The sequence below is a fragment of the Mastigoproctus giganteus genome, chromosome 10 (genome assembly GCF_048544385.1).
Source record: "Mastigoproctus giganteus isolate SK-2022 chromosome 10, ASM4854438v1, whole genome shotgun sequence".
Taxonomy (NCBI): Eukaryota; Metazoa; Arthropoda; class Arachnida; order Uropygi; family Thelyphonidae; genus Mastigoproctus; species Mastigoproctus giganteus.
Genome location: NC_143584.1, coordinates 34626180 through 34727872, shown reverse-complemented (window position 1 = coordinate 34727872; position 101693 = coordinate 34626180). Strand labels below are relative to the sequence as shown.

General features: G+C 37.5%; 1 protein-coding gene across 1 annotated transcript; it reads left to right on the top strand.

Moving 5' to 3' along the window:
- Positions 1–37607: 37607 nt before the first annotated feature.
- Positions 37608–92500, top strand: LOC150078965 (calcyphosin-like protein). The gene is made up of 5 exons (XM_090382604.1): positions 37608–37863; positions 68648–68807; positions 78606–78783; positions 91578–91787; positions 92314–92500. The coding sequence occupies exons 2-5, from the start codon at positions 68659–68661 to the stop codon at positions 92413–92415; spliced, it is 639 nt and encodes a 212-aa protein (XP_090238730.1). The 5' UTR covers positions 37608–37863; positions 68648–68658; the 3' UTR covers positions 92416–92500.
- The last annotated feature ends 9193 nt before the right edge of the window (positions 92501–101693 follow it).

The following is a 101693-nucleotide window of genomic DNA, read 5'->3' as shown; positions in this document are numbered from 1 at the left end:
ACCAGCCAACCACCTCTCAACACACTTGAACCTTTGTACTTGCATATACAGTAAGTCCCCGACTTAGGTAAAAAAAAAAATTTTTTTTAGGATTGTAAAATTTAAAATAGTAAAAAAAAAAATAAATAAGCAATCAATAATGACAAACACAGCATGCACAAATGATATGGAGTAACAAGCTTAAAAATAGGAATGAAAAGAAGATTCTGAAAAAAAAAAAATATATATATATATATATATATTTTTTTTTTTTTTTTTTTCATATGAAGGGGGACACACATTTAACCATAATAACGTAAAAACCTACAGAATTCCAGCTATCGGTATTATCAAATGCAATAAGATAGAGTTGACTACCCATTTATAATGAATTGCACTAACAGAAAAGACCAATAAACCAGAAACTACAAATTGTTTTATCGTAGTGATCTCCAGAAATGTGCTTTAGGAAAATGTGAGCTCGCGTGAGGTGATAATAGTGTGTTTCTGCCTTAAACCTGTGAAGTTCTTTACAGAAAATTTAATTTTGATCAGTATTGTGGTACTAGTAAATCTATCAAGAAACAGAAAGCAACTGATTTGGATTAGAAAATTAAAATAATAAGGATGTATGAAAGTAGTTAAACATTAACAAGTATCACAGGGAATTTAGATTTTTCAGTGTCAACGGTGAACACAATAATAAAGAACAAAGGCATAATACGATAAACAGTGAATGGATCTGCACCAGTGAAGTCAACTATAATAACCAAGGCTACAAAATACATACTAGTTTTTACAGTACAATAACACATATTTTTTCTTCCTTTTATGTTTTATTTTCTTAGTTCCAGCAGCTACTTTGCTGGTGACCCCCAGATATATTTTTAATTGATTCAATTAAAAACTAACTATTTTTCTTCATTCTTCTGAGGATATCATGTGGTTTTTGTAATTTTGGCATATCTGGATATAGTAACAACATTTTATTAGTCATTCCTCAGTTATGTGAGACTACTTCCATGAGGAGTCCTGGAACGTATCTCTTATGTATGTCGGGGACTTACTGTATATTGTTTTGTTGTATTGTGTCAGAATGTTGGAAAGTGTTTCTGTATGTTTATCACTTCATTTACTTGTATTTTAAGCACTGAGGAAAGATATGGGATGATACAAAGAAGCGGTACTTTCGCTGATTTAAACTGCTTAATATGCATTGGTACACTTAAAACTTACAATTGCCTCTGCTTCAGATTGTGTGATCAGAGGTAGATAACTTTAAATTTCAAAAAGAACACAAGATGATGTAGCCTGCCATGTGTGAATTTATTGGAAAATTAATGAATTTACAAAAAGCATTGTGTGGGTGGGGGCTTTTCAGGTTAGGTGTGTGTAGGCCTACCCTTACGTTCTTCCAAGCCCCAGCAGAAAGGAGCAAGAAGATCTCCCAAAAGTTGGATCAATATTTACACACGCCGTGGTTATTTCTTTGTAAATTCATTAATTCTCAAATAATTTCATAGTCTACACATTGTGTTCTATTTTACACTATTTCTACTCCCCTTAAATTAATATAACCTACTTATAATCTCTAGCTATTTAGTACTACAACAAAATCTAGGGAAATTGGGTCAATGGGCTGAGAAATGGCAATTGAAATTTAATATTGACAGGTGTGCAATACTACACTCAAGATAGTGAAGAGTGAAAAAGACCTGGGGTAATTGTGCAGTCAGACATGAAATTCTCTGAGTAGTGCAAACATGCTGTCAGGACAGCTTATGAGGTCTTGTCAATGATATACAGGAATTTTGCTAGCAGGGATAAGGAGGTGATTATCTCTTTGTATAAAGCCATGGTTCGGCTGCATCTTGAGTACTGTATATAGGTCTCTGCACAGAGGAGGGCAACCCGATTGGTGAAGGTAACAAAACAGTGCCCTTACCTAGAAAGGCTTATTCAGTTTTGCAAATTGCATCGTCTTGAGACCAGCCACCTGCTGGGAGATCTGATTGAGATGTTTAATGGATTGAGTAAGCTGAATGTTAATGGTATTCTTTCACTTGTTGAAAAATGAGGGGGCATAAATTCAAGTTGCAGAACAATGGTTGCATGATAGATGAGTGGAAGTTTGCTGTCAGCCGGTGGTTGATTGTTGGAACAGGCTTCTGTCTGTTGTTGTGGAAGTGGATTGGTTGAAAAAAATTCAAGGGAGTTTAACTAGACAAATTCTTAAGAGGGTACAGATGGGTGAACTGTGTTTTTCCCCCCTCTCCTCTCTTGTTTGGCTGATGCTATATAAGCTTGTTTCTTACATTTGCCATTACTGCTGCTACTACAACAAACAGAAAATGAGTAAGTGTGGGGGCTCTGTGGTGGGCACTTTGAATATGCCCATTCACGTGTATTTGCAAATGACTGTAGTAAAAGGTAAACTGCGGCCATTATCAATCCACTGAAGGACGGAAGCCTTCTCAATGATTCATGGTGAGGGAAATGGACCATAATCTGCCATGCTGGGTTAGCAGGTAGACATTTATAGTAGATACCCAATAAATTAATAAGTAAAAAAAAAAAAAAAAAAAAGCTTTGAAGATTGGAGGAAAAATGATGTTTCTATCAGATGTTGTGAATTACAGTGTGTTTTCTCCTTATGTAAATTGGGGTTACACAAACCAAAATTGTAAGTATTCTCTGGAATGTAGATTCAAGTGATGTGCAAGTAGCTGGAAGGGATATTACCACACCAAAAAAGTTTGTGCAATAATATCCACATTTCATTGATTTTTTTTGACAATGAGAACTAATGTTTTTGTTGTCCCCAATGAAAATAGTAATATTTAAAAGCATTTACATCCAGAGTTTTCATTTTTAAAAAACAAAAATTCCATAAAGAAGCTCAATCTCACACAGCCTGCCAAATATTTGAACATGTGAAAGGGTTAATATGCAGAAAATACAGTGTGATCATTCACTGAGTTTGAAGACTACCATTTTCCCCATTCGATCGCCTGATAGATCAAAAATTGAGTGAAGGAATATCTCCAAATAAAGTAATTTTCACTTGTAAGTTCTAGTTCAAAAATTTAAAAATGGGTGGTGACTGGCAAGAGACCATAGAACCATCTTAAATGTGAAATATAGCAGTGTGTTACATGCTAATAATAAAATTATTAAAGAAAACAGTGTGAAAGTAACTTAAAAAAAAAAAAAAAACCCCACGGCAATTAATTTAAGTTACTTATGGATAAGTTACAACAATTACTCTCCCTAAAAGTTTGGAATCATATCCTATTTTTCCTAATTTTGAAAGTTTTTATTAAAGTAGGACCAACTGGTTTGCATATTTTTATTAAAATATTTTCTATTGTGTATAAAAATCAAAAAACTGAAATAATAAATTTCTATAATATTCACAAATATTCCAGAAAGGTGTACAAGACTCCGAAATATGGTAGAAGATTCTAGAAATAGGAAGTGGGAATATTGTTTCAATGTTATAGGAGATTGTAAGATGATTCTAGAGTGTTTTGCAATAATAGAAATTGAGGAGTAACAGCTGTAACTTATAAAATCAAACATCCATCATTCAGAAAGCGTATTTGGAGTAAGTTTTGTGTTTCATCATAAATATGGAACTGAGTATTGAAAAAAGAAATGCTCTGTGTAAATAAAATTATTCCATAGAGATATTGTCAAAAAATTAAGTTATTTCATTTAAAGGAGTACAAACTACTGTTCGATGATACTGGTATTTTAAAAGACGAACAAATGATCAGGACAACTGCACTTAACAACAGAAGCAAAAACTGCTTTCTAAATGCAATCGACAACTTACTGTATCTGAAATCCGAGCTGGGTTCAATAGGAACACAGAAACACTCACATCTACATCCACTGTAAAACTTGGTCTTGAACAAGCAGACTATATTTGACTTCATAGATGTGTAGCTGTCCAAAAACCCTTATTAAAACTGGAAAAGCAAGAGAAATGGTGAACTTGGGCTAAGAGCCATCAACATTGGACAACTGAAGAGTGGAAAAACAGTGTGTGTTTAGATGAATCCAAATTTGAAGTTTTTGGATCTAAGTGTAGAGTTTGTGAGGCTATCAACTGAAGAAAAAGATAGTGCCACAGTGTTTAGTGCCTACAGTCAAGCACAGTGGTGGTGGTTCGATCATGATTTGGATTTGTTTCTGTTTTTCTGGAGTGGGTGACATCATCAGAATCTAAGGAATTTTAGGAAAGGCTATAAAAACATGCAATATCTGGAATTTGATTGTAGAAGAAATTTTATATTACAACAAGAAAATGAACCAAACCACAGTTCTACAGGGACATTCCAGTAATTAAACAGCAGGAGGTGGTATTTCAAATTATGATATGGCCAAACCAATTGTCTGACTTTAACCCAATAGAGCTTTTAAGATCATCTAGACCATCAAGTCTGCCCATCACAACATTTATGGGAAACCTTGCAGATCACTTGGAATAATGTTAGTCAAGACACTATTATAAAACTGCCACATCTCTATAAGGCAGTGACAAAATAAGTATAGTTATTAATATTATTTCAATATTTCTTTGCCATAAATTCTTCAATGCTTAAAATACTTTGTAGTATGTTGTTTTTATTTTAAACCTTACATTGGCTATGACAATTTCAAAAAGAAATTAACAAGAACTATTGTCACATGCTGCGATTTCAAAATTTTAGGTGGGGTGTCACAGTTCACTTTACTGCTTGAGTTGCGCGACTCTACTGTAGCATCAAAAACATTGAATTTCATAACATAAAATGAATTTAGATGGTTCTGTTGATCCAAATCTGATTTGGTTTCAATTTCTTTCTGATAGATCCCCAGGGACCAAATTAAACAACAGCAATTAATGCATTTACCAAGAAATTATCCTACATAAGATTTGAAATGCTAGAAATAGCTAGTAATGAATAACAAAGGCATTTTAAGAGTACCCAATTTTTTTAAAGTTCAGCAGAACCTTATAAATCTGGCCTTCTCAGCACATCAGTTCTGGTCCTTATCTCCACAGACCAGTATTTGTCACCAGCATTAAGCCAAAATGTTAACCTGTACTCTTAGAAAACCCAGTGGATAATTATTTGCCTAAAGAAAAAGGTTGTGGGTTTGAATGCTGTTTGAACAATCACTCACAGGTCTTTTTCGTTTTCTACCACCCTAATTGTACTACCATACAGTTGGTATGTTCCTCTGGGGTTGCTTCTACCCATATACAGCACTTTGCATTTGTCAATGCATTTGATAAACTTCAATTGCCACTTCTCAGCCCATGTGCCCAAATTTTCTAGATCCTGTTGCACAACCGTTGTAGATGTCTTCGTCACTGAAATCTTTCCTGATTTCTGCCCAAACATAGTCAATCCATTCATTTGCCATTATTGGATCTGCAGATCGAGATTCTCCACTAATTTTTGCATAAATGATGTTATGTCAGTTTTTAAATCGATCCAGCCAACCGTTGTTACACACAAAATTGTCGCATTCAAATTGTTTAGCATATTTTTCACCTTGATCCTTCAAGATCAGACCAGCTATTGAAAATCCAGCACTTCTTTGTGTGGCGAACTATTGAAAGCAATGCTTCATCAACATTTGTAACCTCACACTTTCTAATTTTTTTTCGGCCATATTCTTTACCAGTGCCAACATGTAAACATCTTTATTCTACAATGTCGATACACTTGAAGAGGACAAAGAAAACTTTTTACACACTCAAACATTTTTTGCACCACATTCTAACTCAAAAATAATTCACTTTTTCATGAATCAGGAGAGACTTTTTGTTAGTAGACATGTTTCCAAAGGAAGGGTTTGTTTCTAACCAATTTTACTTTAAAATGAAAAAGTGATCTGCATACAACATTCGTAGAAGTCCTGTTTCCAATATTCTTAGAAGTCGCGAAATAAATTTATGGTTCAGTGAATACGAGAATCTGTAAATAGGGTAATGCGACAAGCAGAATGCCAATGCACTATTGTATAGTGCCCCTGTCCCCAGAAGGACAATGTCATAAACCGGCCACTAATCAAAGCTAAGTCGCCCTTTTCATTTTCGTCTATTCCAGGAATTGAGTTTTTTCGACTACCTGCGTAATATACTCATTATAACATGAGCGATTGTATGGGAATACATGTGAATTAAAATCATTATGGCTTTTTAATCATTACAGCCTTGATCTTATTATTTCTGTGCTCGTTATAACCAATTTCAACTGTACTTTAAATGCATACTACTGTGTATTAAATACTATACGCTGACCTAGTGGTAAATGTCTCACAAACTGAATAATTTTATGTTGCAAGTATGTAGTAAGAAGGACATGCAATCCGTGAAATATGTAAAGCAGAGAGAAACTGGCATACAGGTCTTCTTGACCTGTGTAATTTCAAAATGCCAATTAATAGAAGTATTTTCTTGTCAGAACAAATGTGAAGGAAATAGCTCTTTGTATGCCATTTCCAAATCAGTGTTTGATTATCCCCTCTAGCATGTCTAGTTTTTACTTGAACCGATTATACCACTCATGTATCTCTGCACAATTTTAATTATTTTTTATATATTCATATTTATGTAATTGGAATATATTTACATCTTTGTTATTTTGTAACAAGTTATTTCAAGTGTGATTGTTACCTTTGTAATATCGATGAAACTGGATTCTCAGCAAAGAATAATCACAAGACTGCTTATCTATATCTGAATTCAGCAACGAGACCAATCTTTCACAATGACAGTGTGCCAATTTTTGCATCTCCACATCATGGAATAGGTTCTTTAGAAAATGGAATGCAATTGGCAGATACCTAAAAACTTTAGCCAATCAGGCAGACATCAGAGCTGGAGCTACCTAATTAAAGGTCTGGAGCATAGATCTTTAATTAGGTCGCCAGAGATAAACCTGAACTTCTCACCTTGAGACTAAAGCAGAAACACTTGGTTAAGAAGGATGTGAAAGTCTCTACTGGAAAAAGATACCAAGTTCCAGCAGTTTTGGCAACATTCTGCCATGATGTCAATGGAGTGTGTAGGGAATTTTCAAAAGTATTACTTCTGAATGGTACCTCTTTATCAACTTACAGCAAAATTTTAAAACTGTTCCCATGCTTAACAGGAACTTAACTATCCATCCCCATTTCTCACTTTAAGTTAAAAGGAGACTGGCTATAATATGAAGACATTACTCATAGCAATTCAATACAACACTCATCAATGGAATATCTTTGGTGACTGCAGTCAGTGGTGTGTTAATGACCATACAAGTAGAGTTTTCAAAATACTGTTTTATATTCCAGTAAAACATCTGTTCTACCACAGCCCATAACATCAGACATAACTGGCCCCAAAAAAAAGCACACACATGAGCCAAAAACAAATAATTTAGAATATGTTCCATTAGTTAATCCAAGGAACATTTCCCTCTACCCTCCATGTTAAACTTGGCCTGACAAAGAATTTGTGAAAGTGATGGTTAAGATTAATTTGAGAAGATATCATTACTAAGTAAGAAATTTTCAAAGATCAGTTCCACAAAAATCAGAGAATCTTTCTGATAAGATGAAGCCTGGTGGCTAAATTTTGCACTATTAGAAAGTGCTGCTACATAAAAGACGATGTCTCAATACATACACTGTGCTGCCACTTTATTAGGCACACCCATGGTGTGCACACAAATGGTTTGTCCCACAACGTTGCAAGCCACATGACCACAGTTGTGGATATAAATGCAGCAGAACAACCCTTCTGGTATCATGCAAAGGATCATGGGAGGTGATCTTGGATGTGCTCAGGGCTGGCTTAAACCAGCTGGTTGAGGAAAAACATTTATGAATATCACTTAGATGGCTTTGGGCTAACCACTGCCACCCATGGCAGAAACCTTTTGGTAACCTGAGAAATGGATATCTTGAGGGCAGTGATCTTGGATGTGCCCAGAGCTGGCATAAACCAGCTCTGAGTACATCCAAGATCACATTACATGCGCTTCAGCCATACCAGTTGAAGCACATGTAATGTAGATGTAACAATACCCATCTGTATTACTGAAGTGGTTGTATATTTCCAGCAAGTGGTGAATCATAAACGTTTTTATGCAACCAACTGGTCCGGTCAAGAATATTTGAATCGGTTTGCGACTGGGAGATAACAGACTCCAAATTACATGCATGAGTATAATCTTTTGCTCGTCATTGGTCATTCTCATTAAGTTGCAGAAGTTCATATTGGTCATCAAGTTTTTGCATTCCTTTGCAATTGCACTGAGTCAGTTAAGCGTGGCAAGCTCATTCTTCTCATTCATCTTGCTGTATGAATGATTGTAAAAGTTTCAAAAGGGGTCTTCTCCCAGTCGTGTTACAAGGCTATGCGGGTCATTACCACATGCTTCATCAGGGTCACTGTCATCTGTCTTGACACGTCATCTTATGTATTTTAATCCTTTTGCAAATGTCCAAGTCCGATTTATACAATTTACAATCTATTATGAGCTCTTCATTGTCACTGTAGATCTTGACATTTCATCTCTGACAGTATCTCTATTTCCACATTGTGAAATAGAATGTGCAACGTTACCATCTCGAGCTTGTACTCGTTGAGATCCTGAGCCAAGTCATAGTTTCAATAGTGTATTATGTGTGGATACTGTTGTTTCTTGCAGAGCTTGTTAGCATCACATGTGTAATTTGTGACAAAGCATGACAGAATAAAATGATAGGTGATTGTAACAATACAAATACTTGTATTTTTGCAGTCACACTATTCAACAAATGGGTAATTTAGGCTATTGGCCTAACCTCTTCCAAACAGTAGAGTAACAACAATTCAGTAGAGTAAGCAGCGGGCATGTGTATCCTATTTATCACTAACATTGATTCGGTAGAGTAAGTAGCAGGCGTGAGCATAAATTACATCATTCATGATTTCGGTTCTAGCTGTTCGAAATTTAGTAGATGTCATCAAAGATGTTTACACATAAAACATCTTTTGTGCATACTCGGGCACGAAAGGATGCACATGCTGTTTTATTTTCTTTTTTTAAATTTGACTGAAAAATATTGGAGTGTGTGCGCACACACGCAACTTACAACTATTGTTATAAGTTTAGTTAGTATCCTTTTTTTTAAAAAAAAAAAAAAAGATGTGTAACCTGTATGCACGAAAGATGTTTTATGTGAAAACATCCTTGGCTTGGAAGAGGTTAGCGGAATCCATTTGGAAAATAGTAAGACATCATGATTACACTTCCTCCAGTTACTGCTGAAGGGAGTATTGATCATCACATTGAGACTACATCGCACAATCATAAGGAAGTATGACTGCAACAATACAAATATTTGACCACAACATTTGCATTTCTGTTATATTCCATTGTTAAGTGCCGCTGTAGATGTTTTCACATCAAAAATAAATAAAAGTAAGCATAGGTACCTTAAAAATGAAATTAACTGCCCATTTTTAAGAACATTAGCATATATGCATAATGCACCTATTGCCTTCACCATGCCTGCTAATATGTAACAAAACTATCAGATGGATTTTCATGAAATTTACATTTGGATCTTTTAGAAAAATTTGTTGAGCCTTCCAAATATCATTAAAATCAGACTAACAGAAATGCTACAATTATTATTTGTCTGTCCCTCTATCTGCATGTAATAACGCTTCCCAGTGGATGGATTTTAAGGAAATTTTATATTTTTCTCTGTATGAAACATGTCGACCCTTCCTATGTTTCATTAAAATGACACCAATAGAATTATAGCAATTATTATTTTTCTTTTTTTTTTAATTTTTTTTTTTGGGATAGATATTACATGGGCTATCCATATACTGTAGCTGAAGCATTGGATATTATATGCTTGCCGACATGTGCAGAAACTAAATTTTCTCTGTTCGAGCATACATAGTGCTTTTTGCTGTAAACCGTGAATTATTAACATTTGCTGATGCACCTGAAATGAAATGCTCTTTACACATTAACTACTGGCACCTCTGTAGCCAGGTTGGCAGGAGCAGCAGTGCGTAGCACACGCTTCTTGATTAGACTGGGGTTCGAGCCCGTGACCACTAAATACGGAGGATGCGGAAAGGTCAGGGAATGACTACTGCATATCCCCGGAGCAATATGGTCTTGGTTGCTACTGCTCCTAAAAACCAAATAGCAAAACAAAAACATTAACTACTTTTATTTTTCCATAATGAACTTATTTTATAGCAGATGCAAACCCCCAGCAATTGATTTTTGCTGAACAGCATAATCATTTGCATTTTAATCGATGGATTTTAGCTGCAGCTGAAATCCACTGCCTTAACGCATGCAATGCATTCTTTTAAGGAGCAGAACGTGTCTGTTAAATAGACTGCCTGCAACCCACCTAATGATGGTGGTACAGCTGCCCCACTAACTCCCTTTCCTCGAGAGTAAAGTCCACAGAGAATTTAGTCTATATGCATCCCTGTTCCTATCAAATTTTCATGTATCCCTCATCGCAAGAGGTAGTTTGCCTGTTCTGAGGGGAAAAGAAAACCAGAGTCAATCCAAGTGAAAAACCTCATGACCATGGCTTGAGACCACAAAACTCAATGCTGAATGGAAAATTCCCATAAGGGTAGCACCTGGAATCAAACCTCAACCGGCTATTCAGGAAGCCGGCAACATTGCCACAAGGCTACCATGACCCTGTATGCTATCACTTTAATTGCAGTATTTCACATCACATTTCTCACCAGTCACATGGGTAGTGCAACGTAATTGCTAAACTTCTATGACATTCCATCGTTAGGTGCTGCTGTAGATGTCTTCACATCAAAAAACAACATTCAAGGTAGTACTTCAAATCTTACCTGGAGATATGCTGTGTCAAGTCAGTTTCATTCTTAAGAGCCAACTATTTTGTTATAACCACAGACAAAGCCTATGTCAGTAAACTATATCCACTGTACTTCTACTCAGAATTGATAACATTGAGATCAGGGAACAGCTGCATTCAGACCAGTCTCAGGTGGAAAAAACAATTGCAGACCTATGAAAAAAGAAAATACTGATTTAAATATCAAATTATTGATTCATTTAAGGTTGAACTTGGCAAGGTGCACTTCTATACACCAAGCTACCTAATATTCAAGATAAAATGAAATAAAAATATAAATAAGAAAATACAAAATAAAACTCAACTTCAGAAGTGCAATCCCACAATCCCCCACCCCAAGGAGTGTACACCCACACTCACTACAGAATGCCATTTTTGTAATAAAATGGAAACTGGGAATCCAAAAACACTGCCTCTTCAAAGATACGTTACTGCTTGTCGATGTTCATGACCACCCCTTGGCTTCTTGATCATGTTTTTATTTACTCTGCTTTTAAGATTGTTCATCACTTGATTTTAATTAATTATGTTAAATCTTATGATTTAATTCAATGCCTATTTGCATTTGGTTTAGACCTGTTGACTGGATGGGTGACATTTAAATTTGTATTATGTCCATATATTTAACCCATAGAAGTTGCTATGATATACTTTATAATTGGGTTCTGTTTGTTATTTTCTGAATGGTTTGAATCATACAGGACACCTTTTGACATTTTCCTGGATGGTGGTCAGTGCCTGAAATACAATCTTTTTTGGAGTTCACAAGTGCCAACATACTATTGAATACTAATTCCACTGATATAAAACTACAAATTTTTTCTCTCTCTGTGAAATTTTTAAATGTCTTCATCACCCTTACCTAATATGGAAAGTTCTCCACTGTGCCTTGCTCTGCCCCACAATGTCCTTTCTAAGCCTAACGTAAATTGCCATTGTAGTGTAATGTTTAAGAAACATTATCGTTTTTCGTCTTCCTTATACTCTGGGCACTTCACTTAGAAATTCTGTAGTATCCTATCTTCCCATATCACATGTTCATCCCCTCCAATAATCTATCTAGTTCTTCCTTAAATTTATTGAAACTACCCACTTCAACAAACAGAAATTTATTCCAACAATCAGCCACTTGCTGGGTGAAGGCAAACTACCACACAACTATCCTACAACCATCCTTCCTCAATTTGAATATATTCTCCCCACCCCCATGTGTAATCTGAGCAAGTAGAAGGGGCCATCAATGTTGGCTCAATTCAATCAAGTCCTCTAACACCTCAATCAGATCACCTTGCTTAGTGCCTAGTCTCCAGATGGTGCAATTTGCAGAACTGAAGCCTTGGTAAGACCATCCTTTTGTTCTCTTCAATCTCACTGCCCTTCATTGCACCGATTCCAGAGGATCTATATCCTTCCTAAAATGAGGACTCCAGCCCTGTATGCAGTACTCAAGATGTGGCATAACCATTGCCTGTACAATGGGATAATCACCTTATCTCAGCTAGCAAGGTTTCTGAGATCATTGACAAAACCCCATGAGTTATCCTAGCAGCTTGTCTGTGTTGCTCAGAGAACTTTATATCTGACTGCACAATTACTCCCAGGTCTTTTTCCACTATCCCGAGTGTAGCACCACACAGTTGGTACAATAATCTGGGATTATTGCTACAGTACCTTTCATTTGTCAATGTATAAACAACTGCCATTTGTCAGACCACTGCCTAATTTTTATAGATCTTGCAGTAGCTTACCTTGATTGCTGTCATCAACCTGCCAACCTTTGTATCATCTGTATTTCTCCCAAGAGACATTAAACCTGATATACCTTCATTAATAAATATAGAAAACAATGGACCCAGCACTGAACCCTGGGGGACTCCACCAATAACATTAGTCCACAAACAGTGCTCATTAATAAACACCCTTTCTTCCACTCAACCATCCTGTTATCCATATCATTAACTTCCCTTAATACCACATTGTTCCAATTTTTACAGCAATATTTTGTGTACAACAATATCAAAACCTTTCCTGAAATCCAAGTACACTGTATATTTCAAAATAATTTTTTGCATAGAGTTCCTTTGTTATTGCATCATAGTATCCAATAAGATTAGTCAGACAAGATCCCTTAATAAATCTATGCTGTGACTGCATTAAACATAGATGAATAGTAAATATAATTGCATTCCTGTCTGGATGGTCCTGCATTACTTCTTTAAACAGTAACTTCATTATTTTTCTTTATGCTCTGTGCAGGTCACTCAGAACTTATCCTGTATCCTCTTTCTAACCTCTGAGAGGTGGTATTGGTGATGGTAGAGTTTGTTCAAAGCTGTAAATATACTGCATGTTATTAATATTTTTAAAAAATATATTACTATGATTTATCACTGCAGTTATGAACAGAATAATACTAAAACACCAATACACATCTCCTAAGAAAATGTTATTAAGCATATCTTTAAGACTATATAAAAAAGTTTTACTTTCCCTGGAATTATAACCTATCCATACCATATCCATTATCAATATTGTAATGGAGCAACATCAAGCCGGAGTTGTGTTAACTGTGGGTATCTATTGCCAGCTGAAAAGAGAGATATGCCCATTGTAGCTAGACAAAGTTTGTATCCCAGGGAATGTGAAAACCTCTCGCTCTAACTAGGTTATACGAGTTTTCTCTCCATATCTAATAAGGAGTAAGGCAAAGTCTCCCTAGTCCCTACAAGATCTAGAAATGAATGAATTAATTAATGTGTAAAGGGAAAGAAACGCAGGAGCCTAGCTCCTCACGATACATAAGGGGTTTTATGGCCGGGGTAACAGAACGGAAATCGTGGGAGGTTGGCAAGAAGGGAAGCCAGTGTGAGAAAAGAGTAGGCGGGCATTTTATTAATATCTCTGACACTAGGACGCCAAGCAAAACACCCAGAGACGAGGGGATCCATTTGGAGACTCGAGTCATCCCTGGACCATCTTGGACAGGAAACTCCTGACTTCCAGTGGATATGAGAGAATTTTGCTCTCAAAGACAAAGGAGAGCACAAAGAATAAAAGGGCCCAAAATGAGACCAAAGGATTGTCTTAGTCGCCACCGCCGAAGGCTCTGCTGGGCCTAGTTCACAACGTTCCTGTGCTCCTCGAAGATTCCCCATTAGCATCAATGGAGTTGCCCACAGTTCACTGCCACCGCCTTCCCACCTGAGCTCCCTCAGTAGCTGTCTACACCACCCTTTCTAGCAAAAGAGATGGAATTGCGAGGACCAGAGAGGACCGCTGCCAACGGCTTTACAGAAGGAAGCCTTGCAACAAGCCCCAGGACAAACCCACCTAAATTGGTAAGCATCAGATATTTTGGCTGTTTCATACATGCTCATTATGTATAAATGAGCATGTATGAAACAGCCAAAATATATTCTAAACTCAATGCTTCCTTTCTGATTCTCTTTTATATGTCGAAAGTAGAATTAAGTTTTTTAATTCTAAGACGTATGAATTTACGTCCTAGTATTAATTAGAGGATTTTAAAAGGAAGGGACAGGATTTGTGTAGAAAGTTAATTTACGATCCTATGAAATCGCGAGACCATTGATTCTTATTCCATAACTCAAAGTAAGTCTTTCTGTTTGTAAATGGTTGCGCTTAGAATTGATGCCGATTTTACTCATTTTATGATTATGGTGTGAAAGCAGATTGTAAGGTAAGGTGTAAGGTGTATTTAGTGTCAGACGGCACCAGGGGTTCCCCCCATCTCCGCGTAGTTTTCATTGTGGGTGTACCAGTTCACTGGAAATGCCAGAGATTTAAAAGTGTATGGATATTGTATATGTGTAGTGCCGTGTACCGTTGTTCATCTGGTCGTTTAGCCGCTGGACCCCTGCTGAGGCCCAACGTTGCCCCACCTTAGCCCCGTGGAGGCAGACCAGGAACCCAGTAGACTTAAGTTACTCTGGCAGGTCCTGCCACCTAATTTCCTGAGATTTCAGTGGCTAGGACCTAAAAAAAAAAAAAAAATAAAATAAAATAAAAAAAAAAAATAAATAAATAAATAAATAAATAAAATAAATAAATAAATAAAAAAAAATAATAAATAATAATAATAATAATAAAAAATAATAATAAATAAATAAATAAAAGAAAATAAAATAAATAAAGAAATAAAATAATAATAAAAGGATAAATAAATAAAAGGATAATAAGAAAAAAAAAAAAAAAAGAATGTATTTATATTGCATGCATATATGCATGTATACAAGCACATATATGTACACACAACGTGCATACATGTGCCAACGTCAATCGTGGGGTTGACGTCGCTTGAATTGGGCCAGAACGTGGGTGAAGATATTTTGGATGTATTTAAATTTAGGTGTGTGGGACTTCGCTAGCGTGAAGATAGAGAGGGGGGGAAGGCTGAAGTCTGGGGGGAGAAAGACAGAAATATGGAGCCAATAGGGAAGACAGCCCCAAGTTTAGTGTGGCATGCCCATGCCCCACCAGAGTGGAAATGAGGGGGGGGCGACGAGAGAATCGTCTCCCCGGGGGAGTAGGGTTTAAAGGTGAAGGGGGCTAGGGTGCCCTCTTCAGGCTGCCGTGAGGCTTTGGGAGCTAGGCTGCAGTTTGTTGTCTCTATTCTTGTCCACTTGATTCAGATTGGGACACTCATGAGGCAATCCCTGTCCCCCCTTTTTTTTTTTTTTTTTTTTTTTTTCCGTTGATTCTCTTTTCTTCTTTTTTCCTTATTGTATACATGACCTTTCTGTTCATAATAAATATTGTTAAGTGTTATTTCCAATGTCGCATTCTCTCTGTCAACATCTCATGCCACGCCAGGGTAAACAAAATACAAACATGGATTTTTCGGGATGGAAAGATGCTAAGCGACCTTTCCATTAAAAACACAACGCGATCTGTTGCCGCACAAATCCGGGGGCCCTGATTTCCGAGGGCTTAGATTATTTGTCCTAACTAATTGCCAAAGTAAAGCAGGATCGACGACACAGGCTGGCCTCAAGAGAAAGAAAGCGAAAGAGAAGAGAGAGGGAGGGGTCGACAGTTCAAATGCACACACACCTATTAAAGTTACGGAAATTTCGTCAAGAATCAAAAGTTGTATGCAGAAAACTCACTTTTCCTGTAATTTTACTTCCCAAGAACTGGCAACCTAATGCTGCTTAGAATGTTGGTGTTTTTCAAACTTAGTGTTCAGTTAATCACTAATGGCGTAATACTTCAGATTCCACAAAAACATGATAAACATTACTACTTATCTTGATGTTAACTTCTTTAATTTCTTTTAACAGAATTCATTCCATATTTATACTACAAAAACGTGCAACACCCTTGCTTTTAAAGATATTTCCTCTGGTTCGATGGTCAATCTTATGGAAGTATCCCTTTGAAACTCTTTCCCGCTTATGTCGGTTTTTATTTATTATTTTTTTTTTAATTCGACATTATTCGTCCGCTTTCCTATCTGATACAGTAGCCAGTATTGTGTTCAATAATGCACAAATGGATTTCAGCATTATTATTATTATTATGGAATTTTTGATCCATCGCTGATTCGAATTCTAGGTATCGTAAAATTTAGCATGTTTCCGACAATGTCGCTTTTTGTAACCGCCGTATTGTTGTCCTGCATATGCCATTTTCGGCGAGATGTTTCCTCAGACCTCTTGGAATGGGAGCCAGTGCTTCAATCATTACTGAATTAGCAGTTGTTTATTTCTCCCAAGAGACGCTGGATTTCAATTTGTAAATCCCGATATTTTGTAATGTTTTCAATTTCTTTTTCTTCAATGCCGTTGTCTTCTGGAGTTCAACATCGATCAGTGTAATTTGCTTCTTCTCAACCATAGTGATGTCTTATGTACCAGTTGCTTATCATTTTAGATTTTAAAATCCTACAATATGTATTTTTTTTTTTTTTTTATTCAGCAGTTTCTTTTTCAGGCGTATGTGCTCCCCAAGATTTTTGGATCATCGTTGTTGTTGAATTTTTTTTTTTTTTTTATCATAAGTGCCAATATAGCATTACAGCAACTTTGTCATGGCCGTTTTTTTTTTTTTTTTTTTTTTGTCGGTTTGTGCGATCTTATTGCACGAGCTATTCATATATGATTGACAGTGTCATCTTTCTCTTTTCATAATCTGCAAAGAAAAAGATGAAACAAAAATAATATTATTAATGCAACCCTGCCATGTTTTGCTTTGTTTTTTTTTTTTTTTTTAATCATTCGTGTTAATGCAAAAAAAGAAAAAAACAATGTTATTTACCAAAATACTGAAAAACAGGGCCCAAAAATGGGTCCCGCGCTTATAGCGAATGCTCTCTAAAGCCACTTTAGAGAGCATTTACGCTTATATACGCTTTCTAAAGAAAGCGTATATAAGCGTAAATGTATATACGCTTTCTAAAGAAAGCGTATATCGGGAGTTTACTGTAGTAATTTATATTATTTATTACATAAATTCAAAAAATATTTGAGAAATCCATTTTAAATACCATCAACCATCACTGCTTCGGGCATAGACCGGAGTACCTTCATTCAGTGATCCCACAAAGATCTACTACCACCAATCTCATGGAGACTATTTCGAATCCAACACTCCCTTAACTTCAGACAGCAATTAGACATTGTCTTCTTAGACGTTGCATCCGCTTTCGACAGTGTATCCATCTCGGCTATTACTATCATCTTGGAGGAATATTTCCATATAACTGGGCACGTATTAGCTATAATAACGAGTTCTTTGAGGGAGAGACACATCACTGCCATAAATGGAACTTCCAAAGAGACCTTCCAAGTCAACAGGGGAGTCCCACAAGGTGGTGTCCTCTCTGCTACTCTCTTCGCAACAGCACTGCATTCCTTCCTGACCCAAAATCAAAGGCAATTTGTCGTATATGCAGACGACTTGAAATATTTCGTCACCTCGAATGACCAAAACACATCTTTACAATGCAACAACGAAGCAAACTCCAAAATCGCCGAGTTGCAAGAATACCTTAATTGCATGGGGCTTCGACTAAATGAACACAAGACAGCACAAATGGTTTTCACCAACAAGGTATTTAAAAACCACATATCAATACGCGTAAATGGCAGTGTGGTCAAAAAAGTCAGTCAGGACACACATTGATCTTGGTCTGAAATGGGACAAAAACCTAAACTTCACACCCCATTTCGGACATGTAAAGAAGAAAACTTACGCAGCGCTATGGACCTCCAGACAAGAACTAGTAGGTATCAGGAACCCTGACCTTGTTAAACAATATATTTTAAGATGCGTCATCCCCATCCCTCTCTACGCATCTCAGATTTGGTCTTCTGCCCCAGATGCTACCATCAAGGCTTTCCTGGGTTTAGAGTACTGGATGCTGAGATGGTTAAACAGGATCACTACGCAGCCATTTACAATCTCAAGAACCATTTTATATGCCAACTTGGATGTCACGCCTTGGTCTCACATTATTGTCACCAAGAACATCCTCACTCTTGCAAAACTACTGACCGGGAGAGTCGACTCGCCGAAAACTGACCACCTGCTGACTCGGCCCCGCATGACGCAAAGGTTGGAGAATAGAACAACATCCCTTCCAATCAGTAGCGCGCTCACACAGCTGGAAAGCCTGCGGCGATTTTTTCCTTTGAACACCATTAAGATGTTCAACGATCTACAAGCAGACCCAGAAAGGCTTTGCGCAGAGAAGAGATACAGGACCGAAGTGTTTCAAAAGGCATTACTCCACCTATAAATGTTGAGTGATGCCGACTGAGGGAAACAAAAGAGAATGCAGGAAATGAAGAACGAACTGGTCGGGACTGTTTTTGCTCCTGTTATGTTTATATTGGACGTCTTCTCTTTCTGTGAACTCGCTGTAAATAGTGCTGTAGATGTGAACATTCTCTAATTCCTTGTAAAATTGTAAATTATGCTTGTGCTCTCTTTCTATCTGCCTGTCATGTAAAATAAGGCAATGATGTGTATAATATAATTAATTAGACAATGTATGATTTAGAAAATGTATAATTTAGACATTGTATAATTTGTATAATTTATAAAGACTGATTTGTATAAATTATAAATAGATAATTATGTATATAAATTATATATGCATATATGAATGTGCACCCCCTTGTTAATAGCTGTAAGCGGGTGTCTCTTAGGAGAAAATAAAGATAATAATATCTCTCCCCATGTACGGTATCTTACATTTATTATAAATACATACAATTTATGTACATTAGTAATATGTTTGACGTTATTTAACAATACAAATTGTACATAATTTTCTTAATAAACTTCCTGAGTGGACAGTTTTCATGCACGAATCGGAAAATACACACAAATAACTTGGTATTTTTAATTTTTACGGTTATTTTTCCCCCTCTAAATTGAGGTTTGCTGAATTTATTGATTGATGCGGCAAATACATCGCTTATATAAATTTTTCCTTCCGCACAATAGTTAAATCAATATATGGCCTGCATTCCTCCTTGTACGTGTTCAGTTTATACTCCTGCACGCTAATATCTCTTTTGGAACAATCTATTTCATGGTCATATAGAGGAAAGTAACGAAAAAGCAAGTACAGCTTCAGATAAACAAAAAATCGACACATTTTATTGATTCATGCAGCGAGTCCCACACCATTTAAATGGCGCATTGGAGGGGAAGCCAGGGGAACGTAATTTTACAAAATTATTCTCTCCAGTTCTCTTAAATGTTTCAGTTAATTTAATTTAGATCCTAGCTCATCGAGGAAATTGTTAAAGTCATTATGACAAAACAAACAGCAGTTATATATATATATTTTTTTTTATGTGAATTTATTAATCCCATTCCCCATACCATAACCTTATTAATGTCAAGAACAACTGCTCGAGTTCTATAATTTTTTTCCAAACGTGAGTAACAATCACCAATGAATCGACACTGACGGAATCCATATCGGCGGTCATTGATCAGATGAAAGATTTCGAGATAGTTTTAAGGGTTGGCGGTTGACAGATTTCTCCGTTACTTTGGAAAAATGTAAGTGGATAAGAGAAAATTTTAAAGAAAGAAAAAATATCACTGGAATAAGAAAATGTAGAAAGGCGGCACACAGGACGGAAGTACGGGTTTTGAGAACAAGTGCAAAAAATGCTAAATCAGGGCCTGCTGGCTTCCGAACAATCTTGATACTTTCTTGGTATTAAGATTTCGGAATTCTTTTAACATCCTTATTTCGGAAGATCACAGGAGGCACTGGGGTGTATTGAGTACGACAGGAGGCGATTAGTCGTCGATAATATCAGACTTGCAGAAAAACAGAATATCGGCGAAGGATGCAGTAAAACAACCAGGTTGCAATAGACGTGGGCGTATTCGTGAACAGAATGCTCGACTACCGTTTGGGCAAGAAGCAAGTTTTCTACTTTTACCCTGTTCAGAATCTAGTCTGGACTTATTAGTAAGTGTTTTTCAATTTTTGCGAGCTTTAAGTGTAGGCAGAAAAGAAAGCTAGTGATTCAGAGAAAAGCCAATTGCGATATGCTACATTCTTAACTTTAACAGACTTGGCACATTTACTGGGAAACCAAAGTTTAGATAAGGAACGATATTTCATGATGGAATGCGGAACAAAGGAATTCATCCCTAAGAGAAAAATTTCAGACACAATTTGATCAAACATTGGGATCAGAAGATTTAAAACAGTAATCCAACCATGGAAAAGAAATCATCCCATTTTGCATTCCTATAATTCCAAACATGCGACAGTGTCACGAATGTGTTCGGCCATTGGTAACTGCAAAAACTCGGTATCCTGACCATCTGGGTCTGTATAACTAGAAAACAAAAACCAGCTGGAGTGGTGAACATTAAAATTGCCAAAGAGAATTACCTCACTGTTAAGAAAGTTAGATGAAGGAAGTCAGAGTCCGATGACTGGCGGAGTTTGGAAAACGATAGAGGCAACAGATTAATTTGACACAATTGGGTAGTGAGATTTTAAGCCTTGGGAGATTTCAAATTAGGAAGTCTCTGACAAGGAATCTTACAGCGAATAGTTAGAGCAACTGAAATGCGTAGTGGTTGACGCAAAAGATTGGCTTAGCAGATTGTCGGTGGAAATGAACCCCACAGAGATTGAAACTGAGACCCAGGTTTATTTTTGAATAAATGAGGAAGCTTTTGGAAGGTTTAGATCTTTATGGAGGTAAGTTTTGTTTTATTAGTTTGACTATTCGTAATGCAGTCAGTAGATAAAGTAAAATGCAAGGAGAGGAGGTTATATGAGTTGATGAAATTTTTGGAAATCGTGTATACATCAAGAATATACCCAACTCTTCGACAATGTACCCCTTTCATACACACCACTCGAACTCCCAGTCACCAGCTGGCAGAGTAGAGGCAGCGAGATTATACACTAGCTGATATGGATGCCTCTTGAGAGAGATCAAGAGTTTCAGTCCGGTGGTTTATCTAGCAGCTAGCCTACAAGCACCATTTGAGAGCTGTACCCTCGAAATGGAAGGTATGATACCTATAATACCTCGTAACCTCAAAAGGCATCGCTGAATGCTGCATGATCAAAGATACAGGAATTGCAAGAGCTTTGCTGTGCTAACTGGCACATTACGGCCGTGTTGCCCTTGCGCTGTAAAACCCACATCCAGCCTTCAATAAACAAAGTGGTGGTGCTACTGCAGCAGTTGAGTCATCTGCAACCTAATACTACCTGGTAACAAAGGGGCAGCATTCCTTCTGTATATTGTTGACGCCACATCATAGACCCTACTCATGTTGGTTTACACCTGGGCAGAACACGCTGGTATACTAGATAATGTTTCACACCTTCGCATTGGTTTACTAACGGTCCCACCATCGTGAAGATGAGAGCATGGTTGCCCCATATCCTTCACCGAAATTAAACAGAAAGGAACCTAAATATTGGTTCTGTCGGCAGTTTAGACTCCTAGGTAGCACACCCTGGCGTGTTATACCTGGAAGAATGTCTATGATAAGTCAGAGGGACCAACTATCTTCTGATACAGAGAAGGTTTTTATTATACAGTATTATTATTATTTATTTACTCATTCTAGGAAAGATGCAGAAAATGGATGCAATGCAGCGTGATGCAATGGAATTAAAATCAGGTGGAATGGGATAACAGGATATTTGCTGATGCTGCCTCCCCACCAGTAAATTCAAAGTAGAATGGAAAATTAAATATCTAATAACAAAATTTTAATTAAAATTCGTTTATTGTGTTACTCTTAAGTTTGTGAAAGAATGCAAGTAAAAAATTAATTAGTAATGGCCGCATGGTGCAAGAAAGCCTATGCTGCACCAGTCAAAATAAAAAAAAAATTAAAAAAACCGAATAAAACGATGATAAAAAACCTAATAATTAATAAAAGAAAAGGAAATTAAACCTATCATCCTATGCGTTTCCCTCACCCGAAGGTACTATCCATTTGACCTTTGAATTTCCCCAAACTGTCAGCCTCTACTACCCATGTAGGCAACTTATTCCAGTAATTTATAACTCGCTGGCTAAAATAAAACTTCCTGCAGTCCAATCTAAACATCTTCCCCTTTAACTTGAATTTATGTCCCCTAGTTCTAGCATAATTTATAATCTTGAAAATTTCGTCCTCATTCATTTTACTGATGCCTCTCAGAGCCTTTAACACCTCAATCAAATCTCCTCTAAGGTGTCTAGTTTCCAAACTCTGCAACCCACATATTCGAAGTCTTTCTTCATAAGGACTCCCTTTTGCCAATCTCACAAGGCGAGTTACCCGTCCATTTTTGCACCCTTTCAAGAAGCTCAATGTCTTTCTTTAGGTGCGGTCTCCATACGTGAACACAGTATTCCAAGTGTGGTCTAACAAAAGCCTTATATAATGGAATTATCGCGTCCCTATCTCTACTTGCAAAAGTTCGATAGGACACCATGGGTCTTCCTTGCAACCTGTTTACAATGCTCAGAGAATTTCATATCTGACCGTATCGTAACACCCAAGTCCCTTTTCTCTGGGTTTTGTTGAACTCCAACCAAGTGAATAAGTTATTTTGGGATTACTGTTTCCCAGGTGTAATACCTTACACTTTGTTGGATTAAAGCATAGCTGCAATTTTTCTGACCATTCCTGAAGTCTATCTAGGTCTCTGAAGAAGCTCAGCTTGACAGTGATCATTAACTACTCTACCAATTTTAACATCGTCTGCAAATTTAGACATCACACCCTCTATCCCTTCATCAATGTCGTTTATGAAAATTAAAAACAACAGTGGTCGTAATACTGATCCTTGGGGAACCCCACTTCTTACATCAACCCAATCTGAGGAATAGCCATTTATCAGAACCCTCTGCCTGCCCTGAAGCCATCCTTCTATCCATCTAAGGATTTTCCCAGTGATTCCAACCTGTTCCAGCTTATAAAGTAACCGGTCATTGGGACTGAGTCAAAAGCTTTGCTGAAATCTAAATAAACAATGTCGAAATTATTCCCTAAATCCAGCTCATGAGTGACCCTTTCAAAATAGAGAACCAGATTTGTTAAACATGATTTTCCCTTTACAAAACCATGCTGAGTATCCTTGAGAATTTCAATTCTATCCAAATGATCCTGAATTCCACCCTTGATCATTGCCTCTATGATTTTCCATACCACTGAAGTCAGACTGACAGATCGATAATTTCCCACTTCACTCTTATGTATGGGAGATACATTGGGGAGATTCCGTTGGATTGGAAAAGTGCCAGAGTCTAGTGATGTTCGCATAATTAGCCTATATGGTTCAATGCACTCAGTTGCCGCCTCCCTTAAGATTATAGGGTATATTCCATCAACTCCAGGAGCCTTACTGGCATGTAGGCTCGAAATTTTTTCATTAAATAATCTTGCGAAATTTTAATATCATTAATTACATATTTTTCAACTTCGCTCCCACAATTTCCCATTGCCACAAAAGGTTTTTAAATCTTTAAATATCGATGCAAAATAACTATTGAATTCATCTTCAATGGCAGCTGGTGTATTTAATACTATCCCCTTACCCTTACGTAAAAGGTCCGATCTGGTTTGTCCTGCTCTTCGTAGCATTTATATATGTGAAGAATTCCTTATCTCCCCCCTCTTTGCTAGCGATTTCTCACAAACTGTCTTTGCCTGTCGAACCTTTTCTGTGGCTCTATTACAGATCATCTTGTAGCTGTTATAGGCTTCAGTACTTTTTATTGCTCTGTAACTTTTCCATGCCACCTTTTTCCAACTTGGAACCCTCCTCGTGGAGTATTTTTTTAATAGTAAATACGCATTCAAGGCGTCTGTGATTAATGTATTCGTTCTCTGTGCGATATCTACCTAGTTAATAAAGGCCATGTTAAGGCATCGTAATTTCCTTTTCTGAAATTATAACCCATTCCTTTGCCGTTTACTACTGCTACCTCTCTCTTCATCATCCACCGTAGAACTCAGTGATCACTTCCTGCTACTGGTTCCTCTGTCAGCCCTGTTATGTCATCTGATTCATGGGTGATGATGAGGTTTAGGATATTCTTTTCTCTAGTACTTTCCCTGACATGTTGATACAATAACAGTCATCTAGTTGATTTAAAAATTTTGTTCCCCATGTCGAGTTTCCTTCCCATTTACTCCAATCAATTAGAGGCAAATTGAAATCACCCATAATAAGACATTGACGCTTACTTGCCCATTCATTTGCATGTAGAGGCTTTCGTTATAATCTTCACAATCACCTGGTCTGTAGATTACAGATTGCATTATACCTTTGTTTCCAACTATCTCACACCATATAGATTCTCTATAATAGCACGTGAAACGTCTGAATCCGAGAAAGCTATCGTCGCACTCAGGCTGCTTCTGATAAGAAGCATTACCCCACCACCCCTTGTATCTACTCTATCCTTCCTAAATACATTATACAAGCCGTACTGAAACCCATCATCCCCTATTTCTGGGTGGCACCAGGTTTCCGTAAGCCCTATTAGGTCCGCGTTACTTGTTTTAACCAGCAGTTCGAATTCGCTCATTTTATTGACGACTCTTCTAACATTACTATATAAACAATTAAGACTTACTGTTCTTGTATATTTAACAACCTTAACACAACCCTTGAAGTTTTTTAGGCTCTCTTCCCTGGCATTAGCTACCCGCTCACTTGAAACATTTCTGCCCCCCCCCCAGAACATCTAGATATGTCCAGTTGGGGAAACATAACTCTTGAGGTATGTGCAATGAGATATGACCAATATTATCAGATAAACGCGTGTCAGTATTACCCACATCCCCCCTAACTAGCAGTTTCCTTGAACCTTTAAGGTATCCTCAATAATACTGGCAAAAACTTTTGCATCGCCTTTGTTTAAGTGTATCCAGTCTCTACAAAATAAATTTCTTCTACCTACAAGTGTGGGCCACGCTGATAGAAACCCCCCCCCCCTCCTAAAGCCTTGCAGAGTCCTTCAAGTCTTGAGTTAATCCACAAGGCTTTTAACATATAATCCCTCCTATCGTGTCAGGGCAGAATTGCAGACAGACATTGTGGCCTATCTCGCGGCATTTCCTCAGCATGGGCCTGTATTTTTCCAACAAATCGTCATGTCGTGTACGTTTAATGTACACAATTTATTACATTTGCTCTTGTTTTATGGATTTTTGATGCATCAACTGTTTTAGTCAGAGTTAGTCAAACGACTTATCGTGTATTATGTTTGTACAAGTACGTGTTCACGTTATAGGAGGGGGTTGAAAATTCCGAAGCTGCTATATTACTTTATAATGACAATAATAATAAACCTCTATACAGAAATTGAAGACATAAAACTAGAGGTTTTCAATTAGTCTTCAGACCGATTTCTACCCCCATGAAACTCCATGGTGCCTATTTGACATATCATCCACATCCTTTCCCAAAACCTCGGATATGTGCTTTTTTTTTTTTTTTTTTTTTTTAAATATTACTACTACGTTAGTCACTTACACTAAGTGGCCACTTTATTAGGTACACTTAATTTTTTTTTTTTTTTTTTGAAACGAAGCAGTCCTTCAGTAACAGCATCGTGTTGGTACTATACAGATTCTGCATCCATGTGAAATTCAGGCGAGAATACACAAGAGGGAAAATTTGACTTTGAACTTGACATTTAGCTGGCGCGTCTGGTTAGTTACTTGGCCCAATAACAAAATAACATCCAGCCAACAGCGATGGTCGGGAACAGCTCGTTGATGCGAAAGGCCTATGGATGTACATGCCTTACTTCATCTGCTCCAACACGCCTTCCAAATAAAAGGAAATTTGCTGAAGTTCCTACAGGCCCTACTTACTTGTCGGTCCATTTATTACCGCACAGATAATCAGATCCTCCAACGCGAACTCCATGCAGGAGTTCCACAGGGTGGAGTTTTATCAGGACTCCTCATTACCGCCATGATGATCCCGTTCTGCAACGGTAGGGATGATGTATGCACTTATGCAGATGACATTAAGATCCTAACACCCATCCAACCGTCCATGAACAACAGGGCATTGTGTGAGCAGATTAATTATAAGCTTCTGAACTTATTCGTGTACTTAGACAAATTTGGCTTGACCCTAAATCCGCAGAAGACAGTAATCATGGTGTACTCGCTCAAAAAATCGCCTACGCTCGTACACCCGAAACTTAATGGCAAACCTATCCCAGTTGTTGAGACGCATAGAGATCTGGGAGTAACATTTGATACGAAACTTACGTTCAACTCTCATATTGACCTGATTGTGAAGAAAATGAACTACTTGCGGTGGGCAACAAAACAGCACCTCTTGCACGTGAAACAGACTGCAACAACCGCACGATATTTAAGAACCACAGTGTATTCGGCCATTTTGTATGGCGCTGAATTGTGGGCGTCAGCCACCCCTACCCACATTAGGAGAATATATGCGAGTGAATTCTGGCTGCTGAAGTGGGCAAACCATAAGCACCACCTCCCTCAACAGTTAAGGACCACGCAGCTCTCTGAACAGCTTAAACTGCAGCGTTTACCAGACATCATTTCCTGGAAACGATTAATAACTACAATCAAAATGATGACTGGCACGATATCATCACCATGCTTCTGGCAGCTTTGTGAGTGGCACATCCCGCCATCTGCATTAAGAGGTACAAAATCCTTGAGAATGAAGACCAACAGACTGAAGATGGCCGACAGGTTTATACCCGCCAGTGCGCTAGAATCAATTCAGTGCCTAACACATATCGGAATTGACCTACTAAGGCTCATAGAAGACCCGAAATATAGGAAACAAACCGCAGTGTGGCTCGCTGAGGCTACTGTTGCCTAGTAGTTGTGTGAATTTCTGTCGAACTGTGTGTACGCAATTGAATAATGTATATCGCACAAGTTGATCAGTGGATGTGATGTTAAGATGAACTTTTGTATTACAATTGCCAGGACTCTAGACAGAAATGTAGTGAAGAGTAATGTATTTTAAATGTCATCTTTTCGTGTATATTTAACCTTTCTTGTATATTTTAGACATTGTTTTATTCGCATTTTATGATAATCCCCTGGCATTGTCTGCCGTGAGGGGAATTTGTCACTTACCAATGTACACCTATATTTTAAATTTGGTAGGACAAATAAAGATTTATTATTATGTGTTGGTACAGCTTCGCGAACAGGAAACCATAACCTGGCACGATTCGATCAGTGCCATAATTGATGAACTTTTCCCCACAGACGATCCAATGGAAGACCAACCTGAACATGCAGATATCAGAAGAAGAAATTAACTCTATACATCAACCTCACCTGATGAACCTTTTACATCCCAAGAACTGGAGACAGCGATGAACAGAATCAAGCTGAATAAATGCCCTGGCATTGATCTTATTGAGTATGCATTCATACAAAGGGTGTTCAAACTGAAACCAGAGCACCTACTTCTCCTTTTTAACCGCTGCCTTAGAGAATCTCTCTTCCCTGAACCCTGGAAAGTTGCTTTTCTCCGACTCATTCCGAAGCCTAACAAACCACCAACAGAACCTCGGGCACTCCGCCCCATTGCTCTCTTACCCAACCTTGGTAAAATTCTGGAATGACTCATAGCGATAAAAATTGTAAGCATATTTCATAATAAAGGACTTATCTTTCCTTCGCAATATGTATTCACACAGGGTCGCTCCTGTGAGGATGCACTGTCAGAAATAATACTCCATCTGGAAACCTCCAAAGCCAAATTCCAACTGGCCGTCTTTATAGACTTTGAGGGGGCCTTTGACCGGGTATAGTGGGAGAGCGCTCTTGAGATGCTGCGCTCTGCTGTTTGCCCATCACAACTCTACTGGTTAATCAGGAACTACTTCACCGACAGAACCGTTACAGGGAAGACAACTAACACGACCAATTTACAGAGGATGCCCTAATCTGGAACCTGGTTCTTCAGGACTGGCTTCGCCGCAGCTTCGACAGTACCAAGATCATTGCATTTGCAGACGATCTCACCATCATCTTCTCGGGCCGCTCTCGGCGAGCCCTTGAGACCACTGCAAACCACGTTCTTGACGACCTTGCCGACTGGACTCAAACCAATAAGCTCCGAATCAATCCAACAAAAACCAATATAATGATCTTTGGAGCCAAACTCTACCTTTGAAGGCCTTCCCAAGTTAAAATCCAAGGCATGCAATTATCTCTTGTGACCCAAACCCGAGTCCTAGGGGTCATCATTGACCATAGACTTACTTTCCTCCCTCACCTTCAGAATTTCAACATAAAAGTAAGAAACTTCTCCGCCTCAATAGTCAGGATCTCCAGAAGTGACGGGGGGCTCTCCAGAAGTGACGGGGGGGCTCTCCAAGCGCACAATACTCCTTTACTACAAGGTGGTGTTCCTCTCCATAGTTACGTTCGCTGCAGGGGCGTGGTTTCACCGGGCAATTAACTGTAAAATTAAAGAGAAGCTGAACTCTGTCCAACGGGGGACTTCTCCTGGCCACCCATCGGATCTGCAGAAATGTCTCCACAGCAGCAACACAAGTCATCGCAGGGGTTCTTCCACTGGACCTCTTTGTAGTTTATAGGGGACTATGCTGCAGAATACGGAGGACGATTCCTGCAGCAATTCTAGGCATCCGACTTAACTTAGGCACGGACGTGAAAAGAGAGAAGCTGCGCTGCTATAATGAGCTAGTTCATATATGGCGGACGCGATGGGACACAACCAACAAGGGACTAATCACGAAAAACTTCATACCGGATGTTACCTTTGCAATGGAAAAATCCGTTACGAAATGGTTTACTCTCACGATGGAAACCTATCTAGTCACAGGACATGGGGCCCTGAATGAAAAATTGTTTCAGTTTAGACTTTCAGAGTCAGAACTTTGTTTCTGTGGAGCAAAGGAGAACTGGTCCCACATACTCTTCGACTGTGCTATGTATAATGAATCCAGAGAAAAGCTGAGGAATAACATTCAGGGATTCTCCTCAACTGCAGTGGAACAACTAATCCAAACAGCAAATAATCTTGCAGCACTCCAGGCCTTTGCAAAAGAAACTTTTGCTCGAAGGAAGAGGCTTATTCTGGGGGCGAACCCAGTTCTGCCCCAAATCAATCAAGCCTGAAGATAAAATTGGACAATAAGATACGTTTCACCAAGAAGACCTGGACAATACTTAGAGTTTAAGTCTGTTTTTGGTGTTATTGATGAGTTGCTAGTGTAAATTTTATGCGTTGTTGTTTTCGTTTTTTTTTTTTTTAAATTAATTTATATATTTTATGTTTTTACAATGTTGTATTTATTTATTTTTTGAAAGATGTAAGATACTCAGTTGAGAGTTTGTTAAGCGGATTTTAACTTATGTTCTGGGTGCCGCCTTTAGTTTTAATAAAAAAAATAAATAATATGTAATGTGTTGTGAAATGAATGAGAAAGTTTTTGAGAGATCTGGATCTTTTCGCAGATAAGTTCCTTCTATTAGTTTGGCTCTTCAAAAAGTATTTAGTAGATAAAGTAAGAGTGGTGGATTGGACATGCATGAATTAATGAAATTTTTGGATATAGCGTACACACAGCAAGGCTATATTCAGCTTCTTACATAAACGTGTCCTCTACAATCCCCTTCCATGCATATACACTATTTGAGACTGCTTTCATTTACTAGCTGGCAGAATAGATGCTGCGATATTACATTAGAATATCCAGATGCCTCCTAGATACTTACTAATGGGTTTGGTGTGATAGACTGTCTAACAGCAAGCCTGCGAAAACCGTTTTAGAGCTTACCCCCGAAAAGTAAGGCATCTTGGATCTTGGCCATGATGCCCATCATAATTCGAAAGACACCACTCATGGTGCATGATAAAAGAGATGAGCGGACAGGGTGCGCTTCCTCACTTTCATCTAAACATGAGATAATATTCTTTAATACTCTTCTCAGCGGTGGACAGACTGTACTAAACCATATGACACTCGTTTCTTTAGGCCCCCCCCTCTCCATTCGAACCAGATACAATGGAACATTTGCGTGGAAAATGTAAAGAATGTTATGTTTGTGGTACCGTTATCAACAGCTACTCCTGAACTGAAACTCAGGATTACTGCGGTAGCCAAAGGTAAAGCTATAAGTTCTGGTCCCAAGATTGCCTAACGTGCCCCATAGTATCCAATCAAATTGGTCAGGCAAGACTTCCCCTTAACAAACCCATGCTGTGTCCGAGCTATAACTGAAATCTTGTCTAGATGATCCTGCAATGCTTCTTTAACCAGTGCCTCCATTAATTTCCCTGGAACAGATGTTAAACCATCAGGTCTGTAATTACCTGTCTCCCCCTTTGATCCTCCTTTGTGGACTGGGGTCACATTTGCACATCTCCAGTCCATGGGTACTTCCTCGGAGTCCAAGAAAGCTCTCGTAATTATGGCTAAGGGTTTCTTACTTTCTTTGCCGCCTCCTTTAATATAACTGGATAGATTCCATCCACCCCAGGTGCCTTTCTTATGTTTATCGTCAACAATTTCTCCTCCACTTTATTCTCAGTTATTACAAGATTATCTAACTTACTCCCAGAGTTTAATACACCTCTGGCATTCCCCTTCCTGAATAACTTCTCATGTGTGAATGTAGATGCAAAATATTCATTTAGTTTGTTAGCTACCTGAGTAGGATCGTCAACAGTTGAACCATCGATATCAAGTGGATCAATCTGATTCATCCCCTTCCTTCTAGAGTTTACATAAGTAAAGAACTCTTTGCTGTTTTTCTTTGCATCCTTTGCCAAAGATTTATCGTAATCTGCCTTCGCCTGCCTAACCTCCTTTGTAACTTGGTTACAGATCAACTTGTATCTATCATAGGCTCCTGTGTCACGTGTTAATTTGTATGTATCCCATGCATTTTTCTTCTCTGTCATATGTCTCATTAGTTCATCTGACATCCATTTAGGCCTAAACCTTGAACAATATTTCTTAGTTGGTATGTAAAGCCCAGTAGCTTCCAAGATAAGTTCTTTGAATGCTTCCCATTTTGAATTTGCTGTTGGTAACATCATCAGTCGGTCCCACCGTATAGAATTTAAAACGGTCTCAGAGCACCGTAGTCACCTATACGAAAGCAAAAACCCTTCCCTTTACCCTTGATGGTAGTTACCCCTTTGAGTAAATCCCACTTCAGCACACTGTGATCACTGCCACCTAGTGGTTCCTTTATCTGCAGATTCTTAATGCATGAAGAATCACTACTGATAATCAGATCAAGAGTATTATTCCCTGTAGTTGCCTCCTTGACCATGCTACTGTAGAAAACAATCATCCAGTAAATCCACAAAAGCCTTGCTAGTGTGCGAGTGACCAACCCACAAACTCCAGTCAATCTCTGGGAAATTAAAATCCCGTATTATAAGACACTGATTTACTGGCCCACTATTTCTCTGCACAATTACTCATTATACTCATCAGATTCAATAGGCCTATAACACACACACACACACACACACACACACACACACACACACACACCTACTCTCATTTTTCCTTTCCCAGTGCTTATGTCACACCGAACAGACTCAACATTGCATTGTCCACCAACATCAATTGGATGCATTTCCTTAGATTTTGTGTTTATTAACTAACAGTTAAGCTTATTATTCTAATTTTAATTTTATTTAATTCATTTGGATGCTTGGGAGGTTCTTCCAATTTTGCAGAAAATAGGTTTTAACAAGGTCTAATTGTGATGTAAGGGGCAAAAAAAAAAAAAAAAAAAAAATTTTTTTCACTGACAATGATGCGGTCTCTGGTAAAAATGATCCTGATCATTGCCTTCTCGTCTCTAATAGAAGTCCAATTCTGCTACTAATGGTTGCGTGTTCTTTAACTAACTCAAACTTTCTCGAAAAGCTTTTTACACACTGAAATTGTCCATGTGGTGGGAGAGGGGAAAAGAATGCGTTTCTATATTTGTAGCAGTGAGGTCGTTGCCCTTCAGAATTTTGGGGACGCTTAGACTTCCAACATAATTAATTTGTGATGAAATAACCATCACGCCTTGTGCGTTTTTCCTCTGCAAGGGGACCTCGATAAAGCTAATTTTGCTCATTAAATACTGATTAGATAAATTTATTTACCGAAGACTAGGAAAATACATAATTCCGAACGCGCTGCTTAGCTTAACAAGCTACCTTCGATTTCACTCAGTTTTTTTTCTTTTGATGGTTTGCATATTCCATGAGATTCGATTCAGTCTTTCTAATGATTCAGTCTGTATCTTAACAGTTTTATTAAGGTTACGTGTTACAGCAATTCAGGTAGCATATAATAGTAAGAGATCTGTTTTTAAGTGAAGAGGGGTACAGGAGGCTTTGGCTGCTTTTTCAACATATGTTTCTAAAAGTAGGTATTCAGATAAGTCAGGTTAAATTTTTCGTTAATTAGATAGTGGAGTTCATGCCAAATAAATGCCTACAACTGTGCATTTACAAGTTTTATTCTGTGGTTATGAGGACTGGGCTTTAAACTTGTTAAAACTTTACACTGAATTAAAATGGCAAACGTTTATGTAAATAGAGACCCTGCCTTTTAATCTATGTTATTTGATGTGCATTAAGAAATAAAATAAAACATGAAAATTAATATTTAAAATTTATTTGTCTATGAATGATTGGTTTATATGGGGGTGAATTTCCCCTGGTTAACGATATATATATATATATATATATATATATATATATATATATATTTTTTTTTTTCCCCTTTAACGACCAAAGGTGTTGCCACTTTTGTATAAAGCTAAAGGTTTCTTTTTACTGGTTCCCACTATCTACTACATCAGCCGTTCCCAAACTGGGGTTCGCGGGCCCATGTGGGTCCGTAGACCAGTTTCAGGGTATACGCGAAACGACTCTCTGGAACTGGTCAAATTATTCGTTCTAAGTATAGCAAATTGATAATAAATAAAGTTATTATTATATAACTATGTAAAAATAAGAATAAAGTTGAGTTGTTTTAAAACATACATGCATATATATAGAGAGTGAAAGAACTTTTTTTTTTTTTTTTCCATTTTTGAAGGGGTCCGTAAATCTCGGTAGTTTGGGAACCACTGTACTAGACCGGAGGATAGGAATATTAATGATGGGAGAAAATGGAGAATTTTGACCTGAGGTTATGAACGATATTTGCAACGACCGTTACAGTCGAAAAACCATTTGAACTACGAGGGATCAGCGACAAGAACTTAAAACTACTGTAAATAAAGTAATATGCCAATCTATGAGAAGATTATATGGAGAAAACTACTGAATCTGAGCGAAAGGAAAGCTCTAGGAGTGGAGGGTATAACATACGATGTTATACTAAAAAAATGTTAAGTACACCATCCTGTTGAGGACGTTAATGAAATCACGATTAGACTTGGGGGTGGATTTCTCCTGGAGTGGAGACGCGCTAATGTCTCCCGAATCCACAGAGGAGGTGCAAAAAAAGATGTGATGGTAACTACCAGCGAGTTTGACTTGAGCAGTGGTTAAGATCATGAGATCTCTTATTAAGAATATAATACAGAACTATATCGATAGGAATGGTATCCTTAATGGATTTCAACATGGGTTCATGGGAGTCTTACTTGACCAATCTCGTTAATTATTACGATGAAGTTAGGTTGATGCAAAAAAAAAAAAAAAAAAAAACTTTGACATTTACTTTTACCTTAATTAAGTTTTTCATATGGTTATACAATTTTCATAAATTGTGGCAAATTGGGTTTAATGGCAAGATCCTTTGTTGGATCAAGGGCTGGCTAAAAGAGGACAGAGTGTAGTTGCTCAGGGATTAGTGTTTGGGTCACTTCTGTTTCTCATTTTCCTATGAGGAAGAGTAGGGGAAGTCGTCAGTTAACTGATGATTTAAAGGTAGGAAAGGTGTAAAAAAAAAAAAAAAAAAAAGAACCAGACCATTTTGTTTCAAAATGACTTAGATCGGTTTTGCACAAATACTCTGAAAATTGGCAGCTGAAGTTTGGACTAAAATTTTTGAATTTGATTAAAATTGGAATAAGTACTGCCGTTTAGATTTTGCGATTTCTAGTTTTAAATTTTTCTGATCAACTGCTTATTTTCTCAATGGAAAAACTGTTCATCATCTTCAGTTTGATCTAAAAACGTTATGTCTGTACTTTAGAAACAAAGTAAGCCATTTTATTTGAAACAAAAAGCACCTATTGTCTTCACAATGTCCATCTGCATCAGTCGACAGATTTCATATTTGGTTATCCCGCGATTATTTCTTTTATTTATTTTTTTCGTATAAACTGTAAGAAAATAAAATTTCATACATTAATTTTAAGAGTATTGCTAGCTTTAGACAATCGTGCATGTGTTGCCGCTTATGAAGAGATACATATATGTAGAGAGGAAAGAAACCTAATAAAATATAAGGGAGAAGAGTAATAAATATTACATAGTTGTAATTACACTGAATGGTTAAGTTCAGAGAAAGTAAAACTATACAGTTTAGTGTTCTATAAAATTATAATCTTAGTAATTCATTGATAAAATGTCTATATTTACTTTTCACTTCAGTTAATCACAGAAACAGAAAAGAAAGAAAAACAGAATCCCCCTGAAATGTAACGCACTGCGTACATTACCTAACTTATAATGAAAGATGTTTAGACATCACTTAACTATGAAAAAACTCAATCGATATCACATTTTCAGCATATATTTCGTTGGCCCTGGAAAGCTTTTAAGATCAGTCATAGCTTTCCCTTGCGCCCTCGCCCAGACCACGGATATCTATTCATATAAATGAAAGTACATATTGCTTATTACTCTAGAACAAGAAGTCGAATCGAGACCACATTTCCAACCTATGTTCTGATGGTCCTTTGGAAAATTTCAGGTCCAGTTAAGATTTCACAGCCCTCGTTTCTCCTCCTAGTACAAAAATCGGTATAAATAAAAATACGTTTTCGCATTAATCGACGAGAAAAATGAGAATATTCTGGATAAATTCAATTCCTATTTGAAATTATTTCGTACTCAGTTTCCCATACAGAAACATTACTATAAATTTCGAACAGAAGCTCTGATCCATTTCAAAATTTCAATACTTAATTAGAATATTTTAGGAATCTTTACAAGAAATTTTCATGTCGATGGGTTGACTTATTTTCTTATAAATCACCAATTATTACTATTTGCAAACGAGCTTGAAATGAAAATGTAACGCTCTGGATACGTTAACTAACTTATTAGAAAGTACTAACAAGGGTTTAGGGCAAAAGCCTCAAACTACGGGAAATTTACTAGACGAACAAGTTGGTACCATTTCATCTACTTGGGTGATTTACTAAACTAAAAAGATGCAGCAAATTGAAAAAGATATTAAAAAAAAAAAAAAACAAACAATGATGAAGAATGAATATTCTGTCTGGAGGCCACACTCGGGGGGGGGGGATCATAGAATTCCTAGAAAGGGTTCAGAGAAGAGCAAACAGACCTAAGGGGTTCTAATTAATGGCCATGCAAAAATAATGGATTAAAAATGCGGACTGCAAACCTTGACAACTAGACAACGTGGGGTGGAGGCTGAAAACTTGTAAAGCCCTGAAGGGAATCGCTAAAATGAAAGGTATATTTTACAAATATACAAAATTTTGGTGAGTAATAGAAGGCTGGATCTCATGACGTTTACTTTTGGACAGTCTTCGTGTTGTTAATGTTTCCCAAACTTTTGGGACAAATTTTCCAAACGTCAAAGTTTGAAAATTTTTCCTCCTTGCCCCCTATCTATACTGCTCGGAAAAAATTCATCTTCAATGAAGAGGAAAATCAAGGAACAAGAATCTTCTTGATCCTTTTCGCCTTTCGTTCATGCAACTGGTCCCAACTTTTTAATGGACGATATTGCAAATTCGTGTCTTCTAATATACTCTGTATGAGATTGACTAGCTAGATTCTCAGGTCTCTAGTCAGAAAAGTTGCTTTTCACAGGCACATTTCCAGAAACCCCAGTGAGCTTACATCAGCTCTTACTCAAGAATGGGAATGCGAAGTCCAGCAATAAGTCTTGTTAAGTAATGCTGTATTTCCGTAGGTTACTGACGCGGAAATTTTGGCCGCCCATGACCTTATTTTCATAACTAATTTCAGACTGAGTTTTGTCCAGTGTCTGGGCAACGTATGTCTCGCTTGTCATAATCTAATAAATGGTAGAATTTACTTACGTTTTCGTGTTTGTTCCTCGGCTTTTGAGCAGTGCAAATAGGATGCTGAGAAACAAATGGCACGTCATATCACTTTAATAATTAACTATAAAACGAATTTTTTTTCGTTTATAGCAAAATAAGCGTCTAGTGAATGGGAAATGTAAATTGAAATCTGAGCTTGAAAATTTTGTATCTCCCACCACTTATAAGGGAAAAGAAGCGAAAGATGTACCGGTACAGTATATATAAATTTAAACCGGTGTGTTTTTTTTTTTTTTTTTTTTTCTTTTTTAAGTTTCGTGTTCATTTTTAAAACCATTAGTCTAGTAACTAGACTATACTCTAGTTTAACACGTGTCGATGTGCGTTGTGTTGTAAGAATACGTTTCCATTTATATTGTCAAAACAGCTGCAGACTCCTGTCGTTTGCATTATATATAAGAACCTTCAACATACGTTTTAGTCCATAAAAGTTTATCCTTTACAAACGTGATGTCAAAATTATGCCAGTATAGTTTCGGATGTTTCTTTGTAAACAGCTTTTCCCCCTATCAAGTTATAATTGTAACGATGGGTTTTTTTAATTTCTCTCTAAATTTATAAATCGTAGCGCGGGCATACACACAAATGTTGTTCAATTTTGTTGGGATGCTATCAGAAGGATTATAAATTAAAGTTTCTGCGAAAGACTGGGTGAAAAGCGACTTCGAAGAACAGCTGAGTGCATTTAACCGTACCGAGTGCTTCAAACTGAAATATCCTTGAAGAGAGCAAACGCCCAAAAGAATTGGTGCAATGAGACGTACGATAAGTACCACATTAAGGCTGCATGGCTATCGAACAACCGCCTCTAGTCCTGGTGTGTCACCGGCATTCTGAAACGATCGGTACCGTTTCTGTTTACTACATGTCACCATAGAAACGGGAAAAGACCCAGCAGCTGCATTGTCCGCGTGTGCATGTGTGTGTGTGTATGAAGTGCATGCATATATAGTGAAACTGGCAGAAACCTCTGGTGCTTTCCCCGTAGAACGAATACCGAGCTAATTGCGACATACCACTCTTACATCGAAGACATGACATGGTCTGCATCTCCCACCTGAGTACACAGGAGCTTCGTGCTTGCAAATTCTTTGAATAAACGTTACGTATTTGGTGTATTCGAAGTTCTGCTAGTACAAAACATCTATTAAAGTGTTCCACAGGTACGCCAGGTGGAGATAGATTCAAAGCATTCGTACCGGGGAACTGTTTCAGGTAAGATTACGCTTTCAGAGTGTTTGTGACGAGAAAAAAGCCGTGTAAAAGCAGTCTCAGGAGGGTATACATCGTGCCACAGCTGATAGCCGTTATTCATAGTTATCTCATTCTTCGAGATAACTGACCTCTCGAAGGTTACCGGAAAAATAAGCGGGCTGGAACGTAACCCGAAAATGTTTTGGATAATGTTCCGAATAATAATTTATATGTGAAGGATAGCAATACTTGAATGGATTTTCCGGGAGAATTAGAAAAATGTTAATTTTGCGTTTTTATTCTGTTTTCTGATATTTTCGCTTTTTAATCCTTTTCCCACGAAATCGATTCTTTCAATCTAATTTTCTTTGGAATGTCTATTGGCAACTATTGATTTCATGTTCCTTCATTGTCCCCTTTTCATCCATGAAATAAGTATGAAAGATTCTCTGTTAATATCCATTAATAATTCAGTATGTTTACTGAATTAATTTAAAAATGTGCGATTTAATTTGTAATATACTAATACAATTTGAGATCCGATAATCGAAGGACAGTTCGTAATGTGCAATTGCTTAAATATTTGAATTGACATTTTGTTAATTATAATGTGGAATTAGAGAAGTGTTTTGCTCAGGTAATTAATACTAATTAGTTCGAGCTCTTTACAGATAGCAGTATTTTCGAAAGAATGTACAAAATTTAAACTTATGTATATTTGTGTGTACTTATCCTGAACGATGTATAAAATGTTGCTTCATCAATGATGAACTGTCATTGATATTTCGAAACCTAATCTTTTTTGACAGTACTATATTTTACTCTCATTGTTCGTCTATTCCTACATCACTATAGCCGTCAGCTGCATACTTCTCATAGAAATATTTAATGACGTAAGGTACTCAAAGATTACTCCTTTATAGCGGTAAAAATCCAAATTTTATTCATTCATGTGTTTTTCAATCTGGCTTGAAGTGGCAGTTGTATTGTCGCCAGCTCTACAAATATGAAATCTGTCTGCTGGATGAACCAAGATTAACTACGAAAATATGCGTATTAGTAGCACCAAGTTATTATAAGCGCGTATCAAAATTTCTCAATTTGTTGTTAACAGTTCCCATGGTAACGATTCTAGCTTATCACTCAATATACAGTTCCATTATTGTGAAATCAGACAGAAATTTTTCTCCCATAGAGCATTGGTTTACCGCGCGCCACTCCCTCCGAATGGAGGATGTTCAAATCCCGTCGCTGAAGGGTGAGGGAGGATATTTTGTATTCCTTTTCAACGGCAGTGAGTTAGTCGAATCTCAGTCAGAGGTTCAAGAATTTTTCAACTAGTAGCTCGGGTTTTTGACCCTTTAAGTAGATCTTACAATTGAGATATGTATTGTGAGTCCACATTTTGACAAAAGTAGGAATGCAAATAGAGAATTCGGATGGAAAAGGCTACTTTGTGAGATTGCTAGTAAACAGGAAAGATTATTAGAACCTGCAATAAGTAGCGTGGAAAGTTAAGCAAGAAGTAGCCTGCTGATATCAGTACCCCTGGTAGCATGCAGTGTTGGGTGCATTGTATCGTGTCTTTACGTACAATAATTTAAGAAATTATATTTAAAAAAAAAAATGGATTATTCCAGAGAGGAATAGAAGGGATAAATGAAAAAGAAAACCAGTTTGGACTGATGCCAGTTTAAAGAAAAAGGAGAATTGCAAAAGCCAATTCAGAACAGCGTCCATGAAAATCTGTCAATGAATGAGAATGTCTCTAAATTTTATTACTACATATGGCACTACACGTGCCTTGAGTGACCCAGGGTCAAGCCCGTGACTGCTGAATACGGTGCTGTTTCTTGTATTCTCTCTACTTTGTGAACTCCTCTGACCATGTGGTCGTCCCGGAGTATAAACAGAAAATTTATTTATTTATATACTCGTGACACGGTAGTACCAGTGACTAAATGCGACTCTGTGAAAAGTACTGCGCTGTTGTGCCTTCATTTATGCGTCGGTTCACTGTCCTGTGAATAAATATTCTTATCTCGAAAATACCCTAATGCACGGTGAAAAGGACACTAGCCTTTCTGCTATTTATTTCAGTGTTATCTCTTACTTGCTCTTCAAACAGCAGGACTGAAGAAAGGTAGTGGTAACCAGGTAATTACATTAAAGTATGATTTAACTAAAGATGTAATAAAATTAAACGCTATAATACCACGTATGATTTTACATCTTTAGTTGATTACCATGTTTAATTTACATTTTTATCCACAGTGCAATGCAATTTATTTTTTATGTAACTTTCATTTCTCTTATCTTGCCCCTTCTCTTTCGAGCTCAGGGCCTTGGTGCAGGTGCAATACAGTACGTACAATGATGACAAACTTTATGAACTGAACCAAAATAACAATTTTCGCGTAACACAAGTATAAGTCAACTGAAATTGTGAGCAGTATTGACAATATAAAAGGTTTATTGTCAATTATTTAATGGTCTATTACAAAAAAAAACAGAGAGCAATAGAGGGGAGGAAGGGTGTATACACAAAAAGCATGCAAATCAAACTCTATAAAGCATATTCTGTGTCAGTACAAATACTATATCAAAGTTTCTAATGAAAACTTCGAAAATAAGTTTGCACCCAATTATGTTATGGGTTTTACTGCTAGATGGGGTTGACAGACCAAAGATTCCCCTTTAAAAAAACAAAAAAAAAAAAAAAATTACAGTACAAATAAAGTATTTATGGGTGGTCTCAGTATATATTTTCCCATGCAAAGACCATCGAAGGGCCCCTTCTATTTTCATTACTCAAAGATTTTATAATGTACTTTAAGTAATAGCATTCAAGAAATAAACAATAAAAAATTTTTAATTGGTACATCTAAATACACAATCTACTCGTAATACACTATAAAGTCATAATTAGGTTATTTTATAAATTCGTTTGTTAATTTAAAAATCTATCTTCCTTGAAAAATTGCTGATGCTGATTAATCTTTAAGGTTCATTTTGGCGGCATTTATATGTTCAATATCTAGTGTAGCGAAATCATTTAATCTGGTTTGTCCCATAAAATATCCTTAAGTCTTATTATGTTTAATTTACTGAAAGACCTTTCAACACTTTCCACCGTTATCGGAAACGTAATAAATAAAATAGCCAGCTCTATTATTATTTGATATAACTTTCTTTCTATAATACAGTAGGCCCTCAATTTAACGGACAAAAAATTTCTGTCCTAAAAGTAAAATTTATAACTTATCTGATAGCGTCACACATTAGACAGCACATGCTATCAGAGAGATGTGTTGAAAATTCCTTCTAATGAAATAAAGGCTGTTTTACTGTTAGATAATGCACCTGCTCACCCTAATGCTGAGAGGTCAGTTAGCAGGGATGGGAGAATTAAATGTTTTTCTGCCTCCTTACACTACTTCACTGATACAGCCGATAGATCAGGGTGTAATCGTTGCTTGTAGGAGGTTGAATAAGAAGTTTTTGGAAGAGGTGATGGTTGTTTTGGAAGAAACAGAAGACAAGAGGCACCAGGACACTGCAAAATTTACATGCAATACAACGTCAGATCTGCTATCTTCAACTTAGCAGCTGCGTAGAAAGATTACTACCTTGGCTTGGAAGAAGTTGTTGTACGACGTAGAACCTGAAATGGACTTTGAGGGAGTTGAGGCGTCTAATTTTCGGGATGCTCTTCTGAGGGCCGGCAACAAAAATGCAACTGAGAATGATGTGGAACAGTGGGTCGAAAATGATAAGGTGATCCGGGCTATCAAAGTTTTTCTGAGGGAGAGATTGCGGAAAATGTTCATGGAGAACAAGAGGACGATGATGACAAAGAATCAGTTGCACCTCATCCTAAATTGTCTGTTATAGACAACAAATGGATGACATTATATTGAATCATCATCAAACCCTGATGTGCTTCCTTATTATGAACAATTTAGAGAATTTCGATCTACAGTAATAAGGAAGCAGCACCAAGGTGTAAGGCAACTGAAGCTTGATTTCTTCAAGACCACTTCATCGACTGGACCTGTTTTCACCAGAACCCTCTACCAGCAAGGAATGAACGCCTCTCCCTCCATATGACAGTTATTTCTGACTCTAAAAATTGATTCTTTAATATTAATATTATGTATTTTTTTTTAACGTTTTTGTATGTTTTTTATTCAATGGAGTTTAAGAATTTTAAAGTATTTTTTCCCTCTAAAATGGATTTAAATGAAAAAGCTCATGTTCATATTAAAAACAACTTTGTGTAAGCTTTAAGGGGGGGGGGGGGAAATAAAAGTGGTAGAATCACTCCATTAGTTATGTTGTATAGTTTTTGACGTATTTAATTAAAATAAGGTTTGGTTCCCGTCGTAAATTTATTTTTATTATTTTTAACAAATGTTTTAGTATAAATTACTCATGTACATTATATTTTATTCATACGTATAGATTTATAATAACATTTTAATACAGCCTGTACATTGTAAGTTCGTTATTAATATATGTTTTTAAAATACATTAGATTTAAGACTTTCGGCAGTAGCAATAGCGAACACCCCTTTCCCCAATTAGTCCGTTAAATGGAGGCCCTACTGTATTTATAAAAATTATCGGACAGACCCATGCACTCCCTTTCCTCCCATGTTCATTGGGCCCTTTACGCCGCATTGCTAATTCTTGCACCGTGGCAGCTACGCCTCTGCCATTGTCATATTATTTGCATTCAGGAGAAATAAATACCTATCACGGCCAAAATTCCGGGGGATTAATATTGAGAGAGTCGAAAACCCGGTACAGACAGCATAATAACAAACATTCACATCAAACGCTTTACTAGGCATATTGGGTCAGTACAAAATTAATTAACAGTAATAGCCATATAGTGCAAGGAAGCCACAGAATTTTGCTGCACTTGCCGGGAAAAAAAATAATAATATAAAATAAAATAATAGTAAAAAAATAAATTATTTGATTCCCTCCTCACATGTAACTATCCAGTTGACCTTTGAAATAAGAGTCTATCAGTCCAAAGAGGTCAGAAAATTCTTGCAGTAATTCTTCGAAGCTTGCCACGATACAGGATCAATATAATCCTGTTGATGATCATCAGTTCAAGTAAAATTTTGTGGAACGCATCATTTGGGTTCTTTTCCCTAATTTTTGTACGCAAAAATGTGCACCGATCAACTCATAGGACGATTTTCACAATGCTGCATCCTTTATGCACTTCTCCGCATTTTAAGCTGACAGTATAATTTTGGTTTCATTAACATCAATTCTCAGACCTGATGATAAGATTCAATAAGAATTATAGAAATGTCGCGAATATTAAGTAGTCCTGTTGTGTGAGTTTAACTTTATAAAATTCATTTATACAAATCACGTGGTTTAACTGCTGGTGCTATTCACATTTAATTGATTCATTATTTTGGACCAATTCAAAAACTTTTCGAAACCGGCCTCAAATTCCTTCACGGTCCAACGATTGAAACAGTGTTAGGTAGCATGAAATCAATCTTTGGCCTTTGAAACATTATTATTATTAGAATGTCCTTATCACCTAAGGTGATACGTTATCAAGTCCACTGTGAACAGCAGTATTCATGACATTTCTTTTTCAACTTGACATTGAGAAAGAAATGGCATGCGAGAAACGGCTTAATAACCATAAAGTTCTTACTTTCATCTAGAATAATACAAGCACAGCACTCATCATTGATCAATAGTAAAACGCCCCCACCCAAGACCTCGCAGAATATCTACTTTCTTCTCAGTGACAATCATACCTGTTAAATCAGACAATCACTCTCTAAAAAGAGAACCATCTAAACTATAGTGTACTATTAATGGAACCTCTCTCTCACCGATGTCAAAGCAAAAGCTTCAGAATGTTCTTTGTTCAGAAACATAGCTTGCAGTACCAAGGCTCTATATACCAAGGTGTATTTAGACTAAGGCGCATTTAGGGCTAGAGCCTCAAGCTGCGAACGAATTTAGACTATGTATATAAAGTGCTTAGCATCATAATACACAGCCATTTCTGAATAAACAGAGAATTTTTAAGGTGGCATCGTTTTAGGTTATATCTCATATTGTGAATGCCTTCACAACGAGTTGCCATGATATTGCACTACTTCGAATAAGTAACGCTTCACCACAATATGAGATATAACCTAAAACGATGCCACCTTAAAAATTCTCTGTTTATTCAGAAATGGCTGTGTATTATGATGCTAAGAACTTTATATACATAGTCTAAATTCGTTCGCAGCTTGAGGCTCTAGCCCTAAATGCGCCTTAGTCTAAATACATCATACACCATCAGGCATCTCTCATATTGTGGAGTTATACTTCATAACTGTTTTTGCCATCATTGCATCACTTGGGTACCTACCCACTCACTGACGAAGGGCCAAATAGCCCTGAAACAGTGCTGTCTGGGTGGTGGTACCTATCTGAGAATAAGTAACACTAGTCTTCTCCTTAGGTGAAGCGTTACTTATTCGAAGTAGTGCAATATCATGGCAACTCGTTGTGAAGGCATTCACAATATGAGATATAACCTAAAACGATGCCACCTTAAAAATTCTCTGTTTATTCAGAAATGGCTGTGTATTATGATGCTAAGCACTTTATATACATAATACCAAGGTGTGTACCGTCTACCTTCTGATAAGAGAAACAACACTATTGCATCTAGGCCATTCAAATACTACTATGAACTGTATCTACAAAATTATTCAACTATCACTTATGGAGCAAAAATTGAGAGTCAGCTGAACTGAAAAGCTTTTGCTGGTCAATAGCCTATAAACATACTTTACAACCATTAAGTTGTTACAGCAATGAACCATCCGCTGGCTAAAGGCAGACTTCCGCACATCTATTCTACAACTGTCTTGTGGGGGGTGGGGGGAGGACGTCGTCGTATAATATCGCGAGGAGAAATAAAGGAAAATAGAAAGCTCTCCTCAGTATTGAATACTGGCTCTTGAGAGGGCTGAACAGGATCTCGAATCACTCATTTACTATCTCTAGAGCCATTCTACTTTCCAATCTCAGTATTCCTCCCAGGAAACAGACAATTAACACAAGAAACATTTTCACATTAGCCCAACTTCTAACAGGAAGATTAGACACTAAACGGTAAGCCTGCTAAACTTGTTAACTTAATCCTATCTAGCAAGATATCTTACTGCGGCGGTGAAGCAGTTTATACGAGCCATTAAATTATTTCTGGAGCGCCATCAATGGAGAATTCCCTTCAATTTCCCAAGTACCCAGTCAACCATGCAAAAAGACAAAAGTAGACAGATTGCTTGCTAAGTTTCTTTGACCAAATGAAATTACCTTCAACATATTTGTGCAGACCACTGATGATTAGGTATGCAGAAAACGTCTTTATGCAGTTATGCAATAGCCTTAACAATCCGTAAATCGTGTCCACTTGTTGATATTAGTGAATGACGCGAGGAACTGTAATGGGCTTCTTTATGGGTTTTCGTCCAGCAAACAGGCAAATCTACCATAGAATACACTCAATATACAGTACTGACACAATATGCTTATGCCTCATAGCCAAAGTTGCTTTGCTGTTTAACAAAACACATAAAGAGACCCCAGTGAACTCGGTGATATAGGTTATAAGAGAAAATGGGATGCCGTTATCCTTGACAGGACCTGTGGTTTATTGGCCTGGCATAAGGTATTTCACCCTCCCATGATATTCCAAATATTGTTGTAGTAATCAAACATTTCATTAATACTGTATTTACTTTTGCAATGAAAAGGGGATAAATGTGAAAATAAAATTTAAAACAAAAATCGAAGTCTAAAAATATAGCTAAAAACTACGAAAATCCAAATTTCAAGGGAATCAGTCTAAAATAGGTAGGAAAAAAAAACAAAAAAAAAAACAGATCTAATGTCTTAAAAATGAAACTTTTTTAAGCGAGTGATTTTTATTAAGCTCAGACACACACACACTGCAGTATGGCTGATAACCCATTCTCCGTTTTGAGTAACAAAAAAAAAAAAAAAAAAAAAAAAATTCGGTCCTTCAAAACCTGTCTCAAAAAATAATTCCAAGAATTTTATTTGAAATTATAATAAATGAATCAAAGTAATGTAATAGTAAATTATGGGAAAAATAATTATATACTATTTTTTCTGTTTTCAATTTTTTTTATAGCAGACAAAACAATACTTACAACCAGAGTCCTTCACCTGACTGCGATTAAAAAAACCAAGGCTCTCCAAAAAAGTGATATGGCAAAACCATTAAACTGTCACGGAAAACCCGCATTATTCTCCACACAACTGTCTGTCTGTAAATACACACGAATTACGTTAAGAGTATAATTTTTCATCATAGATTTGTCAAAATATAAAATCTGTGTCTAACTATATACATCATAAATTTATAAAATTGAAGTGGGTTCATTTGTATTGTACGAACTAAAAAAAAAAAAAACGAAAGGGGTAATTATAACCAATTGCTGCGTATTAATTACTGGCGTCTCTCTTGTGCAAGAACCATCAAGGGTAGGGAGAAAGGTTTTTGCTTTCGTAAAGGTGAATACAGTGGTTACAGACAGTTTTTAAATTCTGTACAGTGGGACCAACAGCAAATTCTAAATGGGAAGCAGTGAGGGAAATAATCACAGAAGCTAGTAGGCTTTTCATAGCAACCAAGAGATACAGTTCAAGGCTTAGACCTAAACGTATATCAGATGACAACTGAGCCAAGTGGCAGAGAAGAAAAATGGATGGGATGCACAAAAATAATGAGGAATTTTTGGCAAAGGTGCAAATAAAAATAACAAAAACTTCTTTTCTTATGTAAACACTAGAAGGAAGGGGAATGAATCAGATTTGCCCACTTGATATCGATGGTACAACTGTTTATGAGCCTGATCGAGTTGCTGACAAGCTGAATAAGTATTTTGCATCTACATTCACACATGAGGAACTCTTTAGAGGAATGGATGCCAAAAGTTTATCAAACTGTACCAGAGAGCTAAATGATTTTGTAATCTCTTGTCGAACCAAAGCATGGTGGAATCAAGAGCTCAGACTTGAATTTCAGAATAAACAAAGGCTACATGCAAAATGGAAAGCAACATCAGACCCACTATACAGGATTGCATACTTAAGAGCCCGTGCCCAGTTCAACAGAAGAAAATCTAAAGCCATGAAAGCCTACATAGACAAAATAATCAAGCTTGGGAAGGCATCGTTTAAGGCAAGGCGTGATGAATTCCCTCAACTTAATCCGATCGAATAGATCGACTACATCACAAGATTTAAGCCAAACTCAGCATCAGATCTTAAGAGCATTCACAACAGTTGTCAGCGAGATGCCCTCGCTTCCATCATCATTACAAAACGAGAGCTTATCAAGGCCATCAATGATGTCCCACCAACGTCTTGCACTGGATATGATGAGGGTCTCACAATTATCCTTAAGAGCGTTAGTGTTTTCATCATTGATGCACTCCTAGGAATCGACGCAACGCAAAGTTTCCCAACAGCCTGGAACCAATATATTGTCCGATCAATCCCCAAAACACAAGGAGCGACCTCAGTTTCACAATTCAAGCCAATAATGAAAGCCTCATCTCCTAAAAGTCATGGAGAAGTGCTTGCTTCCCATCCTAACCAACCAGGTTCTGCCATGTGAGTCACCATTTATTCACTATGCCTTGAAACGCAGGTCCACCATTACCAACCTGCTAGCAACTACCAATACCATTCTGAGGGCTCTACAACAAAGGACTGAGATGGCAATTGTTTATCTGGATATCCAGTCTGCATTCGACAGCACAGACGTCTAGCCCCTCATGCAATTTTGTGAGGAGTGATACCAGGTCAAAGGAAATATACTAGAATTCTTGAAGTCGCTACTTACAACCAGAGTCCTTCACCTGACTGCGATTAAAAAAATCATTCACAAGGAAAGCTTGGGTAGGTGTTCCAGGGCGGAGTTCTTTCTGGACTCCTCTTTATGGCTGCTATCCACCCATTCCTGTGCCAGCAAATGTAATTTATCAGTTATGCAGACGACTTGATCCACGGATCCACGGGACCGCCCGACCTGATTCTGCTTCCGAAACCATCATTAACAGCCTTAAAAATATTATTATATACTTAGCTAAGTTCTCTCTAAAGATAAATCTCAAATAAATTGGCACAAATGGTGTTTTCAATAAAATCAAACCCAACGCAACTAAACCTGGAAATCCAAGGAAACCCTATCACCTCAGTAACCAAGCATAGACATCTCGATGTTATCTTCGACTCAGCTTCAAACACCATGTTGCAGCTATTCACAACAAGGTCTGCAGATCCAGATGGCTTGCCAAACAAAGCCTCCAAGTCACAGAGCCCGAGTACACGCTCCAATATATATATACCGGTTTCTGCAGCTAGTCACCACCTACGGGTCTGAAATCTGGGCGTCGACAACTAAAACCACGCTAAAAACCATTGCATATGATGAGCACTGACTTCTTCGGTGGGTCCTCTTAAAACAAACTTCCACCCCTCACACACACTTCAGATATTACTTAATTACAGAAATGTCTCTGAATGGATCTTCACCCTCCACTTACTCGTCTCAATTAAAATGACAGCGGGTGAAATCAATACGCAAAGTTTTTGGCAGATGTGTAACTGCAGGATCCCCCAAAACCCTCCCCTCTCTGCATTCTGTGGTGTGGAGGCTCAGGATAGGCAACAGATTCTTTCCCATGGAGATGCTCTACAACGTCCAAGAGATGGAAATAGACCACAAAAAGTTCATAGAGGACAAATCCTACAGAAGACGCTTCATGAAGGAACAGCTTTCGTCTTCAGCTGAGTGACCACCATCGTTTTTCATCGCGGTATGTGTAGTATGAAAAAAAAAAAAAAAAAAAGTTTTCATTTCCTGTGTTAATAATTAATTTGTTTTATGTAATTTTTCCTACAATGGTTAATTTTTATGAATTATGTTAAACCACTAGCATTGTCGATGTTATGGGCATTGCATCAGGCATCCAAGTCACCGATTGCAATAAAGATATCATCATCGATTGTAAACATATCATCATTAATAACTGAGAGGAAAGTGGAAGAGATATTGCTGTGAGTTAAATATAAGAAAGGAACTTGGGATGGATAGGATCTATCCAATTTTATTAAGGGAGGCAGCAAAGGAAGTAAGCAAACCCTTAGCCATCATTATGAGAGCATCACTGGATTCAGGAGAAGTCCCCATGGATTGGACTAGAGATGTGCGAATGTATCCCCAATTCACAAAGGGAGATCAAAAAGTGACATGAGTAATTACATACCTGTTAGCTTAACTTTTGTTCCATGGAAAATAATGGAATCACTAGTTAAAGAAGCAATGCAGGATCATCCAGACAGGAGTGCAGTAACACTACAGTCACAGCAACAGTTTCTTAAGGGGAGTTCTTGTCTGATTAATCTGAATGGATACTATGATGCAGTGACTACGGAACTGCACAATAATATCCAAAAAGTAATTTTGATATCATATACATACTTTAATTTCAGGAAAGCTTTTGATGTGAAAACATCTATAGCGGCATCTAACAATGGAATGTAACGGAAGTTTAGCAATCACGTCACACTACCCATGGGACTGGTGAGATGTGAAATACGGAAATTAAAGCGATAGCATACGGGGTCACGGTACGCTTGTGGCAACGTTGCCGGCTTGTTGAATAGCTGATCGAGGTTCGATTCCAGGTTCTGCCCTTATGGAAATTTTCCCAGGGGTTTTCCATTCAGCATTGAGTTTGATATTAGCTGGGAGACCCCTTCTTCGGTGATATAATAGATACTGCAGTATTATTTCATAGTAAATTGGTATTCAACCATTCAGAAACAGTTCTACACACTCTGGAGGTGGCAAGAAGAAAAAAAACGCTGAGATCGAATAAGATATTCTTTTTCACCATGCTATTAACCACCCTAAAGCCCCATAGCATATGATAGGCAAAAATAAAAACTTTTATAGTATAGCTTTAATGTACTTGATTTTATACCCGCCAAACATTTTTACTAATTTTAAGTATTTTCCCTGTTAAAGCCTTAATCTTCTTCAAAATATACTTTACATATTGAATGAAAGAGAGTTTATGATCGAACATTACTCCAAGATATTTGTATGTTCTTTCTAGTTTGATGCTTTGATTATTAAGTTTAACAACAGGTGGTTTGTTTAGATTTAAGTTGCCCTTAAGAAGAAGCTTTTTCATTTTGGGAAAGGAAATAACTAGTTTGTGCACATTGCACCATGAGCTAAGGTCATCCAAGATGTTGATTTTTGCTCTAGTTCTAATCTTGAGTTTCCCATAATCAAAAGGGCCAGGTCATCTGCGTAGGCAACCTTACGGACATTGCCATGATCAGAAGCTAGCCACCCACCAAGGACCACGTTCCAACATATTGTACTAAGTACGGATCCTTGAGGGCAGCCACGAGTAACCGGTCCCGAACCGTCCTTCGCGGCGAGGGGTACATAAAAATTTGGTAGGGCTAGGGACGAGTGTAGACTAAACTTCAAGTCCGCAGCGAAAACGCTGCGGACTTGACTCTTGAGGGAAGGGGGTTAGTGGGGAAGCCGCGCAATCATCATAAGGTGGGTTGTGGCAGTCTATTTAACAGACATGTTCTGCCCCTTAAAAGAATGCATTGCATACATTAAGGCAATATATTTCAGCTGCAGCTAAAATCCATCGATTAAAATGCGAATAATTATGCTGTTCAGCAAAAAACAATTGCTGGAATTTGCACTTGCTTCAAAATACAGTGTAAGTTCACTACAAAAAAAAAAAAAAAAAAAAAAAAAAAAAAAAATTCATTTCAGGCGCTTTAGCAAACGCTAATAGTTCATGAATTACAGCAAAAAGCACTATTTATGTGCGAACAGAGATAATTTCGTTTCTGCGCATGTCAGCAAGCATAATATTCAGTGCTTCAGCTACAGTATTTGGATAGCCCATGTGATATATATTCCAAAAAAAGAAAATAATAATTGCTCGAATTCTATTGCTGTGATTTTGATGAAACACGCGGAGGATCAACAAATCTTTCTTACAGAGCGAAATATAAAATTTCCTTAAAATCCATCCACTGGAAAGAGTTATTACATGCAGACGGACGGACAAAAAATAATTATAGCATTTCTATTAGTCCGATTATAATGATATTTGGAATGCTCAACGTCTTTCTAAAAAGATCCAAATATAAATTTCATGAAAATCCGTCCTCAGAGTTGGGTTGTTACATGCTAGCGGGTAGCAGGCGTGGTGAAAGCAATAGGTGCATTATGCATATATATGCTAACGTTCAAATATTGCGGTCAAATATTTGACCACAACAATATACATTGCAATCATAGTTCATTACAATATACATTGCAATCACATTTCCTGTAGTTATTACTACAAGAAGTATGATTGTGACGTTATACCATAATAATGGTTCTTTAGGGCACGTCATACTATTCTACAAATGGATTTCGCTAAAAACTCTTCAAAGCCAATGATGTTTTCACATAAAACATCTTTCGTGCGTACAGGATACGCACGCGTTAATTTTTTTTTTTTATACTGTAGGCCTGCGCATGAAAGACTGCTGTACAAATTGGAGCAGTGTGGCATGAAGGGAAAGTTACTACTATGGATAAAGGGATAGTTGATCGGGAGAAGACAAAGTGGTTATCAATATACACTGCTCTTCATGGACTAATGTTATTAATGGAGTTCCCCAAGGTTCGGTGTTGGGCCCATTGCTGTTTTCTGTGGTTATCAATTATGTTGATAACCACAGAATCAATTATGTTGATAACCACAGAAATGTCAGGCTTAATGTCCAAGTTTGCAGATGACAAAGATTGGCAGGGTGGTTTAATTTCAGTAATGATGGCATGCTACTGCAAGAGGATCTAGAAAAATTAGAGATGGGCTGAGAAATCGCAATTGAAGTTTAATATTGAAGGTACTACATATGGGTAGCAGTAATCTCAGAGTAATGCATCAACTGTGTGGTACTACACTAAGGGTAGTGGAAAATTATAAAACACCTGGGGGTAATTGTGCAGTTTGATATGAAATTCTCTGAGCAGTACGGACAGGCTGCCAGGCAAGCTCATGGGGTTTTGTCAATGATATATAGGAATTTGCTAGTATGGATAAGGAGATGATTATCCCATTGTATAAGGCAATGGTCAGACTACATCTTGAGTACTGCATACAGGTCTTGAAGCCTCATTTTATGAAGTATGTAGAGCTGCTGGAACGGGTACAGAGAAGAACAACGAGATTGGCGAGGGAAGAAAAAAAAAAAAGTGCTCATACGAAGAAAGGCTGTAGTTCTGCAAACTGCAGCGTCTGGAGACTAGGCACCTGCGAGGTGATCTGAGTGAAGTGTTTAAGGCTTTGAATGGCTTGAGCAAATTCAATGCTGGTGAAATTTTTCATCTGGCTCACACTATGCACATAAGGGGGCATAAATTAAAATTGGAGAAGGATGGTTACTGAATAGATGTGCGGAAGTTTGAATTCAGCCAACAGGTGGTTAATTTCTGGAATAAGCTTCATCCGTAGTTGTGGAAGTAATTTGAATAAATTCAAGTAAGAACTAGAAAAACTATTGGAGGTGAATAGATGAAATGGGAATTTTTTTTGGCTGATGCTATAAGCTTACTTTCTTGCATTATTTCTCGCACTAATACTAACTTGGATATAGGTTATAAGAAAAAATGAGATACTGTTATCCTTGACAAGATTTGTGTTTCCAGAGAACTGTCGAATTTAAACATCCTATTATGGCAAGAGACCAATTAAGACCCATTCTGCTTTACTAGTCTGGCATAAGGTATTGGCACCCTCCCATATTCTAAATACTGTTGTATTGACAATAAACATTTGATTAATATTTAATTTGGCACTGAGGAGGGATTAAATGCGAAAATAAAATTTAAAGCAAACAATCGAAATCTCAAGTCTAAAAAATAACTACGAAAATCCAATTTTACGATTCAAATTTCAGCGGTCGGTCTACCATAATTTTGGGGGGGCCAAATTGAGATATTTAATCATATCTTTAAAATGAGACATTTTTATGAAACTCGCAGCCAGACACCACGCAGCTGGTAAGAACATTTTTAATAGCATTTTTAATACTATTCCCTTTTTGATTAACAAAAAATGAAGGAAAAAAAGGAGAAGAAAATCTTACGCTCCCCTCCCCCTTTCTTCAAATCTGTCTCAAATAATATTTTGAAGAATTTTGTTTGAAATTCCAAGAACTGAATCAAAGCAAAGCAATGCAGTGGTAAATTCTAGGGGAGGGGTTAGAAGAAAGTAAATAATGTGTGTGTTTCAGTTTTGTTTATGCAGACAAAACTGTTCTCCCCCCCCCACCCTCGAACTCAGAATCTTCAAAGTGATATGGCAAAACCATTAAACTGTCACGGAAACCCCGTATTAGTGTTCTCAACAAATGTATGTTTGTAAATGCACACGCCTTACAGTACGAGTACACAATTTTTCGCCATAGATTTATCAAAATATAAAATATCTCTAATTACATACATCATATGTCATAAAATTTAATTAGGTTCATCTGTATTGTAAGAAATCAAATAAAAAGCGGGGGAATAATTATTCACCAGTTTCTGCGTAATAGTAATAGTTACTGGCGTCTCAATATTATTACAAAATAAAGACGATTACAAATTGACTAACAGTTACTGCTCTGAAATTTCTACCTTGGGGAGGGGGGATTCTTATTGTCCGTATAGTTTGGTCCTTCTTACAATTTATATTACCACCAAGAAGTTTTGATAACTACTAATGGTGCAAAACTAATTCACCTATATTTTTGTAGGCGTCCTGTTTTTCTAGTGGCACACTAAGCTAATCATTATTTTTGGAACAGAAATAATGTCTGTCTTACTGTCTTCTTGCACGAAACAAAGCAGCTACCTCAATAACCGTTTTGTTCCCCTACCTTCTTTCTATATACAGACCTTATCTTTCCAATATACCGCTGGTGATTACGTGGAAGGTAAGAGACCGTACACCGCGTAATATAGCTCCATCGCTTTACCAAAAAAGTTTCTAAGCTTATTATAGTTCTAGTTATCCCTTTTCTTTTACAAGCAAGGGCATAAAGTTTCACATAAATTCCGGATATCAATTTGTATTATTGACTCTTGCAAGATACACAAATGAATCTTAATCAACTCTAAAAGAACTATTCAGGTCAAAGAAGTGGGTTATACGATTACTTCAGACATTTATAGATGTCTCTCAGAAAATTTTAGAAGTGGCAAGCGGTTTTTTGTTTTGTTTTTTTCTTTTCCAGCATGTAAATTAAATGCAGTTTTATTACAAGCTGGTAATTTCATAGCCTATATATTAAATTTACAGGCGCTCTACTTAAACAGGTGAATTTTGTCTTCTTAAGTTATGAATCTAGGTGAACAAATTCACAATTTATAAATAAAAAGTTTTTGTTTATAATGGGGGCTGACCACATAGGACCAGATGAGTTCATAAGAACATTTTACTTTATTTAGTAGTCACGCGGATTGAAACACTGTCCCTCGAGTCGCGTGCACCTTTTGTACCCTCGTGCTTGGCCACTCGTAGCTGAGTGGTCAAGCACGAGGACACTGAGTATGTAATATTAAGAAGCTCCCACACTTTAGTATGTTTTCTCGATCCAAATAAGACCAGTATAATAAAAGAGGCATAAATAAATAATAAATACTATGTAAATTTCATTTTCCTGCGGATCAAAAACAGTATTAGTTCAAATAGCACAAAAATCAAACAGTATTAGGAAAATACAATCCTCTCCCCCACTCTTCTCTCCTGGAATCGTTCAACATGACCTTGGATCCCGGTACAATAAATTCATCATGATTTTGGATCCCAGTGCAGTAAATAACGTTCTCATTTTTCCCTTTTCTTTTTGGAAAGGCACCTGGTAGCGTGTCATAGGATGATAGGCCACTTGTTCAACATAACAGTTGAACCGACACACGGTCGCATCGCCACTGAGTGTGAAATTTGCATGGCTTGGCTCCAAACCAGAAGAAGAAACAACGACAGCTATCCAGTTTCCTCACTGCATTCACAGTAAAGGAAAGATATGCAAAGTGATGATAGTTGTGAAAAGATGAAGAGTGCTTCGCACAGCCCAGATCACAGGCAAAACTATAAATTCTTGCTCGCTGTCTATCCTGGTTGAACAAATTCCTTGTGAATAGTCACCTTGCTATCAAAGAAAGTAATCGATATCATTTCGGTTCGATTTTTCAAAAGGAAATTGTGTCTCGGAGAGAATGTTAATCGCCACTCTATGCAATTGTCCTTTTATGGGACAATGCATAGCGCCGATTAACATACTCGCCACCTCTTATGATCGAACCAAGCAAGGAGGGATCATTCAGCAACAGCTTGAATAAATGTTCAGTGTATGTAGTTTTATTCATCAGTCAAACAGTGCGGAACGATCCTAATGCAAATCTTTTTTCTGCCCAAATCTGTCACAATTGCACGAATTGTTTCTCTGTTAATGAAGTTGTTCTTTCTTCATTCGACAATCGAGTGCAATCAGTCTGCAAACTTTTCTGACCGTTCCTGGACGCCCACAGCGGTCGTCTTCTTCCACATCCTCACACTTCCTTCGAAATCTTGCAAACTAACGAAAAACATGCAAGCGAAATAGAGCATCATTACCATGAACTTGTTTTTTATCAATTCGCAGGTTTCAGTCGCACTTTTGCAAACTTGAATATTTTGCTCTATTACTTAAAACAATGACAAGGCTTTGAACAATACATACAACACAAGACTACACAAATGACAGTTCTTTTAGAAAGAAGCAGTCATGTGAGTTAGTTGCCACGGCGTCCTGCAAATGACATGCATGCAATGGAGTCAGTCCTCGAACTTTAAATGTGAAACCTTGTATTTAGCATGGTTTAAATATATCAAATGATATGTAGGAAATCATTGCAATTTCCATATAAATAAAGCATTTTCCGGTTTGCTCTTCCGTTAGCACAACGTTAGAAAAGCCAGAGTTCGAATCGCGTCAGGCCAGAAGGAATTTTTATAGGCTTTTTATCACACCGTGTCCGAATAATTCGGTTGGAGGCGAAAGTTCCAGTCTTCTCTCGAAAGGGTTGTTAATAACAGTAATGATAGTGTGCTGCTGCAACAGGACCTGGAGAAGTTGGGCAGATGGGCTGAGAAGGGGCGACTGAAGTTTAACACTGACAAATGCAAAGTACTGCATATGGGTAGCAGTAACCCCAGAGAAATGTACAACTTGGTGGTGTTACACTCAGGGTAGTGGAGGAGAATACCGCAGTCAGACAGGCTTCCGGAGTAGGTCATGGGTCTTGTCAATGATATACAGGAATTTTGCGAGCAGGGATAAAGAGGTGATTATCTCTTTGTATAAGGCCACACCTTGAGTACTGCGTACAGGTCTGGAAGCCACATTTTAGGAAGGATGTAGAGTTGCTAGAACGAGTACAGAGAAGGGCAACAAGACTTGTGATGGAAACAAAGAAGTGCTCTTACGAAGAAAGGCTTAAGTTGTGCAGCGTCTGGAGAGTAAGCACCTGCGAAGCGATCTGATTGAGGCGTATAAGGCCTTGAACGGACTGAGCAGGCTCAATGATGATGAGATTCTTCCTCTTGCGCAGATTAAAAACCTGAGGGGGGGGGGCATAAACTGAAATTGAGAATTGAAATAAATTGAAACTGAAATTGAGAAAAGACAGTTGTCGAATAGATGTGCAGAAATTTGCCTTTAGCCAGTGGGTAACTGATTGCTGGAACTGACTTCCATCTGTTGTTGTGGAAGTTGATAGCTTAAATAAATTCAAGGCAGAACTAGACAAACATTTGGAACGAATAGACAAGTGAAATGGGAAGGGTTTTTTTTTTTTTGTTTTTTTTTTGCTGACGTAAAGCTTGCTTTCTTGCATCATATGCCTCTACTAACGCTAATTCTAAAATAATTCCAGCTGACCACAAAATATATTCAATTTACAAAATAAACTTGCGCATCGCGATTTATTTGCCTCGGCACAAATTACAAATCCAATGCAGTAATTTTCCCCATAATAACTTTCTCGGCGTTTATTCTAATTAATTTTAACACCAAGGCAGTTGCCGTTTTTAAATACAATACTAACCACAATGGTTGCTTATTTTAAGTAGTTACTGCGGTGGCTTAGAATAAGCGATGAAGCAACTAACTAAAGCTTGTTGTGTGTTTGTTATTTGGGGCATTAGCAACTAAGGCCATATTGCTCCGGGATATGCGGTGGTCATTCCCTGATCTTTCCGCATCCTCCGTATTTGGTGGTCACGGGCTCGAACCCCGGTCTGATCAAGAAGCGTGTGCTACGCACTGCTGCTCCTGCCCACCTGGCTACGGAGGCGCCTCTCTAACTAAAGCTATGAGGCTTCTCATAGCTTTAGTTGCTATGAGAAGCCTCATAGCTTTAGTGACCAACCACCAAAAGGAAAGGGGCTTTTTCCTTTTGGTGGTTGGAGTGAAAGGTTGGTCGAGGTGAGAGAAGAGGGAGCTTTCTTCTTTTGGTGTGGTGAAGAAAGGTTGGTGGAGGTGAGATGGTGAAAGGGCAAAGTATGAAAGTAGGGAGAAGATAGTAGTAATAAAAAAAGTTCTGTTTTTTTTTTTTTTGGAAGGTAGTGTGGGGTAGTGAAGCGTACCTAGTAAGTAATAGTGGAAAGAGTCTGCAGGTAAAGGCGTGTTTAAAGAAATAGTGCCGAGACGAGAAGCACCAGAAATCTTTCCTATGCAAGGAGAAGAGGCGTTCAATAGTAAACAGAACCTTTGTGACAGCCGCATCAAAGAGAATAATGTCAAGCAAGAGTCATGCAGAAGCCATTCAAGGAAGACGACAGATCGTAGAAATCCTGTAAGAAGGAAATCTATCTAGAAGAAAGATAAAGAAAAGGGAGAGAAGGCAAGAAGAAATGGTACAAGTAAGTGCTCTGAAAAACTGATAGTTAATCAGAGACATTATGCAAGGCATATAGGTTGGTCTGAGTAATTTAATAAAGGATGGGAATAGAATATTACCTTTCTGTGACAAAGAGGCATGTGTAGAACTATAAATCTGAAAATATTGTCAGGTATAAGGGAGCAAGAGTTTAAAGTTGAGATTCACTCTGTATATGTGAACCAAAGAAGGTAATGTACCCGACTGTGATGCCCTAGTGTATCCGGGAAAAGTGAGAGTATAATGAAATTGTATGTACGTTGTGTGTGTGTGTTAATATTAAATTAAATTCAGTAAGTATAAATGGATGTGAAAGTTACACAAGGTGCCAGTAACTATAAGGGTGCGGAAAGTAGAAAAAGAAGATTAGAAGTAGTAGATTTAACGAAAGGTGAAAGAATGTTAATACCCTAGACTCCTAGAGGTTATGATGAATTAAGTAAAATATGGGCTGAATTGCTAAGCCAATATAAAGCGGGGGAACTGTAAAGTAAAATTAGTACAACAAAATATTAATAAAATAAAATGTAAATGGTATAGCTGTCGTCAGATATGGGGGGGAAACAATTTTAGTAAAAGGTCTAATATAGGTAATGCAAAAAATGCTTGATTTGATGTCAGCAGAAATAAATATTGATACATGACCAGGTATTTCATTAGGGAGACTACACCTGACCATGTATCAGGAACTGCGTTTCTATACTTGTCCATAGTAGCAGAAAAGGGAAAGGCCAAAAAGGAATGAAATGAAATTAGCACTTTTTAATACAGTATGGACAAGGTAGTCCCAATGCAGTGCAATTTATTTAGGTAAAAATAAGTATTGAGTTGGGATAAAAATGGTTAATATCAATATGTTTAATATAAATATGTGGAATTTAGTGTAGGATTTAATTTTGTATAGATAAGAAATCAATGTATTTAAAAAATAAATTTGGAACAAGCAAATGCTTATTAAGGGTGAGGTATTAAATTGAGGATGGGAAAAGGAAAATGAGTATTTTAAATAAATAAAGACGAAAAATAGCAAGAGAAGTAGGAAAGTTTCACCCTCGTATTACACTAATAGTTTAACGAACGGGAAGAAATTTAGAATTAGACAGCAGAAAGATAAAAAAAAAAGCACAGAAAAAGTTATTAACTAACACAAGCTTGCTGGAGTTGTAAAACCCAATCATGTAGTAAGGGCTCTGGGATTTGTAAGCGTTAGTATAAAAGGGAGCTAATACCAAATGCTTGTATTTAAAGGAAAGATGTGTCGAGACATGCCGAGAAACGAATCTAAAACGAAACCGAAAGTATAAGACAATGAAAGTGTACAATATATATAATGGTATATTTATAAGATTATATTAAGAAACCCTTTCATGGAATTGGCTAAAAGAGTAGCGAACTGTAGAATTATGTATAACTGTAGAGGAGAGTATATACCAGCCAACCTTGTATTTGTATTGCTTAATTATGTGTTTGTAAATTCCATATGATTAATACTGAATAATAAACTTGTTAATGTTAATAAAAAATGAAAATATCTGATCAATACAGAGAAATACATACAGCTCTACAGTAAACCACTTTAGTATCGTGAACAAGAGGAGAAAGAGGGAATAAAATAATCCTCATGAAACGAAGTTTTCTGTAAAAGGATAGAAGCGCAGTCAGGTAGCTTGTGGGCCTTGGAGTGAGTGAGGACCCCAGTGTTGAATTCAAACTTATCAACAACTACCCAATTGTGGGTAGTTGTTGTTAAGCTGGGGGGTATTAGAAAGCAATAAAATTATATAGTTAAAGAAATTAAAATAAGTATAACAAAGGAGAAAGATCCAGTTCCCACAATATCATCTAGTTCAACTATGGAATTCTTACTCGTCCGAACAAAAAGCCGCTATTGTGTGTTCGCTATGATGTTGACCTTCCATTTTTCATTCCTTCCCTTCCCCCTCTCACGAGTCGCCGACTGCCATCATAAAAAGGACATACTGCAACTACAGTACAAACAGTTACGAACATAAGTGTGGGGGAATAAGTCGCGTACTTCACGAAGTACGTGACTTCGAGACCGAGTGTATTATGCACACATTGCATGTCTGTATGTAAATAAATTTCTAATTTCAGCCAATTTTTGTTTTTAAAAAATTAAACTGCTTCCATTCATACCACGTATTTCATTTTAGATCATTATATCACCAACAGGTGTCAAACTTTCAGACCTAAATTTTACAACTGATAAAAAGGAGAAAGAATTCCCTTGTAGAAATGTGGTGTATAAAGTGTCCCTATTATTTCTCATTATTAAAATGTTATTTAATATTTGTGCGCTGTAATATGACAGATTATATCGATAAAAATATTTCAACCACTGACTTGAACGTTAAACAATTTATTTAATAATTTATTAAATAAATTGTTTAACGTTCAGGTCAGTAGTTGTAATATTCTTATCAAGATGAGTATACCTGATGCCCAAGGTCTCTTCTATTATATGACTGATTATACCTATGATTCCTGACCTGGGACAGATTATATACTAGTAGTCACTAACCCGAGCTGTTCACGAATATAAAGCCCGTGCTCTTCTCTATTGTAGATCAGAGGCATGGGATGCAAGAAAGCAAGTGCTTATGTAGCATCAGCAAAAAAAAAAGCCATTTCACACATCCATTCCCTCTAAAAGTTTGTCCAGTTCCTCCTTGAATTTATTTAGGCTATTAACTTCCACAAAGACAGATGGAAGTTTGTCCCAGCAATCAACTACCCGCTGGCTAAAGGCAAATTTCCGCACATCTATTCTACAACTGTCTTTCCTCAATTTGAATTTATGCCCCCCCCTCAGGTTCGTAATCTGAGCAAGAGGAAGAATCTCATCAGAACTGAGCCTGCTCAACCCACTGAAGGCCTTATACACCTCAATCAGATTACCTTGCAGGTGCCTAGTCTCCAGACGCTACAATTTGCAGAACTTGAGCCTTTCTTGGTAAGAGGACCCCTTCGTTTCCCCCACAAATCTTGTTGCCCTTCTCTGTACTCGCTCAAGCAACTCTACATCCTTCCTAAAATGAGCCTCCAGACCTGTACGCAGTACTCAAGGCAAGCCATTGCCTTATACAAACTCTGCAAGGAATGAATTCCTTGCAGAGTTCAAAAGCGGGAAAAATTAATATATATATATTTTTTTTTATAGATGAGAGTAAAAAATGTTTCCTTGCATCATTTAGTCATATAATAAAATACTGCTATAGTAATTCGTTACTATCTTTTATATATAGTTTAACTGTAAAAAAAAAAAAGAGAAAAAACACTCCTTTCAATAAAGTATCTAGGTGTAGAATTGTACAGATTAATCTGACTTTCTGTAAAAAGTTATTGGGACTATTTTATTAATTAATTTTTTTTTATTGTAGAAATTTTAATGATTGAATAGGTTCAACAACTACAGACAGCTTGCTCAATGGAACAGAAAACTAGAACGAAACAATTCAAATTCATTATAATTTTAAATTAAATGGTATATTAGTGGCCGATAACTTACAGCAAAAAACTCTGCGCGTTGTCCATTTTTATCTTCACGTACGTCGAAACAGCACTTAGCTCCGTTACAGCAAAACGGTGCGGTATATTTAGCCATAAACGAAACAAAGCGATGACATTAAATTATCGACACAAGCCGCTGAACATTATTTCAAGGGTGGTTGACTCGCACGAAGTTGTGAATGGAATAGTGAGTAAAAAAGATTCCCTAAGGGTTGCAAATTGCGCTTTGGATGGCTGCACACACGCATTTATTCCAAAGTGCATTGAATGGAGAAGGAAAACAGATCACAGCTGATTTGATTTCTTAGTTTACAGCAAAAATTCTTCGTGTTGCTGTTTCTTTGAGATCTTTTTCATTTTGAATGTTTATTATGATAATTATAACACATTTATAGGAGCGATTTTTATTTTGAAATTCTCGAGGAAAAAAATATCAAGTGCACTGTCCTAACACCAGCAAGTCCTAGTGGTTAACACAATCGTTATGATTGCAGACCTTTCACACATTTCGGGGAAAAAGCTTGGTTGCGAGTCACGTTTAAACCGGACTTTCGGAGATTTATTTATTTATTATTATTCCTATTGATTTATTTAATTGTTTTTAAAAAAGAGTCGTTCCTTCTCTATCAGTTTATGTGTTACTTTATTATTTTATCCTTATTTTACATGTTACTGATTATATAATAAAAATAATATTAAAGCATATATACATTAGTCAATTAATTAGTATTTTCTCATTATTTTTGAGTACCCGATTTTCAAGTATCCCTAGAGATGCGCGTGACCAGGATTAGCGACTGTTCTAGGCCTTCCCACTGAGTAGATAGTGAAAAAAATGCAACACGAAACTATTAATACAAATAGGCACTGATTTTTAACGACAATGAACCGGGACTATAACTTACTCTGCTTAAACTGAACCAAATCTATCATTATGGTTAGGAAAATGCATAATTAAAATTGTTGTGAATACAGCTTGTGATATGCCATATGAGAATTTGCTTCTCTACTTATTTTTATTCTAAGTTATATATATTAGTAATTATTAAAAATATACTTATTACTAACTAAATTCCGCAATTTAGTTCAGTAACTGTTATTCACTTGAGAAAGGCGAGGAAAGCCCCCTTCTAAAACATCATGATGACATCTGTGCAGCACTGTAATACTGATGACAGGCATTAAGTTTCATGACCTGGATGTTCAATATAGAGCCTGAAATAGGTAAAGGTAAAGCAATGTTTGTGTCATGTTTATTTCTAATAATACATTTTTTTTTTTTATTAACCACAGGATATATAGCACCGATTTATATAACAAATGAAAAGAGACCTTACATGTTGAAGGACACGCTTAACAAAGCAAGGTAACAAATTTAAGAAAACAATATCTAAGTACAAAAGCGATTAGCCTAATTCACTGAAAAAAAATGTGATATTATTACATGGAATTGCAAGTGACATGCGAACAGCCCTATTCTTTTTGACGATACGCATTAACACAGTCACTTGGGATGGTGGTCGACAGTCTGTTTATTGAGGAAAGGAAATTTGGCCCTCCACATTTCTCCAGAGTTTGGAAGTTATCTGCCCTACTGAGTAGGAGTTCAATATGTTTGAGTCAGTTCGAAGTACACTCACGCCTAAAAGTCGGAATCACAGGGTATGACAACAGTTTTCGTTAAAAAAAATTTTTTGAAATTATCTATAGCAGTGTAAGGTTTAATATAAAAAAAAAAAAAAAAAAAAAAAAATTTACTACAAAATATTTTAAGATTTTTTTTTTATTAAGCATTTAAAAATTTACAGCAAAAAATATTGAAATGATTAGTATTAACAACTACGTATATACGGATTTTTCATCAAACTTGAGATTTTATCACTGCCTTACACAAGCGTGACATTCTGGCGATTAATTTTATAATAGTGTCTCTAGATTATCTCATAAAAGCTCTATTGGGGTTAAGTCTGGCGATTGGGTGGCCACACCATAATTTACAATACCCCTCCTGTTGTTTAGTTACTAAAAAGGTCCCTGCACAACTTAGAGTTTTGTTTCTGGTCATTTCTTGTAATACAAAAATTTCTTCCACAAAGCTGAGCTCCAGAAGATATTGCTTTAACCTTCTTTTCTTAAAATTCCTTCAATTCTAATGCCCACTCCAGAAAGATAAAAGCAACCCCAGACCACGTTGGAACCACTGTGATTGGCTGAAGGCACTGAACAATGTGACAATTTTTTCTTCAGTTGATCGCTTGGATCCAAAAATTTGAAATTTGGATTCATCAGTACACAGAACGTTTTTTTCACTCTTCAATTGATAGCTGCGCAACAACCGCACGTAACAACGTTTGGTTTAGACTAAGAGCCCAAGCCAAAAGTTTCTTTCGATTTTCCTGTTTTAATAAGGGTTTTTGGACACCTAACGACCATGAAATCCTGCTTGGTCTAGATTTTACGAAGTTTTACAGTAGAAGATAATGTTTTACAGTAGATTCACAGGAGTTTCTCTGTTCCTATCGAACTCGGCTCGGATTTCAGGTGCAGTAAATCGTTGACTGCGTTTAGAAATCAGTGATATAGTCTTATTTTTTCTTATATAGTACAACTTGGCAATAACTCAGGGTTCAAGGGCTTTGATAAAGTTGTCTGTCCTTCTTGTTACGTATTATCCTGTCGATGTCGGCATCCACACGGTTCAAGGCGGCGAGCATCTGCTTGGGGAGAAATCTCTCAGTGAGTACAAGCCTGTTGTGGTGAGCCACAAGTGCTGGTACCGACCTTAGGCTTGGCTGTGGGATCCTCCAAGAGCAAGCGTTCCAAATATTTGGATATCATATCTGGCCTGTGATGAGTTTGGCTGTGAAGACCAGCCTCTTTTCCACGATCAGGAGCTTCATCCTCGGGATGTCGAGTGCTTGTGCCATCATGGTGGTTGTGGTAGCGGGAGGAAGACGAAGCTTGTTATTGGCCCATTTCAGTAACCAGTATTCAGCGGTGTACACCCGCTTGAGGTTTGTAGGTGCAGCAGAGGCCCATATTTCTGCACCATAGAGAATAGCGGGGTGGACGGTGGGGGTGATGAACTTTTTAACAGTGAGAGGATGTCGGACGTGTAGCAGCTGCTGCTTTGAGATCTACCGTAGACGAGAAAATTTGGTACTCATTTTGTCGATCTGGTTGACAAAGGACATCCTTTGATCAAACGGAACGCCAAGGTCTGTTGTGGGAGGGTACGTTTGGTATTCGTGCCCCTGCAATTGACACTTTGAGTACTGTTGGCATGGATGGATTTGAGGGAGAATATAACCTGAGCAGACTTCTGTGGGTTGATTTTTAGATTGAAGTTTGCCAGGTACAATTCAAGATTCTTAAGTTGGGAATTGATCCTGTTACTGAGCTGAACGGGGTTGTCGCCCGGTTAATTTGAGGTCATCGGCATAGCATAAGAGACCATTCATGGAGGCAATAATGGGCAGGATGATAGCCGTGAACAGGACACCAGATAAGGACCCCCCCCCCCAGCGGTACTACAGCAGTAATATCGCAGGAAAGGGTGGCTGTGAAGACAGTGTACAAGTTGTTGCCGATAGAGAATAAGTTTTCTGTGACAGAGAAGCGATTCCAAAAAGCACAGCATATCACCTCGAATATGAAATTTCTCCTTAAGTAGAAGGAGCAAGGCCGGGATCGACATGGCATCATGTCGATCCCGGCTTTCTCCACTCTCTAAACCCAGACTTCTCTAAATTAGTGAAAAGTGGCAAAACCACAAACCAGTGCTACCCAAACTTTTTTTTTTTTTTTGTTTGCGTGCCAATCACAATTCGCCATCCCATCCTTATCTTTTATTACTTAAAAGATATTATTTTATCTTTTAAGTAATAAAACCAATACGCAACTTCCTTTGTTTCAGGCCAAATGTGTGTGTGTGTGTGTGCGTGAGAGAGAGAGAGCCTTAACCAATTCAATCGGAAATCGACTACGTCAGTTTTCAAAGAAAAAGAACGTGTTTTAGAACTAAACGGTTGCCAAGCAAAAAGCAAGCAATAACATAAATGTATTAACTTTTTTTTTTTTTAATGTATTACTAAATAATAATTTTATTCGATAAATTACATCGATATATGCAGTAAAAGTAAATCAGATGTTAGACGGTGCTGATATGATTGCCAAATATGGCACACCCTTTGGAACACGAAACGAAATGCCAAGATATAATGAGACTAATTTGAAAAGCTCTGTGTTAACTGGCACAGAGGATCCTCTGCCATATGTTATGTTTTATACGGATTCAATTTCGGATTCTCCAAAAACGTCTTCAGTGATTTTGGGAAAAAGTATCTTTGAAGAAACTACAAAATACTTTTAGATGGTTGAAGTTCTTGTCCTTAACCCAAGCATAGATTAGGATCTACTTGTTAATATAATATACTTTGAAATATCTGGATTCAATGAAGAGACCAAAAAAAAGTTATGTTCATAGAACTTCTTTAATGGCTATTCAGCATCACTGTTTAGGTGATGCTGATGGCTATTTTGAACAGAATCAAACAGTGACTTTAGATCAATAAATACTGCATGCATCGTCGGCGTTTGAGTGCAGGGTGAATTTAATAAATTAATGAGTGGAGCAGGCAGGCAACAGTTGATATATTCACCGTTGCACAATCGTTGTTTTCCGACTAATGTGCACATCTATTTTGTTCAAATAGATTTTTTTAAAATGTATTTTTCCAAGCATTTAAGAAACGAGGGTGCTGTGGAGTCGGTGAAAATTAATTTGATATTCGCACACGTTTTTTGGCAAACTGATAAAAGCTGTAGCTAAGCCAGGTGGTCGATACTCTAAATATGTAAGAATTCTGTTGAAAGGGAAGCGAGGTATTGGCTTATATTTCCACAGTAGATTTTTCCAGCATGGAATTGGTTTTCTTAATGTACTCTCTGGAAAGCTCCATTCGGATGACTGGGGGCGGATAGGTTAAGGGCTTCTTCCATCCATGCTGATACCAGTTTTCGTGAAATTGAGTATAATGCGATTCTCTTGCATCCATTTAAGTCGATTCTCTGGGAGTACAGCTCCATATAACACGTTTTCCTTGTTCCAACTGAGTGTTCAATAAAGTAAATCGCCATTTTTATCCTCTGAAACTTCTTGCATGACGTTAAGAGACATGAGATTCTTGTGTCGAAGATCGTTCGAAGTTTGCACATGTTTGCTGCTGAATGAGCCTAAATGAGCTGGTGAGGTTTTTTGTTCCATTAAGGGTGGGCTGATTTTATGCATTTTGAAAGTTATTGAGATAAATTCTAACCACCTAGATAACCAAAAGGCAACACTTTAACGTGAAGTTGATTAAGCCACTGACACGGTATAAACCAGAATCCGAAGCTAGCCAAGTCAATATTCGGATACGTTGGACTATACATACTTTGGTTATCATGTTTTTGGCTTGTGTAGACACGTTATTAAATTAAACAATTACAAGATTTATCCAACTTTATCCATTCATGGACTTTGCTTCTAATCTTGGCTGATGAAGAGGACAACATTCAAATGCTCACATTTGACTAGCCCTGTTAATTTTAGCGATTGGTTTCAATATTTTGCAATTTACTGAAGAATTGCTTTCTGCATTCCCTGCTTTGATGCACTGTTTACCAGTCTATTTCCAGTTCATCTGCTGTGAGGAGATGAATTAAAAAATAGACTGGTAAATAGAAAATGGTAATGTTTTTTTTTTTTTTTTTTTTTTTTTTGGGAGCATTAGCAACTAAGGCCATATTGCTCCGGGATATGCGGTGGTCATTCCCTGACCTTTCCGCATCCTCCGTATTTGGTGGTGACGGGCTCGAACCCCGGTCTAATCAAGAAGCGTGTGCTACGCACTGCTGCTCCTGCCCACCTGGCTACGGAGGCGCACGTACGAGTGAAACAGAGGTTATCCGATCTGGAGAAATTGATTGCATGGATTTTCCATTTGCTTAAACGATTAGAACTACAGTCAGCTATAGATCGTAAGGCTACTCCCAAAAAAAAAAAAAAAAAAAAAAAAGTTGTGTAAACACGGAAAAGGGTTTGATGGTACTCCTATTTTGGAGATTGAAGGTTTTGCAACTTGACGTCTCTGGTGATGTAAGAAGCCTCAAATTCTCTCCACCGGCCCTACCAGGATGGCTGTGAGAGCTGATATAAACAGCAATTGCAAATCCAGTACGTAAATAAAACAGATCATTGTTATTTAAAAAAAAAAAACAAAAAAAAAACACAACAATAAGTATACAAGTTCAAAGCTTCTTACCACATAGAGAGATAAGGAGGAAAGAAAACTTATTTCTGATTATTATGTTAAAGTAGATTGAAATTGTTTGATAAATTTTTAAGGAGAGATTATGTTTAGGTTTTATTGATGCATTAGCAACTCAGGCTAAAATGCGCGCGGAGAGATTGTGGGTTGGCTGTGAGTGTTCAATGACCGCCAAAAAATCCTTATGGTAGAAGCAAACAATTCTTTAGTTACTGTGATATCAGAAGGCAGTGGAGATAGGGTTATTGACCTGCGAATTCGTGCCAACAGTGGAAGGTAATCTTTAATCAAATTAACTGTCCATATCTACCCCACTAGGTCTTCTAGTACTAATCTCTCACTCTTGGAACCTTATTAAAATTCTGCAGCCAGATGCACGCTCAACATTGAGTCACCTTGCTACATCTGATTGGGGCTGACTAGCCTCGTCTTCAAACGGTTCTCTAGTTCAAACAGGAGATAATTCTTTTCAAAATATTCAAAAACAGATTAACACACTAGCGAACTAACTTGTTGGTTGGTTTCAAAAATGAGGAATAAAATAAAATACAGTTCCCTTATAGAATAAAACAGTGCTCCTTTATAAAATACAGTTGCTGAATAGACTATCCAGCAACCAAATCGTCCGGTGAATTCGAGCTGGTATGTGTACGGGGGTATAAGAAATCAGGTCTTCTTTTGGATATGCGATGAACCATTCACTGCGTGTTTACGTGGAAACCAAGTTGTAAAGTAAGTTTTGTAAACCTATGAATAAATCTGGTAAGGCTTGAAGAGACTTGCGATATGTAGAAAGATGATGCATGACTGATTTTTTTTTTTTTTTTTTAATTTTTGAAATTAATCTATCGTTTTTGTTATTACATAAACAAAGTAACTGTTGCGATGCCTCGACCTGTGTCGGCCCAAACAAGGAATGAAAATTTCATGAAAGAGAATGCTGGTAGGCAGTTGTCCAAGGTTTCTGATCCTGTGGAAAAACTGAGGTTACTATGTCTCCAACGGGGATCTGCTGGAATTCTGGGCTTGGGAAAGTAAGTATGGAGTTCTTTGTTTTAGCTGTATGAACTTTTAGATTTTTTTTTAATAAAAAAAGTTTGAGTAGCTGTTTATTTAAAGACCATCCAACGATTTACAGTTTATATTATTTTTAAAATTCTATACATGAAGAACTGCTCTATCCTATGGTCTTTCTACCACTACAGATTACTTCTGACTATAGTTGTTGCCAACTCTCTCGACAGAGATCTGGATCTGTGCGAAGGGAACAAGTAACAAATTCTTCCTATTGTTACTTAAAAGAAGTGGACATGGGTGCGACTGTTGAGCTATTACTGTGGTCTCCCACTAATCCACGTTAAGTACTCTGATGTCGCACAACTTTCCAAACGAGTTGGTACGGTTGTATGGGTTATGCGAGTAGTCTTTTGTTTGTGTTGTTCGATTGGTCACTTAATTACCGGGAAGCACGATCACCAGGAAAGGACCACCCAGCATCCGTCCAAGGCATGGTAGATAGGAACACTTACTAGACCATCAGTGCTCTGGCCATAATAAGAGCAGAAGCGCTCTGGGATCGATGTGGATAGTACAAAATAGTTAAGATGAAGGAAGACAGGAAGATGGGAGGGGGAGAAAAGCATCATCCAAGAAAGTGAGAAGAAACCTAAAGTAGGTGAGGCCTGTAGAAAAGTGAGTGGCTTCAGGAACCAAAGGGATAAAGATAAAGCGAAAGTCGGAATTGGATTGGCTGCGAGAGCACAACTTTCAGGGAACAAACTCATGCTACGAGGAATATATCCGAGTTTCGAGTGATCCCACGCCAAAGAGTTCTTTGTGTCAGTGTTTCCCACTACTGGTAGTTCCAGCAGTCAGTTAAGTACAGCACGATGTAATTGTGGATACCTAGGCAAGGAATGACAAAGCCTGAAGGTAACATCCCTTCATCGGGACGTAAGTAAAATATCTGGCCAACGCTCGAGAATTAAGTTAAATATACAAGTAACGCTCCTACAGTCTTATTCGCTACAATTATGGAAAAACAACCATCTGATATGACGGAACAAGTATGGGGCATATGTAAAATTGAAAATAAATACGCCATTAAGTGCTCGCGATGTGGCAGCATCATTGGGAGCTGCTGTTTCCAAGTTGACAATGTGCGCTTAAATCAAATCAGACGAAAGAAGTTCCTCTCCTCAAAATGCAGGTCCCATAATGAGAATAATATCACAGAACAACGGAAGAAACAGTGGTGAACCCAGAAAAATGACATTTGTGACAGAGGGGCACCATTTTGTGCACAAACAAGGCACAAAATAATGCACAGAACAAAACAAATATGACCCTCAAACATAATGTGACAGACAGGCACACAGCAATAGTCTGAATTTACTGTACTTTGAAGTAAACATTACGCACGACCAAACTGCGTGATGCCTCGAACTAGAATGGCGATCATCATTAGCATCAGTGTTGCCAACTGCAGTCACTTGAAAATAGCTGAGCCACAATGCACAAATAGATAAAAATCCTATGTTATAACAATGGAAAATTTTTTTTTCCTTTTTTGTAGCTGAAGGGAATTTAAACTATTGGTGTATATTCTCCGGGAAAAAAAACAGGGAGGCACGTACCCCGGTTCCCCTACACTGAATCCGCCACTGGGAAGAAATAAATGCAGCGAATAAATCGCGCGTCAAAGACAACTGCGACTCAGAAACTGAAGAACCCTTACCACATGTTTCCGACAACCTCACGGTAACGGAGCTGTTGTTTGTTTGTTTGTTATTTGGTTTTTAGGAGCATTAGCAACTAAGGCCATATTGCTCCGGGAATATGCGGTGGTCATTCCCTCACCTTTCCGCATCCTCCGTATTTGGTGGTGACGGGCTCGAACCCCAGTCTAATCAAGAAGCGTGTGCTACGCACTGCTGCTCCTTCCCACCTGGCTACGGAGGCGCCTGTAACGGAGCTGAACGGGAAACTTAGTGGCTCATTAATTGATATCTTAGATTGTGATGCATGCCCAGACGATTGCCAGCACAAGAAAACAAATGAAGAGCAATATGGAAATTATACGCTTGGCTACATAAAAGAAATAGGCTGTAGTGGGGCTCAGAATGATCGCGAAAAACAGATCAGTATTATTCTAAGCATGAGTCACAAAAACTAGAAGAGTTACTTATGGAACTCCTTCCGAACTATAAAATTCTGCAAGGAATCCAAGAGGAAAACCATGAATTGCAGGAACAAAAAAGAATGTTAATAGCCAAACAGAAACTAACTGATGATAAATTAGACACAGTCCTAACTTAACTATGTGCAATTAACGACCTATCGGACGAAATAACCCGATACTCGAAAACCCGCAAGCTTGCCCAGCTGGCATTTCAAAAGTTGTAAGAGAGAAACTGATGGAGAACCCACACATTGAATCACAACTGATGACTACCCTCAAAAGGTAGGGTAGAGTTTCAAGATGCTAATGCCTGCGAAGAGCAGTCACCCCCTCCCCTCAAATTACTGATAATTCAAAAAATCAATCCTCCAGAAAAAGGTATGCAAACTCTAGGTCGAAAAACAGTCCAGTGACCACTATCCTCAGTTATGATTCCCCTCCAAACCAAGATCGTATTAAAAAGAAACCAACCCCTCTCTCAAATGCACACATGAATCAGAAACATACCTTTGCTCAGGTTGTTTCTCTGTCGACAAAATCGAACTCTCAAAATTCCACTAAAAACGACCACCATCTCCTAAGTGCCCATCAGCAACAACATGCCATACGGACAAATAGCGACCCTACTGATCACCCTCCAGCAATCCCTGCCATCTGATTATAACCCTTGCCTTGCAGAAAGATACAACATGACCTCAGTATAAACAAGAGGAAAGCTTTTTGTCTCGCGAATTGAACCCAGTATCACACCAAGCGTCATCAAAGAAATGTGCTTAGATGGGATGGGTATCAACGTAGAAGTACGACAAGTACGAACAAGATATCCAGCATACTCCTCCTCCACTATCTCATGCCCCATTAATTGTGAAGCACGATTACTGGACAAAAGCATTTGACCCAGTCGTTAAACGCTTCAGGGAACATCCTACAAAGCCCACAACTAGAGTAACACAGTAGCAATTAAGGAAGTCCTCACCCGACTTAAAGAAAATATGCAAGTGTCTCTTTTTCTTCAAAATGTACTCAGCATGGCGAATAAGCTTCCCACCTCGCAGAACCTTCTATTAAGCCCAGAATATGAATTCTCTGCCTGACTGAAACCTGGCTCGAAAATAATAGACAGATGCTCGGGTTGACAATTTGTTTTAAATGCATTGCAAGAGGAAGGGAAAACAAAAGAGGAGGAGTAATGATACTCTATAAGAATAATTTCTCTGTGGAGTAAAACCACGAGTCACACTCGAAAAATTTTGAAGCAGTCTCGGCAACTTTCAGAGAAGGTACAAAGCATGTAGAAATTTGTATTCTATACCTTCCACCCAACCATGACAGCGAAGCCAGAAATTAACTCCTTACATGGTTCGTTGCAAACTCGGACACAAATTTAGAATCTATCGTGATGGGAGATTTGAACATGCCTCTTCCTAAGCACAAAGATGGAAACCCTCTCGATGGTTTTGAAATGGCCCTCACAAGAGGCACACAGCGCCTTGACCTGGTATAGTACAGTACTCTATACATCAGATTAACTGACAGTACGACTCGCTTCGCTTCAGATCACCTCCCTCTCAATCCAATACAACCTAAGAAGTCAAACGTGTAGACAAAACGAGAACTGGAAGTGGGAAAACAACACCACTGATGTTATCTTCTGAACCAAGTATATAAAAAGACGTAATTTTGAAACTGCTCATGAATTTTAACTGGCAAAATCTCTTACAACTCTCTGCGGACGATGCCTTAGACGCACTCTCAGATTCACTTTATTGCTCTTGAGAGGGCATAAAAACGCATTAATTTCCGATCGGGAAAATCCCTGGTTTATTCCACAAGTAAAGTATTATTATATATCTTTATTGCATTCAGTGAATAGTCACATGGATGCCTGGTACAATACCCGTTACAGTGACAATGCTTGGGATTTAACATAAAATTAACCAATACTGGTAAAATGACAGAAACATATAACAACATAAAACGTCTCAAGAGCAAGCGTATATTGTATATATACGCTTTTTAAGAACAACTAAAATCTCTTCAGAAAATGTAAAAAAAAAAAAAAAACAACACTGGAATGGAAGTGTGCTATAGCTTGTTTATATTCAATATATAACATGTGGATGTTCATCTACGTGATTATATTCAATATAAATAAGCTATAGCACAGTTCCATTCGATTGAAACGTCAAGCCCATTATGACATGGTGCGAACACATTTAAAACAAGGAAGCAGAATATCTAGTAAGAAAACACGTACGGATATAATGCCCGAGCACATCTTCTCAGAATGGACCCAAGCCACCTTAGGAAATCCTTTGGCAGAAAATCAAGTTGATAGTGAGGAAATCCGAGGAAATCAAACAGAAAATCCGTGAAGCGATTAGCAAATTCAAAAAGACCCAAGAGTGTTACCTGAAGATAGAGGTCTATGCGGAACTGTCTGAAATCAATATCACTAGAGATGGCGTTAGATCTAGCCGGAGTTAATAGCCTCCGGAATAAAGCCACAATTGGGCCTAATAAATTCCCACTCTTCATGATTAAGATAATCAGCGTATACACCATAGACCTTCACATTTTCAACAAAATCTTAAGTGAAAACCACTTTCCGAGGATATGGAATACGTACTTTGTTAAATCTATTCCCAAAAATAGCAATCCTAAATTCGCCAAAGACTACAGGCCTATTGCGATTGGATGTTCGCTTCAAAAAAATATTTGAGAAATCTATTTTAAATACCATCAACCATCACTGCTTCGGGCATAGACCCGAGTATCTTCATTCAGTGGTCACACAAAGATCGACTACCATGAATCTAATAGACTCTATTTCGAAAAACATGCCCTTAACTTCAGACAGCAACTAGATATTGTCTTCTTAGACGTTGCATTCGCTTTCGACAGTATTTCTATCTCGGCTATTAATATCATCTTAAAGGAATGTTTCCATATAACTGGGCACGTCTTATCAATAATTAGGAGCACTCTGAGGGAGAGACATCACTACCATTAACGGAACTTCAAAAATGACCTTCCAAGTCAACAGGGGAGTCTCGCAAGGTGGCGTCCTCTCTGCTACGCTCTTTGCGACAGCAGTATATCATCTCCTGGCCCACAATTAAAAAACAAATTTGTCGTTTATGTAGATGACTTGAAATTTTTTACCACCTCGAATGATCAAAAGACAGCCTTACTATGCAACAGTGAAGCAAACTCCAAAATCGCCCAGTGGTAAGAATACCGCCATTGCATGGGGCTCAGATTAAATGAACACAAGACGGCACAAATGGTTTTCACCAACAAGATAAAGAACCATATATCAATATGCGTGAATGGCAGCGAGGTAATAAAAAAAAAAAAAAAAAAAAAAAAAAAAAAAGTTCAGTCATGTTGATCTTGGTCTCAAATAGGACGAAAACCTGAACTTCAAACCGCATCTTGGACATGTAAAGAAGAAAACTTATGCAGCACTATGAACCTCCAGATATCAGGAACTCCGATGAGTCATCCCCATCCTTCTCTTCGCATCTCAGATGTGGTCTTCTACCCCGGTCGCTATCATCAAAGCTTTCGAGAGAGAGAGAGAGAGAGAGAGAGATCCAAGGTGGCTCCTAGGCAAATGCCCTCTAAACCTACCCCGGAGTTTAGAGTACTTTTTTTTTTTTTTTTTTTAGGAGCATTAGCAACTAAGGCCATATTGCTCCGGGATATGCGGTGGTCATTCCCTGACCTTTCCGCATCCTCCGTATTTGGTGGTGACGGGCTTGAACCCCGGTCTAATCAAGAAGCGTGTGCTACGCACTGCTGCTGCTGCTCCTTCCTTCCCACTGGCTACAGAGGCGCCCGTTTAGAGTATTGGATGCTGAGATGGTTAAACAGGATCACTATTTATACGCCAACTTGGATGTCACGCTGTGGACCTACATAATTGTCGCAAAGAATATTTTCACGATCGCGAAACTGCTGACTGGGAGACTCGACTCGCCGAAAGCCGAGTACTTTCTGACTCGGTCCCGCATGACGCAAAGCTGGGCGAATAGGACACCATCACCTCCACTCAGTCGCGCGCTCATGCAGCTGGGAAGTCTTCAGCGATTTTTTCTCTCTAACACCATTAAGATGTACAACGATACGATCTTCAAATAGACCCAGAAAGGCTTAGCACAGAGAAGTACAGGACTGAAGTGTTTCAGAATGTATTACTCCACCTACAAATACTGCGAGCAAGTAAGGCCCACAGATGAAAACAGAATGCAGGAAATGAAGAGAGAACTGAAGTCGGGACTGTTTTTGTTCCGCACTGGCACTCCTGTTATGTCTTATCTTTTTGTTATCTCGCTGTAAATAGTCGTGTATATGTGAACATTCAGTGCCGCCGTAGCAGAGTAGTCAGGCACCAGGGTACAAAGTACACGTGCTTTGATTGACCGGGGTTCAAGCCCGTGACTGCTAAATACGGTGATGTTTCTTGTATTCTTTTGATCTTGTCAGCTCCTCTGACCGTGTGGTCGTCCCGGAGTATAAACAGAAAATTTATTTTTAATTATTCTTTAAAGTTCTCTAATTTCTTGTAAAATTAGAAATTATGTTTATGTTCTCTATCTGCCTCTCATGTAAAAATAATGCAATGATATGTATAATATAATTAATTAGACAATGTATAATGTCTTAAGACAGTGATATGTATGTTAGTATTATGACATGTATAAATTGTAAGTGGATAATTATATGTATAAATTATATTTGTATATCTGAATGTGAATCCCATTGTCAATAGCCGTAAGCGGGTGTCTCTTAGGAGAAAATAAATAATAATAACATCTGGGATTTATGTCAGTGGCACAACCCTATGCCATTCTTGAAGTCAGACCCCACACTAATCCACAAATACAACCGTCTGAAACTTTGTAATCGTTTCCTACTTGCCCAGGCACTCCCTAAAATACAAGCACTGCAGCGTCTTGGAATTAACCTGCAGAAAATGGCTACCGATTACAAATACCATCACATTCTCCTAGAATGGATCGCAGGAATAACTCAACTGGAATAACTACTTCCAAATCTTATGGTGTAAACTGTGCGAAATTACTGAAAATCGACACGAGCTATCCACCTCTCCAATCCCTACTGCGCTGTTTTTTTGAGCGGCAAAAACTATTGTTTCGCATCTTTTGATAAAAATTCATGGTGTGATTTTGATTCAAATTCCCTCCCAATTGTTTTTTTTTAATTGTTCTTGGTTTGTTCTACGGTGTTTTCATTTATGTATGGCCATGTCGCCGTGATGAGTATTATCGTTCCACTTGTACCGTACTTAGCAGCAATAAAGAAGTTTTATTGTGTGTGTGAGAGAGAGAGAGAGAGAGAGAGAGAGAGAGAGAGAGAGAGAGAGAGAGAGAGAGAATGAAATACTGTTCCCGAATCTAGGTTGGCTCCTCCAAAACCAGGCTTTTAGACTCATTTCAAAAGATGGCAGTCAGGTTAATTGATGACCAGTCTCTCCACTCTGTCTCACAGACATTGTTTCTGCTGCATGCCTTTTCTATAGATACTCCCATGCGCAGTGTTCTGAATTGGAATCTCTAATTCTTCCCTCTCTTCCAAACCAGTCCGAAGTGCCGCAACCAGTCAACATCCATTTACTATTCAACTTCAAACTCACAGAGCCAACTTTTCCTGTTCCTCATTTATTCCTTCAACTTGTTTTCTGGAACAATCTTCACATGTATTTACTGAAAATTACTATCTACAGCAATTCAGGTCCAATGCCACCAAGTATCTTCAGTATTCTCAACATTCAACCCGTGCGCGTTGTTAAGTACTGGGTTATAATACCTTTCGCTTCAAGTTTTCATTAAAGTTTGAGAGGAGGGGGTGCTCGATCGGGTTGAGATCCATTAAGGCCAGTAAAGTAAAGTGGCCACCATTACTCTGGGACCATTCCCGAATAACGGTTGGTACCTTACATGGTATATTTTCCAGATGGACATTATTAATGACAAACAGATAAAGTATGAAGGGATGCACCTGGTTACCAAACGGTGTTACGTAAACCGTGGCATTCAGACACTGATCCACGTGTAAGAGGGGACCTAACTCTCCACACTCCCATCACCAGTCTGTACTGATGTTAACCGGGATTCGTGGTATCAGTGATTTATTTTCCACTTCTGAAATGTCGAATGTCCCTGTACCTACTCTCTAGCCATAGCAGTTTGTTTTTAGATTACAAGAATGGTGAGGTTATCTACTGCTACATCCCATCCATGACAGGATCCGGCGCACTGCACGTTCCGAAAAGAATCGATTAGTGTAGTCTAACAAGCTAGTCTTATTCTTTTAAACTGTGCAATATTTTGATTTGTCTCTGTCCTGTGGCCAGAGACAGCACACTGATGTAAGAGAAAGGACCGTCGGCTGATGTTTTCTGATTGGACTTATTCTCGGTACATTTCAGATATAATACGCGTGAATATCCCAGCAATGTTCGTGACTATCCTACCAACTATCATACGGCGCTTTTAACTCATTCTCTCACTGAATTGCAGCATGCACACTATCCTTTACTGCGTTATTTTTTGCCTTAAATTGCCTGGTACGGACATCTGACACTCTCTGAAGGTGCAGTTGATTCCATGAATGATGGAGTGAACCTAATAAATTAGTAACAGTTTATTTTATTAATGTAATTTAAATGTTTTAATGTTCTGAACATATTCAGATGTGCCATTTATTAGTATACCGCCATATTGTCTATTCAGTACTGGAGTACTGTATGTCGATTGCAGAACAATTTCCATTGACACTGCCAAACTCTTACAAAACAATTCTTACAGTTTGGACGTATTTTGTATAGAGAATGCCTGGGAAACGTTTAATAACTGAGTGTGCTGTGGTATGAAGGTCTTATTGGGGGAAAGCAGGAAAGATGGGGAGGTTTCTAATGGTATGAGGCAAAAATGTTCACTGGTCATGGTGCATTTAACCATAATGCGTTGCCTTCTCCATTCATGTTCTGGCGAAATTTGTATGTGCCCTACATTGTCGCAAATTTTATAAAAGTAAAAACGTTCCGTATCACAAAGCAAAGATTATGAAAGCAAGTTTTGAAGAAGAAAACATGAGAACACTGTAGTGTTCTCATGTTTCATAGTGTTCTCAACCCAATTTGAACTAACTGAAAGGCAGAATTAGGAGAAAGCCAAGAGGTTCCTTTTCTTTAGCATAGCTAACAGATGCTGTAAAATAAGGGTGGGACACAGTACCACTAGTTTTCTAAGGGAAATTAGTAAAATGTGAGTCTTCCATGACACAGTATGCAGTCATTACGGCCAAAGATGTATTAAGTCCGCTGTTAATTTTCTTGAATAAATACATCCTTTATTCGTAACTCAAGTGTCCTAGGCGTTTTGATGGAACATTATATGCTCAAACATATATGAAAAACTTTTAGAAATAAATCTAAAATAAATACAAGAGAAGGGTTACTTTCACCTATAATCAAAGCAAATAACTACAATAAAAATGGATGTTGGTCATCATTATAATGCAGTTAAAACAAATACTCTTCAAATTTCCGCTATCATTATGATAATTTAAATATAAAAATATAAATTATTTATCAGAATAATGCAATGTAGTAATCTTTTAGGGTATTCCGAAGAATGGATGACGATCAAAGTGGTGAGCTCACTTTCGATGAATTTCAAAAAGGAATGGAGGAAACAGGAATGGATTTATCAGAAGAGGAACTGAAGGAACTTTTTGAGCGGTTTGATGCTGATAATTCTGGAGCTATCAAATACGACGAATTTATAAGGGGAGTTAGGGTACGTAGTAATATCATTGTCATTTAAAAATGAAAAAAAATTTTTTTTTTTTTTTTTTTTTTTTAATAACGTGCACTGCATAAAAAATAGATGTAAAACTATTTTAAAATAATTTTCCTGTATTTCTTCTTTTCTTTTATCGGAAATTTCGACCTTGGTTTCCCTGACATTTCCTTAAAGGGGAGGCAGCAAGATTAAAAATAAATAAATAAATAACTATGCATATAAAACAATCACAACACTTAAGATTATACGAGTACTGTATTATCAATTCTCCTTTAAGGTTTCTTCCAGGAATTTCTGCTTTGTATTAACAGTTCTACACCGCTCGACAAAATTAACAGAACACGTAGAAAGCGTGGTGTAATTAGTGCAGCTTGATATGAAGCAGGACAAAATTTGGTATGATGGTGTACCATAGAATAACGATGAAATGAGGAGACAGCGAGAACCTTTCGACATGTATAAGAGGCATTTATAGGGGTTGTATTAAAAAAAAAAAAAGGTCACATTACAGAAGTCGATACAAAAATGCTTGAAAATACGTCACATGACATGAATACAGCGTGTGATCCCTACGCCGGCTAAACAGGCCTGGCAGCGGTAAACCATGCTCGATAGAAGGATGTCTATAAGATTCTGTGGCAACGAACCCCATTCTTCCACCAGCGCAGACCTTAGCTCGCGAAGTGACCGAGGGGTTGGCTGACGGCGTGCAATGCGACAACCAAGGGCGTCCCGTACACGTTGGATCGGATTTAATTCTGGTGATTACTAGCCACCCACGGCCGTCGTTGGATATCTTCAGTTTCAAGATATTCCTCCACCACTTGAGCTCTATGTGCTGTGGCGTTGTCGTGCATGAAAAGAAAATCTGGGCCCACCACGCCCATAAAAAGTCACATACACGGTTCGAGGATCTGTTCCCGTTACCTCTGCGCAGTTACGATACCCCTATCAAAAACATGAATAGGGGTGTGGCCGTTGGTCATTATTGCACCCCACACGAGAACACCACCTCCACCGTAATTGCCCCTTTCTCTAATGTTGGAGGAATGGTACCGCATTTCTCGTTGTCTTCTCATGAAATGACGTGTAGAAACTGTTTTTAAGCTAAAACGGGACTCAGAGCAGAACTGTACCCCATTTGTCATAATTGTCATGGTGCCATGTTCATAGCACCACTTTCGACGAACTCTACAGTGGTCTGTGGCTAATGGGATACAAACCACTGTCTTCTTTGCATAGAGTCCACTTGAATTGAGCCTTCTTAACGCAGTCCGATTGTAAATGTTTTTTTCACCTGTGATTTCAGTAACCTCAAGAGAGTTGATGACAGGACACCGTAGGTTTCCGTCTTGCTGTTAGGGCCAGATCGCGGTCTGTTCTGATCGACGTAGCCCTCGGCCAGCTCTTCTTGCAATGGTTCCTGTCTTCTGAAACTGCTTCCATTGTGTTTTCGTGTCTAACGACACCAGGGGTTTTCCCCCCATCTCCGTCCATAGTGCCGAGACGACACTGCATGACACATTACGCCAACATGCCTCCTCCGCGCGCGACTGCCCGACTTCAAGTCGTCCAACGGATCGCCATCTCAAAGAATCATCTAAACGACGATGATATGCCATCCTGAATACTGGAGATGACTATCCCACTGAGCAAGTCAAAAAAACGGGAATGAAGTGATGTATGATAATTTCATGAAGTGCGGTTCTGTAAAATGGTAGATAGATAGATTTCTATTTGATACTCGGAATTTGCATGCCAGAATGCCTATTATATCAAATATTCGTCTTCGGCGACATTTTACAGTAAAATATTCATGAAAAACATTTTGTTCTATTAATTTTGTCGAGCAGTGTATTATTTGCATCATTTGTTTTCTCGGCTAGATCTATGCTACCCTTCAAAAAAAAAAAAAAAAATATTCGGATGAACGTTAGTTCTACAATAATGTCACTGTCACATCATTCCTCCCTTTGACCTTTATGATGCTCCACCCTCCTAGGTAGGCATTCCACTAACGAATGATGGACTGCTGCAGGTATAGTCCTATCTACATTCCGGCTGCAGAACAGTAACCAATTTAGCCACTAATGTGAAAAAGTGTTGGTCTGGCTCTCACCGGCGATACAGTTTATCTCATTAGGTACACATCGGACTTTGGGCCGTTCATTCCAGTTTTCATACATTCGTGTCCATGAACCATTCTCAAATAACACCGGCAGTATGGTATGAAGGCACTATCCTGTTTAAATAAAATAAAGGTAATACCACAGAAATGCCACATCGTACGTAGCTTGTAACTGTCCAAATTATTAAAGTAGGCGCTGGCTTTCGTGGTTTCTCCACAACCACCAGAGGCTCTAGGCCAGTGCTTCTCAAACTTTTTTGGATCACCGCCCCCCCAAAAAAAAAAGCCCTCGCCAGGGCTTTTTTTTTAGCCCACCAATATAAAGTGAAGCTAAATAACTGAAATGAATATTTGTCTGTTTGCCTCCAAAAACGTAAATGCAGCCCTGCATATGTGTGTGAATTATAAAGAAAACTATTTACTGCACTTTATTCCTTCTTCGTAAAAAATTACAACTACATAAATAAAGTCAGTTATAGTCATTTAAATTAAGTCATAAAAATTAAAGTTAATTATATAAATAAGTCATGATATTAATGGAAATAGTTAATTATATTTTAATATTTAATGCGATGGATAAACTTGGTGGAGATTTATTAGCTTATCAATATTAGGTTTAATATCTGTAAGTAGAAGTCGTAAATCGCCACGTTTAACAACATCCAGACAATTTTTGTTTTGTCAGCAATTGATATACAACACTGAAACCGGTTTCGACTAAATATGATGTTGGAAAAGAAAAGTAATTTTTTTACAATTCCTCACAGTGCAAGATAATGGTCAGGGATTTTCTTTTGTAACCAAAATTCCTGATATGAATTTTGGCTTCAGTTCAACTTCATTTTGTAACTCGATCAATTCTTCTTCTACAAAACGTTCACCATCGTCATTATTTAAAAAAGGATTTATAACCCAATCTGGAATTTTCAAATTAAGGAGATCTTCGAACCTTTCCTGCATATTTCACATTTCTAGATGATTACAAAAAGTTAGTTTCATCAGCTATTTTTTCTTTTTTCTCTTCATCAGCTATTTTTTCTTTTTTCTCTTCATCAGCTATTTTTTCTTTTTTCTCTATTTCCAACAGATTTGGAAATTAATACAATCACGTTCCTACGTTGTGCATAAAAAGCTTTAATTTTGAAATAAATGCTGAAATTTGAGTTTTCGCCTTAATAAGAGCTACATCTTGTCCTTGTAAATGTAAGTTCATTGAGTTGAATCTAGTAAATAAATCTGCAAGATAAGTAATATCAGTTTTCATTTTCTTGAGGTCATTACTAAGGTCGTTGTTTCTATCTTCAAAAAACTCGACAATAGTATCAAAGAGTTCATAAAATCTGTTGAGACAGTTTTTATGAACTGTCTCAACAGATTTTAACAGCCGCCGAATCTCGGAGTGAAGTAGCAATCGTTCAAAATCTTCACTGTTTTGATCACAAAGCTTTCGAAATATACAATCATTCAACGAATGTGCTTTAATTTTGTTTATAGCAGTAATAACAGTTTGTAGGGAATTGTGCAGTTGATCACCAAGTTTTTTCGCAACTAAATGCTGACGGTGAATGACACAATGAACAGTAATAATATTTGGCACAGCATTTTTTAAATAAGTCATAAAACCCTTGTAACGACCAATCATTGATGGTGCTCCATCTGCCCCCTGTCGTCCCCTTTCATGCCTACGCCCCCATGGATAATTCAAACACCCCCAAGGGGGCGATATCGCCCACTTTGAGAAGCACTGCTCTAGGCCATACCATAACCTCCTTCAAACTTCACTGCATTCAGGCGGCAGACATCCTCCGCACCCGCTTTTCTAATTTAAATAAGGTGTAACGATATCCATCCCGTCATAGAACAGATTTTCACTGCATTGTGGACCAATTACCATTTTCATTGCAATATGCGTTAGACCGCTGATTTCAGTTAATGTTTAGCTTATGCGCCGCCGTTTTCCCCTGAACACAGGCTGTGAAGCCCTACATAAGGTGTCCGTACAGACCTCAAACTGTTAACGCCTTAAACCCAATGGTCAATGTTTTATAGGGATGACCGACAAGACTGTCCTATGAAAAATGAATCCCCCCCACCCACAGTAAAACTACATCATGTGGAACCAGAGCATTTTGCACTGAATCAGTTCTGGGGCTTTAATAGAATTTGACATTTGGGTTTCTATCGACCCCTCATTCGATTTTTTTTTTTTTTAGGAATCAAGTCGTGTTCAAGACAATTTTGCCTAAACAGTAGCCTCCTTATTTAAAAAACCGTGTGTGTCCCCTGTACACACGAAAGATGTTTCATGTGAAAACATCTTTTACGAAAATCAGAACCTTTTTAAAATCGAACAGCTAGAACCGTATATTATGAACGATATAACGTTTTATGCACACGCCCGCTGCTTACTCTACCGAATCAATATTTGGAAGAGGTTATCGAAATCCAAGCCAATAGCCTAATTACCCATTTGATTGTAGCTATTTGTTGAATAGTATGATTGCAACAACACAAGTATTTGTATTAAGACAGATGGGCGAGTACATGGTTAAAGAATAACAATAAGTATATATATCCAGTAAAAATATTTAAATTATAGATAACTATCTATAATTTAAATCGGAGACAATCGTGTCTCCGATTTAAAGAGACACGATTTTCGAGACAATCGTGTCTCTTTATCAAAAAATTTGAAATTTTCCAACTTACACGGGCTACTTCCATTCGCCACTTTATCGAGCTACTAATTCCGAGTTTTCGCTCCTTTCTCTCGAGCTACTGATTCTGCGGTTTTCGCTCCTTTCTCTCGAGCTACTGATTCTGCGGATTTCGCTCCCTTTCTCTCCACTTTATTAAAACCTTTCATAAGGAAAAACTCATAGGGTGCTACCCTCGTTTTCCCGCTCCACCTATTAAAAAACACTTTCAAGAAGACCTCACAGGGCGCTACCCTGCTCTTTTCCCACCACGACCAAACACTCAACGGTTAACTGACACATATTTCCTGCCACAACAGAACCCTCAACTGTCCATGTTACTAACTCATCTTCGCAAAACACTCCCAAATTCTCAACTGTGTGTTGTGTCCAAACTATCTCACCCAACTATCAAACACCGACAAAAACTCAACTTAGTATAACATTAACCCATTTCCATTAATACCTGCATCACTCCATACTGTCTCTAACTCACATTTGTACAAAACCACCACAAGAAGGCTCACCTTCCACATAGCTCAACTCAGGCATCTCCTTCCTACTCACATTTTATAACACGACAAAAAACTCAATTCTCAGTCTTAACTTAATTTCCCAAACGCCGACAAGAATCTAAACTTTGTCTCCCCCTAACTCATTTCCACACACCCCCACATACTCCACTCGGGGTTCTCCCTGTTTCTAACTCATCTTCATAACCACCCACATAAAGCTCAACTGAGGGATCTGTGTCTGTTTCCCCCTGCTCACTCACTTTTTGTTACTCTGAATTTAGCAACGCCCCTCATAATTCCGGTCCGCCCTTTTTCTGAGTTTACCCAATCTCATTTTTATCAACTTTCGTCATTTCCTATTCGTCCTTTAAAATTTCTCAAGCTGTATATTCAGAGCTCATCTTAATCTTTCTCACGGTGTCTATTTAGTGCCCTATCCAACTTCTTATTTTAATAAATTATAATTTTTCCCAGATTGTCTGTTCCTTTGAAGCGCGCCGCTACTTTGTGCTTTTAACGAATTTGTTTTTCACTATCTTCTAACCTTGCGATCGCCGACAGCCAATTTTAAAATCTCATTTGAACATTTGACCCCTATTTACCACCTGGCTGGACTCCGGAGGTCTCCGATCAAAAGGAATGTCCGACCGATTGTGTCCTTCTCGTATTGTTCTGTCCTAGCCTAAATTGTTCACACCTCCTCGCCAGTAGCCATAGCCACGTTCGGCCCGTAGTCTCCCACGCTAACCTTTACACGTTACCTTGTCTACATTTAATCTCTTTGCCTGTGACCCATTATCTAATTAGTATTTGTGACCAGTACTGTTCCGCTGCCCATATTGCCATTTCCTAATCTTTATTTTACATTAATCTCACTCTTTTCTAAAATATTAAACGTGTAAGATTTTTCATCTTACAGTACGTTGCTGTAAATTTGATTAATCTGAAGTTTTCTCTATAGAACACAATGCATCTATCATTTGGATTGCTTCTTCCATCCCACCTTTTTCTTCTAATGATGCAGAAGGTGCATTGTTCGTCCATAATAATAATATACTGTATGTGCATGTGGACTTCCTTGATGTTGAAATTCAATGCGTTTAAAGAAATTCAGAACATAATATTTCCCAAAAGGACTATAGGTTTTCGATTTTAAAATTGAGCATACTCTCAACAATTTTATTAAATTATATGGCACACGTTACGGGGTCTTCATTTATTAATGGTAGCTCTTTCCATGTAAGGTAGATCCATAACTTCGTTAGTTATAATTTCTCGTTTATATATGAATTGTATAACATACATAGTAATACAGGCCATGTTGGGCCACATGCACTCAACGTCAAGAACGTTGTAGGTTTTCCTAATTGATGAATCATGGCAAACATCTCGTTTACGTTGACTCCAATAATATGCTGAATTGGGAATTGATTTTAGAAATGCCAAGTTAGACTCTAATGACTTGTTTATAATTTCTTTCGATTCCAATATAAAATTTTCTGCGGTACGCATTCCCATTATTTTCATTGACATATATAGCAAATGTTGGGGAGTTACTCCATGACGATCAGATCTACGAATTTCACTCGATGCCATCATAAAGGGAGTAATTTTCAATCCATTTTTAAATTTTCGTGCATGTCCCAAATATACAGCTGGAAAAAAGTTCTGCATGTATATCAAATATGAAACTTGTTGGAGATGATTTCTGACCCTGTGCTATACATAAATATTTATCTTCAGACCATAATGTTTGTTGTTGAATTAACAACAGTTAATCATTGTTGACAGGTTCCACAATTTTATCTGAATGTTCCTGTTCACTATCATCATTTGTCCCCAAGAAATCGTCACTCACTTTTATGCCGTAGAATTTATACAAAGGTGAATTGCACATATCCTTGTAGATATGATTTATGTACGAATCTTCGTTTTATATGTACATTAATGGCATAGTCGTCATTAATTCTCTAGGTAATTGATGAACCATCGTATTTACGTTAACTGGTACATTTATTACTTGTCCAATGATCCCATATTGTCCATGTTCATAAACGACAAATTTGCATAAAAGGTAATCGTGGTGATATCACACGCTCAGTTGCAACACCCAGTGGAGGCAAATGAGTATGTAAATCCATTTTACGTGGCCATAGTTGGTATCCGTCGCTCTTTTAATGAAGTGTGACATGTATTGCGCGTCATGAAAGTACTCACTTCTTGTAAAGGAAATTCATTTTGAAGTAATTCATATGAAGTTGTCGGAAATGGTTTCAAATCTAATTGAAACCATAAACGATCACAAACATTACAACTAAATCCAAATGGGTTTTTGTACACTATAGGGATGTAATCAGGAATCTCATTATTAGCCATTTCCAATTTCGCATTTTTTCGTGCACGATATTCCTTCATTGGTTCTGCTAGGGTTTTAGATTCCTGATAAGTATCAGGCATAGTAGAACTCTGTGGTTGAATTTCATTTTGATTCAGAATAGTTTGAATTTCTAATTTCTTTTTCTTCCGTTCACGATATTCCTTCATTATTTCAGCTCGAAGTTTTTTTTTTTTTTTTTTTTGGGTGCAGTTTGAGAAGTCCCAGGCATAACGAAACACTTTTTCCGGATTCATCTGGATTCACATCCAGATGAATGTGATTTCTGTCCAATTTCCTTTTCTTTCTTTCACACGATATTCCTTCATCTTTTGAGCTTGAGTTTTCCTGTGGGCAGTTTCAGAAGTTCCAGCCACAGTTGTTCAATTTCATCTGGATTCACATTTCTGTCCAACTTCCCTTTCTTTCACGATATTCCTTCGAAAGCTGGGCTGTAGATTTTGACATAGTCACTCGCGTATTAATCATTATGCTAATATAACGGTATAAGTAGCGCGTCACAGCACTTCAGTTTTCTTGAGCGCTTGCGTTGTACTTGTTGCATCACTGCACGCAACAAGTAGTACAACGCATGCGCCCAAGAAAATACGTTTTTAAAATCAAGTACAACGCATGCGCATCGGGTTTCGTAACGATTTTATATAACGATTTATAGGTATCGTAACGCTTTTTTCCAAATAACGCCGGTAAAGACCTTTTTAACATCAAAATAGGTGTTTCATTTAAAGGAGAACATACTACCCATCCGACGATTCAAAGAGACTGGCAGTTTTAAGGACAAACCAATCAGAACGACCGCACATAACAACGGAAGCACAAGATAAGACCATAACACTGATTTATAAACGCAATCGACAACTTACTGCACCTGAAATCCAAGCTGAGTTCAAGAGGAACAGAGAAACTCCTGTGTCTACATCCAGTGTAAGGCTTCGTCTTAAACAAGCAGGATTTCACGGTCGTGTAGACGTCCGAAAACCATGATTAATACCGGAAAATCTAAAGAAACAGTTGGCTTGGGTAAATGAAGAGTGGAAAAACTTACTGTGAAAGGATGAATCCAAATCTGAAGTTTTTGGATTCAAGCACAGAGTTCAAGCATGTTAGACGATCACTGAGGGAAAAATAGTGCCATATTGTTTAATTGTCTACATTCAAGCACAGTAGTGGTTCCATCATGATCTGTGGTTGCTTTTGTTTTTCTGGAGTGACATCATCAGAATTGAAGTTTCAAGAAAAGAAGGCTATAAAAACATTCTTGAACATAATGCAATATCCTCTGGACTTCAACTATGTGTAAGAAGTTTTATATTACAAGGCAATGACCCGAAGCACAGCTCTAAGCTGTGCAGGAACTTTCTAGTAACTAAACAGAAGGGGATATTGCAAATTAAGATGTGCACACCGTAATCGCCTGACTTGAACTCAATAGAACTTTCATGAGATCATCTAGACCAGGGGTGCACGAACCATGTCCCGCGGGTCACTTGTGGCCATCGGACCCTTAATTGTGGCCCGCGAACACAACGAAATTTCCAAAAAATATTGTTAAAAATACTGTATATATAATATCACAAAATAGTGTAACAACTCCTGCGCCACCTATCGGTTAAGCAGGAGAGCTCAGCTTTTCAACGAGCGCGCACAGGTGGCGCTGCTATATTTTTGCGTACTCTCTAGTTCTAGTGTTTATCAGAAAAGTATTCTCGAGTCTCTGGACCTTTTATAAACTGTCAAGATGTATATATAGACACACACGCGTGGATTTTAGTCATTCAGTCAGTTAGAATTCGATCACGCGACGCGCTCTTTCCGAACTTTCGATTATTAACGACTAATATTAATAATTCTTTAATTTTTATTTCGTTGTTTGAGCGTTGTAAAAATAAAGATAAGTGAATTTAATAATTTAGTGAAGTTTTAATTACCGTTTTCATATAAAAACGAAACAACGGTAATAAGAGGCCCTAGTAAATTCAAAATGGCGGGTCCAGCAAAAAAAAAAAAAAACGCGTTTACAGCTAAGTTGTTCGCAATTTCTACGACAGATGGACTGATTTATAGTTATTTGTGGAAACTGTTTGTTTAATATGTCAGGAATCACTATCCGCTCTCAAAGAATACAATTTGAAAATACAGTATATTATGACACGAAACATGCAATCAAGTTCGTCAGTCTCCAAGGTCAGGTACGCACAGACAAACTGAACCTTCTCAAAAAAATCATTAAAATCGCAACAATCAGTTTTTAAGAACTGATTATTAAAAAAATAAACAAACAGTCAGTTTTATCATTAACTGAATCTTTCATTCCTTTTGCATTGTAATAAAATTTGCATATAAATACAGTTGGTTTCGTTCTTTTAAAAAGTTTACAATTTAAACGATCCTTAGGTTTACAAAACAAAAGTTATTACATGGAGTCGAATTCAGAAAAAACTCTCAAGGGCAATATTTTCAAGTCGAAAAATTAAAAGAATCACATTATGGTAAAGTACATGGAACAACACCGCAATTGGTTTTAAGTGTTTTTACTCAACAAATTTTCTCTTAGGTGTTGCTTCTGAATTCGAGCCTAAAAGCGGTATATAAAACTTGTCTATTGTATCGCCCGCGACGTGTACCAAATTTTCAAATTGGCCCCCGATTTCCAAAAGGTTGAGCACCCTTGATCAAACTTGACGGTTGAGCACCGTCAAGTTTGGCCAGCTTCACAAAATTTATGGGAAACCTTGCAGATCGTTTCTAATAATGTTAGTAAAGATACTATTAGACAATTAGTCAAGAAACTATTATAAAATTAATCGCCAGAATGCCACGTCTGTGTAAGACAGTGAAAATCTCGGAGGATATTTTGATGAAAAATCAATATGCAGTAGTTGTTAATATTAATCATTTCAATATTTTTTGCTGTAAGTTTTTCGATGCTTAATAAGAAAATCTTGAAACACTTTGTAGTGTTTTGTTTTTTTATATTAAAACCATTCATTGTCATATCTAATTTCAAAAAAATAAAACACTACAATTTCAGTGTGACAATCAGAACTGTTGTCACACTGAAATTAGTCTGTCTCAGGAGAGGATAGCATCGTGTTTCCTCCGGGAAACTCTGGTTTTTCGTCCAGCAAACAGAAAATCGACCTTAGAACACACGCAATCAATGGTCTTAGTCGATGATTCTCCTAAAACCCTATTACAACAACAACAATGCTGTCATACGCTGTGATTCCAAACTTTTAGGCAGGAGTGTATATTTTACAGATTATATAATTTATCATTCACTGGATTTCTTGTACACAGATATTTATTCGAACCAGCTACTCTTCCACTATATGTATATTACACCAGTCCACATTTAAAGTTCTCTGATGTTTTACTGCTGATAAATGTTAACTACATTTTTAATGGAAATTTGGAAAGTTACTTGAAATTTGCTCCATCACGTCAGAAATTTTTACAAATAAGGAAACAAAAGTACTGGTGGAAATGGCTTTGGTTTATTTTGTACTGTACTTTTACAAATAAGTTATTTTCATATAAAAAATACCCATAGAATACGTATAGAACAGAAATATCAAAGGCGATTTTTCCTGTCAAGCGTAAATGGCAGCCAACTAGATTCACTAGACTGGGTTAAACTTGTACTGTTTTGACTTCCTCAGGCAACTAGTTCCGGTGGCTGTTCCGCTTTTTAGCATAAAGTAGGAGTCGGCCATCATACTGACATTCCATCTTCCTTGGTACCTGTATCCATTTCTTCTATATCCTGAAGGAATTTTGTCCCCCTACTCCACTTTAAACTACCTAAATTTTCTGGAAAATAGCTGAGAACTGTTGTACCTTAACACTCAATCTGTAGCCCAGTTTTCTGAACTTCCACATGCTACTCACGATCGTTTCATAATTTAGGTATCTGTTTCCCAAAATATTGCGTAATACATTTTTAAAGCTAGTCCAAGTGCCTATTTCAGTTTGGTTCATCAGTAGCTTATGATAGTCAAAGAGTAGCTTAGGGATCTGAGATTTAACAAAAATTTCAGTTTTCATTTTTAGGGGAGTTAGCATATGTACAATAATCCTATTGTATTTATCATGTCCGTCCGCAAGTAACAACTCAACTCCCAGCGGACTTCCGCATATAATTAATGAACTTTTTTTTTTGTGCCTATTTGAACGATTTACTGAACCATGCCGAATTTTATTAAAATCGGACCAATAGAAATCAGACAATTTCTTTGTCCGTCTGTAATAACTAAACTCTCACCACTGGATGAGGTTTAATGAAGTCTTATATATTCCCCGCCCCCTTTTTTTTTTATGATTTGTTGAGCCTTTCCAAATTTCATTCAAATAGGACCAACAGAAATCCGGCAATTATTATTTTATTCTTTCATACATATCACACAGGCTATCCATATACCGTATATTGCAGCATAAGCACTGGATATCATGTTTGATGGCATGAGTTAGCTGGATGAATGAATGGACAAGATGACAGATTCACAGAATTCGGTTTTTGCTAGAAATCATCAATTATTACTCTTTGCTAACGCGCCTGAAATGCACCACTATGCTTACATCAACTAACTTGTTTAGTATGTAAGCGGTGGAAATATAGTGCAAACATACTTTAAACAATTTCCTTCTTTGCTCAGGGCTTGGAATAACTTGTTTCATTAAATCTAGCTTTATATGCAGAGGAAGTGACAGTACTTTGTTTCTATCTACTAATGGCTCGATTTTAATGTTCTTTGAAGCTGGTGTGAGACTGTCTTGATGGCCACACTTTCCTTTCCCAATATCCAATTCTTCCTCGACTTAACTGAGCATATAATCATAGGACCACGTTCAGTCCAACTACTAATCATTAGCAAATGCTAATGTGACTCAACCTGTTAGAGGTTTTTTTGTTAACCTGGTAGTTTTTTGTTGTTGTTAAAAAAAGTTTTTACCTCTATTTACGCTTCATTTAAAATTTTTGTGATTATGAAATTTTTTATGCAAAACTCATTATGTATTACGGAATAATAATAATATCATCTCGTGTTATACAGCCGAAAATGTCACCTGCAAGGGTGGCGATTGTAGAAAAAGCATTTGCAAAACTGGATAAAACAGGAGATGGAAAAATTACCTACGAAGACTTAAACGGCGTATATAATGTGAGGAATCATCCAGAGTATCTGAATGGACAAATGACGGAGAAACAACTACTCCACAAATTCTTAGCTGCTTTTGAAGCTGATGGAACGGTAGATGGAGTGGTAAGCTATTTTAAATTTTATTACAGCTAATAATTTTAAATATGAAAATTTATTTATAATTTATGCAAATCCTATTAAAGGAACTGAATAATCCAGTTATTTAATTAAATCTGCTCTTTGATATTAAACTGTTGTCGGGACTATATTACTCCTCATGGCTACAGATGCTCGGTATTCCCAGGAATCCCCAGTTCCTAAGCATTAATCGGTAGTCTCTCCTTTTCTTGTAGCGTGAGGACGGGGTGAAATCGAGAAAGTGGTTTCTAGTTTTTAGTCCAGTGAGTAGATACGAGGGACTACTGTGGTTAGCCTCACACAACTATCGTTAGCCTGGAAGATCCAAAATCCATTTATTATCCCGCAATGAGGAAATTCGTTACGGTAGCAATTCGTTCACTTGAACGGGCTCGCACTAGTTAAGTCTCTTAGAGAGTATTTCATTCAGAAATTTTACAGTTGTAATATAATGCTGTTTTTGCTTATACATCTTTTACAAATAACATCTCTTTATATAATTATTCTGTAGATAACGAAAGAAGAGTTCATGGACTATTATGCTGGTGTGAGTGCATCGATTGACGGAGATGGCTACTTCGACTTAATGATGAGAAGAGCGTGGATGATATGATAATACAGTCTACATCAGCAGAAGCACCTGCAGTTCTATAGATAGAAATAAATATATATTTAACGTATTTCGTTTTACACTCGTACACGACACGACACGACAGAGCTAAATTCAAAATAATTTCTTACATGTTTTTATCGAACAGAGTAACATGCTGCCAAATATTTCAAGATTTAAATGTATATGTATGTACTTACTGCATTTCTGCTATTGCATAATAAAATGGAGATGCCTAAAATTTACTATTAAGACCAATGCAAAGTATATAATTGTGCATATATAACAGAAGAAAAAAATTAAATATATAACAGAAGTTATGTATTTATATCTGTCATATATAAGAGAAGAAAAAATTAAACGCAGATTTTTCGTTTTTAAGGTTTGATGAAAGACGACTGAATGCAAACGGACCATGGAAAGATTTGCATAACATGTCCATATGCAGTTGTCTAAACTGCTGTACATGTTTGGCCCAGAGAAATACGTACGCAGCCATACCAAACATGAATCACGCCACCTTTAATTTATGAACTTTCACACAGTGACAGCATTAATCAAGTATGGGTTTTCTCACTGAAATCTGGCTGAGGAAAAACACGAATACAGAGTGCACAATGACAACACAGTACACCTTTGTCAAAACATGCTAATGACAAATTTTGAATGAAACGTTTTGTTTCCGCAAGTTATTTTGCTAGTTATGTATTTCTGTGTAATTAATATTTTCTTCCTAATTCTAAAAATGCATGCAAGTCATCAAAGTTGTAAAGAACGTTTCTGAAAATGCCAGCTAATATTATTAGTAAATATAATTCAAATCGTAATCTCAAACCTACCTTTACTGTCATCACGTGATGGGGTGAAAGCTGGGTTGGTTTCACCGCATCATGTGATAATGGGCATGTTAATGCCACCCAGATAAGCACAGTAATTTATAATCAGGATTACTCCCAAATATTAGCAGTCTCAAAAATGCAATGCCGCCATACTAAAATTTAACATTTTATTTACTTAAAAAATAATAATAATAATAATAAATGGTAAAGTGGCAAAGAAAAAGCTGTCGATTCCAATTTGGATCACCATTAAATATTTTTTGAGACCAGCTCTTCTCATAAGAAGCAGTGCAATTGACATTAACTACATATTCTTAATTCTAAAAATTAAGGTTGGATGGTATTTTATGCCGCATTTGCAGCTAAAAATTATGAATATACATGAAGTATCGTATTTACGAGTACAGTAGTTATCACAATTGCTAATGCAGCTGCTTTTTCCCATATTGCAAATATGCTCTTATAGCTGCACTAGCAATTTATTTTATTATTATTTATATATATATATATTTTTTTTTTTTTTTTGTAAAATCATTAATTTTTATCTTTTTGAATAATTCATTTATTCACACTCACAGTACATGTCTGACTTGGATACTATGATGCAGTGATAAAGGAACTGATGTAAAAAATTAGTTTCATATTATATACGGGGGTGAGAACGAAGGATCTTATTCCTTTAACTTCATACTGGCTACTACAAACCACAACTGAAGGATCTTTAAGAACGTACTTGGATTTCAGGGAAACTTCTAATACTGTTACACATAAAAGGGTGCTGTACAAATTGGAGAAGGATGACATTAAGATAAAGTGACCAGATCCTTAGTATTCCAATGCGGGAAAGCTGGGAGGAGGGGGGGTGATTTTACAACCCCCTAGAAACAATATACACTTTTTTTCGTTATTTTTTTATTTATAAAAAAAATATTCACATACAAAATATAAATTAAATTCATATACTTCTTTGAACTACACTTATAAAAATATATATATCTTATGTTTGTTTGTTATTTGGTTTTTAGGGACATTAGCAACTAAGGCCATATTGCTCCGAGGATATGCGGTGGTCATTCCCTGACCTTTCCGCATCCTCCGTATTTGGTGGTCACGGGATATCTTTTTTTATATATACACACACACACACACACACACTGGTGTTCAAAGGAAGTGCATCACCTAGGAATTTCACATTTCTAACCCTTTTTCGCGATGGTATGTTACATTGTTATTTGGTTTTTTAGAAGCATTAGCAACTAAGGCCATATTGCTCCGGAGATATGCAGTGGTCGGTACCTGACCTTTCCGCATCCTCCATATTTGGTGGTCACGGGCTCGAACCCGGGTCTAATCAAGAAGCATGTGCTACGCACTGCTGCTCCTGCCCACCTGGCTACGAAGGCGACGTATGTTACATTAATGACTAACATCACAAATAGAAATATAAACAAAAAATATTTATTAATAGTTAAGACAAAGCTAAGTAATATTTGACAGGTGCTCTCAAAATATTCCAAAATGAGCATTTGCAATCTTTATACAACAGTTTTGGTAAACAACAATTATGGCTGAAATGTTATCAGAAACTCTCAATTTGCTTCAGTTTATTATTTTAAATGGAAAACAAAATGAAAAGTTCACCAGGTGCAAACTAATATTTAGTTAAACCGCCTCTGGCCCTGATGACAGAAGCACACCGTCGAGGCATTGATAAGATCAATTTCTGAAGATAATCAACTGATAGTTTCCGTAGCAGAGTGATCAGGAGAGGGGGTGCAATAGCACACGCTCTTTGAGTAGACCAGGATACGGTCTATCTGCTAAATACGGTCGATCTGCCAACCCGCACTGGACCAGCGTGGCAGATTATGGTCCATTTCCCTCAACATGAATTGTTGAGGAGGCTTCCATCCTGCAGTGGGTTGATAATTGCTGCAGTTTACTTCTACTTTACTTCAGTTCGTGGTTCCAAACACGAATTATGGCTTCCTAAAGTTCACGAACGGTCTTTGGTTTCTTTCTGGCAACTGCAGATTCCACACGATGCCAACAGTCCTCTATAGGATTCAGGTCCGGGTTGTTTCCTGGCCAGCTAAGAGTTGTAATGGACCGTTCTTCCAACCATTTTTTCATCTGTAACAAATGTAAATACATTACTGTCGAACCTCTAATGCAGAAATGAAACTAAAGTAACTACAGAAGTGCCTACTTACACTTTTAGCCCGATGACAAGGCGCAGAGTCGTCCTGAAAGATGCAGTTACTTGGCAGGTTAAAATTGTCTCTAATGGTTGGCAGCAATTTGCCTTCGAAATATAGCCAGGTGTCCATTGGCATTTACGGATCCTTTTATAAACTGCAGGTGACCTACTCCGCAATACAAAATGCACCCCATATCATCTGGCCGGTAGGGAATTTCACTGTAGACACTATACAGTCTGGATGGTATTTTTCACCACGTCTATGGCAAATCGTTCGTCTCCCATCAGAACCATGCAGGTTGAATTTCTTCTATCCGAGAAAATAACTGACTTCCACTGGTTGGGTGTTCACATTTGACATGCTCCTTACACCAAATTAATCGGGCCTTTTTCATTTTATGTGTGAGGAGGGGCTTCTTCTTAGGACGACGGGCTACAAGTCCATTTTTGAAGAAGCATTACGGTTTTTAAGGCATAAGCGCTTCACGTCCTGCTTTGGCGTAGAGCCTGGAAGAAATCTACTCACTGTCGACTGATTACAAGACACTCTATAAGCAATATAACGAGAAGAACATCCTTCCCCACGTAAAGCAACAATAGCAGTCTTTCTTCGTGGCGTCAACTGCACGTAACTCGCCATCCTGACACAAGCAAGGAATGATTGCAACTCTTGCTGAAAGTAACAGCTGATGCAATATTACGTCATCACTACGCGTATCAATCTTATCTGATGCAATCTGTAAGAAATATTGTGATATGCTTACGTTATTCGGACGACAATTACAATTTTAAGGGGTGATGCACTGTCTTTGAACACCCAGTGTACATAGCTTTTTTTTTTTTTTTTTTTTTTTTTTTTTACAGAAAGGCTGGAATTCAGTATACGGTACCTCTCGTGTTACTCTACATGACGAACAGAAGGCTGCGTGAAAGACATGAACGAGAAAAATAGTTGAATTAGAAGGAAAAAAAAAACACTTATTAGAGCTGCCATGTTTTTAATCGACTTTCATTTTTTTGGTGAAAAAAGGTTAGGTTTTTTCTGTGAAATAATACTACTAATAAAATTGCATACTTCTTTTAACAATAAAAACAAGAGAATTTAAATATTTTTCCCCTGAGTGAATTTTTCTTAATATTTCTTCATTATTTGCTATTTCTTCGTAAAATTCTTCACAAGAATTAGCGAAATTGCACTTAACTTGTAGTATTGCTTTCAGCGTTTCTACGGTCAGTTGTGTTTTTGTTGACTTCCACAGCTCATTTACTACCGAAAAAATGTTTCTGTTGTACCATTGGTTCCCAGTAATGCAAGTGATTTGCATTATGTTTTCCATAAAGTATGGAGGCTACATGTCCAATACGGGACAGTTGGCAATGCAGGGGAAAAACGACTGAAATCAGGGACTGTCCTGCATAATCCGGAACGTCTGGTCACTTTACTTTAAAAGAATGTTACTGCTATGGATAAAGGGATTATTGAGTTGGAATTCAAGTTAAAGAGTTGGTTGAGGGGGAGTGCAGGAAGAGCAGCTCTTCTTCAACTAATGTTATTAGTGGAGTCGTACAGAATTCTGTGCAGGGCCCAAGCTAAAAAAAAAAAAAAAAAAAAAAAAATGCAGTACCTTGCATTTGTCAATGTCTAAGTTTGCAGATGATACAAAAGTTGGCAGGGTGTTAATAACAGTAATGAAGGTATGCTGTTACAAAAAGATCTAGAAAAATCAGGCAGATAGGCTATTGATGTTTAAATTGACAAATGCAAGGTACTGCATATGGGTAGTAGTACAGTAATCCAAAGTAATGTATCAACTGTATGGTACTACTCTCAAGGTAGTAGAAAATGAAAAGGACATGGGAGAAGGCCTCATTTTAGGAAGGATTTAGGAACGGGTATAGAGAGGTTGGTGAGGGGAATAAAGGGGTACTCTTACCCAAGGAAGTCTTCAGTCCTGCAAATTGCAGGATCTGGAGACGAGGCACCCGCGAGGTGATCTCTGAATGAGGGGTTTAATGCTTTAAATGACAAACTCAATGTTGATGGGATTGTTCCACTTGTTCACTATGCACAATGAGAGGACATAAATAGAAACTGAGGAAGAATGGTTGCAGAATAAATGTGCGGAAATTCTTTCAACCGTTGTTGTGGAAGTGGATAGTTTAAATAAATTCTCAGAAGAAATAGGCAAACTATTGGAGGGGATGGTTAGGGAAAAATGAGATTTTCTCCCCGGCTTTAACGGCCTTATCCTTCTCTATTCCCCCCCCCCCCTCGCCATTACCTTAGAACTGACATGTCACAATATACTCTCTCCCCTGTTTTTGTCCAGTTCCAGGATGGAAAGACCCACTAAAACGACACATTAAAGCAACACAAAAAAAAAAAAAAAAATAATAATAATAATAATAATAATAAATAAATAAATAAATAAATAAAATCTAAATTATCTGTAAACTGAAGTAGTGTTGCCAAATTTTGGCAGGAACCGCTTAATACAATATAAACATTTACAGTGACATGACACTGTTTTAGCACTATCACATTTTTCTATACTGTTTGCTTAGTTTTATATGCCTAAATTATTTCACACATCCATTGTAACATATTATTACAACCACGTAATAAGAATGTTATTAATTTATGTAATAATAGTATTGGACTTTTGGTATTTAATTATTGTTAGATAGGCGCCTCCGTAGCCAGGTGGGAAGGAGCAGCAGTGCGTAGCACACGCTTCTTGATTAGACCGGGGTTCGAGCCCGTCACCACCAAATACGGAGGATGCTGAAAGGTCAGGGAATGACCACCGCATATCCCGGAGCAATATGGCCTTAGTTGCTAATGCTCCAAATAACTAACTAACTAACTGTCCATTGTTAGATATAAGTAATTAAATTGTGAATATAAATCATTATCAATAAAATGAAATTATATTTTTAAATATGCATAATTAGTGGTAAGGTAGACCTATCCCTCTTCCCGGCGGCTAAATTCGACAAATAATGCGGCCTATGACAGCAGCATTTGATCTGTTTTGGTCCCTAGACACACACACACACACACACAAAAAAAAAAAAAAAAAAAACCACTAGACGCCCCTAGTGTAAATTTACGAAAAAAAAAATAATAATAATTTCTCTTGCTTGTTTACAAGAACAGTCCTTTCACACGGTAAAATTCCATTCACTCCACCTGAAGTGGAATAGGAGACAATGGCGCTATTCACTTTGAGCCGTCTGAAGGAGTCCATCGTTTCCTATAAAAACTCAGGTGAAGTGGCATGGCGTGGGGTTGACCGTGTGAAAGGGCTGCAAACTATTCACTCTCCGTAGGAAGCCAGGAGCAGAAAATTAAGTTTCAGTAAATATTTATCTCCCTGCGTCACGGGAATAGCGGGCTCATGAGAATACGAAGCCAAAGGATCTGGGGACAAACGTCCCTGTTTGCAGCGTTTCGCATTAAACATAACAGAATGAGCAGCGATCGAGAGATTTCAGTGAAGATAGTCGAAATACTCATTCTTTAAAAATCATTTAAATTCACCCGAAATTCGAATGACAGTGAAAGTTCAGCTGCTTCAGTTTAGAACACACACACAGAGAGAGAGAGAGAGAGAGAGAGAGAGAGAGAGAGAGAGAAAAAAAAAAAAAAAAAAAACTTCTTGGAAAGGGTTAGCTAAGTGAATAAAATTTCGGCGAGCACCGTTCTTAGGACATTGGTTGTCCAATATCCAAGAATGATGCCCCCATGACCACTGAAAAAGAAAGTGTTGATGGCGCTTAGTCAACATGGACAAGTCGCTTACTCCGTAGGCCTATTTACAAAGAGTCCGCTGGATGGTGTGCTCAGAAACGTTTTTCTGTGCCTCCTGGTCTTAGCTTAAGACCAGGTCTGCTGTCGCGGTCAGCACGTGCCAACCAGTGGTTGTGTGTCCCTCTTCGGATCATTCCCGCCACACACTCAATACGGCGGCCCTCCAATAGCCGACAATGCTTACGGTTGCTGATATGCTGTCTTCCCCGCGTTCCTAGAACCCTAACTCATTCCCAGTTCAAAATCCTTCAGGTCCTTCCCTTTCCCCATTGCACGGACTTCATACTGACAGGCGCTGCCGTGCCGTCACTATACATGCAGCTCCGTTCGGTGACATCACTTCTAAGTGACACGATCACCTAGGAGTGATGCGTCCACTCGTGCAGACAGGAGTAGTCAATGTTTTGGCTCATGAACAACTCAATTTTAATGAAAATCGAGCGTTTCACGTATTTGGCTAGTGCCATTTTAATGAAATTTTTTAATATTTCTAAAAGACCCAAATAAATTTTATCATTCAAATGACGAGTTGAGTCGAATAGTTTTCTGTAATCGAATATATTCCCCACTACCATGCTTATATAATATATTAATTGTGAAATAATCGCGTCATGGAAAAAAGCCAATGCCTTAAAAATTCGTCCGTTTATTTTTTTTTTATGGAGTTTTCACTATTTTAACATTAGGTAAAAATATTTTATGTAAACAAACACATTAGGTAAAAATATAAAAGTATATATATAGTAGTTGTATAAGGTTTTGGGAGCAGCAGCGATTAAGGCTATATTGCTCTCCGTGTATGCTGTCTGTATATTGTGTGTTCTTTGGTCGATTTTCTGTTTTTCTGGATGAAAAACAGAAGTTTCAGGGAGAAAAACCATGCTACCCTTGCCTGAAACCGATTAACTCAGACAAGGTGAAAAAGGCCCATAAAAAAAATTCCTCACGTCACGACAGGATTCGAACTCTGGTCTTTTCCACATGGTGTGGGGAGGATGGCGATTCTAGCAACTGTGCTACCCATGAGGGCTAGCAGTACAGTAATTTTTAAAATGGTGAGTTTTATGCACTACAATGGAGAGAATTTTTATAGGCAGGTCAAAGTTATTCAACAAAACTATTCCGCAATGCATTCATGATACAATTCCGCCCCTTCTCACCAACAAACTGTTGGTCTCTGCAACGTACCGCTTCTGTAAGCAGTCGGTACTACGCATTATATGAGGGAAAAGTGTACAAAATGAGAGGAAAGGAAACGCTTCCAAACATATTCAAACTACCTACAATGTAATAAGTTAGGTAATGTACGCAGTGCGTTACATTTTTTTCTTAAACCGATTTTTTATGCTGGGACATTTATATACACGAGTATATATTATTTCATATATATATTTTTTACTACTACAACGAATTAACCTATTTATTATGTTTTTGATCTTTAAGTTCGTGCTATTGATATATGGTGTTAATGCTATTGCAATAGTCAACAATTAAATATTACTTAGCAGTACGCATAACTGGTAGCAGAATTTTTCTCTAGCTGTCCTAAAGAAATGTAGTCCGTGTTTGGTCGTGAGCAGGAAAGCCAGTACGCGTCGAATCCTTTCTCATTTCTGTAAAATAAAACTATTCTTCCTTTTAAAATTGGCCAGTCCTGTAAAATAAAACTACAGTATTCAGATTTTTTTTACTATTCGGAATTTTTATATTTTCCCATGTTTCTGCACACCAAGGAAGAAATATCTTCAATTTCAGACCAAATAAGTTAGGCGTATCGTACGCAACGGCTATAGCTAGCTGTACCCGTTGCAAAAATTTCACAATCGGCAGCAGAGTTTTTCTCTAGCTGTCCTAAAGAAATGTAGTATCAATTTATACGTGTATTTTTACACGTTAAAAATACGTGTAAACGATCCTGAATACATTTGCAGAAACACGAAAAGGCGTGTTTCTCCTTTGCCGCAAGGTACGTTCAGCACGACCAGTCAGAGTAGCATTTTGATTGTGACATACTTCTAAATAACCTCAAAACAAAAACTCTTAGTTGATAACGATAAAATGGGCTCTGAAAGTATTAAACGTAACGAATGGCAATGAATGTATGAGCTCGCGTGCGAACTGTGATGGAATCCTAACGATTAGTTCTTTCTTTTAAGGTAGACAGCGCTAGTAGAGAATTTCGCAATTGGTAGCAGAGTTTTATATTATTATTATTTTTTTTTTTTTTTCCCGAAAAAAAGGACACGATTTTGTGCGAACGTGCAAATTGTTAATCAGAAAGAAAAAAGAAAAAAAAACCTAACTCAGAAAACTTTAACAGCTAACATCTTCATCTATGAAGTGAAGTGAATGCTGAACTATTGTCGTTTGTAGTACAAAACTGGCCCGTTCCGTAAAATAAAACTATTCGGAATTTTCAATTTTAACA

What these genes read in the sequence shown, in the direction of transcription:
- LOC150078965 (XM_090382604.1), top strand. Translation starts at nt 68,659, where the DNA reads ATGCCTCGACCTGTGTCGGCCCAAACAAGGAATGAAAATTTCATGAAA. An exon ending in GGAATTCTGGGCTTGGGAAA is followed by an intron (nt 68,808 to 78,605) that starts GTAAGTATGGAG and finishes GTAATCTTTTAG; the next exon opens with GGTATTCCGAAGAATGGATG. An exon ending in AATTTATAAGGGGAGTTAGG is followed by an intron (nt 78,784 to 91,577) that starts GTACGTAGTAAT and finishes CGTGTTATACAG; the next exon opens with CCGAAAATGTCACCTGCAAG.